This window comes from Xyrauchen texanus, chromosome 25 (assembly GCF_025860055.1).
Source record: "Xyrauchen texanus isolate HMW12.3.18 chromosome 25, RBS_HiC_50CHRs, whole genome shotgun sequence".
In the NCBI taxonomy this organism is placed as follows: domain Eukaryota; kingdom Metazoa; phylum Chordata; class Actinopteri; order Cypriniformes; family Catostomidae; genus Xyrauchen; species Xyrauchen texanus.
In genome coordinates, this window is record NC_068300.1 from 27,319,167 (window position 1) to 27,438,505 (window position 119,339).

General features: G+C 40.9%; 1 protein-coding gene and 1 pseudogene across 2 annotated transcripts; one reads left to right on the plus strand and one right to left on the minus strand.

Annotated features, from left to right (window-relative positions):
* Positions 1–236: 236 nt before the first annotated feature.
* On the minus strand, positions 237–2,173 carry LOC127618431 (COMM domain-containing protein 7-like; annotated as a pseudogene).
* Positions 2,174–17,979: 15,806 nt separating this feature from the next.
* On the plus strand, positions 17,980–116,742 carry LOC127618953 (DNA (cytosine-5)-methyltransferase 3B-like). 2 transcript variants are annotated; one of them, XM_052091657.1, is made up of 22 exons: positions 17,980–18,158; positions 32,779–32,875; positions 52,796–52,946; positions 54,601–54,689; positions 60,086–60,229; positions 62,278–62,397; positions 67,457–67,615; positions 68,618–68,725; positions 74,046–74,187; positions 78,560–78,700; positions 79,104–79,148; positions 82,256–82,335; positions 88,263–88,375; positions 88,595–88,778; positions 88,875–88,959; positions 89,637–89,782; positions 101,133–101,223; positions 103,484–103,632; positions 103,744–103,829; positions 104,376–104,445; positions 114,738–114,856; positions 114,947–116,742. In XM_052091657.1, exons 2-22 carry the CDS (start codon positions 32,816–32,818, stop codon positions 115,086–115,088), a joined length of 2,424 nt encoding a protein of 807 aa, XP_051947617.1. In that variant the 5' UTR covers positions 17,980–18,158; positions 32,779–32,815; the 3' UTR covers positions 115,089–116,742. The 2 variants fall into 2 exon arrangements, with proteins under 2 accessions (XP_051947617.1, XP_051947618.1); XM_052091658.1 differs by having other exon boundaries at positions 101,133–101,214.
* Positions 116,743–119,339: the final 2,597 nt, after the last annotated feature.

A 119,339-nucleotide genomic window follows, 5' to 3' on the forward strand; every position in this document is an offset into this window, starting at 1 on the left:
TATAACCTAGAATAGTGCTAGTGAATAGTCCTCGTAAGCCATATACTGTATACTTGAACACACACACAGATGTAAATAATCACATAAACTGAGCAAGATCAATAAACTATTTCAGTTTTGTCTTGAAATATTTAATAAGGAGGCTGCACCCCTGCAGTAAAGGAACATCATTACGTCTCTTTACTGGTGAGCAGGCAACCGGTAACTATAGGAGAATCCTCACTGGCATGAACCAGTTAACTGAAACAATCCATAATAGCTTTGGCCTGCTCCATATCATGAAGGAAGTTATAGAACTGGGGTAAAGTCATCCCTAAAGGGGAATAGATGCAAACCATATGTATACACATTTTGAAGAGTCTAATGAATGCCAAAAAAGCTAATAATAAAATAATAAATAATAATAAAACCTAAGAATTTGGACAATGGATTTTAAGAGAGCTCACCCATGTACACATTTTCTGTTGTGTTTCCTTTTCTGACTACCAGTATAAGCTGTTAGAAGAAAGAAGAAAGTTCAATGAATGAAAAGCCACCTTTAACTCACTCTCATGCTATTCCAGATATGTATGACTTCGTTTCTTCTGCTGAACACAAACAAAGATTTTTAGACAAATATTTCAGCTCTGTAGGTCCATACAATGCAAGAGTGGCCAGACCTTAGATGGTCCAAAAATCAAATAAAGGCAGCATAAAAGTAATGACTCCAGTGGTTAGCTCTATGTCTCAAGCAGTGATATGATAGATGTAGATGATCAACAGATCAATATTTAATTTAATTAATTTATTCATTTTATATTATAAATTCTCCTCGCTGCCCAGTAGGTAGTGTTATGCACAAAGAATGAAAATCAGCAAAAACAAAAGAAGAATGTGTTGAGATTTATAATAATAAAGGATTTAAATATTGATCTGTTTCTCACCCACACTTATCATATTGCTTCTGAAGGCATGGATTTAACCACTGGAGTCATACAGATTGCTTTTATGCTGCCATTCTGTGCTTTTTGGACCTTCAAAGTTTTGGTCACCGTATGAACCTACAGAGCTGAAATACTCTTCTAAAATCTTTGTTTGTGTTCTGCAGAGGAAAGAAAGTCATACACGTCTGGGATTGGATGAGGGTGAGTAAATCATGAGAGAATTTTCATTTTTGGGTGAACAATCCCTTTAAAATGCATGTTCGGTGTTCGGATCACAATCAGAATTCAATTCATCACATTAAAAGCCAGGTGTAAATGCACCAAGATGTAATTGATTCGGACCACTTTGGTGAAGGTACACATACTAATCCGCTTCAATTATCCACATATAACTAAATAATATAACACAGTGGATGCACAATGGGTTACAATGTCTTTGTAAATGTGTAAATGCAATCCAGTAAAATAATAGAATAAAGGTGTAAAGGGGGCCAAGCAGTCATATAAACACAAGTATATTGACTAAGCATATGACCATTGAAGATTACAAATGAAAAACATCATACCCACTTTAAGCCACAGATACCACACTATGTATGTCAAACAGTGAAACCTTAAGGGAGAGTTTGTTAACGTTCTGCAGTTTAATGGTATGGTGTGCAAAATGTTTACCTGTAGAAAAGATTTTCCAGTCTTTTGCACTCACTGCTCACTTGTACCAACAGTAACTGCAAATAATTATATATGTACATTATTCACACACTATTCAGGTCATAACACATTATAGTTATGTTCTTCTTTACATTGTAAGTAATGTAGATATACAATGTAAAGATTTAGATGCTTTAGAGTGCTTACCACCAAATGTCCACTCCATATAAAAAGCTGGTTGACCATCAATGTCTGTCCCACTGTCAAGCTGGACAAAAGGGTAGTGGACTCTTCATTGAAATAAATGGAAATATGACATCATAAAGTAGGCATGCAGTTTTTACAGTCATACCAACCCATCACTGCATGGACACAACATATCAGAAATACCAAAGTTAATTCTTAAAATAATGTTAAGATGTACCTGGTCAGAAAAATAACTGGCCTTGTCCTCATTTAATCCTGTAATTTAGATGAAAAGATGAGATACTCATAAGCAATAATATCAAATTATGGGTGTGAGAAAAGATCAAACTTGATGAAAGCTTCACCTGTTCAGCTGTCAGGTTTCTTTTTAAAGCACCATGGAATGGAGGTATAAATTAACATTCAGAATCAGAATTCAGCTTTACTGCCATGTATGCGTACACATACAAGGAATTTGTCTTGGTGACAGGAGCTTCCAGTGCACAACAATACAATACAGCATCAAGACAGAGATAATAATACAAAATAATACAAAAAAATAAATAAAATAAAAACAGAATAAATATATATATGTATATATATATATACGCAGTTCAAATACAAATCTGTTATATATGTAGGGCTCACAGTTTAGGAGCGGGTTTGGTTATTAGCAATAATTAATAATTATCATAGATAATTATCAATTATTAAAATCAGTAGAATACTGATTAGAATCAATGTTAGTATTTCCTTATCCTTTAAATCAACAATCATCAAATTCAATAGAATATTAATCATTATCAAAGATAATTATTAATTATTAAAATTAATGGAACATTGATTAGACTTAACACTAGCTTATTGATCCTTCAAATTCAACAATCATCAAAGATAATTGTCAATTATCAAAATCAATAAAATATTAATAAGGATTACTGTTGACGGGGCACCACCTTGGAATCAGGGACTAATAACCAGACAGTATAACAATCTCAATATTAGATTGTTCTCTTAGGAAAATTGATGTCCGTAGATCATCAAAATTCAAAAGGAAACAACAAAGGTTTGAAATCGAGCACTGGCATCCCCTACCGGCCGTTGACACGTGTATGCAAAACAAACCAAAACACTTCTCTTTGAAATATAACAAAGTTTATTGATGCAGTAATATCAATTAATAATTAATACAATGCAGTCAATAAACTTCCAACTTACAACTACAAAATAAACAGTGACGTGATTAGATATGGTAACCAAAATAAGCATATAACACATGAGAGGATTGTATGTGTGTGTGTGTGTGTGTTTGTGTGTGTGTGTGAGGCATGCAAAGCTTCTTGGGATTTGTAGTCAGTTTTGTACTCCCTTTGTTTGATTTTGGGCGGTTTTTATCAGTAAGATTTATGGCTTAGTTTTTGTGGGCCTCAGTCAGGATTTACAACTGTGTTAGGCCTGCCTTTGTCTTGTATCTGAATACATGAGGCCCGACATATACAATGCAAGGGATTGTAATGGCAGAAGAGGTAGGATGTGTTTGATAAATATAAAAAGACTAAACTGTGAATTGCACTTAATTATTGCTCAATGGGGCAGCTATCTATGAGATGGATAGCCTGAGGGGGAAAACATTTTTCCTGTGCATGACGGTTCTGGTGCTCAGAGCTCTGTAGCATCGGCCAGAAGTTAACAGTTCAAAAAGGTAGTGGGCAGGGTGAGTGGGGTCCAGAGTGATTTTTCCAGTCTTTTTCCTCCATTAATCCTCTCAGCAGTCCAAACTGTCCTTTGTAGTCTTCTGATATACGATTTCGTAGCTACACCTAAACTAAAAGTTAATGAAGTGCAGAGGACAGACTCAATGACTGCTGAGTAGAACTGTATCAACAGCGCATGTGGCAGATTGACATTCCTCAAGTGGTGAAGGAAGGTCAACCTCTGCTGGGCCTTTTTCACAATGGTCAATGTGGGTCTCCCACTTCAGGTCCTCTGAGATGGTAGTGCCCAGGAATCTGAATGACTCCACTGCTACCACAGTGCTGTTTAGTATGGTGGGGGAGGGGGGGTCAGTGTTGGGGTGTTCACCTAAAGTCCACAATTATCTCCATCATTTTGAGCATGTTCAGCTCCAGGTTGTTATGACTACACCAGTGAGCCAGCCGTTCAACCTCCATTCTGTATACAGACTCATCGTCATTTGGATGAGGCCGATCATCTGCAAACTTCAGGAGCTTTACAGAGGGGTCCTTGGTGGTGCAGACATTTGTATACAGGGAGAAGTGTAGTGGGGAGGGGCAAGTGTGCTGATTGCACAGGTGCTGGAAGTGAATTTCCCCCGTCTCACTAGCTGCTGCCTGTCCATCAGAAAGATGGTAATCCACTGACAGATAGATGTGGTTACAGAGTGTTGGTGTAATTTAGTCTGGAGAATAGCTGGGATGATGGTGTTGAGAGCCAAACTGAAGTCCACAAAAAGGATCCTTGCGTATGTTCCTGGTCTGTCTGGATGTCGCAGGATATGATGCAATTCCATGTTGACTGCGTCATCCACAGACCTGTTTGCTCGATAAGCAAAATGGAGGGGATCTAGAAAGGGTCCAGTGATGTCCCTGAGGTGGGTCTCTCAAATTATTTCATGTCTACAGACATCAGGGAGACGGGTCTGTAGTCATTATGTGATTTTGGGTTTCTTTGGGACAGCATGGGACTTCACACTGCATCAGTGATCTATTTATGATCAGTGTAAAGATGGGGGCCAGCTGGTTAGCACAGGATTTAGACAAGTGGGTGAAACACCATCTGGGCCCTGTGCTTTCCTTGTCTTTTGTTTTTGGAAGACATGGCACAACTCTTCTTCACAGATCTTAAGTGCAAATTGAGTAGCAGGAGGGGGTTGCAGGAGGTGTTGGTGTTTGTGTGAAATGAAGGTCAGAGAGGGTGTGGGGTGTGAGATTGGGTCTTTCAAGTCTGCAGTAAAACACATTCAAGTCGTCAGCCAATTGTTGGTTCCCGACAGTGTTGTGGGCAGGAGTCCTGTAGATCGTAATTTGTTTTAGTCCACTCCACACTGATGTAGGGTCATTTGCAAGTCCTAGTAGGAATGCACATATCCTCACAGAAACTGATATATGATCAAACAGTATCTGGAGGCTCATCCAGATTGATGTCTGGAGCCTCAAAAACACTCCAATCAGTGCAGAGAAAGCAGACTTGTAGTTCCAGCTCTGCTTCATTGGTCCATCTCTTTACAGTCCTTACTAAAGGTTTAGCAGATTTTAGTTTGTTTCTGTAGGTTGGAAGAAGATGAACCAGACAATGATCAGAGACTCCCAAAGCAGAGCGATGTGCATCATTTATTGTTGTGTAGCAATGATCCAGTACATTCCTGTCTCTGATTGGGCATGTAATGTGCTGTTTGTATCTGGACAGTTCACGTGTGAGGTTTGCTTTGTTAAAATCCCCAAGAATAATAATAACTGAGTACAGTTATTTTTGTTCCATGTCTGTGATTTGATCAGCCAGCTGTTGCAGTGCTGCGTTCATGCAGGTGTGTGGTGGGATATAAACAATCACCAGATTAAATGAAGAAAACTACCATGGCAAGTAGAAAAGCTTACAGTTAATAAAGAGTGCTTCCAAATTAAGACAGCACATCTTCTTTAACGTCGTTACATATGTACACCAAATTTCATTTATGTAAAAGCATGTTCCACTGCCTTTCATTTCCCCTGTTTATTCCGCAATGCAAACCGCTCAGAACAGCTGAAAGCCCGGAAGATGTAAAGCACTGTCCGGAATGGCTTCACTCAGCCAGGTTTCTGTGAAGCACAAGGCAGCATAGGTTGAAAAGTCCTTGTTTGTATGGGTGAGATGTAGTTCATCATTTTGTTAGGAAGAGAGCAGAGATTTGCTAGATGAATACTTATCAGGGGTGTTCAAAAGTCACGCCGACGGGGCCTGAACAGTCTGCCAGCTTGTCTCCATCGTCTGCATCTCTTGATTAGCACAGCTGCACCTCCAACTAAAATGTCCAGCAAAGCATCCGAATACTCAAAAACCGGGAAAAGTTTGTCTGGTATGTGATGCCGAAAGTTCAGCAGTTCGTCTGTGGTAAAACTGATTGGAAAAAGATTACTAAACACAAGACAAACAAGTCAAGTAAAGTCATTTATATCTGTATAGCGTCTTTCACAACACACATTGTTTCAAATCATCTTTGCAGAAAATCTTGCATTAACATAAAATTAAACTGTAATATCTATAACGACTTCATATAACGAGTCATCATTGTGTAGTTTGATAGAATATGATTGTGAATTGTGCTTAGTAATAAACAAGTAAATAATAATTGCATTTAGAAACCCATTGTGCCAAGGAACACAAAACTCCATAAGATGTTGGTTAATGGATAAAAATAAACTTGGGAGAAACTAGGCCAATTCCCCTCTGGCTAACATCATACATATATATGTCAATATTATAATGACAATATTACTTAATTATGTATAGTGCAATATTACTTACAAACAAAAAAAGAACTTCACACCGAAGTGGCCATCCGCTGCGCCATCTTGATCTTGAAAAGATCAATGTTTCTATATGCACATTATAAGTCTTTTGCATTCTGTATATTCTTTAAGAATACTGGGAGTTCGAGAGAGTCACGCGATGCCATGTGAGGTTCGGACGTGTGAATGGCGAGCTCTGTGCAATTTGCTAGTTTTATACTTTTTATGTCATAAACCGGTGAGATTCGATACACCCTGTCCATTACTGTTCTAGGAAGACTATATGACAAAGAACTAAAAATCCTCGGGTTCTGGAGACATCAAGCTGACACCCATGAAGCCCCGAGCCAGGGAGCCGTTTTGGCCGTAGAAGTCAAGGAATTTCAGCAACAACCTTCATCAGCATGTTGAACATGTCGGCAATGCTGATGAAGGTTGTTGCTGACTTGGAGGATCTTGCTGTAATACATCGATCGATCACTGCCATGGAGACTAAATTCACTAAGGTGGCCACAAGAGTGGGGGATGTTGAGAAACAGATTGATTATCTGGAGTCATCGGAGAGGGAACTAGCTGCTAATCTGCTAGCAACCTAGGTGGATTTGAAGCGCGTCTGGGAGGAATGGACACGGAGAACCGCTACCGCCGGAATAATGTCTGAATTGTCGAAATTCCTAAAGTCGAAGAGGGTCAGGATATGGTGAAATCCCTGGCTGGGCTTTTCTCAAATCTGCTTGACATAACAGGCCATAAACTGGAAATCGAGTGAGCTCACAGGGTTATGGCTCGGCATTCCGCTGAGGGAGAATTCTGGCCAAATTTCTGAGATCATCCGATAAAGATCTCATGTTGCACTAGGCGAGGAGTAAAGGAAGGCTTTTTTGGAAGAACCACAGTATTTTCTTGTTCCCAGACTTTGCAAATTCGACAAGAGAGAAACGTGACCATTGAAGGAATGCAAGAAATTTCCTGATGGAGGGAACGAGACATTGTGTTGTATGAGAAAAGGCCAATGAGGAATTGGCAGACAGAATTTGCATGTCCCACCCCTGGACATACGGGTATAAAGGGAGACAAATGCATCGGTTTCATTCAGATTTTTTCAGAGGAGCCGACAATGAGGTTCGGCCGCAACAGTGGCTCGGTTCAGTGACGTGGCCGGGAGGACACAACATCTTCGACGTTCGACGTTGTGTCAAAGAAGCGACAATAGAGGTCCCATTTAAATCACGCCATGCGCTGAGCCGTGTACGTGTACTGCTGACACAGAAAAGGCCAGGTATTTTACGTGCCAAAGCAACCAGCTGTGCCAGGCTGCATGTACCCTTCCCCAATGCCCAATAAAATTGTCAAAGCCTTCTGGTTCTTTACCCCCAACAGGGGGGAACAAGGCGACGTGCCAAGCATGGGAGCAGGGCGCGCCAGCCACACCTTTTCTCTCTCTATGTTTCTCGCATAGAGTTAAAGTGGCTGGGGCCATTTTAAAGCTTTCATATGCATCGGGGAAGGCGATCTTTCCCAGTTTTCCTATTCTTTCAGGGGGGAAAGACCCTGCGGAGACCACACCTGCCCAGTCTGGGGGAGGTAAAGTGTGGTGAAATACATCACATGGGCTTTTAGGTCACATGATGAGAATGGCGCGGTGGTAGATCCTACCTCATTGCGAGGGAGGATTTTCAACAATCACAGTGACCAGTGGTCCATGAGGACTGCCCAAGGGAGAAGCGGGTCTACTCGCAAGGGGACCGTACCGCGAAAAATACACACAGGGAGAAAAGTCCACGTGGGATCCCGTCCTGTGGAGCACCTATTCCAGTACAGGGTAAATTGAGTACCCGCATTGGTCTTTCCGCATTGGAATTCCTCAGCTGAATTCGCGGACCAGAGGGCTAGGGAGGAATCATCCAGGGAGCCAAGTTCGTGGGATCTCCTGGGGTAAATGCGCACGGCATTACCTCAGCAGAGGGAAAGGGCTCTATGTGCAAGCGGTCCACCCGGTCAGTTTGTCAGCGTGTACCGAGTTCTACCGGCTCGGACCTGAGAAAACACGGGACGAAACCGACTCAAACCTGAGATTGTAAAATCTTGCAAAGGTATTGGGTTTTGCCCAACCCACTGCTCTGAATATGTCTGCTAGGGAGGTGCCCCTGGCCAGTGCCCATGAGGACGCAACACTTCTTGTTGAGTGTGCTCGGACCTGCAAGGGGGGGGGGGCACGGCTTGAGTGCGATAGGCCAACGTAATGGAGTCCGCTACCCAGTGGGAAAGACTGTTTCCAAACGCTGTTTGGAGACAGCGTTTCCTTTCCGCTGTCCACCAAAGCAGACAAAGAGCTGCTCAGAACGTCTATAGCTCTGCATGTGGTCCAAGTAGATACGCAAAGCACATACCGGACACAGCAACAAAGGGGCTGGGCCTGCCTCCTCCCGGGGCAGCGCTTGCAGGTTCACTACCTGGTCCCTGAATTGAGTGGTAGGAACCTTGGGCACGTAGCCCGGTCTCGGTCTTAGGATCACGTGAGTGTCTGCATGACCGAATTACAGGCAGGTGTCGCTGACAGAGAACGCTTGCAGGTCCCCGACCCTTTTGATGGAGGCGAGCACAATCAGGAGGGCCGTCTTCAAGGAGAGGGCCCTGAGTCCGATTGATTCTAGTGGTTTGAAGGGGGTCTCTGAAGGCCCGAGAGGACCACTGAGAGATCCCAGGAGGGGAACGGCCGGGAGGGATTTAACCTCCAGGCGCCTCTTAGGTACCTGATAATTAAGTTGCACTTACCCAAAGACTAGCCGTCTACTGTGTCGTGGTGGGCCGTGATAGCAGCTACATACACCTTCAAGGTGCAGGGGGACAGCCTGCCCTCCAACCTCTCCTGCAGGAATATATATACAGTTGAAGTCAGAAGTTTACATACACCTTAGCCAAATACATTTAAACTCAGTTTTTCACAATTCTGACATTTAATTGTAGAAAACATGTGCTATCTTCAGTCAGTTTGGATCTCTACTTTATTTTAATAATGTGACATGTCAGAATAATAGATTTTATTTCTTTCATCACATTCCCAGTGGGTCAGAAGTTTACATACAATTTGTTAGTATTTTGTAGCATTGCCTTTAAATTGTTTAACTTGTGTCAAACTTTTTGCGTAGCCTTCCACAAACTTCTCACAATAAGTTGCTGGAATTTTGGCCCATTCCTCCAGACAGAACTGGTGTAACTTAATCAGGTTTGTAGGCCCCCTTGCTTGCACATGCATTTTAAGTTCTGCCCAAACATTTTCTAACAGATATAGATCAGGGCTTTGTGATGGCCACTCCAGTACCTTGACTTTGTTGTCCTTAAGCCATTTTGCCACAACTTTGGAGGTAAGCTTGGGGTCATTGTCAATTTTATGTTTTTATTTGTATAATTTCCATTCTTATTGTGATATTAACACATTAAAGAACATTGTTTATTAAAATTACTAACAAATTATATATTAATAATAATATATAAATATTAAATTATAATTAAATAAAATTATTGTCCAACCTGTCATATTAGGGAATCCGCCCCTTTAAGAAAAGGCCATCCACTGTAGTGATATCACGATGCAGATTTTTTCTCTCTTCAGTGGGAAAATTCAACTGTGTAGGGTTGCACCAAAGTTCACACTAAGGGCTTAGTAACTAAGTTAGTTTGTAACTAAGTCAATGCTTAATTTGATTGCACCACCTGTTCTTAAGGGAAGACTTAACCAGTAGTTCGTAAGCTCTCCGTAAAGTAATGCGTAATCGCATATATGATGTTACCCTGTATTTATCCAATAAACAGCCTTCAAATTTGCACACCGAAGTGTTAAAAAGCTGAGAATTTCTGTTTGCACTTGTTATGGTTGATGTTGCTCAAGTAACTGTCAGCTGTAATAAATTATATCCTCATTGAAATACGATATGTAATAAAATTAGATTTATTTGATTTATCACAATTATTTTGTAAATAACAATATTTAATAACTGTATCTAAAATGACAAGGGGCAATAAATAAATAAGTATTAATACAACAGCTATTTATTCATTTTAATATCTATTTTGTATATGTTGATACATGACTTTATTTTTTTACTCCTGGTCGGAGGCTTCCATAAATATTTAGTTTATACATAGGGTTACTTCCTACCTAAGTTTAATGGTGCAATGTTCAAATATTTAGCAGTGCATAAATTGTGACTTGGTGCACATTTACGCCACAACTAGGCTAAGTTGAAATTTGCGTATAGCTGGTGCAACAGGCCCGAAGTGAGTGAGTAGCTTACTTTCCTACTGACAAATTTTCCATAGGTTTGCTTATAAAATATGCCAAAAGTGATTAGAATAACATTTTTGCAAAATATGTAAGTTTAACTATACCAAATTCTCTTCAACAACCAGACTACTTAGCTAGTCCCAGTTTGTTGTAAGCTAATATGCTAACTGAAGTTCAAAATGTGGACATATTGCCCACACCACACACACTAGGTCAAATTAGCCTATATTATTGCTGATTCATTGTTGGGTCATATTGTTTATTAAATATAGCTTCATTACACATTAATAAAGCCTTAATAAACATGAAATAACTTTTCTTCTCTGTTAATAATGCATGTTATTAAGCATCCTGCATCGTACAAGTCAAGTCAAGTCAAGTGGTTTTTATTGTCGTTTCAACCATATACAGTTAGTACAGTACACAGCAAAACGAGACAACGTTCCTCCAGGACCATGGTGCTACATAAAAACAACAAAGGACCAACACAGGACCACATGAGACAACACAACGAAATAAAATACCTATATAAAAAAACCTATATATACCTATATAAAGTGCACGTGCAAACATGTGCAAAAAGTACGGGACAGTACAACAAATTTCTGACAATGAACAGGACAATAGACAGTGCAGCGCCGACCAGTACTCAGTAGTGCAAAAAGATGACAGTTTCTAAAATGTAAACATAACATACTATGAGATAATGTTCTATGCACATAGCAGTTATTGAGGTAGCAGACAGTTATAAAGTGACAGTAATTAAAGTGCAACTCAGGACACGTGTGTGTCAAACCAGTCTCTGAGTATTGAGGAGTCTGATGGCTTGGGGAAGAAGCTGTTACACAGTCTGGCCGTGAGGGCCCGAATGCTTCGGTACCTCTTGCCAGACGGGAGGAGGGTAAAGAGTTTGTGTGAGGGGTGTGTAGGGTCGTCCACAATGCTGGTTGCTTTGCGGATACAGTGTTTTTTGTAAATGTCTTTGATGGAGGGAAGAGAGACCCCAATGATCTTCTCAGCTGTCCTCACTATCCTCTGCAGGGCTTTGCTGTCCGAAACGGTGCAAGTCCCAAACCAGGCAGTGATGCAGCTGCTCAGGATGCTCTCAATAGTCCCTCTATAGAATGTAGTGAGGATGGGGGGGTGGGAGATGTGCTTTCCTCAGCCTTCGAAGAAAGTAGAGACGTACACAGTGCGTTATTAGTTATTTAATGTTTAAATGTGTCAAAAGAGAATGCACCATATTCATAACGTTTTTAATTTGCCTAGATGCTTAATATTTATATAATAATTCATCATTAACAATTCATATCTATATGTACAGTTTTCTCATTTTTATGATTTTTCTAGATGTCAATGTCAAACAAAGAGAGAGCAGCAAGGTTTCTTTACAGTGTAGCCTAATTAATTCCCTTTAAAAAAATATTTTCAGTGTGACTCCCTTTGCATCACATAAAAATGTATTATTTATGAACATCAATTATGTGTAAGTTGTGTAAAAATAACAATTCATGAGTAAACTCACAAGGCGTCATACCGAGTAACAATTTCAGTCAGGTGGGATAATGCAGATTTTTTTCTCCTTAAAACACCTAATTTCATTTTATGGGGTTGAGAAAACAATAATAGTATGATGCCAAGTACTGTAAAAAATATATTTTCATTTATGGTCAATTGAAAACCTTATTCGTCACTGTGCCTTTCTAGAATTTTCCAAGCTGCTTAAAGGCAGTTATCTTAGTGTATAGTATGTAAACTTCTGACCCACTGGAATTGTGATAAAGTCAGTTAAAAGTGTAAATAATTGTTGGAAGAATTACTCATGTCATGTACAAAGTAGATGTCAAAATTACTTGACAAAACTATAGTTAGCTAATATGAAATCTCTGAAGTGGTTAAAAAATTAGTTTGAATGACTTTAGTGTATGTAAACTTCTGACTTCAACTGTGTATGTATGTATGTATGTGTATGTATATATATTAGGGCTGTCGATTTAACGCGTTAATAACGTGCGATTAATTTTACAATAAATAACGCGTTAAAAAAATTTACGCAATTAATCGCAATGCTTTCCTGAGAAATTCCTGAGAAATGCAAGCTTGTAGTACCTCCTGTTTACTCCTGAGAGCAGTAAGTGAAATTTCAGCTCTATGAGCAACACACAGTTTATTACAGTGAACAAAACATTAACAACCCTTCAGCAGATACATGCGTTATGTTCTTGCGTTCAAAACACTTGAAGGAGCGCAAATGCGAACTGAGGGATCTCAAGATCTGTTTAAAGATTGAGTATTAAACTATGTTTAACTTGACACAGTGACCTAAATATTTTACTTTTATGACGCAACACACCCGAGACTTGACACAAGCATGTCTGACGCAGGTTGTATGGTCTTTGCCTCACAAATATTTAATTACCAACAAGGTTGAGGAGGTGTCCTTTACACTGTTACACCGTTTTTACCCAGTCAATCTTTATTTAAGAAACATGCTCCCTGAAATAAATCCACTTTGCTCCATCTGTAATGCTGTAGATGAATCTGCCCCCTCACATTTTTTGGGAATGTGTCCACGCTGTACTATTTTGGAGAATATTTTGTTTGTTTGTACGTACCCCTATTTTAACTAGTTTTGCTTTTCTTTACAAAGACGTTTTATTTCGTTTTCACAGTTTTGATAACTTAAGTTAATATTTTCTGATTAATCTGTTTATTTTTCTTGCGATGTTTTTTATACATAAGTGCAAATTTATGTCTATAAAGCCCCTATTTGCACTTTTTTGTAGACTCTTTGTACGTCCAACAACTCTAAAGCATTGAAAACCATTGCACTATGTAATGAATATAATGTCTTGGCATTATTGTAAAATATACACTCACCTAAAGGATTATTAGGAACACCTGTTCAATTTGTCATTAATGCAATTATCTAATCAACCAATCACATGGCAGTTGCTTCAATGCATTTAGGGGTGTGGTCCTGGTCAAGACAATCTCCTGAACTCCAAACTGAATGTCAGAATGGGAAAGAAATGTGATTTAAGCAATTTTGAGCGTGGCATGGTTGTTGGTGCCAGACGGGCCGGTCTGAGTATTTCACAATCTGCTCAGTTACTGGGATTTTCACGCACAACCGTTTCTAGGGTTTACAAAGAATGGTGTGAAAAGGGAAAAACATCCAGTATGCGGCAGTCCTGTGAGTGAAAATGCCTTGTTGATGCTTGTTGAGGTCAGAGGAGAATGGGCGGACTGATTCAAGCTGATAGAAGAGCAACTTTGCCTGAAATAACCACTCATTACAACCGAGGTATGCAGCAAAGCATTTGTGAAGCCACAACACGCACAACCTTGAGGCGGATGGGCTACAACAGCAGAAGACCCCACCGGGTACCACTCATCTCCACTACAAATAGGAAAAAGAGGCTACAATTTGCAAGCGCTCACCAAAATTGGACAGTTGAAGACTGGAAATATGTTGCCTGGTCTGATGAGTCTCGATTTCTGTTGAGACATTCAGATGGTAGAGTCAGAATTTGGCGTAAACAGAATGAGAACATGGATCCAACATGCCTTGTTACCACTGTGCAGGCTGGTGGTGGTGGTGTAATGGTGTGGGGGATGTTTTCTTGGCACACTTTATGCCCCTTAGTGCCAATTGGGCATCGTTTAAATGCCACGGCCTACCTGAGCATTGTTTCTGACCATGTCCATCCCTTTATGGCCACCATGTACCCATCCTCTGATGGCTACTTCCAGCAGGATAATGCACCATGTCACAAAGCTTGAATCATTTCAAATTGGTTTCTTGAACATGACAATGAGTTCACTGTACTAAAATGGCCCCCACAGTCACCAGACCTCAACCCAATAGAGCATCTTTGGGATGTGGTGGAACGGAGCTTCGTGCCCTGGATGTGCATCCCACAAATCTCCATCAACTGCAAGATGCTATCCTATCAATATGGGCCAACATTTCTAAAGAATGCTTTCAGCACCTTGTTGAATCAATGCCACGTAGAATTAAGGCAGTTCTGAAGGCGAAAGGGGGTCAAACACAGTATTAGTATGGTGTTCCTAATAATCCTTTAGGTGAGTGTATATACACATACAGTCAGGTCCATAAATATTGGGACATCGACACAATTCTAATCTTTTTGGCTCTATACACCACCACAATGGATTTGAAATGAAACGAACAAGATGTGCTTTAACTGCAGACTTTCAGCTTTAATTTGAGGGTATTTACATCCAAATCAGGTGAACGGTGTAGGAATTACAACAGTTTGTATATGTGCCTCCCACTTTTTAAGGGACCAAAACTAATGGGACAGATTAACAATCATAAATCAAACTTTCACTTTTTAATACTTGGTTGCAAATCCTTTGCAGTCAATTACAGCCTGATATCTGGAACGCATAGACATCACCAGACGCTGGGTTTCATCCCTGGTGATGCTCTGCCAGGCCTCTACTGCAACTGTCTTCAGTTCCTGCTTGTTCTTGGGGCATTTTCCCTTCAGTTTTGTCTTCAGCAAGTGAAATGCATGCTCAATCGGATTCAGGTCAGGTGATTGACTTGGCCATTGCATAACATTCCACTTCTTTCCCTTAAAAAACTCTATGCAGAAAACTCAATGACCCGAAGCAGTATGCTTCGGGTCATTGTCCATCTGTACTGTGAAGCGCCGTCCAATGAGTTCTGAAGCATTTGGCTGAATATAAGCAGATAATATTGTCCGAAACACTTCAGAATTCATCCTGCTGCTTTTGTCAACAGTCACATCATCAATAAATACAAGAGAACAAGTTCCATTGGCAGCCATACATGCCCACGCCATGACACTACCACCACCATGCTTCACTGATGAGGTGGTATGCTTTGGATCATTAGCAGTTCCTTTCCTTCTCCATACACTTCTCTTCCCATCACTCTGGTACAAGTTGATCTTTGTCTCATCTGTCCATAGGATGTTGTTCCAGAACTGTGAAGGCTTTTTTAGATGTCTAATCTGGCCTTCCTGTTTTGAGGCTCACCAATGGTTTACATCTTGTGGTGAACCCTCTGTATTCACTCTGGTGAAGTCTTATCTTGATTGTTGACTTCGACACACATACACCTACCTCCTGGAGAGTGTTCTTGATCTGGCCAACTGTTGTGAAGGGTGTTTTCTTCACCAGGGAAAGAATTCTTCGGTCATCCACCACAGTTGTTTTCCGTGGTCTTCCGGGACTTTTGGTGTTGCTGAGCTCACCGGTGCGTTCTTTCTTTTTAAGAATGTTCCAAACAGTTGATTTGGCCACACTTAATGTTTTTGCTATCTCTCTGATGGGTTTGTTTTGATTTTTCAGACTAATGATGGCTTGCTTCACTAATAGTGACAGCTCTTTGGATCTCATATTGAGAGTTGACAGCAACAGATTCCAAATGCAAACAGCACACTTGAAATGAACTCTGGACCTTTTATCTGCTCCTTGTAAATGGGATAATGAGGGAATAACACACACCTGGCCATGGAACAGCTGAGCAGCCAATTGTCCCATTACTTTTGGTCCCTTAAAAAGTGGGAGGCACATATACAAACTGTTGTAATTCCTACACCGTTCACCTGATTTGGATGTAAATACCCTCAAATTAAAGCTGAAAATCTGCAGTTAAAGCACAGCTTGTTCATTTCATTTCAAATCCATTGTGGTGGTGTATAGAGCCAAAAATATTAGAATTGTGTCGATGTGCCAATATTTATGGACCTGACTGTATATTGTGAATGGCTTTTTAAAATATATTTGAATACACTGTCTTAACTAAAAACAGGGTGTTGTGACATGCAAACTAAAGGCAGCTATTAATTCTATGCAGACTATATATATTAGATTAGATTATCCTGTTATAGACTACAGCATAGATTTGTGTTCTGGAGTAAATGCCCATGTAGGACAAGCTATATGTCCATGTCCATGATAAGGATAAATATCACACCAGAATTCAGATAGCGATCGGCTATTATGCTGTCCAAGCTTGTAGTTCGAAATACAATAAAGACATATAGGTAAAACTTTACAATACTGTAACATTTGTTAACATTAGCTAATACTTTAGGTATTATGAACAAACAATGAACAATATATATTTATACAGCATTTATTAATCTTATTGTTAGATCATAAAAATACTATTGTTCATTGTTAGTTCATGGTGCATTACTTTATATAAACTAATACAACTTTTGGTTATAAAAATGTATTAGTATATGTTAAAATTTGCATTAACCAAGAATACTAAATGCTGCAAAAGTATTGTTCATTAGCTCATGTCAACAAATATTAACAAAAGGAAGCTTACTCACTGTAAAGTGTTATCGATATATTATTATATTATATATTGTCACGGCTAACTTTGCTCACTATCATTAAAGAAGGCCAGGTAAGTTTTGCTAGCTTAGAATATGTTATGAACTTTTCAAGCGATTACACGTTAAAAACACTGAGCCAGTTTCTTGTGGTGCAATGGTCGGTTTTCCCCCAAACGTCCTTTTACATATATTGAAAATATACACAGTTAAATATTAGCAGTTCGCTACGTTGTCGACATAGTGAATTCACATCCTACCTGTTCCCTGAACATATTCAGAATCTGAAAGTCATTGCTGTCATTATCGGGTAATGTATCATTCGTGAAATGTAACTGTAACATTCTTTCTTTGAAGCTCCGCTGTTGTTACACTCACTGAACCGTCACATCTGTTTCAACACTTCCGCTTTTAAATGAACGTGTCTCAGGATTCATTTCAGCAGTTTCACTCTTCACAGACAGTCCTGTAAACTTTTGTGATACAATAGAATAACTGTGATGATTAATTTCTATCTGTGCTGTGGTAATCTGGATTTTTTTCGTCGTAGTAATAACACCAGTAAATTGGAAAATATTTGATATTAGTTTTCTTTTTCAAAAGTAGTTGAATTTATATTTCCTTTTCCATCGTATTTACTGTATATTAATAATGGGCTGAAATGCAAACAAAGTTCCATTCTATTAGATATTTTTCAGCACTGCTGTAATAACATTTGCATATGAATAAGCAATTTAACTTTTGAACACCAAATCATATTTAACCTCTTAGATATATAAAAGGTTTAACCTCTTTGCATGCTATATAATATAAAATGGTATTGTATAAAATACAAATTAAATAATTTAAATTACATTAAAGTACATTTGTCAGATTCTGAACTGGTATAACTGTGAAACAAATAGTATTAATATTTGGAAAAATTCTGAATGTACACATATTTCATTTGCACATAACAGAACGTGCATGACCACATTCTCATCCCTAGATAGGGTTAAACAGTAGGAGGTAAAAGTAGCTTTAATTCGGTGGGAGTGCGATTCGAGACCCGGGAAAAGTCACGCCTGAGATCTGAGGCGAAAGACCGAACGGTCCCTGTGAAGAGACTCCATTTACATTTTCGCCCTAAGGGTTTAAAGACGTGTGTACGAGCAAAGATTAGTGTGCATACCGAGGCACTTTGGCAGGACTACTGTAACGGCACCATCACTATCTGCTCTCAAGCTTTTATTAATAACGTTACTTGCTACTTCAGAGACAGGTAAGTTTAATTCCACTTCTGCATGGAGCTGTTTGGTGCGCGTTCTCGGGGAGAGTTCAAATGCAGCATGACCGCACATGTATGAATGTATAGACTACCTGACAAACTTGGATTTTATTTTATTTATTAGTCCAAGTCATACAATATATTTATGTATATTACTAGAATGTGCATAATTTCATCTTGTTAAACAATGGAAACTTTTGTAATTATCGAGCGTGCGTGGCTGAGGCGTGATGAAAGCTATAGTTATAGTTGATTATGTAAGTGGCGCGAGGAGGTACAGTAGATTTTGAGATTTATTCGTCATTTTCTTGCAATAGCAGATTGTCTTGTTGTTTACTCTTTGTGCACATTGCAGAGATTTCGCTTGTTAATGAACCTTATAGGCTAAAATAGTTTCTGATCACTCAAAGACTAGATTTCGACAGTCTCGTGCACATCCAGATGTTCGTTGAAGATGTAGCGTGTAAAAAGTGACCTAATTGAACTGGTGTGAGTCGGCCGATGTTAGTTGTTTTGTTTCCACGTTAAAGTTATTGTAATTGGTTTAGAGTTTAGAGTAATTTGAAGCAAAATCCGGTGAATAAAAGTTTAAAAGTTTTTTCCCTCAGATTAAGTAAACGTGATTGGTTGAAATAAATCAATTTTAAGCACATTTTATTACATATTGCGACATTTTATTTTTAATAGCGATGCGAACATCTCTACAGGTCATGAAGAAAGCGCTTGCAGTTAAAGTTCTTTCATATTAAAAACCGGTTTATTGTGTTGACTGCCATGTGTAGTCACGCGGATTAAGAATGGTCTCGCGCTGTGGCAGTATCTCACTTTTACAACATTACTGACTATTTATATCTACGTTCTTCAATACATGAGAAACGTGACCCCCGTGTAATACATGAGGGGGCTGGTCAGTGCAGGTGAATTTCGCGGCGGGTGAATGTGAGTTGAGCGCTGGTAGACAGTACTGCAGAGCGCGCGGAGTGCCCTCAGGGCCTCTCGAAGGAATGCCGCGTCGTCACTTTGGTTTTGCCCGGCCTTATCGAAATTACTCACACTTCAAACTTAGCACTTTGAACAATGAGACGGCACACTGAACTCAGAACGATGTGGCCACCTCGAGTAATGTGTCCTTCCCCTGCTATTTCTTCCTTACTCTCTCGCATCACAGCTACATTCACTATGGTGAGAGCAAATAGCGGAAACTTGTTTCGGATGATTATTTTTCATACTGAAGACTGTCCAATGTCAAGTTTGATGTCTCCACATTCAATGCATTTCATAAAGGTCTTAATCTCTTAATTGTGTGAAAGTTAATATGGGGTTCGTGCACCTAAATGACAGGTACAACCACACACACAGTGTATGTACAAATACATGCACGCATATACATTTAATACAAAACACCTGCTCACATTAGGTTCATTTCACAACATGTCATTAATAGAGACCTTTGATGTGGCCTCTCATTGTATTCTTGAATTCACTCTATTCACCTTCACATTTGCTCTCGGAATGACAGAGACTGTGTATGTGTGTGCGTGTGTGTTTGTGTGCTCTAGTGCATGGGTGTTTATGGAACCCATAAGGAAAAGTTAAGCATTGTCACTTCTGAAATGACATCCATCAGCTCAAGCTCTAGATGCCTTTGTGTGTACATGTACTTGCATGCGCTTGTGTGTAGGCTTAAGCACAATGTCATTTGTATGTAGGATGCACCTGGAGACTTTGACTGTGTCCTGCATAAAGTGGCTTGTTGAAGTCATTTAAAGGGCACCTATTATGGAATTTAAAATGTTCCTAATATTGTTTTGGGAGTCCCCAACAACAGTTTTACATGCATGCAATGAGAAAAACACTTTTGTTGTCTTATAATATGCATTTATGTTTACCTGATTTGCTCACCGCCTCCCAAATGATACGTTCAACAATCTGCGGTGATTGGTCAGATGACCCAGTCAGTTGTGATTGGTATACTCTGTGCAGAGATTGTCGGAAACGGAACGCCCTCACCACTTTGTAGTAAAAAAAAATCAAAATCAGAGAAGGCATTTGAGTTGATTTATGTTAGCGATCATAGCCCAAAGTTTGGTGGTAAACACCCAATCAGTTATTGTTTGCGTTAGCCCAACGCATAAACATATTGATAAAGCACTGCATTACTACAAGTTATTGCTCTATTCTTTATGACAACAATAACATCGACAAACATTTCACATATTTAAAAAAAATTGACATTGGAGACCTAGAAGCTGCGCTGAGCGTAACTTACACAACACAAACAAATACTTATTAAGCATGCTAAAAAACACATAAAAGCAACAATTATTAATAATACTTACAGGTTGTGATTCGGAGGAGGAAGCTGATCCAAATAAACTTGGTACTGAACCTTCCTTCAGTATAAACCGGCTCGCGAATCCACACTTGAAAGCATTCATGTTCGTAAAGCAATCGTCATTAAAATGACGCAAACACAGCACAAGGTTCGGGCTATACTTGTGTGGTATAGTTGTAAATATAAACTCTAGCCACTGATTCTTCACATGCTCATCCATGGGCAGTGAAAAAAAGGTCGCTTTTGATATGCACTTCAGAACACAGCGTCTTGTTGTCGACATGATGTTTTCAAGTTTTCCCTGGTGTCTGCGCACGCAATGAGTGGGTACGGCCAATTTGATAATTTTTCGTCATGACGTCACAACGAAAAGGAAAATGACTCATTGGAAAAACGATTCATTACATTGACTCAGAGTTGACTCCTACTTTTGAGAGACAATAACTTTTTTTACAGTGAACTTTCATATATAAAACTTTGCAGGATGTTTTTGTTCACTTAAATCTGTGTTACACACTACATGAAAGGTAATTTTCAAAATTCCATAGTAGGTGCCCTTTAAGTAATTTTTCCTGACTTTCCCTATTCTTATAGACTATTCTACAACAGTTTTTTCCGGTCCTCAAATCGAATTGGACAATGGTATCTCCAGACCTCCTCACACAGGCTCTCTTGACTTGCTCATCCACTGTTGTTGTTTACCTTCATCTCCTAATATTTATCGATTATTATATCTTCTTCTAGCACTTCTTCGTGACAGCAACAGCTCAAAATGTAAGTGTTGCCACTTGTGGACCCTATAATTAGTGCAACTTCAGGCACATGTGCATTCTGTATGTTCAAAGATGCGCGGTTAGAAGAAAACTGTTCTGCTGTTCTGTGGTGTGTTGTGCAATTTCAGCTGATGACGAGATTTGCGTCAAGTGTCCTGTATATAGTTTGCATAATAATGCATAACCATACTTTGGGCTTAAGGGTTGTAAGGTGTTTGGGGGTGGGGGTGCACAAATTAAGTGTTTATTGTGGATTAAACTTTTAAAAGCGCTGCCGTAACGAAGTTCAAGGAATGCATGGGAAAGGTAAGCTTGACAAGCACGTAGACATTTTTTCTTAAACATAACTTCACACGCTGCTTCCCTGCTTCATGTGACTCTCTCTCCCGATCTGCTGCTGTCTCCTCTCCTTAAATACTCCCACCGCCCTTCACTGGAATGCAAGACCGGTGTGGCACACAGGTGGAACTAATTTCTAAGGAGGGAGTGTTGGTGTGTCAATGTCAGATTCTAGACTCGAGTTACAGCAAGTTCAGGTATTTCATTTTCATGGTTTGTGCTCAAAAAAGGGGTCGTATCAACAGGTTAATTTCCTGTTTGGGCCACTAGAAGGCGCCCGGCTGGAAGGCCATTACTGGAGAGTACGCTGTCAGAGCCAAAGCTTCGGATTTCGAACAATTGATTTTGTATCCTGAGAGCTTTGAAAATAAATTAATAATTCTGTGGAGGCAAGGCATAGATCTGGTACGGTCAGAGACTAAAATAAAATATAATCTGCGTAAAGCAGAAGCTTATGCGCCACACCTCCCACCATCACCCCTGGAAAATCAGCCTCCTTTCTTATCACAGCTGCTAATGGTTTCAGGGCAAGACAGAACAATAATGGGGAAAGAGGGCAACCCTGCTGAATGCCCCTATTCAGAGTAAAATAATCTGAAATGAATCCATTTGTTTGTTCTGCTGCTACAGGGTGTCTGTGGCAGGGCGGAGGGCGGGACCGGGTCGTGATCCTACACACCCGGTCCCGTATTAGGCTAATTATGCCTCCGTGAGGGATAAAGGTCGAACTTTATCCCTCACAGAGGCATAATTAGCCTAATACAGGACTGGGTGTGTAGGATCACGACCCGCCCCGCCCTCCGCCCTGCCACAGTGTCTATAAAGTAACTTAATCCAACCAATAAATGTACTCCCGAACCCATTCATTTCCAAAATCTTAAAAAGATAATCCAATTCTACCATTTCAAATGCCTTTTTGCCATCAAGTGAGATAGCAGCGACTGGAGACTGATCATTTGCTACTGATCACATGATATTGATGAAACGCCTAATGTTATCAGAAGTAGTGTTGTCTAAAGTACCGACTTCGGTACCAAGTCGATACTGAAATTTAAAAAAATGTGACGCTTTGAGTGCTGTTGAGCGGAATCGTAAACACCTCTGATTGGCCATTGTGTTCCCGCGCTCATCAAATATGTCTTTGATTGGCTGAATCATATTCAGCCAATATTGAAAAATTACACTGAATAGTGTAATTTTTGTGCTCTCTCGCTTGTTGTATGCTGGCACTAATGTTATAAATGCAGCACAGGCCCAATCGGGCAAGTGAAAGTTCTAGCAACTGGCCAGAATATCTCTAACACTTGCCCCGGGCCATCAGGCAGTCCTTATTGTTGAGCCCTGCAGTAGGATTTAAGTCAGGTGAGAAAGGGGCCAAGTCATTATTTGGGCATCTTTGAGGCCCTTGCTTTTTACACAAGCAGTGGAGTACTTGGATGCATGTGATGGAGCATTGTCCTGCATAAAGATCATGGCCTTCTTGAATGCTGAGAACTTCCTTTACCAATGCTTGAAGAAAGTACTTTGAGTTTCAGTCCATGTTCAACTTGAAAAGGTCCAACTACCTCATCCTTAATGATAGCAGCCCATACCAGTACCCCTCCTCAACCTTGCTGGCACCTGACTCGAAGTGGTGCCCTGTGTGCATTAGTGATCCAGCCACAGGCCCATCCATCTGCTCCATCAAGAGTCTCTCTCATTTTATCTGTCCATAAAACCTTTGAAAAATCTTATAATCTTAAATCTTATAAAAAGTATTTCTTTGCCCAATCTTGATGCTTCAATTTGTGAATCTTATTCAGTGGTGGTCGTGTTTCAGCCATGTCTCTGAGCACATGACACCTTGTACTTCTGGACACTCCAGGTAGGTTGCAGTTCTGGGATATGTTTAGATCTGGATATTGGGTTCCTAGTAGCTTCACGTTTAACTGTTCTCAAGTCTTTTGCAGTTAATTTGCACCTTTTATTCTCCATGCATTTTGCGCCCCAGTTGACTATTCGCAACAAAATGTTTGATTGTCCGGTGATCACGCCTCAATAGTTTAGCTATTTCAAGGGTGTTGCATCTGCATGAAAGGCATTTAAAAAATGTTGACTTTTCAGTGTTAGTTAAATCTCTTTGTCCCAATATACCTGAAGAAATGAAGCTGCCTAATAATTATGCACACATTGATATAAGTTGTTAGTCACTTTCGGCACATCCTCCCTCATTATACAAATACATACCACCTGAAAATTATTGAATCCAATAAGCATTCAAGTTTATAGGGTTTGAAGATGGAAAATGCACATGGAAATAATGATAATGAGACTAGCATAGAGTTCTTGCACCACGGAATGGTGCAAGAACTTTAAGCTAGTCTCTAGTTACTGTTCATCGCTGTTGGAGCTTGTGACTGTTAGATGCAGACCTTTTTATCTACCACGGGAATTCACCACTGTTTACATAACCGGAGTTTACATTCCCCCCAGCGTTAACGCTAAGGAAGCGCTCTGTGAACTGTATGGGGCTATGAGCGAACTGCAGAACGCTCACCCCGACGGACTGTTTATTGTCGCTGGAGATTTCAACCATGCGAATCTCAAGACAGTGCTCCCTAAATTCCATCAGTATGTGGACTTTGCAATGAGAGGGGCAAACGCGCTTGATCTTGTTTACACAAACATCGCAGGCGCGTACCGGGTGGAGCCCCGCCCCCACCTCGGCTACTCAGACCACATCTCTGTTATGTTAATTCCAGCATACAGACCGCTCGTCAGAAGCAGGTGAAAACCTGGCCAGCAGGAGCCATCTCTGCTCTTCAGGACTGTTTTGAGTGTACTGACTGGCACATGTTCAGGGAGGCTGCAACATATGGCAATTCTACCAACTTGGAGGAATACACAGCATCAGTGACCCGCTACATCAGCAAGTGCATTGATGATGTCACTTTCTCCAAGACCATCACCACACGCTCCAACCAGAAGCCGTGGATGACTGCGGAGGTGCGCACGCTGCTGAGGTCCCGAGACTCCGCCTTCAGAGCAGGCGATAAGGCAGCCCTAAGAACAGCTAGGGCCAAACTGCCACGGGCAATCAGAGAGGCAAAGCACGCACACGCCCAGAGAATCCACAGTCACTTCCAGGACAGCGGTGACACGTGGCGCATGTGGCAGGGCATCCAGGCCATCACCAACTACAGGACAACATCAGTTGCCTGTGACAAAGATGCCTCCCTTCCAGATGCGCTGAATGACTTCTATGCTAGGTTTGAAGTGCAGAACGACGTGGTAGCGAGGAAGACCACCCCTCCTCCCAATGACCAGGTGCTCTGTCTTACCACGGCAGATGTGAGGAAAACTCTATGTAGAGTCAACCCACGGAAGGCTGCTGGACCAGACAACATTCCTGGCAGAGTGCTCAGAGGATGTGCAGACCAGCTAGCAGATGTTCTTACCGACATCTTCAACATCTCTCTGAGCAGCGCCGTCGTTCCAACGTGCTTCAAGGCCACCACCATCATCCCCATGCCAAAGAAGTCTTCAGTGTCCTGCCTCAACGACTACCGTCCCGTCGCACTTACACCTATCATCATGAAGTGCTTCGAGAGGCTCGTCATGAGGCACATTAAGACCCAGCTGCCCCCCTCACTAGACCCACTGCAGTTTGCGTATCGTCCAAACCGTTCAACGGACGATGCCATCGCCACAACCCTCCATCTGGCCCTCACCCACCTAGACAATAAGGACTCATACGTTCGAATGCTGTTCATAGATTTCAGCTCAGCATTCAACACGCTAATTCCCCAGCACCTGATTGGAAAGCTGAACCTGCTGGGCCTGGACACCTCCCTCTGCAACTGGATCCTGGACTTCCTGACTGGGAGACCTCAGTCAGTCCGGATCGGGAACAGCATCTCCACCACCACCACACTGAGCACTGGGGCCCCCCAGGGCTGTGTGCTCAGTCCACTGTTGTTCACTCTGCTGACTCACGACTGTGCAGCAATGCACAGCTCAAACCACATCATTAAGTTCGCCGATGACACGACCGTGGTGGGTCTCATCTGCAAGAACGACGAGTCAGCATACAGAGAGGAGGTGCAGCGGCTGACGAACTGGTGTAGAGCCAACAACCTGTCCCTGAATGTCGACAAAACAAAAGAGATGGTTGTTGACTTTAGGAGGGCACATGGTGAACACACTCCGCTGAACATCGACGGCTCCTCTGTGGAGATCGTCAAGAGCACCAAATTCCTTGGTGTTCACCTGGCGGAGAACCTCACCTGGTCCCTCAACACCAGCTCTATCACCAAGAAAGCCCAGCAGCGTCTCTACTTTCTTCGAAGGCTGAGGAAAGCACATCTCCCACCCCCCCATCCTCACTACATTCTATAGAGGGACTATTGAGAGCATCCTGAGCAGCTGCATCACTGCCTGGTTTGGGACTTGCACCGTTTCGGACCGCAAAGCCCTGCAGAGGATAGTGAGGACAGCTGAGAAGATCATTGGGGTCTCTCTTCCCTCCATCAAAGACATTTACAAAAACACTGTATCCATAGACGCTAACCAGCATTGTGGACTGACCCTACACACCCCTCACACAAACTCTTTACCCTCCTGCCGTCTGGCAAGAGGTACCGAAGCATTCGGGCCCTCAAGGCCAGACTGTGTAACAGCTTCTTCCCCCAAGCCATCAGACTCCTCAATACTCAGAGACTGGTTTGACACACACACACACACACACACACACACACACACACACACACGTTGTGTTTCCATGTTTTATGGGGACTTTCCATAGACATAATGGTTTTTATACTGTACAAACTTTATATTCTATCTCCTAAACCTAACCCTACCCCTAAACCTAACCCTCACAGAAAACTTTCTGCATTTTTACATTTTCAAAAAATATAATTTAGTATGATTTATAAGATGTTTTCCTCAAGGGGACCAATAAAATGTCCCCACAAGGTCAAAAATTTCGGGTTTTACTATCCTTATGGGGACATTTGGTCCCCACAAAGTGATAAATACACGCTCACACACACACACACACGTGTCCTGAGTTGCACTAATTACTGTCACTTTATAACTGTCTGCTACCTCAATAACTGCTATGTGCATAGAACACTATCTCATAGTATGTTATGTTTACGTTTTTAGAAACTGTCATCTTTTTGCACTACTGTGTACTGGTCGGCGCTGCACTGTGTCTATTGTCCTGTTCATTGTCAGACATTTGTTGTACTGTCCCGTACTTTGCACATGTTTGCACGTGCACTTTATATAGGTATATATAGGTGGTATATATAGGTATTTTATATAGGTATTTTATTTCTTTGTGTTGTCTCATGTGGTCCTGTGTTGGTCCTTTGTTGTTTTTATGTAGCACCATGGTCCTGGAGGAACGTTGTCTCGTTTTGCTGTGTACTGTACTAACTGTATATGGTTGAAACGACAATAAAAACCACTTGACTTGACTTGATAAGATCAGAATACTCACTTGCCTAATAATTGTGCACGCAGTGTATTTGTGATAGGCTAGGCCTGTGCCACTTATTACAAATCGGAGAAGAAAGAAGATTTGTATTAAAATGTCAGACTTGTAAGTATAAATGTAAGCTAATAGACCTGCTGCTGTCTAGTGTGTCATTATAATAATCAAACAACCATAACAAGAAAACACTCACTGCTCTTGACTGGGTAACTTTAGTAGCTTTTAAAATTAGTATAGTTGTATAATCATTCAGTGAGTACCAGTAGTAGTTTTATGTTGCATTTCATTCTGAATGTCTACTTGAATATTTGATAGCCTACTGCTGTTAAAAACTTTTAAAGCTAAAAATCACAGAATTTTCTTAATTTGTTCTATTATTTTTAATCTATTTCTATTCATTGCTTTTTTTTTTTATTGTTGTTGACTGTTTACTAGTCTTGAATAATTACTTAGGAACTTGAAACCATTCTTCCATAATTAACATATAAGTTAGTGTTATTATTTGTTGTGGTTTTGATTTTGAAGCTGGTATTGAGAATCGTAAAATTATACATGGTAGATCTTGCTGCAATAACATGATGAAAAAGTAGATCTCATTCTATAGAACTATGAGTATCCCTGCTGTTAATGATAGCGATAGAGACTATTCTAGAGGTCGACCGATATGGGTTTTTTTTCAGGCCGATGCCGATCATTTGAAATCTGGGTTGGCCGATGGCCGATTAATGCTGCCGATTTATTTTGGCCGATATGTGCTTGTTTTTAACCTCTTATTTGAAAGATAAAATGTAACACAAATAATTACTTAAGATAGACAAAATTTCTCAACAAATACATTTATTGAACACTTGACCAATCTGCACTTGTACACTTAAATTAAAAATGTATAATGTAAAAACATATTGTATAAATAATGTATAACAAATATATTAAATAAACGAGACACGAAGGTTGAGATCCAAATGCAGCTTTAATTAAGGGGCAATCCAGACACGTAATCCAATATTCAGAGCATCCAAGAGAAGCACAGGCATAACTAGGGATGGGTATCGTTAAGGTTTTAATGGTATTACTACTCTTACCGATACTGCTTATCGATCCGGTACTTTAACGGTATTCTTAATGGTTATTTTTGTTATATATATATATATATTAAACAAAGATAATAGGCACAGTGATTTAATTTCAGGAAGGTCTACTAACATTACTGTTCAGGTGTGGTCTAAAAAGAAATCTAATAAAGTAATCAATTGTAAAATAACACTGCATAGTTTATCATAGATAGATTAATGCAGATTAATGCTCATTAATGCAGAAGTTATTCATTCAAGAGCTGTAAGTGATTTTCTCTTTGCCTTTTGTTGTTTGATTCGCAGTAATGGCTCATTTGTCAGCATGTTTATTAGACTGCTTCCCCTTTAAGACCGAGTTCAGATCTAATAGGCTCCTGATGCACCATATTTTCTCCCAACTATTTCCATAACTACGTCCATTTAAGACATAAACTGTGTTTAAGTGAATCTCCAAGCCGATAGTTTTTACATATTTTTGTGTATAGTTGATCGTTTAGATGTGCACATGAAACCCAAAGTAGCCTATACTTTGCTTGTCTCGTTGCGGTCTGTTTTGGAGCACGCTGCCTTGGGAACGGTATCTCTTGCGCTCTTTTTATTATTAAACGCGTCCCGCAATTTAGCAACAGTAGCTAGACTGCATTTTACAACAATCAACGATTGTGCTTATTCTGACGTTAAGTTTGAGTTTTAGGGAGAAATGTCAGTGCACCGCTGTGAATGGAAGGAAATTTTAGACAGAATGCGGCTTATGTATAAATATTCTTTTTATAATCTTTGGAAGGCGAAATCTAAAATAAAATCAGACTAATATCGCAGATCTAAAGCGTAAATAGGCTACGTTTGAATGTTTAGTTCTGTCACTCATTAAGCGGGGCTCGTGTTGTGCTCGCTGTGGTACCGCGTGAGCGAGATCTCTCTCTCTCTCTCTGACTGCGAATAGCTAAATTGCATCACAGACAAATGGTTTCATATTATTATACATAGAAATAGCTGGCGAGATAAAATAACTTTCTCTTTATAACAATAATACATTTATTTTCTTAAATTCTCCAGTACCGACAGCAGAACTGATAACGTCCGAGCTTACCAAAGCTAGTCTTCAATAGCCTATAGTGTGTTGGTATCTTTTTTATTACTTATTTCTCTGCAGTGAGTGACAACCCTCTCAAATATAAGACACACAAACAGAACAAATAAAAGTCTCAGATTCACTGTCTGTAATTGCAAAATTCTTGCTTACTTATTGTGACATGATAGCAACCCTTCTGCTGTGATAATGCAACTTCAACTACGCTATCAATATCCAAAGTAGCCGAACGTCATGTCGCCTATCGCATTTGTTGCGTTTTTTTCTTGAAGTTGGCAGTATCATATCAAAAGTTTTTAATTAAATATAAAGAAGTTATACAAATTCAATCCTTACTGTTTTCTCCAAGGAACTTAGCTCCTTCCTTAGGCACTGGATGAGGTCTGCTCACTCTGCTTGAAAATGACTCTAGGGGCAGCGTGCGTCGAACACGTGTTCCACAACAACACTAGGCTGCCCACAGATGTGCCTGCCTAATAATCAGCTTGATATACTTGGATACTGGCCGATGCCGATTATGTAAAAAAAATTCTAAAAATCGGCCGATTAATCGGTCGACCTCTAGACTGTTCTTTATTTGACTACCATCATCATCTTCTTCTTTCGGCTGCTCCCGTTAGGGGTTGCCACAGTGGACCATTTGTGATCTGCATATCTGACTTGGCACAGGTTTTATGCCAGATGCCCTTCCTGATGGAACCCCCTGTGGCTGGGGGACTCTCACTCACACCTATGGGGCAATTTAGAGTCTCCAATTCACTTAATCTGCATGTTTTTGGACTTGTGGGGGAAACCGGAGCACCGGAGAGGGAGAACATGCAAACTCCACACAGAAAGTCCCAGTTGAGCTGGGACTTGAACCTTGGATCTTCTTGCAGTGCTAACCACTGTGCCACCCCATTTATTTGACAACCATACGTGACATAAAATAATTACCATATGACAATAGCCTCCTCCCCTACCCAGTGCAATTTACATTTCTGTCGCTGAGAAATTAGTTGATTGCATAGGTACACTATTAGGTTAGGCATCGGTAATAATTTTAGGAAACATATAACAGAAACTTTAACATGTTATTTGAGCACGTAACATAAATGCAGGGCTCTACGCTAACTTTTTTCCCAAGGAGTACATGCGCTCCTAAATGAAAAAATTTAGGAGCACACAAAGACATTTAGGAGCACAGTAAAAATTAAATACAGAGTTTATTAACAAACAATTTATTACATACATATTTATACTGCGTGTATGAGCTAAGGGACACACATCTGTGGAACAGCACATACCTCCCAAATCACACATTGTACCCATGCCTACTAGAATCAAAGGATATCAGTTGTCCAGCTGCTTTTGTATGTTGACTGTCTGGCATATTTAGAGGTCAGCCAGCGATCTCTCATTATGTCAGCAATTTGACCGATCATCTCCACACATTGTCGTGTGTGGGATTCATGTAAACTCAGTTTTTGTGGTGGAGTCTGATAAGCGGCCCAAATTTGATGAAAGGTTCTTTTTCATTCACAATGAAGTATGCGATGTTTATCTTTATTTTCAGCTGCTTCCTCTTCTCCTCCTCAGACTGCAGCACTTGCCTCCTCAAGGCTGCTTACACAGAGCCTGATGGTTTCTCTGGTCTCATCCAGAGCACTGGATATGCCGCCGCGAGATGTTTCGCTACACTATCTTTTCAGATTAGCGATGGGCATTCCGGCTCTTTTCATAATTGGTGTTAAAAAATTTCTAATGAAATTATTAAATGAAGTTATACTCTACCTTAACCACAATTTATTTAAAAATGCATCGATTTGTTAAGACAAATAATACTATTAAACATCTGCATTTAAAGTATAACTTATTGTATATAAACAAAGTGCATATAAATCTAACCAATCAAAACTAATACAATCTGAACAACATAATAGACAGGGCCACCGCTGGCCAAATTGATGCCCTACATTTGATATGAGCGTGAAGCGATCGTCAGTGTTGCGCAACTGCTTTCGGGTCCTTGAATAACGTATAGCGAACGAATAAGGGCAGCCGGTGGACTTTCTGGTGCCATCCTAGGGTAAGATGGTGTCCTCCTAGGGAGTTGATGCCCTACGCAAACTGTGTAGTATGCATGTAGGTGAAGGCAGTACTGATAATAGAATAATGCACCATATCAAAGAAAAATCAATAATTTGCAAAACTGCAGCATCCCACAAATTGAAATAAATGTAAAAAAGAAGGATGTTATTTCACGTGTGCATTTAAAGTATAACTTTTCAATGTACATAACAAAGTGCATATAAATGTTACAATTAAAATACAATCTGAACAACATAAATTGGCTCCGCCCTCCCTCACACATCTTTGGTTCATTGGTTGACACTGAATGCTGCGAGGTTTTTAGTCTGAGCGGACAGTCAGAAAAAGTTATTTTGAAATCTTTTGATTATTCGTATCTTAATATGTTTTTAAATATTTGTATAAATAGATTCTGATGTGCGAGCCGGCTCCCAACGTTCACCTACAAGAGCCGACTCGATCGTAAACAAGCCATCACTATTTCAGATGCGGGTTTCCTGACACGAAGGACGAGTTGCCCACCTGTTTCTGCCCTCTACAATATTTGCAGAACATGATGTTGTTTTCGAACTCTAGCCATGGGAACATTTTGAGCCAATTTGCATTGAATCTATATGTTCTCCCTCCACCGGCTACATTGGACGTTGAAGTGACAGCTGTCGTCACTGTAGCTTTGCTCTCAGCATCCCTAATGTTAGCCGTCTCCGGTAAACCTTGTGAAGAGACTACGTTAGTTGAACCTTGCGAATCCCCCTCGCCAAATTCCTCTTTCTCCTCATCTCTTTTTCGCTTAAAATAAAATGCGATGTCGCCTATACCGATACTTTTTTTCCATTGTTCACCTTTCTCTCTTTGACTGGACAGCGTCATCACAGAAAACTCCGCTTGTGGAATGTGGGTTTTGTAATTTTTAAACAAATATCTTAAAAAGGGGGGGTTACGTTTGTAATCTTTAATCGCACACTGTGCTCGTAACTCATTTTTCCAGTTCGCACATATCTATTTTTAGGGGCAAATGCGAGTGAAATACTCGCACTGTAGAGCCTGAAATGTCCTTTTTTCTCCCTGGACAAGTAACTTTTTTACACGGACAAGTGAATGAGCAATTTACTTTGGAGGAAAGCACATGACAGTGCTTAATGTCAAGCCCTGGAGACAGATATGTGCTGTTCCAATTAGGTAATTAATCTGATGTGGCTATGATTGTGTAATGATGTCAAAGAAATTGATTCACTGTTATTTGATTGATTGAAGACTTTATTTGTCCTAAGGGAATTACTTGCTGTGGTTTTGTAGTTCCCAAAGGTCAAATATTGCCTCATTGTTGGTTCTAAGAGGAACATTCATATTTAAGCACATGTATGTTGTTTTTCTTTATTTGAGCCCATAACTGGTTTAAAGCTCTTGATTTTATATCTCTTACCTCTTTTGTACTTTTGTTCTATTTGACAGGATAGAGAAGTAAGAAAAACCGACAACTGACATAGTGATGCCATCCAACAAGTACTCCTCTGCTATTATGGCGGAAAGTGACAAGATGACTGCCACGGTAAGACTGAGAAAGAGTTCTGGGATAACATTATATTTGCTAAATATTCTTAGGGATATTTAACCCTAAAATGAATATTATTTCATCATTGAATCACACTCTTTGAATGTTGTTCCAAACCTGTATGTTTTTCTTTCTGTTGTTCTGTCTCAGACACCATTCACTTTTATTGTATGGAGAGAAACAGAACAGAATAAAAGTGAATGTTGACTGAGATTTACATTATGCCTAATATCTCCTTTTGTGTTTCTGGACGAAAGAAAAATATACAGGTTTGGACCAACATGAGAGTAAATAAACAATGACAGACCACAACTAGGTGGACACAAAAAGTGCTGTTCTTATGGAAGAAGCTGTTTATTTTACATGCTGAGGAAAATGTAACAATAGCTACTGTGTCACACAGGTCACTTGAATGTTATCACCCTTACTTTCACTTTGAAATTCACTTACTGTATGGAGATCACATTCACTCTCCTACACACATAAACAAATTTGTGGAATGGTGTGGTTTTCTAACATGTCTCTGGTGTTTTGGGTGTTTGAAGTTCAAAATGAGGCCAAAGGTACAGGGGAATTTAGGGGATTATAGAAACAGGGAAAGATAGAGTGCTGTGACAGGGAGAGAGAAAGAGAGAGAAAGAGAGAAATTGTCTGGTTCTATTGGTGGAAGAGCTGTCCTAACAGATTTTAGCTGCTCTAACAGATTTGTTTAGACAGCACTGTCCTGTCCTGTCTTTGTTTTCTTACATACTTTTTTTATTTGTGACTGTAAATGAGTCAAGGCTCCTTCAGTCCTTTTCTGCACTCCATAGACTGCAGAGTGAATTAGCATGAGATAAAGAGAGTGAGTCAAGGAGAGAGAAAGAGAAAGAAAGAGAGCAGGCTCTCTGAGCATTGCACCTGGGTGAGGACATGCTTTGTAACCCACAGACCAGCTGCTTGGCCTGGGAGGAAAGAGGCAAATACTGGCCATTCAAATGCCCATGAAGACATGCTGTGTAATTTGCGTGAACAAGAAAACTGAGAGGGCTTGTCCCTACCAGCTAATTTTTATTATGAGTGCATGAGAGACTAAAATGAGTAAAGTTCAAACATGCCAGTGATTTTTCTTTATAATTAAAAGGGACAGATCACTCACCTGCTCTCATGACTTTCTTTCTTTCAAGAAACACAAAAGGACATGTTAGGCAGAATGTTAGCCTCAATCATCATTAACTTTCATTGCATCATTCTTCCAGACACTGAAAATGACAGACTGATCACACTGTGAATTAATTGACACGAGGTTAAGGCTATGACCACATTAATCCCATTAATCACATTAAATGGGCAGCAACACCTCCTCATCACTGACCCTCAACACTGGAGCCCCGCAGGGCTGTGTTCTTAGCCCTCTCCTGTATTCCCTATACACGCATGACTGTGTGGCAACACATAGCTCCAAAACCATCATTAAGTTTGCTGACGATACGACGGTGGTAGGTCTGATCACTGACAATGATGAAAGAGCCTACAGAGAGGAGGTGCACACTCTGACACACTGGTGTCAGGAGCACAACCTCTCCCTCAACGTCAGTAAAACCAAGGAGCTTGTGGTGGACTTCAGGAGGAAAGACAGAGTACACAGCCCCATCACCATTAATGGAGCACCGGTGGAGAGAGTCAGCAGTTTCAAGTTCCTCGGTGTCCACATTACTGAGGAACTCACATGGTCCGTCCACACTGAGGCCGTTGTGAAGAAGGCTCACCAGCGCCTCTTCTTCCTGAGACGGCTGAGGAAGTTTGGAATGAACCACCACATCCTCACACGGTTCTACACCAGCACTGTAGAGAGCATCCTGACTGGCTGCATCACCGCCTGGTACGGCAATAGCACCACCCACAACTGCAAAGCCCTGTGTAACACTGTTAAAGTTGTCAATAGAACACATAAGTATTCTATTACTCTGAGTATATATATATAAGACTTGGTTCGACTCTAGGAGGATAGAAATAAAGTTTAGGCCAAATAGTATAAATCAGCTAACAGCCAGCACATTTATTTGATTGAAACAACTTAATAAACGAATGCTTCAATTGCAAAATATATTGCGGTCTCGTCACAACATTATCTGAAAACAATATTTAGTCCAGATTGTGCACGAAAGATCCAAGAATAAAAAGGAAAAAAAAAAAATGAAAATAAAGAAAAATAAAATGTCCAAAAGTCTTCCTGGTTCCTTTGAAAGTTGATGTGTGTATAAATGTGTGATAAAGTTAATTGTATATATAAGGCCTTTTCCTACTACCCGGGTAGTGTGTGTGTCAAGTAACAGCTTAGCTGTAATTGAAATGAATCCCACGATGCAAACAGATGGAAACTGGTCCGGGTTGAACGTCAGTAGAACGCAGTAGGCCCTTCACCAAATCACGGTCTGGCTCGCCATATCGACTCGGTTACTAACGTAACCTCGGTTCCCTGAGAGGAGGGAACGAGTATTGCGTAAGTAGCTTACGCTATGGGAAAACTCAGTTTCTCGAGAAATATTGAAGTCTTTATGTAAAACGCATTGCAGCTACACAGCAGACAGTAATGAGCGAGGCAGCTCGGTCATTGGCTGTGCTGCGGCAACTGCTCGAACCAATGACGGGGCGACTCTGAACGCGTGACCAATGGGCGCGCGCCTCGCGTTTGCGCGCTCAGAGCCCGCCGAAATTAGCATAGCCAGGCTATATAATGGGCACCCCGTCATACGAGTTCCTTTAGGTTCAATCGACTGAAGCGAACTGACCAAGCACAAGCACGGCAGCTTACGCAATACTCGTTCCCTCCTCTCAGGGAACCGAGGTTACGTTAGTAACCGAGTCGTTCCCTATCGAGAGGTCTCTCCTATTGCGTAAGTAGCTTACGCTATGGGAACACCATGTAAAACGCCGTGCGTGCTGACTTCGCTCTATAAAGCCAGAGGCAGATGCCTGAGCCTTAAAGCAAAGTGATTATTCCACGAGCCGGCCAACGGCGAGCTACATAATGGGATATTATAGAGCGCCCTTCCAAGGTGGTCCATGGTGGGGCGCTCATAGTACAAACACAAGCACATATCTTATGTACTGAGTTTTCTATGTGCTGATATGCATAAAAAATCCTTTAAGTCAGTCAGAGACGGACCTTGTAAGGGAGGAGATAATGCTCAGCATATACATACTCCAGTCCATTCTACAGTCAGGCTGATAGAATGTTGGAATGCATTTTTCAATGTACTGATATGCATAAAAAATCCTCTAAGTCGGTCAGAGACGGACCTTATAAGGGAGGAGATAATGCTCAGCATATACATACTCCAGTCCATTCTACAGTCAGGCTGATAGAATGTTGGAATGCATTTTTCTATGTACTGATATGCATAAAAAATCCTCTAAGTCGGTCAGGGACGGACCTTATAAGGGAGGAGATAATGCTCAGCATATACATACTCCAGTCCATTCTACAGTCAGGCTGATAGAATGTTGGAATGCAATGAGGGGACCTGTAGGTTATAAAACCTGCTAAATGTCGAAGGCGAGGCCCAGCCTGCCGCCGCACAAATATCTTAAATGGGTATCCCACTCGACCAAGCCCACGAGGAGGCCATGCTCCTCGTAGAGTGAGTGCGTCCAGGACCGTGGCCAGGTCCCAGATCGGCACCGAGGGGGGGCGAGGAGGGTTCATCCTCCTAGCGCCTCTTAGGAAACGAATGATTAGATCGTTTTTCCCTAATGAATGTCCTTTATCAGGATTGTGCGACGCCGCTATGGCAGCCACATAGACTTTGAGCGTGGAGGGTGTGTGACCCGCCTCCAGCAGCTCTTGCAAAAAGGCGAGTACACTTGGTATCTCACACAATTTGGGGTTCAAGCTCTTGGTATCACACCAGTCACTGAACACTTTCCACTTTTGGGCATATAAGCGCCTCGTAGAGGGTGCTCGCGCCTCAGTGATGGTTCTCAAAACTCCACTGGGGAGGTTCTCGGGAACCCGTTGAGGGGCCATGCATGGAGGGCCCTCCATAGAGTGCAGGGAGCTCAACCTAAGTCCACCCTGGCGATTTATATGCGAAACTACCGTCATGTTGTCCGTTCGGACCAGGACGTGTTCGTTTTTCAGGTACGGAAGCAGGGCTCTGAGAGCCAAGGCGACCGCCTTCATTTCCAGACAGTTTATATGTAGGCGCTTTTCCGGGTTTGACCAAAAGCCGGAGACAGGCCTGCCCTCGTAAAGGGCCCCCCATCCTATTTTGGAGGCATCTGTCGTGATCATTTTTCTCCGCGTGTTCACGCCCAGACTCACGCCGGTTTGATACCAGTTGATGGCTTTCCAGGGCGTCAGGGCTTTTATACAGCCGTGATTCGCTCTGATCAAAAAGTGGCCCGAGCGCCATGCGTGAGTGGGGACACGGCTCTTGAGCCAGCGCTGGAGAGGACGCATGTGCAACAATCCTAGTTGGAGTACAGCTGATGCCGAGGCCTGAGACCGAGCATTCTTTGAAATCGTTTGACGGGGGCGCGTGCGCCCTTTCTGAATGATGTTGCAAGGCGTCGAATAGAGAGCGCGCGCTCTGATGAGAGGCGCGCTGTCATCTGCACTGAGTCTAGCACTATTCCCAGAAGAGATATTCTGGCTGGGGGATAGCACGCTCTTTGCAAAATTGATTCTCAGACCCAGGCATTCTAGATGGCTGATAATCCAAGATCTGTGCGTCGTTAACTGACCCTCTGATTGTGCTATGATTAGCCAATCGTCGAGGTAATTCAGTATTCGCACTCCCCGCTGTCTCAGGGGGGAAAGTGCCGCGTCCATACATTTCGTGAATGTACGGGGGGCCAATGATAGGCCGAATGGTAGTACTGTGTACTGGTATGACTGTCCCTCGAAAGCGAATTTCAGAAAAGGCCTGTGATGAGGCGCTATTGGAATGTGAAAGTAAGCGTCTTTCAAATCCACTGATAGAAACCAACCCCCGGGGCGAACTTGCGCGAGGATATGTTTGGTTGTTAACATTCTGAACGAGCAAATCATAAAAGCTTTGTTCAGATGTCTGAGATCTAGGATGGGGCGGAGGCCACCGTCCTTTTCCGGGACGAGAAAATAGCAGCTGTAAAAACCCGCCTCGCTCATAGAGGGAGGAACAGTTTCTATAGCGCCCTTCTCTATCAGTTCGAGCACCTCGGTGCGTAAAACATGTGACACATCTTTCCTCACTTTCGTCTCGACCACCGCTGAAAAGCAGGGTGGTCTGCGAGCGAATTGAAGTGAGTAACCGTGTTTTATTATGTTCAAAACCCATTTTGGCATGTCGGGGATTTTTTCCCAGGCTTTTGCTCACACAGATATGGGCTGAATGTTGGCTGGGGGCGTGTCGCAGTGACGTATGGGCCCCACCGGCAAACTGCCTTGTGCTAACACTGAGTTTACAGCTCCCAGAGGTGCAGGTGCGCGCTGAGCAGCCGTGTTGAGTGCCGAGTGCAGGGGTGCGTGTGAGCTTACAGGCACGCACGCTATCTCCGTAATGCTCGCATCGTGAGCTGGAGAAATGTTTGAAACTGTATAGACAGTGTTTACAGGTGGGGGTGCATACATTGTAATAGGCACACGCGCCACTTTCATAAAGCTTCCCGCTCTTAGCAGGGAGTTTCTTGGCTCGCGCGTCGCATCTGTGATGCTTGCGGCATGAGACAGAGAACTGTTTGAAACTGTATGTGCAGCGCTTATGGGTGGGGGTGCATCTATTGTAGCAGGCACGCGCGCCACTTTCATAAAGCCTCCCGCTCGCGGCGGAGTGTTTTTGGCCATGCATACAGTGTTTGTAACTGTGGGAATGCACACTTTAGTGTGGACACGTGACCCCTTAGTAACACAGGCAGAAAATGTGCTAACACTGAGCTTACAGCTCTCAGAGGCGCGGGCACGCTGAGCAGCTGTGTTGAGTGCCGAGTGCAGGGGTGCGTGTGAGATTACAGGCACGCGCGCTATCTCCGTAATACTCGCAGCCGGAGAAATGTTTGAAACTGTATAGACAGTGTTTACAGGTGGGGGTGCATACATTGTAATAGGCATGCGCGCCACTTTCATAAAGCTTCCCGCTCTTAGCGGGGAGTTTCTTGGCTCGCACGTCACATCTGTGATGCTCGCGACATGAGCCAGAGAATTGTTTGAAACTGTATGGGCAGCGCTTATGGGTGGGGGTGCATATACTGTAGTAGGCACGCGCGCCACTTACATAAAGCCTCCCGCTCGCGGCGGGGTGTTTTTGGTCATGCATACAGTGTTTGTAACTGTGGGAGTGCGCACTTTAGTGTGGACACGTGACCCCTTAGTGACACAGGCAGAAAATGTGCTAACACTGAGCTTACAGCTCTCAGAGGCACGGGCGCGCGCTGGGCAGCTTTGTTGAGTGCAGGGGTGCGTGTGAGATATCAGGCACGCGCGCTATCTCCGTAATGCTCGCAGCAAGAGCCGGAGAAATGTTTGAAACGACAGTGTTTACGGGTGGGGGTGCATACATTGTAATAGGCACGCGCGCCACTTCCATAAAGCTTCCCGCTCTTAGCGGGGAGTTTCTTGGCTCGCGCGTCGCATCTGTGATACTCGCGGCGTGAGCCAGAGATCTGTTTGAAACTGTATGGGCAGCGCTTACGGGTGGGGGTGCATACATTGTAATAGGCATGCGCACCACTTTCATAAAGCCTCCCGCTAGCGGCGGGGTTTTTGGCCATGCATACAGTGTTTGTGTGTAGGGGTGCGTGCAGGACAGCAGGCACGCGCGCTACATTTATAGTATTTCCCGCTTTTACTGGGGAAGTGTTTATAACTGTGGGAACAGTGCTTGTGTGTAGTGGTGCATACATGACAATAGGCACACGGTCTACATTTATGGGGTGTCCAGCTCGAGCTGGGAAAGTATTCGGCACTGTTTGGACAGTATTGATATGTGGGAGTGCGCACTTTAGTGTGGACACGTGACCCCTTAGTGACACAGGCAGAAAATGACTCTTGTGATTTCTGTGTGTTGCCGTTAAAACGGCATTTGATTGCAGGTGAGCGAGTTCTGTGACTGGCCCATTGACTGCTGTACAGACATTTCCAGCCGCCTGTAAGGGGACTGGGTAATGTTTTACACGTTTTGCTCGCTGCAGTGAAGCGTTCAGCGAACTCTCTTACCGTGCTGGTGCCCGTGCTCGTGTCCGCTAATGTCGACGGCGCGGGGTCGAAGGCCGAGCCAGGCCAGTCGTCGGATGCAGCGCCAATTGGAAAGGCTGTCATCCTTTTCACCGTCGTCCCTTGGTGCGCCGAACGAGATGAGACCCACTGCTCTGTTGGAGGTGTGCTGGTCCGTCTGCGTGAATTGGACTGGCGGCGGGGAGTTCTCGGGTGGTGGTGAGGCACGCGGGGACTGGCCCGGCGTGACGTCACTGAAGTCCGCGTGTTCTGGCGGCCTCCGTGAGCGGCGCTTTTTTGTTGCGCGGCTCGAACAGAGGGGACGGCAGCACGGTGGTAGCAGGCTCGCTCGCGGCGAAGGCGGCGAAGCGAGTGCGCGGCTCGTTGAGGCCCAGGGAGTCACATTCGGGGCATCCGCCTCGAGTGAAAGCAGCTTCTGCGTGGTCAGGTCCCAGGCAGCGAGTGCAGATAATGTGATGGTCCCTGTCAGGAAGAAGGCCTCTGCACGAGGCGCAGGTCGAAGGCATTTGGAACAACGCCTCGAATTTGCTCTTTTACTAAATACAAAAAGTGTCGCAAAGGCGAACACTTGCAAAGTAGCTTAGTAAAAAGGATATAGTGATGCGCGCCGGATGGCGTAGCAGAAGGCTTCGAAGGCGGCTGAAGGCGCCGGCGTCCTCTTAGCAGTCCTGCTGTAGGCTTGTCAACGGCAGGCGAAAGACTCCAACAATCCGGAGGATCCAGCGAAGAGGAGGTCTTCACTGAAGGAGATTAAATCTAAAGGAACTCGTATGACGGGGTGCCCATTATATAGCCTGGCTATGCTAATTTCGGCGGGCTCTGAGCACGCGAACGCGAGGCGCACGCCCATTGGTCGCACGTTCAAAGTCGCCCCGTCATTGGTTCGAGCAGTTGCCGCAGCACAGCCAATGACCGAGCTGCCTCGCTCATTACTGTCTGCTGTGCAGCTGCAATGCATTTTACATAAAGACTTCAATATTTCTCGAGAAACTGAGTTTTCCCATAGCGTAAGCTACTTACGCAATAGGAGAGACCTCTCGATAGGGAACTCACAGTTGATCTTTTCACAGAATGGAATCAGGCAACAAAAAAAACAATCTACACGAAACACAATTCACAGTCAACATCTCTCAAAATTCAAATATGCTTTTCATTCAATAAACTCACGAGTAAATGAAATCGCAAAAGCATCACTCACATGTCCGTACACGTGTTAGCTTAATGTTATTAATTATAACATTGTACACGCGAGCATACTCATTACGCACAAATAAATCTCATAAATAAATAACTCACTTTCATGTATAAATACTTTTTTTTTCCTTACATATATACAGGGAACATAAAAAAATAAATGTATCAAGAATTAAATCTGTCAGTTTCCCAGATCTCCGTTTGTATAAAGGGAATTCAAATACAAAAAAACTTTTAACTTTCAGTTAACATCATCTTTTAACTCTGACTGTTTTTTTTTCAATATAACATATGTACAACTTTCTGATCGTTAATAAGTTAAAGCACATCGACTAAACATTTCTCTTAAAACAGAAACTCACCAGAGTTCGCAGAAGTTTCTCAATACAATCAAAGGAATTTCCTTTTTGAACCCATGAACATACTTCATAAATCTTATGAAAAGTTTAAACTATATCACGCATTTTAGTACTTCAAAAGCAGCGCTTGATCGCCTCATGCGTATCAGCTATATACAGTCTTCTTCTCTTAATATTTTCTTCTCATTCAACCAGTTTATATAGCGGCCCCTACAGGGAAACTACGGTACTGCATATAATTAACAAAAATGCAGAACAGTGTTAAACTCTGGGGGGGTTACACCTGCAAAGGGTGGTGCGAACTGCCAGAAACATCATCGGAGGTGAGCTTCCCTCCCTCCAGGACATATACACCAGGCGGTGTGTGAAAAAAAGCTCGGAGGATCATCAGAGACTCCAGCCACCCGAGTCATGGTCTGTTCTCACTGCTACCATCAGGCAGGCGGTATCGCAGCATCAGGACCCGCACCAGCCGACTACATGACAGCTTCTTCCCCCAAGCAGTCAGACTGTTGAACACTTGATCTATCAGGATCAATAATTAGCACTGCACTTTATTAATCTATAATCTCACACTGGACTGTCAACATATTCTCCTCAATACAACTACTTATATATATTTCATATACTCTTACTTATTGTATATTGTGTATTCTATATTGTGTGTATTGTTTACTGTACATTGTATATAATTATTGTGTTATGTAAGTATGTGTACATTTGATATGTAAATTGTGTTGTGTAAGTATGTTGTTTACTGTAATTGGTATATGTCTCGTCACTGTCATGACTGCTATGTTGCTCGGAACTGCACACAAGAATTTCACCTACTGTTGCACTTGTGTACATGGTAGTGTGACAATAAAGTGATTTGATTTGATTTGAATCCATATATATTTGAAAGCAGCATTTTGTTTTTCAAAAACTCTCTGTCCACATTGCCGTGTTCAAGCATTACATTTACATTTATACAAAGCGACTTATTACATGGACAATCCCCCCAGAGCAACCTGGAGTTAAGTGCCTTGCTCAAGGACACAATGGTGGTGGCTGTGGGGATCGAACCAGCGACATTCTGATTAACAGTTTTGTGCTTTAGCCCACTATGCCACCACTCAAGCATTTTCTAAAAGTTGCACATATACACTGAAATATATGAAAACTCTAAAAATCCACTTTCTGCGAATTCATAAAATCGCCATTCCATGTATGATCTGAAAAGCCACTGTCCTCTTGTTCCATCGCCAGACAGCAATTATGAGTAAATTGGGTCACCTTTGAAGGAATGCAATGTGAAGGTTATATAAAGAAACATTTATCTTTAACAACTCCATCAAAGTGGATAGCAGGCACAATAATGATACTACAACATTGGTTGCCATCTTGATTGTTTTTGGATTTTTTATTTGTTTATTTGTTTTTTACTTTGTCCTTATTCGTTTTTAAACAGAGCAAGACATTAACATAACAACAAATAGAAAAAAAGAAAACATCCTGACAGTGTCACATCCCTTCATGTCACTTTCATGGACTTTTATATTGTAGTTTGTCCCCACACTTCAATTCCCAGCAGGCACCTGTCATCATCACACCTCATCATCACATCCACCTGTTTCCTATCAGTGTTCCCAGCTGTTCCTTGTGTTGTCATTTCCCATGTCTGTATAGATTCCCTCGTGTGGTCCGTCCCAGACCCTGCGTTGCAAGTAGGGCTGCACGATTTGGGGAAAATGTCATATTGTGATTATTGAGGCTAATATTGCGATATGCAATTGCGATATAATAAACAAATGGTATGATGAGTCAACTTGTTTGGTTATCAAGGAAAATGCACAAATAGATTACTGATAATGCTGAAATGTGTATTTCTCAACTCAAACATACAAACAAGCAACAACAACAACTATAAATGCAGTGTTTTCAAATTAAAATATTTTGACAAAATTAAATAATAACATCTTTGCATTACTGCAAACTTGTTATTTTCTCAATATTACACCTAAATAAAATGGAAAAATAAATAAGAACATAAAAATTTTCATGAAAATAAGATTGTCCAAACAAACAGGGACATTTAATCAGGATGTAACATGTACTTTCTATAAACTCTTTTGAAAAGGAAACTAGATTTAAAAGTGTGGTTCACTCAAACCACTAAAACTGTTGCTGTTGTGTTTTTTTTTTTTAAATGGCCAACTGGTATTTCCAAATCCTCTATCTAAAAAGTTCTACTTATCGCTGGTACCTCTTGTCCAGTGTGTGGATCATTTTCTGAAATCCCACTTTGCTAACGGTGCATCTTGTCTCTTTATATCTCTGTGAAAACTTGTCATATGGCGTAACACTCGCAAACACATCTGTAATTGTGCTTTGTTTTGTATGGCTTACTGGGCTTTTTAATGTAGTTTTATTCAATGAAAACGGTTGACATTTTAGTCATATTTTAGTAACATTTAGTCATATCGACATTTTAGCCATAAGAGTATTATTGATAAGCATTTGTCAATCTTGTCTATCCAAAACCAATATATATACCTGTATATATACAAACACACACACACATTTTATTGTTGTTGTCATTTTAGTGTTATTTTTCACATAAGATTGAAGTTATCGTTGCAAGCTGCAGACAGCAGGGGAGAGACTAGCGTCTCCGTGTTAAAGTGCGCATAACCCGGCAGAACTTTATATCTCTCCCGGTCTCGACTCCCGCTCAGATTGTGTCTCTTCAGCGACTGGTTGAAGCGGCTCTGACCGCACCGAGAATGACAGTTTTGGAGTTTGCGTTTATTTACATGGCACACTCCCGTATTATATGAACTTTAATTAAGGATGAAATAAAGATGTATCGGCAAGCTATGATCTGTGTTATTTTTTCTGGCCACCAGTTCAGTGACGGTCTGCTCGGCGTCCATCTTCACCTGATTTCCACGCTGCACACCGGAAACTCGCATGACATGACCACACGTGCCACTCCCTAAACTGAGACTGACTGGTCATCTTTTTATTAGCGGTGTAGAAAATGGGCAAACAGCTCTCAGAGAGAATGGGCTGTCACGTGCGCTCATGCACTTATTTATTTAATATAATCACAGCCTTTTGCCATCATATAATCATACAGGCTGATATCGCGATTGCGATATGATTAATCGTACAGCACTAGTATATGCAAACGGTGTCTTATTTTCATAACATGCTAGATGATCGTTAAGCTCTCTCCTATTTTAAAAAACAAAGGTTGTTATCTCAGTATAGAAGATCTCTGGAGTGCATTTAAATTGATAAAAAAATGTCTGATAGTGGATGCCACTTGTAAGTAATTTAGCAGAATGGGGTAAATTTAAGGGTACATGAACAATTGGATGCAGCACGTCAATTTCCTGTGTTATTAACAATTTTTATTAATTCCATATAATGAATAAAAAAAAACATAACAGAATATTTGGAATCAAATTATATACATTTACAACCCTTCCCCCCGAACATTACAATTTGTTTGTACCGCCGCTACCGGGTGTCTATAAAGTAACTTAATCCATCCAATAAAAGTATTCCCAAACCAGTTGTGGCAGGGCGGAGGGCGGGGCCGAGTTGTGATTATACACAACTGGTCCCTTATCAGGCTAATTAAGCCTCAGAGAGGGATAAAGGCTGATGGCAGATGGTGGTGCGACGAGAGAGAGATATTTAACGGACATGTCCGTCATGTGTGTGTTTGTCTTTTGGTTTAAGTTATTCATTAAAATATTATTTATATTGCCAAGCCGGTTCTCGCCTCCTCCTTTCCATTGACTTCTTTACACCTGTATATTTCCAACATCTTAAAAAGATAATGTCATTCTACCTTATGCATTTTCGGTGTCAAGTGAGATGGCTGCGACCAGAGTCTGATCATTCGCCACTGACCACATGATATTGATGAAACGCCTAATGTTATCAGCACAGCTACATTCCCGAATAAACTCCACCTGATCTATATGTATAAGAGATGTCATATCTTTACATAATCAGTTGGCCAAAATTTGTGACAATATTTTGACATCTAGCTGGAGGGAAATTGGACATTAACTCTTACACTCATTTGGATCTTTGTCCTTTTTAAGAATCAGACTGATCCAGGCTTGTGTCATGGTTGCTTTCGATTCTTTAATGATTCCGTATGAAATTCTACCAAAAGTAGAGCCAGTTCTTTAGCATAAGATCTAATAAATTCTGGGGCAAATCCATCTGGCCCTGGAGCCTTGCCTGTTGGAAAGGCCTTAATTACCTCATTAAGCTCCTCCAAAGTTATCTCAGAATCAAGATAATTATTTTGCTCAGTCATCAGTTTAGGATGTTCTGATGGTTCCATAAAATGTCTAATATCTTCATTAGTAGACGATGACGTGGAAATATAGAGATCAAGACAGAATTCTTTAAAAGCATTATTAATATCAATGGCCAAGGTAAATATTTCACCACCAACATATTTCATGGAGGGAATGGTAGAAAAAGACTCTCTGTTTTATATATCGAGCCAGATTCTTCCCTGCTTTGTTCCCCGACTCAAAGTATGACTGTCTTGCCCTGAATATTACAATTAATACTACACCTTCCGTGACAAAATAGTATTATATCTGTATTTCAATCGGGTCAATTTTCTGAGGCCATTCGGCGGTTCAGCTCTGCCTCAGCACTTTTAATATTCCCTTCCAAATTCACAAGTTGTTGTGCTTTGGATTTTTTTGGTGAATGAGGCATACTGTATGATCCTATGATACTGTAAGAACCACCTTAAGTGCTTCCCAATCCACGCCCACAGAGGATACTGAGGACCTGATGGTCTCTATATAAACATTGATTTCAGCCTTTAGTATTTGTTGGAATTGAGGATTTTGCAAAAGGGATACATTAAAGCACCAACTATATGATGTGGCAACACCTCTAAACACATCAGGGCATGATCTGAGATGTTGCTCTAGGGGGTTTGCACACTTTTGCTTCACTACGATCAAGGACTCCATCAAAAGATTAAAATCTCTTCCCAATATTTTATCATGAGGGGTGCCAGTGGCTTGCAACATCCCTTTAAGATCTATAAAAAAAGCCCTGATCATCAAGGTTATGTGCATAAATATTTGCCAAGTTATGACTTTGTCCCTGAATTTCAGGTAAAACAATAATGACTATTCCTTATTTATCTTTACTCTGTTTGAGTCCTTTGAATTGTAGATGTTTACTTATCAATGTAATGACTTCCCTGCCCCTTAATCGAGCCAGCACTATAAAAAATATGCCCATCCCAAATCTTTCCAAATTTTTCATCTTCCTGCGTGGAATGGTGCAATACTTGAAGAAACACTGTATAATATTTGCTATGCTTAAGAAGAGAAATAACCTTCAATCTTTTTATGTAGTGCCCTAACCCATTCACTTTCCACATGGAGGGAGACAATCCACTTATAATAACATTTGACATTTTGACATGTTAGAAAAAATTTATTATGTGTAAAAAACAGGATTATAAAGATCACATTCCAACATTAGTGCAACGTTTAAACCCCGAACATTCTCCAGAACCAAACAAAAAGAAAAACGTGCACATTATACGCATGATAGCTACAGCTGGCATCCATCCCTCTTAACTCAAACAGTCCATGTACGCCTACGAGAACCTCCATGACAACTTTGCCGTTGGATTGCTCAAGTCTTTTTATGAGACAGAATTACACAGCAAGAGATAATCTATAAAACAACTCCAGCCAATAGGCAAAATAAACACAAAGAGCGTGTAGCTTCATCCATAAAACTGTCCCTTGTATTATTCTACAAAATAAACTCCAGCCGCTAGGCAAAACAAGCACAAAAAGAGTACACAGATTCTTCAGACAGTCATCGATCACGTTTCTCTCGTCGAATTCGCAAAGTCTGGGAACAAAAAAATGCTGTGGTTCTTCCAAGAAAGCCTTCCTTTACTCCTCACCTCACGTAACACAAGATCTTTTTTTTTTTTATATATATATATATATATATTTTATTTTCCATTTTTTACATAGTGTACAAATTTTAAAATAAAGGGAAAACTAAGCACTACAACCATAACAAAACAAAAAACAAAAAACAAAACAAGGGGGGTTGGACTAACATAAACAAAACCTAATCGTAGATTAATTACAGTGAGAACAATAATTATACACTAATCAGACTTGAGGAAGTCCATGAAGGGCTGCCATCCAGTTTGAAATTGGCGATGAGATTTGGATTCCAAGGAACGTATCCTTTCTAGTTGTATGACATGAAACAGTTCACATAACCAAGCTTTGAACTGTGGAGAGTCTGAAGATTTCCAGTTTAAAAGTATTGTTTTCTTCACGAGAGTCTTGCCCATCAATAGAGGTCGTTGCTGAGATCTTGGGAGAGCATTCAATGCCTCAGAGGATACGAGAATTGCAAGACCATGGTCTGGCTTAACCTCTTTTTGAAAAACTTTTGAAAAAAAATCAAATATAGCAGTCCAAAAATTAAACAGTTTATGACAAAACCAGAACATGTGTGACAAAGACCCTTCCTCAGTTTTACATCTGTCACAAATTGGAGAAATAGAATTGTATATTTTACTCAATTTCGTTTTAGAATAATGCAATCTATGTATCACTTTGAACTGAATCAACCTGTGTCTCACATTTATTGAGCAATCCTGGATGTTACTGAGACTGTTATTCCAGGTTTCATCGGACACTTCTTCATCAAATTCCCTAGCCCAGGCTTCTTTTATATGATTAGTGTTCACAGGCAGTTGGAAAGAATTAACCCATCGTGAGACCAGATGTCTAGAGCTTGGATTTAACAAAAAGGTTTTCTCAAATGCATTAACCTCTGGTTTGTCAATAAATTGTGGAATAACCGTTTGAACATAATGTCTCACTTGCAAGTACCGAAAAAAGTCAGACCTTGGGAGATTAAATACAGATTGCAATTGGTTAAAAGATGCAAATTTACCATCTATATAAAGATCCCCAATAGAAATCAGACCTTTACTTTTCCATTCAATAAAACCTCGGTCTAGCTGAGAGGGTTTAAACGTGTGATTGTTAGCGATGGGTGTGAGGACGGAGACGTCAGGTGATTTAAGATGTTTCCTTATCTGATTTAATATTCGTAATGAATTTTTAACTATTAAATTACTACCAATTAGTTTTGTTGAGGGAGAGGCTTTTGAGAAAAGTAAAACAGGGAGAAAAGTTTTTGAAAGAGAAAATGTCTCTATCTTAAGCCATAGAGGGTCAGCCATAGAAAAAGTTTCACTAATATCCCTCTGCCAATAAGATAAAGCCCTGGCGTTCGCTGCCCAATAATAATATTTAAACACTGGGAGCCCTAGGCCTCCCATCTGAGTGGGTTTCTGTAAGTGCGCTTTTGCTATTCGGGGAGTCTTGTAAGCCCAAATAAACGGTATGATAACCGAATCCAAAAGCTTGAAAAAAGATACAGGTATACAAGTAGGCACATTTTGAAAGAGGTACGTAACACAAGATCTTAATCGGATGATCTCAGAAATTTGGCCAGTATTGATCGGGGCCTGTCTCCTTCAGCTGAACGCCGAGCCGGAACCCTCTATTTCCAGCTTATGGCCTGCTTTGTCAAGCAGACTCGGAAAGAGCCCATCCAGGAATTCCACCATATTCTGTCCCTCCACTCCCTCAGGGACTCCCACGATACAGACGTTATTCTGCCGGCTACGGTTTTTCATGTCCTCCAACTTCTCCCACACACGCTCCAAATCCACCTTTGTCACTAGCAGATTAGCAGATAATTCCCTCTCTGATGACTCCAGATAATCAATCCATTTCTCGACATCCCCCAATCTTGTGACCACATCAGTAAATTTTGCCTCCATGGCATTGATCGATCGACGTATCACGGCAAGATCCAAGTTCACACCTCTGAGCCTAGCATGGCGTCACGTGACTCCCCATCAGTTTCCTGTGTGATCATGTTGGAAATAAATGGGGACTGAGAAAACACATTTTTAACAGGAAGTTGAAAAGGTTTGGAACAACATGAGGGAGAGTCAATAATACAATTATTTTATTGTTTGATATTTCTTTAACTCTATTGACAGCATATGTGACACACTTTTTATTTCTACAATAAATCATTTTGACAAACAAATACAGTGTTGACAAAACCTTACAATGTCTATATGGCATTGTTGTCATTTAGACTTCCATTGTAAGAATGGAACTGTCAGTGCGATTTGTTGGTTTCAAACTGAAGGACAGACTTATATTCTGTGGGAACTGACCATCTGCCACAGATGCTGTCAATAGAGCTTAGCTTTTATTTAATCTGGAACATTTCTTAACTGAGTTCAGTGCATTCCATTTGTACATGTACTCTAAATAGGAGTCTAGAATTTTCTAGAAAAAATATGTGTTAACAGTTTTAAATTTTTCTTCTTCAGCTAATTACTGTGTATGTTTTTTTGTGGGTATTTGTACTCCATGGTTTCTCTTTTTGAGTTTCACTCATGAATTGTAAACGTGTAATGACTTAACTGGTTCAAGTTGTGTTACAGGTTTAAGGACATAAGATGTGCTTCCACTGTTTTGCTCAAGTTGTGTCTTGTCTGAAATTATGTATGTCTACTTTAACATAACTGTTATCTGATCAGCTGCTCTGCTATGGCTTTGTGTGTGCGTTCACTTTTCACTCAGTGCTTTTCCTCTCTCTCTCTCTCTCTCTCTCGCCCTCTTTCTCTCAGTCTCTCTCTCTTTCTTATGGTATAAAAAGGATCTGAGTCACCTGTTTTTTTCAGTCTTACAAAAGCTTGGAGCTCGGTGCTGGGGGCCCCTTTAGGCATGAGGGTGTCATTAGGGGGCAGAAGAAAGATAAGCTGAATAAATGAAGGAGTCCATAAACCCTTTCACCTCGCCAGCTTCTGCCCACCACCTCACACTAAGACACACGATTGGAAGACCTTTGCTAGAGCATTTTCATTTAGTTTTATATCAGTTTAACATAATTTTATCCACATTTGTTGGAGTTCTTTTAATTGTATCCCAATCTTTGTGGTTTGTGATGTAGTGTCTCAATTGTAGATATCTAAAGATGTCATTACACCTCAATGTAAACCAATTACAAAGTTGAGAGAAAGACTGTATAACCTCACCATTGAAGAACTAATTAATAATCTTCTGTCCCTCTCTGCACATATTTTGAAGGCATTATCCCACATAAATGGTAGGAAATCTTGACCATTATGGATAATGTGCGCAATATTATCGCTACTCCTCTCAACTTCTTTTTGCATAGTAGACCAAATTTTAGAGTGTGCTTTTCCCATATGTTTGTATCTTCAGACATTCCAGGAAGATAATTTAGCTCTATACCAACCCATCCTGTCTCCTTATCATTACCTGTCTCTGCTGACATAGTCCTAAACTGAGCAGTCTAATAATGGTACTTCAGGTTAGGATGACCCTAACCACCCTTCCTGTCTGGCATGAGTACTTTTAGTCATATTATTTTGTCATTTATTCTGCTAAATACATTTTTAAATCAATTTATCAAATGTATTAAGTGCAGAAACTGGGAACCACACTGGAAGAAACTGGAAGAGGAATAGAAGTCTAGGTACTACATTAATTCTCACCATTTCGCCTTACCGAACATGGAGAGATGCATTATCTCTCATCTCACCAGGTCCCTTTTACAATATAAATGGAGACTTTCAATCCCTAACATTCTGCCATAAATCTTTATTTTTTTTTTTGTGTTCCACAGAAGAAAGCTGGAAATGGATTTGCAATGTGAGTTAATGGTGACTGAATTTAAATTGTGGGGTGAACAAACCCTTTAAAATTCATGTGTCTGTGCTTAGGTGATTTGACCAGTTTGGTCAAACATAGAAGCTTGCGTACTACCAGAGCACTGTACAGTATGTACTGCGTTTGACGATGAACATATTTCTCAGCCTTTGATAAATTACATTCTTTAGGTATGCAGGTGAATTGGATGAATTCATTCTTGGACATAATTCATCTGGGAATGTGGGCATTGTCTCACAACCCAAATCTATGATGTAGTAACAACAAATGTACTCTGGTTTTGTTAGTAAAGTTTAACCACAATAAAGAACTTTCTTGCTATATATAGCACTTACAGTTCACTGCTGTTTTTTTTTTTGTTTGTTTTTTTGTTTCAACTCTGGTGAGATTATGGGATAGTAAAGTGTCCAGTAAATGCACACTTGAGAATCTACTGTTTTATAAGTACCAAGGATTCTGACATACTACTCAATTGACAGTCTGCTTTAGGCATACTAAAAAAGTAGGGAAGTATGCATATTCAGATGTAGGGAGAGAGTCTCTTGGTTTGATTTACTGTATTTGCATGCACAAATAAACATTTTATTCAAAACTTGTTCAGTCTAACTTCTGGCAGTAAATTCTTACACGTTCAGCATGGTTGGCGAGCATATGTGTTGGCAAGACCTCTGATCTGCTGCTGCACAGCTGTGGTATGAAAGAAGTCTGGCATTCCAGTGGACGGTTCCAGAAATGCGACAGCAGTCTATATTGTTCCCACAACATAAACCCACAGTCCTTTATCTGTGTGCCTTACTTAGAGTTTTTCAGTGCTTTTGCTTATATAAAATCTGTCTGTCTGTCTCTCCCTCCATCTGTCTATCCATCTATCTAGCTATGAATTCAGATACGCAATGTGTTGGAGAGGGTTTTAGCATGTTGCGCTTTAGCATGCAGGAACTTTCTCTATGAAGTTGCATGAACAAATGCATCCGCTTTTCTGTAAAGCACCCCATTAGAAACAGATCTGTTTGGAGTGTGGTTGATATGCTGATAAATCAGCCTAATCATACAGGTTTTTCATAAGATCGACTAGTTGTGATTTTGGGTTCATATTGAGCACTGTGTTACATTGACAGTGATGTAGTGGAAGTGTTTGGGCCTGCCCTCCAGTTGTATCTCTTTTTATAAATGAGAAAGTTACATGTTTGTACTGTTACACACTCAATGACATGCAGACAAACACAGGGATTTAGCTCTGTTTTAGATGTTTGATGTTGCAGTGCAATCAATCTTTTTTGAAGATTGTGGGTTATCCAAAGGTTGCATGCTTGTTTTCTGTGAACTCTGAAGGTTCTAAACAGGATATCTTGTTTTTCAGGCTGCTGTAAATGGTGAAACATCTGTAGGAGAGGGACTGTCAGAGAATGACAGTGGTCTGGAGATGACCAATGAGAACAGCCCTCTGACTGCGGCAGAGCCACCCTCACCTTTCTGCCCCAAACAGAACGGAGGTGCAGCCTCACCTGCAGGTACACAAATGTTTTTTTAAAAAGAAAACATTGGCACATGTTCTGGCTAATGCACTTTAAAATAAAGTTGAGGGGGCAAGGCATTCCAGTGGGTTTACATTCTTTCTCAATAGCTTTGGCAAATGTTTTAAAACAGTCTTAACATTCTCTAAATTGTAATTGTAATTGTCACAACTGTTTATGGGACATCACATCTCTATTGCATGTCTGCAAAATGTAGTATCTCACCCAAAACATTTAATTCATGCTTCAAAACCTAGTTATTGTGTCAGTAAATTGGCCAATGCTACCAAAATGAAAAGTTACTGGTCAAAATGTTTCAATGTTATTTCACCATGGCAGTCAACCCTAGAAATGTTTATTTACAAATTTCATTTTTGTTCTACGGTTTTGCTTACTGTACTATGCAAGAATGTCAGTTTTGTCTTGCTGAATGCTATTGTGTATCACACTGAGCTTTTTAGATACCGATTTCAACAGTAGATAAAAGTTTACTAAAAAAAAAGTCAATACTGTACAATACTATTGTACACAGAAAAAGGATATGCACATTTGTATGTATACAGTAAATTTATTTTGTAGCAATGTGTTACATGTAAACAGAAAATTCTCATCTGCGTGTCCATTTTTACATATTTCTTACATGTAAAGTCATATATAGTAAACAGAAAATTGCCAGAAAAATAAATCCATGACAAAAAAACAAAAAACCCTGCAACAATGAAAAAACCTGTGGTAGTTCTGTAAAAACATTACATTGTACCTCCTCACAGTATGTAATACTACAAGTTCCCATCTTCTTGGTGGACATCCTGTCACTCTTGTTGGTCTGGCCAGGGATTTTGCAGACATTTTCATGGGATGGCTCACATGATGAAAGACTGTTTAGAAGTTGTGAAGAGTGTGTCAATTTCACTGAGAATCAACTCACCAGTTTTGATCAGCAAGCCATGTGCATTTAGTTATTGTGCAAATTGTAGACAGTTGTACTTACTCTTTTGCACACATGTGCCAAAACATATGCAATTTGCTTAAATGAATAAAACATTCAAATCTAATGTGAACAAGAATCTAATTGTTCAGAGAAATTGAGAAAATTCAGAAAAGCATTTTTTTTTCATTCTCATTCGAGAATTGTGCCAAAGCGATTGAGAAAATCTGTAAAATGTGCAGCTTTTGTTTTGAAGGTGCTAAAATTAATTGTTCCACATGTTATGTGCGTGAATTCATCTGTAAAGTTGTTTAAATCATCCTTTTCACATGGGATTACTGTTCTAGGTGAATATATTTTGAAACAGTCTCTTTCTGGTATATAAAATTTAGTTTGAAATATTGAAATATTGGTTACAACTTTGTACAAGGTTAGTATATGAATTTATCATGTTAACATGTATAATATAAATCTTGTGGCTATACATTTGATAGAGTGTTTGCATTTGAATGTTTATGCAGATGCACTACCTTGCCTTTGATTTTTACTTGTTTTTACAAACTGAAGGACAAGTCTACATTATTTTCTGTGGTAATAGTCAGAATGTAACAGATGCTGTCAAAAGATTGACATTTTATAGAAACCAAAACATTACTTGAGTATCTGAGCCTGAAGTTCTGTAGGCCTATACCTAATATATAACTCTTTCTCTCTTTGTATCAGATGAGAGTGTGAACAGCATTAGGAGAAAGCGATCTCGCAAGCGCTCTGATACAGAGGACGACAGTGCCTGGGACTCCTCCTACAGTGAGGTGAGAGCTTTACAACACATCTGATCTTATCAGTCTGAATGAATAGTTCAGCATTAGAGCATATCCATTCCATAGTCTCTCTTACTTCACATCAATTTTATTGCCATTTCTGCAAGACCATGGTGGGAGAAAACAATAGTCGCTGCTTCATTCCAGGAAAATTGAGTGAATGTGCTGTAACATAACTAATATATAATATATATATATATATATATATATATATATATATATATATATATATATATATATATATATATATATATATATGTATATATATGTATATACGTTAATCAGGGAAACAAATTCACAGTGCAAACTATGGTTACTCCAGGGAAGCTTGTGCATCAGCATTAGACGCTGGAATGTTTCCGTCCCTTTCTGAAACTGAAAATATGACTGTTCGCATATATTCAATCTATTCAAACTTATTTTAGGTGGGCATACTCGGCGTATGCCTGCGTATGCCCTAGACTACACTACTGATTTGCCTAAAAAAACTTGAGCAAATCCAGCGTCCGGTGGAGCGCTCATATATCTTCCTCTATAGCATGTATTCTATCAGCATCTCATCAGCATTTCCCTGTAAGTTTTAACTTTCTTGTCTAATGATTAAAAGGCAAATATCATACTTTTATCATGTACCGTCTGCAACTATGCAGATGTTTCATTGTGATAAATCACTAGTTCTCTTTGTAAAGGAGGAAGCGGGAGCCGGGTAAACAATCGAACGTGAGTTTATTTTTCTCACAGTTTTCAGTGTTAACATAAATCTTTGCTTTTCAGCATAACACAACACACACATTCACTCTGCTGTGTGCGTCTCTCTCTCCCCTCCGGTGGTCTGGACTCCCTTTTTATCCCTCTCCAGCTCTCGCTGTAACACAGGACAGCTGTTAGAGATAATTTCCCACATGTGTCAATCCTTACCGTTCTTCCTCTCCTGGACTTGCTCGCCATAGATGTCGCTCGGCCACGCCCACATCACCACATACCCCTATCACCCGACTCAGGCCGGGGACCGTGCGTTGTATCCTTCATGCGATGGAGCCACTGGATCGGGGCACGATCCGATCAGAGGGTGAAAGCATGCCCCAACAGATAGTAACACCCTCTTGATGGCCAAACACTCCTTCTCCATCTTTCTCAGTGAGAGTTTGCACCTAATGTACAGCACGGTGCGCACCTCCCCCTCCACCATCTGGGACAGTACCGCTCCCAACCCCCTGTCCAATGTGTCTGTCTGCAAGATAAAAGGGAGAGAGAAGTCAGGAGAGTGCAGTAACGGCCCGCCGCAAAGTGCAGCTTTCACCTGTGTGAATGCCTGCTGACACAGCTCCATCCACTGGACTGGATCTGGTGCCCCTTTTTTAGTCAGATCAGTCAGTAGGCTGGTGAAGGTTGAATAATTAGGCACAAACCTGCAAAAAAAACAGCCAATTGCTGCTTTCTTATCAATTTGGGGCCACACCAGCCCATGACCCAAATGGAAGCCCAGATACCGTACTTCCAAACACCCAATTGCGCACTTCTTTGGGTTTTCCGTGAGTCCCGCCCATCTCAATTCTCTCAGGACAGCCCTCAAATGCCGCAGGCATCGTTGCCATTTTCATTACTGAAAATAATGTTGTCATCCAGACATACAGGCTGCACAATAAGCAGTGTGCAGTCTGAGGATTCTGTCCATGAGCTGCTGAAACGTTGCCGGGGCCCCGGACAAACCAGCGGGCGTAATTGGTGGAATCTTTTCACGGGACATGGGAGTTAAGAGGATCTGCCAATATCCCTTCATTAAATCCAGTGTCAAATAAAAGCAAGCCTCACCTAAGCAATCAAGCAGCTCATCAATCTGAGGCATCTGGTACACGTCAAATTTAGACACCACATTATCTCTTCTATAATAGACACAGAACCGGAACACGTCGTCACTCTTAGGAACCAAAACCCCTGGGATGGCCAAGTCACTGTGGGATTCTTCCATTACTCCCATATCCAGCATGGCCTTTAATTCTTCCTGAACCACAGGAAGTGCTTGAGTAATCGGGGGATGACTAAGTACCACTATCTCTGAGGTCATTTTGATAGGGTGCTCAATGAGATTTGTACAACTGGCAGGTGAGAACACGTCAGAGAATTCTCCTTGCAACCTGGCAACCACCGTGATTTGGAATGGTGAGAGGTGGTCTCCACAAGTGACTGGGGTGATTTTTAAGTTCACCTCCGTTCCGAGCTCCTCCCTCTCCGGTTCCACTGTCGCCAAAGTCACGGGGACCGCCTCTCTCCACAGTTTTAGGTGGTTGAGGTGGTAAATCTGACGTGCTCTGCCTCTATCCTTTAGTTTCACCTCATAATCGATTTCCTTGACTCGCCGTGTGACCTCACTTGCCACTTGGCAAGTAATTTAGAGCTCGATGTGGGGAGCATTACAAGAAATTGATCTCCCGGTGTAAATTCCCGTAGCCGAGTACCCCTATTATACTGCCGGCTTTGACGTTCTTGAGCCTGGAGCAAATTCTTCCAGTGTGTGGTGTTTTGCTCTCAGGTCAAGAACGTATTGAATTTTGTTTTTGCTATTTGATGGTCCTTCCTCCCAATTTTCCCGTGGGATGCTGAGAAATTTCATTCCGTGGGATGCTGAGAATCATATTCTTGAGGGTCTGATTAAATAGTTCAACCAAGCCGTCCGTTTGGGGGTGGTGAACGATGAACTAATCTATTTAATCCCCAATAATTCATACAGTTCGCATAGTGGACGTGACATACATAAACGTAGTGCCCTGATCAGTGAGGATTTCTTTCAGAATCCCAACTCGGGAAATTATTCGGAATAGTGCCTCTGCAAAACTTTGCGTTGAAATGATACACAGAGGCACTGCTTCCAGATATCGTATTGCATAGTCCACCAAAACCAATACAAAGCAATGTCCGCATGCTGTCCACTGCAATGGCCCGACAAGGTCCATACCAATTCTTTTGAAGGGGACCTCGATCAATGGAAAAGGACACAGTGACGCTCTTAGGGTGGATGGCAGATTCACCAGCTGACATTCATTGCATGCTGCACACTACCTGCGAACATCCCTGTGAATGCTCAGCCGATACAAATGGGTCATTAGATGGTTTAGTGTCTTTTCCTGCCTTAAATGAACTGCAATTGAATTATAATGAGCCATCTGGAATAATATTTCCCGGCGGCTCCGTGGTATTAACTCTTTCCCCGCCAGCGTTTTTTAAAAAAAGTTGCCAGCCACCGCCAGGGTTTTTGACGATTTTCGCTAAATTCTAATGGCCCGCAGAATATTTTCTTCCATGAATATATGAAGATGCTATATATCACAATAAAGATCTGAGCCTCTGCTTTTAGGCAAAAAGAAACGATTTTATTTTATCTTCATTTGTTCTTTTTTTATTGCGACTTGAACAGAGGTTGGCTTTGTCAAAAAACAACATTTCAGACAAAAAGCTGATAAAAAGGCATGTTTATGTCTGATATTTTGAGCTTCTCAATACTCCACTTCTTCATGTTTGAGACGATCGCAGTCTGTTTCTTTGATCAAAGAGTTGCGTACTCTTTCAAAACATGCGGAGGGGGTCTTCCTTACCGTATAACACCTAAAACACGGAAACCCGGAAAATTCCGTGTTTGGCGGGGAAGCGTTTTTTCATAAAACACGGAAAATTCTGTGTTTGGCGGGGAAAGAATTAATGATTGGGTTGTATCCACATTTGTCTGAGTGTCCTACATCACATACAATCCTTGATAATTGAAAAGTATCTGCGAGTGCAATGTCTGGCTGGAGGCGTTGACCATCAATCACTTTCACTTGGTCAAAGGCATGCCTAAGGGTCTTGTCTCATGTCTGCTCCAGAGGGAAATCCCGTGCAGGGAATCCTCTAACAGCTGGGGAAGCTGAGACTTCCCCCTCCTTTACGTCATCCTGATGCGGAGCTGATATAGACAGCCACGGCTCCGCCTCCCCAGCCAGCTAATTGCAAACCACTCACCGAGACAGATTGTTACAGGACACATCCACACAAATTCACCTTAATAAAGTGGTAAATGCCGGCCAATTCATAACCAAGATTAGTGGATGAGTGAGGCAGGAACGAACCACAGCCTCGACACTATGTTTTTGTCCCCGAAATTGGATAATGACCATCTGGCCATTCTCTGTTGACCTCTCTCATCAACAAGGCGTTTCCATTCGCAGAACTGTCCCTTACTCGATATTTTTTGTTTTTGGCACCATTTTGAGTAAATTCTAGATACTCTAGAGTTGTGTGTGAAAATCCAAGGAGATCAGCAGTAACAGAAATACTCAAACCAGCCCATCTGGCACCAACAATCGTCCATGTGATTATCTATTCACCCAATCGTGTGGCAGCAAAGATGTGAACATTAACTGAAGCTCCTGAGCTGTATCTAAATTATTTTATGCACGGCATCATTCAGATACATCATTCCCATCATTCATGATGTGAACATATTATTGTTCACATCAACCATCAGAATGGGTAAAAATTAGATCTCAGTGATTTGGACCGTGGCCTGATTGTTGGTGCCTGATGAGCTGGTTTGAGCATTTCTGTAACTGCTGATCTCCTGGGATTTTCACACACAGCAGTCTCTACAATTTACTCTGAATGGTTCCAAAAACAATAAATGTACAGTGAGCAGTAGTTATCGGCATTAACTAGTGGATATTGGTATTGGCATCATCCATTAAAAAAACCCATATTGGATGACCACTAATATAAAGACGGCACACATGAACTTAACAATTGGTTGCATAATTTTAGAGGGAAGGTGCATCATGGGAGCTGTCAGAAGAGAAGTAAAGAAAGCACATGTGTCTTATTTGTATGCAGTATTTTATAGTGTAGGAGAAAATTAAGGATTAGAAAGAGTCATCCGTGAATGTTCACCATGGGATTTTCAGCTTCAGTTCCCTGAAATAACTGAACAAACACACTTTGAACAAACACTTTGCCATACATATATGCGCTTACTGGAAACTGTGTGTATAAGTATGCATATCTGTGTGTTTTTGTTATGACAGATGTCTGAACCACATTTCACCTTTCAAGTAGATGATAATAATAATAATTCCTAATATCCTCTTGCAATCAGAAATTATGATAAGCAGGAATTATTTAAATCATTAGTGTGTTAGTATTTTTGTACGTTTGAGGTTTTCCTTGACAAACTAATGATATTTACAAATATACTGTAAGTTACAATGTAAATTTAAGATACATTTTATTATGTTCAAAAGTATACTCAATATCTAATTGTTCCATTTATTCACATTTTTGTGAATGAAAATGTTTTGTCTGTAACGTGTATGCAGAATTTAATGTTTGTACTGAGAATAACTGTCATGGTTTTATTGTTTCAGGAAAAGGCTGAGGTGGGGTCCGGTTGTGAGACAGGTTTGCGCCAAATGCCCCATCCCAGGACTATATTCCAGGCTGGACTGACAGCTCACACTAAACCACGCAATAGAGAGAGGGGACGCAGCAAACAGGAGCACAACAACCTGGTAATACTCACATTTATAGATTCAAAGCCCCTGTTGTTCATGTTAAGTTCTGTCAGACAAGCTGAAATCAGGGCTAGAGGATACATTTTACCCTTGTGGCACAGTGAAAACAACAAGGAAAGATTAAAGCCACTGTCAGCTTCCTACATTTAACTCAATACCTAGCCATGCTGTTTGACAGCCTTTCTTTCACTTTAAGTTGTCTCTGCCCAGAGAATCAAAACAGCAGTTTTGGAAATTCTATTATTTTTTCCTTGTCCCATATTTGCCATGACTTGCACAGTTTCCATGTTTGTTTTGTCTATGTTGTGGTGGGCTAAAAGAAGGCAGACAAAGTGGGTGTGGCATCAGGCCTCTGAGAGCTGTTTTATTATAAATAAAATAGAACAAAAATTAAATATTGTTTGGGGAAAATAAAATATATAGTCCATGATAGTGAAGTAACTGAAATGGAGCATGGTGTCCTTGAGAATAAGCTTGTGTCACAGTTTGTCAGGAAGGACCCTGGGATGTGGAGGAATACTAACACAGTTTATTGATAAGAGGTTGTGGTACAGATGATAAGGGTTAAACACAGATGCAGCTGACAGGGGAACACTTTAATAACAATGGTGTAGGTAATGATAATAGCGATGAGGGCAGCGATGAAAACCGCGATAACAGCTGTGATGAAGACAACGATGACAGCAGCGAAGATTGAGCAGTGTGGGACACAAGGCAGCGTGTAGGATGTATACATTGCATGGTAAGTAAAGGCAGGTAATTAATCCAATAGAGAGTACACAGGAGATGAAAACCAATGGGAGATAAGCAAATAATTGCTATAATGGGAAGACTAATCAGAAACCAGAAGAAAGAGCTGTCTACCTTCTGAAACAAAATATTTAATAAAGGTAAAGTTTTGTGTGAAATTTTGGCTAAATATAATGCTCAATAATAGTTAATAACTTTTTAGCCAATTTATGTATATGTAATTTATTATTATATTAAATTGTGTGATATATCAGAACTATATCGGCCTATCGGCCACCCTGCTCTGGATATCGCCATCACCATCCCCCATTAAAAAAATCCAAATTGGTCGACCTCTACTGCTCTCAGTTTGTAAAATTTGTGGATGCTGCAGACTAGTGGTGGCTGAGGAGATTCCCCCAGCACATTGTAAAGCACTTTGAGTGCCTAAAAAAGTGCTATATAAATGTAAGGGATTATTCATTAATTATTATTAAAAAGAAACAAAACATGAGTTGACAGAAATGTACTTGCAATTGAAGTCTATTGTGGCAACCAGTTTGCATTTGCCTTAAAGATTACCATTATAAGTGCAAATTGTGAAGACACTATTGTTGTTTGTTTAAATAAACTGAGGTTGAAATTGTTGTTGTCACAGTCTGTCTCCCTCATGTTTCCCAAGGACACTTATTTTTAAGTTTTCCCCCGGACTACATTTCCAATTGTGCTCTGCCCTCATCACTTCCATCTGTTTCCTATCATCCTCACCTGTTCTTCATTCCATCATCTGCATTTGTTTGTATAAATACCCTCCTGTTTTTTCATTCCCTGTCAGTTCTTGTATTGCAATGTTGTGTTGTTTTGTTGTATTGATTCCTTGTTTGATATCTTCCACTCCAGCATCAATTATTAAATATCTGAAGTTACTCCTGCGACTCCTCTCTCCCTGTTACCCAATGTTACAGTTGTCTGTGGTAATTGACTGCATTCCACAGATGCAGTTGATGGCGTTAACTTGCATTTACCTTGGGATGTTTGTTTAAGCTGATTCTAGATGGATTCTCCAGTCTGGGTTTTTACATCATTGATGATAAAAATATCTTAAACCAGGCTTTTTTCTTTTACAAATGCAAAAATAAATTATATATTGAATATAAAAAATACAGCCTATTTTTTTAGGGCAGTTAAGATTTTTTAAATGGGACTTTATCTTCAAGACAGTTATGCACATTGTACTCCCCAATTCTACCCTGTAACCAGAACTGATTCTTGTACCCGACACATATTGACAAATAAAATGTATTCTGATTTTGTAGGTTTTTAGTGTTCCTGAGGATCCTGCTCTGGAGCTGATGGAACAGGACTCCAAAGACTCTGCACAAAGTAGTGCCACCTCCACCTCAACTACTGAAACAGCCTGCCAACCTGAGTACAAGGTACATCAGACACCCACACACACACAGAATCAATCAGTGTGCATCCTTACACTCATCCTGTCCTGCCCTGTTCCTCTTTATACTCATGCACACAATCACTTATATTTGTCCACCTGCCTTTTACAAGTAACAGTTGCCAGAATGGTTCTGTTTAAATGTGATGATAACAGCTTTTGTGTTTATGGTCTATCCTCTGGTTTGTGAGTCACAAAGCCAGGCAGCTGTGCATTTAGAGAGCAGTGATGTCAAAGACAAAGAGACAATGGAGCTCTTCAATGGGTTTCTGTGGGTTATGGCATCTGGCTAAGTCACTGTTGACCACAGACACATACATTCTTACACAAACACACACTTATAAAGTTGCACAGGTGAGGGAACAACAGCAGAGTTGAAATGTTTCCTGATTTATTGAGAATTGTGCTCAGACATGTTCAGTGTCAGAGGTTTCAATTGAGTCTCAGTCCAGGATCAACCCCAACTCTCGAAGCACTAAAGAACGTTTGATGATAGATCCTTCTTTATGTAGTTGAATCAAAGAAATATGTGCACAATGACAATGTAAAATGTTCACTTATTAAAATCTAATATTCATCGGCTATAACTATTTATTAAGTATATATTGTAGTATGTATATTGTGCATAATATGCACATATCCTATATGCATGGAATAAGTGTGCAGTATACAACAGAGCACACTGCAATGTAGCATGTTACTGTTACATTCTAATGCATCCGGTTTCAAAAACAGTTTTTAAAAAATAGTAGGCAGAATACAGTTATTACAATATATAAGCTAGTGTTCCATTCTGAACATAGCAATCATCTTTTAACCCTCTTATAGTTTAAACCTTGGTTACTGATGTAACCCTGGTTCCCTGAAAGGAGGAAACGAGACACTGCTTCATTAGCTGGCGTTATGGGAGCTCTTCTCGGGAGTACTGGTCTCTGAAGCCATATTCAATCATGCCAGTTAAATATTGGCAGGTAGTTTTTGTTACTCTGCCCTTAACGCATGCATATAAGCTGGGGCACAACACCACGTCATCAGAATTTTTTGACTGAAGGGAGGAGAGTGCATCTCTCTGCCAGTGAGAAATCAGAAGTTTAGCAAAGCTATGCAGCATCTCGTTCACTCCTTTCAGGGAACCGAAGTTATATCAGAAACTGAGACATTCCCTTTAAAGACTCTGCTTTACACATAGTGGGAATAGAGTCCAGAATAGTCCTAGACCAGAATATGGCATAAGCAGACAGGGTAGTGGATTAATGAAAATAACATATTGCAACATAGTGCAGAAGAGTGAGGATGACATTGTTAAAACCAGTCTGTCAACATAAGCAATGACACTAGCCATCTAGTTTAGTGAAATATTGCAGAAAGCTCTACTTCGCACATAGTTGGATTGGAAGAGATAAAACGGTCATAGACATGAATGTAATAGAATGCAATGCCATGACACAGGACGACAGGGTAGTGAAACATGGATATTAATCCTCCTTCACAGCCAAAACCTGGGAAGGACGGAAGGAAACATTGAAGCTGTAAAACTTGGCAAAGGTGTTAGGAGAAGCCCCAGACTGGTTTCCTTTAAAGACACTCACTTTGGCCATGCCCAGGATGAGGCCATGCTCCTGGTAGAATGAGCCCTAACACCAATGGGACACGTTGTGCCTTGCGACTCATATGTGAGCACAAAGGCTTTCACAATCTTGTGGGAATTTTTTATTTGAGAAGCCCAAACCCTTGGAACAACCTCCAAAGCATAAAAAGAGATTGACTTTTTTGGTCAATGTACATGCCTTAATGCCTTCACTGGGGAAAGCATATGCAGTCTCTTAGCCTCATCCTACTTAAAGAGAGGAGGAGCGAATGCTTGCAGGGCAACGACCTGGGCCCTAAATGGGATGGCCTGCATTTTGGGCACATAACCCTTTCTGGGCTTAAAAACAGCTTTGATAAGCTATGTCCAAACTCTAAACAAGAGTCTTTGATTGAAAAGTCCTGAAGATCCCCAACACATTCCTGCAAAAAGCAGAGTATCATCTGCACAGGACAACTTGTTGGGTCCTCAACATGGGAGGCGAACCAGTCAGTAAAAAGTTGCCATTTTAAGGCATACAGCTGCCTCGTTGAGGTGGCCCTGGCCTGAAGTATGGTTTTGAGCACTGACAACTCTATTGTGTCAGACGTGACCTGTTTAGGGGCCAAACAGGAAGTCTTAAAAGCTTCAGCAGCAGATGCCAGATCGTGCCTCTGGCTTGCGAGATCAGATCTCTCCTCACTTGAATTTCTCATGGGAGAGCATCCATCAGCTCTAGAAGCTTTGGAAACCAGTGGCTGTTGGGCCAATATGGGGCATCTAGCAGCACAAATTCTCTGTCTTCTGAATCTCGCATAACACTTGGTATAGAAAGCAAACGGGAGGGAACCCATTTTTGCGTCTCGCTGACATTTGTGAGTTAGGGAAAACAAGCCCAGCAGAGCATGTGTCATGGTGTACCAGAGAAGTGCATGGTCTCCAGAGGATGCAAACAGGTCAACCTCAGCTTTTCCCAATATCTCCCAAATTCTCTAAACTAACTGATGATGAAGTCTCCATTCCCCTGGGCTGACACCCTGACACAAGAGTAAATCCGCTCAGCAATTCAGGTGGCTAAAGTTGTGCACTACTTTTATTGATAGGAGAAAAGACTTGCTCGAGAGAAGAATTTGACAAACCATTTTCAACATTGGGTATGACCGTACTCCTCCTGGGTGATTTATAAATGCCACAACTACTGATAATGTATGACTCAGAACTTGACAACCTTATCCTTAGAGCCAAGTGTCAGCATCCTGCCTCCTGTTGTTTGTCTCCGGGCCTCTAGAGGTCATCTGTGTTCCCCTCTGCCTAGTTCTTCCTCGTGTGTCCTTGTTAGCATTATCCAGGTCACCTGTGCCTTGTTTCCCCTAGAGTACTTTAACTGTGTTCTTTCCCCTTGTCCCTCACTCCGTTTTTGAGTCTTGCCATGTGTCTCCTGCTGTGTCCCACCGAGTCTTTCCAAGTTTTCCAAGTTTTCCAAGTTTTCCAAGCTATCCCAAGTAAGCTGTTCTTAGTTATTTGATTTTGTTTTTCTCCCCTCGTGGAGTTATTTTATGGGTCCAACATTACCTCCTCTGTGGCTAAGTGGTAGAACACTCGACTCTCCACATCTGAGACCCAAGTTTGAGCCCAGCTTGTGACACCAAGAGGACTGTGAGCAGTTTCAGGTGAAAAATATGCCACACAGTTTGTGCACCTGTCCAGGTGACGGTGACCATCACACAGGGCTCCCCAGCCTGTGTTGGACACATAAGTCATGACCACTTTGCGACCAACAGGCAGGTGCAACTCCCTTTCAATAAAACTTGGGCATCCACTAGAAGCGTGGCTGGACAGCAACACATCACTAGGATGTGAAGGCCACCATGTTGCCAAGTGTGATGAGTTCTCTTGATTTGGACCAACACTGGAGAGGTCTCATCTGTAAAAAGTCCAACTGGTTGATGGCAGCTGCCGTGGCCATCAAACCTAATATTTGCTGGAAGAAATGCAGCAGCAGGGCTACTCCCAGCCTGAAACTTGTCAAGCATCAGAGGACAGATTTAGGACATTCGTCAGTCAGACGTGTCGACATGACAACAGAGTCGAGTTTCATTACTAAAAAGGAAACTTGCTGACTGGGTATCAACACGCTTTTTTTCCAGTTGACACTGATGCCCAATTGCTCCAATTGCACAAGCATTCAAGCACATGGACCTCCACAACAGGTCCATGTGCTTGAATGCTTGTTCCCCAGATTGGGCTAACAGCAACAAATTGTTGAGGTGATACCTGGATGCTGCTCAGCATGGAGCAAGAGACAACCTGCATAGGACCTTGAAAGCGAATCTCGAGGATGGCCTGTGGTGAGGGTACATTTGTACATGATAGAATGCATCTTTCAGGTCAATTGAAATAAACCAATTCTTTGGATGGATATGAGACAAAATGTTTCTCTGAGTCACCAACGAAGTGTGTCTAATTGAAGTGCATATATTCCAGTATGGGCTGAAGCCCACCATATTTAAGAAAGTAACTTCTGTTCTTTACCTGTCGCTACGCTCTCTATTGCATCTTTGGCAAGGAGATTCTGTACCTCTTAACGTATTATTGGCACATCATGCACTGAAACAATGGAGGATGTAGCCATTTTCGATTGAGTTTGGCTTGCCTGTAAACTGTGAACACCCAGTGCAACAGAGTCAGTTAAAGATGGAAAGTATTCTGAATATGTTTGTGCCTCAAGCAATTGCATCAACGTTTGCAAACTTTACTGGAACTTGACAACGTTTGGTGTGGAGCCAACATAAGCAACAAACACACTGTGAACATGACCCCAATCCCAGCATGGAGAGACGGGGAGAGCAATAGAATTGTTGCAGGGACACAGAGGAGAGTTTCGGGGCTTATACAGAACCAAGGTGGACTCCGGAGTGGGCATATGTCCTGCCTTTACAGGTTCCGGACCATCTAGAACACTTGGCATGCCCAGAAGAAACATTTCCGCTGGGGCGAGAGCTGGGAATCGTGTTCAGACACATCAAGCGTGGGCCATTCGAGCTGTAGTCTCTCGACTACCTGATGGAGAACCTCTATCATTCTTTTTAGAAGTAGATCTTTCACTGTTTTCCACTGCACAAGGGGAGAAACTCGACTGAGTGTGATAAGGTCTCTGCTTCAGAGGCCTTGAGTGAGATAGTGTGATAATGCCTTCACAGTGAACAAAATCAGTCTCACTGAGTGCTACTTCAGCGTGAGCATTGGGAGTACATAACAAAACATATATGCACGTGATACACAAGCATATAGGCGGAGTAACAAGCTCCACCAGCCAATATGTAATTACCATGATTGAATAGGGTTTCAGAGATCAGTCCTCCTGGCTCCCATAGTGTGAGCTACTGACGCAGCATCAAATTATCTATTTAAGTACTGCATTGTTTAGCTTGTATAGCATAACAGGAGTTAACTTTTATATATCTTCTCTCTTCCCCAGGATAATAAAGGTTTTGGTATTGGAGAATTAGTGTGGGGCAAGATAAAGGGCTTTTCTTGGTGGCCAGGGATGGTGGTGACCTGGAGAGCGACAGGGAAGAGGCAGGCCTCCCATGGCATGCGCTGGCTACAGTGGTTTGGTGATGGAAAATTCTCAGAGGTAACAAACAAACAATATGCTGTTAAACACACTCCTTTTTTTTAAACAGTTAAAAATGTGTGTAAATATTAACAAGTAAAAAAAACAATGGCATGTAGCCTTAAAGTATTTCTCAGTTAAGTAAACACTGCTTCATTATTTTTAAAGTTATTGTTAAAGTAAACAGTCAGTAATACAATTTTAAACAAATATAATACTAGCAATAGACCAAATTAAAACAATAGAATAATTCTGATTAATAGTTAGAGTGCTTTTCAAGTCAATATTTAGAAATTAAAAAATACTAAGCAATCAAATGTCAAATAAAATACTTAAAATATTGTTATTAAATACTTAAACACAAAAAGTACAAAACTCAAAACATGACATTTACTCATTAATTCATTAGTTCAGTGGTTCTCATTTTATTTTGTTTTTTGGTCATGTCCCCTTTTGAAACAAGAAAATCTTTTGTGCCCCATCCCCCAAATAATCTGATCAAATAAAATCATGCTTACATTTTTTTTAATGCATTTTTTTTTCAGCTTCATGTCACTCTGATGAATGACAAAATAAGTGTTACAATTAAAATTGCAAGTTCTTTCAGTTTTCACTGTTTTGATAAATAATTAAAAAGTGCAGCATGACCTATACTTTAAGAACCTCTGTATTAGGCTATCATCGTTGTTCAAACTCTATTGACTCCATGCTGCTAACAAACAAAGCATGTGGTAAAGGCAGAAAAAGAGAACAACCTATGTTTATAGTTTATTGAGATTCCTACTAGACTTGCTGCCGACTAAAAAAAACAAAAACAATCAGAAGCATATTCAAATCGTGATAGCACTTAGGTACCAAACTGAGTTGGTACTACCGATACTGTAAAATACTGTTTACTGTATATTAGATTTTACTATTGACTTCATACTAATGACATCCGTTGTTTCAACCAAAGTCCTGCTATTGTGTGAATAATGAAAATAAAACATTTGCTGCGTCAAATAAGGGAGTCATATTTTGTAGGTATCTGCTGACAAGCTGGATTCCATAACAGCCTTCCCAAAGTTTTTCAACCAGTCATCCTACACCAAGCTGGCCTCATACCGCAGAGCCATATTCCAGGCCCTGGAGGTAAGACCAATGAAGAATCTCTATTAATTGTGATTGAGAAGATTGTTGTTGCTTTTGGGGGAATTAGCTACTGCACTGCAACTTACAGCATCTTTAGTTGTTGTAACAGAGGACTAAACAAAAATGCACATGCTCTACCAATATATAGGAGCATGTGTTTTTAATGTTTTGAAGTGTGTGTGTGTGTGTGTGTGTGTGTGTGTGTGTGTGAAAGAGATAAACAGAAGACTGGGGGAAACACTCATCTGGAAACTCTGGAATTCCCCCAGAGGATCCTTAATTATCTCTCTCCGAATCGCACCTTCGAACAATCTGAACAAATGCCTCCAAGCCCAGACATGTACCTGTACTACAGGATTTCCTGTATTCGAGTCTCACTCTCCATTTCTCTGTCTCTCTCTTTCTCTCTCTGTTGCATTCTCAATAGAGCACAATAAACAGTCTGCAGTTTGTCTTTGTTTTCCGCAGAGAGGATAGTCTCGCCGAATGAATGTTTTTGAGATATGGCAAAAATCTTTGGATTTATTCCAGTGTATTCACTTGTCCCCACATTTGAATGTCTGTTTACAGAATTTTTAACTATTATTAGACAAACAGTTGCAAGAAAAAGTGTGCAAACCCTTTGGATTTACCTGGATTTCTGTATGACATATGATCTTCAAAGTCAACACACACTGTAAAAAGTGGTAACCTGCAATTATTATGTTTAGAATATTTTTCTATTCGATCTGACCCTTAAAAATTATTTTTGTGGTGTAACCAAATGTAGTTAAGTTGGTTCAGTCATATTAAATCATAATTTTGTCTTGAATTAAACCAGTTAATTTAGATGTTACCACATGAGGCACATTTTTAGGTTACCTTGTACGTGACAGTAGATATTTTTTCAGTGCACTGCAATTAAATAAATATTACACAAACATGGTATGATATGGTTTTATGTCTTTATTCAAAACACCATGTTATCATTCACAGTACAGGGTTGAAAAAGTATTTAAATCCCTGGGCAAATCTGCCATGCTTTAAGCAAAAACTACATATTTTTGTTATGATGACTCAGATTGGGTCTTTTAAACGGCTCAATTATACTAAGATTCAGAGAATTGCAGTAAATACAAAATCCACACTAAAACCAACAACAACAAAAGTATTTTGTCAGTTCACCTAAAAAAATTTGCTTTATATGGCAACATCTAAATTAATATGGTTTATTAAAATCAATGTTATTTATCTGACTAAATCCACCTGTCTATTAGTTTACACCAAAAACTAATATATCATTTTTATGTTATAGATTAAGTAAAAAAGATCCTTGAGGTAAGAATTGTAGTTCCCTTACGAGGGAACTCGCGATGCGTCGATGACGAACACCTTTGCGTGATTACCTCTGAAGCACGTATGTCAACTAGTCAATGGAATGAATGAACGCCACGGGCGGGTGACGTCATGACCAGGAAAGGATATAAGCACATCCGGTGCGTTACTCGCGTTAGCTTTTGTGCCTCAGCAAAGCGCTCTGTGTCAAAACTGTCTGTCATATTTATTGTTGTCTGTCTCTCATTATATTGGATATTATGGCGAAACAACTATTTAAAGCCTGTGCTTCTCCTTGCCCTCGTTATATCACGGGTGGAGATACACATGAGCTTTGTGTAGTTTGTTTGGGAGTGGAGCATGCGATGTCAGCCTTCGAGGGGACTGACTGTCAGCATTGTGAGCGTCTGCCGCTCCGCATGCTCCGCTCCCGTCTGTCCGCATTTGAGGATGATGGACAGGCTCGCGAACCTCAGGGTTCTGGACCCGCGGCTGCCGAGGCAGCTCGGAGAAGGCTCACTTGGGGTTCGCAAATGGATCTCTCGGCGGGGTTGGAGACGGGCTCTGCCTTATCTCCTCCTTTACCCGAGGGATCCATTGCTCTCTTGCCGGTGTCGGAAGCCCGCGCTGCGGCTTTCGCCCAGGAAGAGAGCCCGATGCTTCAGTGCTCTAGCTCTGAGGAGGTAGAGTTACTGAGCATTTATGAGAGTGACACAAACACTAACACAATAAGGGGAGAGGATTCGCCATCCCTCTCCCCAGCATATGAGGAGCTTATTGAGGTGATAACTCGTGCTGTTAATAAATTAAATATTGACTGGCCAGCAGAAAAAAGAGATACTCGTCCTAAAAGCAAATTAGACGAGCGTTTCTCACATCTAAAGTTTCATCTCAACCACGGGCCCTTCCATTTTTTCCTGATCTACATAGTGAGCTATGTAGATCATGGAATAAACCATATTCGTCATGTCTTTTCAGTCCCCATGTTCACACATATTCAAATATAAAGGGGCTGAAAGATTTTGGTTATGGGTCGATGCCCCCAGCGGAACAGACGCTCGCAAGCTATCTGTCTCCTGGGTCAGCATCGTCCCTGAAGGATCCCGTGTTGCCGAATAAATCACTAAAAACCACATCCAATTTAGTGGGTAAGGCTTATACGGCAGCAGGTCAAGCTGGAGCCTGTCTGCACACGATGGCAGTGCTCCAAGCCTATCAGGCAGATCTGCTGGGGGATATCGATAGGAGTGAGGGAGTTAGTCCCGACGAAATTCGAGAACTTCGTCGGGCTACAGATCTTTCTCTCAGAGCTACGAAGGAGACCGCCCGTGCTATTGGGCGGTCTATGGCAGCCCTCGTAGCTACTGAGAGACATCTTTGGTTAAATCTTGCAGAGATTAAAGATAAAGAGCGGGCTTTTCTTTTAGATGCCCCTATGTCTCCCTCTGGTCTTTTCGGTGACTCTGTGAATACGGTTGGTGAAAGGTTTCAAGAAAATGAAAAACAATCTGAGGCTTTTAAAAAATTCCTTCCTCGCCGAGTCCATCCCCCTGGGGATGCTGGGCGTGAGCATCCCCAGCCAAGTTCCTCGCACCGTGTGCAACAGAAAATAAGTGTTGCGTCTCGTGCTCCCCCGAATAAATCTTGGGGACCGAGCCAACGCTCTCAGCCGAAGTCGGCTAAGTCTAAGCCGGATCTGAGGACCGTTCTTACGGCTAAGAAGGCTTCGGCTCAGAAAAGGTCCTGATGCTATGCACGTCAGACCATCGAGGACAGCCCCAACCGGGGTGGAGCGGTGTACACCTCAGAATACGGTGCCCGCTCCACTTCGTGGTCCTCATGGGACCAGTCTGCCAACCCCGCCACCCTTGGTGCTTCGGGGCGCAGTGGTATCCAGCGAAAGTTTGGCGCAATGTCGACTCGACGTTGCGTCGGACGTGAGCCCTCTGAGGGGGGTTCAAAAACAGTCAGTTCGGTTGTTTCCTGCCAATATGCTTCAGGTCGCCGAAGTGGCTGTTCCTTTAACACCAGAGGCCAGTCTCGAGAGACTGGTACCCTTAGTAGATTTTCTGACAGAGTGGAAGAATCTATGAATATATCTCCTTGGGTCCTGCAGATAATAGAGAAAGGTTACAGAATCCAATTCGGTTCTCCTCCGCCTCGTTACAACGGGGTGTTACTCACGGTAGTACATCCCGAGCAGGCTCTGGTAATGGAGCAAGAAGTAGAGTCTCTCTTAGCAAAGGGAGCTATAGAACAGGTGTACTCCCCCAACAGAGAATCTGGGTTTTACAGCCGATACTTCATTGTTCCAAAAAAGGATGGGGGGGTTGCGTCCCATTTTAGATCTCCGTTTGCTGAATCGTGCAGTCATGAAATTGAAATTCAAGATGCTCACACTCAAACAGATAGTGACTCAAATCTGATCCGAGGACTGGTTTGTCACGATAGATTTGAAGGACGCTTACTTCCATGTCTCCATCCTCCCTCAACACAGGAAGTTCCTGAGGTTTTCTTTCGGGGGCAAAGAATACCAATATCGGGTGCTTCCATTCGGTCTAGCTCTGTCACCCCCGCACGTTCATGAAGTGCGTAGATGCAGCTCTGGCCCCACTCAGGCTGCAGGGCATACGCATTCTGAACTACATCGACGACTGGCTGATTCTGGCGGAATCAGAGCAGTCAGCGGGTCGGCATCGAGATGTCGTTCTCGCTCATATGAAGAAATTGGGGTTGAGACTCAATGCCAAGAAGAGTGTGCTTTCTCCATTACAGAGAACCACTTTCCTTGGTGTGGTATGGGATTCAGTCACGATGCGGGCCACACTATCGCCCGTTCGTGTAGCTGCTATCATAACAGCCACAAAAGAGTTGAAGCTAGGCCAGTCACGCACTGTGAAACAGTTCGAGAGACTGTTAGGCCTCATGGTAGCAGCGTCCAATGTGATCCCCTTTGGCCTGCTGTACATGAGACCTTTGCAGTGGTGGCTCAGGACCAGAGGGTTCTCCCCGAGGGGGAACCCACTTCGTATGATCAAGATCACGCGGCGGTGCATCCACGCCTTGATTATAGGGAGGAAACATTGGTTCCTGTCCCAGGGTCCGGTGTTGGGAGCTCTTTGCCATCGAGTTGCTATCTCGACAGATGCTTCTCTCACCGGCTGGGGAGCGGTAATGGAAGGCCGCTCAGCTCAGGGTCTGTGGAGGAACCATCATCTCTCTTGGCACATAAATTGCCTGGAGATGATGGCCGTCTTCAATGCGTTGAGACATTTCCTCCCAGATCTGAGGGGCCATCATGTGCTTGTCCGTACAGACAACACATCGGTGGTCTCTTATTTAAATCGACAGGGGGGTCTGAGCTCGCGTCCACTCTGCAAACTGGCGCACCAGATCCTCTTGTGGTCCCTGGGGAAAATACTCTCTCTGAGGGCAGTGTATATCCCAGGGTACCAGAATATAGGAGCAGACACCCTGTCGAGGCAGGTGCTGAGGCCAGGGGAATGGAGACTCCACCCCGAGGCGGTGGAGCTCATTTGGGAATACGGCCAAGCAGAAGTGGATCTGTTTGCGTCTCAGCTTACGACGCACTGTCCACTTTGGTTCTCCCTCACGCAACCAGCCCCCTTGGGGTTGGACGCTATGGTACAGACGTGGCCGAGGCCACGTCTGTACGCATTTCCCCCTGTTGCTCTGCTCCCAGGAGTTCTGGAGAGAGTCCGCCAGGACGGAGTAAGTCTATTATTAGTAGCTCCGCGCTGGCCGAGTCGAATTTGGTTTGCGGACCTAATTCATCTCCTCGACGGCCCTCCTTTCGGATGGCACATTTCCGGGTCTCTTTGGATTCGGGCACACATTTTTGGACTCGTAAAGACCTCTACTTCATACCTTAAACAAAAGAGATCTCAGAACACCTACTCTAAGATTAAGAATTGTTGATTTATACAAATCTGGAACTGTATAATAGTTCTCTTTCTATCTTGTCCTCTTGCTGTGTGTCAATCAGGTGGCTAGTATACGTGCAGAGAAGACTTTTCCTCCATTTGAGTCAGATAGTCTTGAAGAGCAAATAAAGCCCATGCTTGACTGGGCTCATGGCGGATTTCTACCCAAAGGTCAGGATGGCCTGAAACCCAGAGAGAACGCATGTGAGTACATATTATCCTGACAGCGATCCCTGAAAGCCTCAGATTTTCCTTCCAGTCACATCTTAAACCCAGTCCTTGCATGTGTAATAAAACTGCTAAGAGATAAAAAGTAAAACATAAAACCAGGAAGTGTGTACATTTTAGCACAAAATTGAATATGCAGAGACAACTGTAAGAAGCCCATTCATATGGGTTGATTCCCATGAAAAGTGTAACACTTGTAGCTCTGCAGCAGAGAAAAGGTCTAGCCTTATGTTTTTGCTGATAGTAGATGGCTATTTAAGTCTCTTTGGAGTCTGCTCAATTATTGAATGTTAATGTTTAATGGTTTGATATTTTGTTTTGTTAAGCAATTGGCACTTGGAGAAAACCATTGAAACAAGGTCAAAGGAACCAGTAACATTCAAAATAAAAAACATAGTTATATATCAGAATAAAGGGCTAAGATGATCCATCACCAATCATGACAAAACAAAAAACTCAAAATGTTTTATGCAGACACTGGCAGCTTTTCAAACAAATGCATCTTGTTAAGTCATAGAAAATGTTAGCAACAGGAAATGCGTGACTTGTTATTCAAGTTTTTCTGTAGTAAACGAAACTGTTATTACAAATTGGAATGGTATGAATCCATTTGTCCTACCACATTGTGATTGAATTCCAAGACTGCAGCTGATCAATCAGATGCATAATTTTGTTACCAAACACATTGGGGAAAATATGCCATTTTCATGCAATCGATTATACACTTTTCCTATGCCTCATGTTGATGTACCCTACATAGAATTTACTTCATATGAAAATCATATGAAGGGACATTCATATGTGTCTTCAATACTACAAAATCAATTTCAAGCATGTTAGCATAAGCTTTTAGATCAAAAGGTTTTTACGATCTTAAACACAAATTCATTCAAAGATTAAATGTAAAAGTTTGTCAAAGCTTTCCTAACAAATAAGTATAAGAGCAGAGAGTAGAATTTAGAGAGATACTCTCCTCAAAAGCTTGGTGAGCCCTCAGGTGTCTGAGCTCAATCAAGTGTTGACAGGTTACTCTCACACTTATCAGCATCTTCAAAAGCTGTTATTAGTGTGTCTGCTCACACACCTCTGTTTGGGATACATTAGAGCTTGTACGTCATGTTTAAATGTCCCTACCTTCAGCATTTGTAGGCTTGTACTACCGGAGGGGTACCTCAGGGCAGGAACCTAGCTGTAGCTTCAGTGGTATTAAACCGAAGCTGCTTCTCAATCACTCAGAAATTTTGTGAAGCTGTTTCAAATTCAGTCACTCAGAAAAATTCCAGAGGTGGAATTACAAAGAAATGTAGTTGTCAGCTCTTTAGAAAGCTGTAGTAAATTATTTATCCTTTTTCTTCTGGGGAAAACTATGACTAATGGATTTTTCAGTGACTCCAGTAGCGCAGTGAATAATGTGCTATACGGAAGGAAGAAGGTTTACATTAGGTCAAATTATTTTCTTGTATGTGTGTAATAAATAATTATTTTCACTCTGTTACAAAACGTAGTGAGCCGGCGAGTCTTTGGGCGGGGCCAAATGCGTACGATAAGTTAAATTGTAAAAGTCCCCGGATATATAAAGCCATGTTTTTCTGGTATCATTTGAATACCATCGCTTTTGCATTTATGTTGCATAAAATAACTAAATAAAGCCTTAGAGAGGATTTGTTTTTTGTACAAACAGATCTTAGGTAGGTTTGGAGTAATTCTGTGCTGAGAGGGAGAGGAGGTTAGGAAGAACAATGTGAGTTTACAATCCTTTATCAGTGGGGTGGGGCGTCTCAGGTAGAGATGTTAATTGTGCGAGTGAGTTGATATGTTAATGCTCTCTTTCCATATGTTAATGGAAGTTTTCTCATGAAGTGGTGCTCAATGAGTCCAGACAACTTGGCACTTGCCTTACAGTATTTTAAACCATTAAGATTTCTTGCATTATGACATTACCACCCCCCCACACACACACACAATTCTCGTTGCTATAATGCAAAAAATGTTGTTACTGTAATCCATCTCACAATTGTACTTTATGAATTATATTTAATAATTCTTCTTTAGAGAACAGTAATAATTTTTTTTACATTACTGTACTGAGATGTGTGTGTGTGTGTGTGTGTGTGTGTGTGTGTGTGTGTGTGTGTGTGTGAATAATATATACATTTTTTCAAGGATGATAATTTCACCATGATAATGATTTTCTTCATGCATCATACAGTATTATTTCTTATTTTATTATAGTAAACATAATACTTTAAAAGGTCCTGTAACTAATAAAGATGTTTGAGTCATATTTCTGTTATTTGGTACTACTGTGTTTAGCTAGTTACTAAAGTAGTTCTCACAATATAATGAATAAACAAATGTTAACCTCAATGTGCTTCTATGGAAACATCTAAATGAACTGGTTTGATTGAAGTCAACATTTTATTTAACCTGGATTCATTAGAGGCTTGGGGAGTAACAGAAGTCTGTAACAGCGTTATGTAATCAGGATTAAAAAATGGTTTAACTGTAATCAATTACATAAAAATACTTAATCATATACAGTTACATTTAGTAAAAATATGGATGGCTTGAAGAATAAAAAAAAATTTATATATTAAAAGAAACAGAATCTTCTTGACATAATATTTTGTAGACCGCTGCTTGCTTTAGAGTGGTACAGATGCTCAGATTCATGCTTGATATTTCTTAAAGAAGCATTTGAAGGTAAAACCCACATGGAAATCACTTTAGCTAGATTATCTAAAATTAGTTACTGGGGTCCCCTGATAGTTTCACCATGTGACCATGTGTCGATCACCATATCAATCATTCTGCGGGAGCAGGATTAGCAGCTAGTAGTGTGACATGAATTGTGCATCACTGACGGTAGAGCAGAAAGGAACATGTTCCTTGTTGAAGCAGATAAATGACCACTCCTTCCAGCAAACAGCCCTTATTTCTGTACATGGGACACCTACTGTTGGAACTTTACTGTCACTTCTCATTTCCATCATAACTACAGTAGAAACTCTCTGAAATGCTTTTGTGGTGTTATGACAACAGCAATAGTGACAGCGTTCTTTGATGTGTTTATTTTTTTTTTCATTATTAAAAATTCCAAATTGTACACATAAATATCAAATCTTTTTTTTTTCTTTTTTAAGTTCTTAGGAAAAAGGTGCAATGGAGAGTTTATCTGAGACTGAGAGTTTATATTTTGATACAGTATTATAATGTTATCATTGAGAACAGTTCAAAAGTCTCTGTGAGGGAGAGATTATATAGCAAATATAACATTTCAAAACTCATAGAAAGTAGTAATAAGTAATGAAAAGGTTTAGTTATATTTTGATCTATTCTTTAAACATCAAATTGTTTTTCTTTTTTTCTTTTTTTGAATAAAAACATTATGTCATTAAATTCCTCCTTAAACAATAACATATAACCACTCATAAAAGTTAGATGGTGATGTTTGACTGTGATAAGCAAGCAGAGTAAAGGCACTGGAGGCATTGCATTGATAATAATGATGATGACAAAGATAGCCTGTGGTTTACCTATTGAATACAGTCACAAGTTAATGAATGGTGCCAATTAGTCTGCACGCTAACTCCAATACATTGCAGAATTAAACTTTACAGTGTTTTTGAATCTGAGGTATATCCTGTCAGATTTTGTTTAATGTTAACCAAGCCATAATTTAGTGCATCTGTTCTAATTGCATTTGCCTAATGAGAAAATAAGCCATTTACATTTTCTGTATTTTCTGTAGCAGATGGAGGACTTACCTCATTTGTTTAAAATTACTGTGTTGTTCTGCATTTGAAAATATATATTTTTTCCTTTTAAAGAGACAATGTCCCTGTTTTATATGTTTTTTCTTATATTTAAAAATAGCAACAGTACATCACTCACATCATTATTCAAACATGTTTGTTTGCATTCGAAAGACTTAATTTAAAGTCTTTGAGATCATATTGCTTTTTTCTTGACTTCAATTAATATGTGAGCTTGAGGCAATCCGAAAATAAGTAAAAGGTACCTGATTACATTACTTTCTTACTGCGGTAATTGGATTAAGTTACTGATTCGATTTTTTACTAAGAATTTGTATCAGTATTTGTAACGGTTTACATTTGAAAAGTAACCCTCCCAACCCTGTTTACAACAACAAAACTACATTTAAGGGTTAGATCAGGTAGAAATAGATCCTTAAGTTAAAAATTTAATATTACCACTTTTTACAGTGATGCACTTTCTAGGACGTTATTTCAATATCACGTTAAGTACCTGATCTATGATATGTCATTATTCACAGAATGTTTGTTTACAGTTGTGAGTAATGTAAGGCTACTTGTGTCTCTTCTAGCTGAGTATTATGTTCTTCCCCTGGCCTCAGAGAGCCCTGCGCTGCTGGACTCCAGCCCTCCAGAGATCCCCCCCTCTGCCAAGAGAGCTCGACTGAGCCTCTGTAAGGCTAAACCTGGCACTGAGGACATCTATAGCAGAGGTCAGTGCTCACTCAAGGGTTGTCCTTTATGTTAATGGGTGACAACAGACTGCACCAAATGTGATGTCAAATGATACACGTGGGAAAGTAGAGGGATTTATTGATTTCGAATTCTCTATTCATGCCAAGTCCAAATTCTCAGCACAAAAAACAGGCATGACTGAATTTGAAAATTAAAAACCTTGCATCTCTGTGAACTCTTTCACACTGAGTACAAAATATTGAGTCTGCCCTTTATAGAAGCTAGCTCAATTTTTTATTTGTTCAAATTCTGACCACTTCATTTAGATATCAAACTTTTGAAGGTTCAAAAATGTGGCATTGGGCTTTGTTGTTAACTCTCATAACACAGTTTTTAATTGTTGACATGATGCTCATAAATGCTGTTTTATTTGCATTTCAGAACAAATGGTCCATGAAGTTTTGAAGAATCACAGAAGTATAGAAGGTATGTAATGATTTAAGACAACTTGTTACTGACATTCTATTCACCCATTAAAACACATAACAGCACTTATGACTCCTCAATCTTGAATATAATAGGTACATTTTATCAAATGGCAAATTATAAAAATGAACCTACAAAAATGAAAACAGGTCTCTGGCTTGATTGGCGTCTTCCTCTACAATACAGTGAAGTAGTGACAGATTTTTCAGTGGCCTTCCAGAAGTATTTTTCCTATTAACCCTCTGGGGTCTGAGGGTATTTTGGGCCTTGGAGAAGTGTTGACGTGCCTTAACATTTGTGCTTTTTTCAGTTGCTTAAAAACATATTAATGGCTAAAGTCTGATAACACTATATTCAGCACAAACTGGGCTACAATAATATGTGAGCAACATGTATGTACAGGTTTGTATTTTTGAGAAAATAACGTTTATGCATGGTTTTTGAAAAAACTAAAATGTTAAGTCATTGAAATAAGGCCATATAACACATACTAAACATTTGTCCACAAGACTTTTGAGAACTGGATCTTATAGCCTAGAGTTTTTGCTACAAAATGATGTGAAAACCATCTTGATCACTCATTCATACAACTTGAACTGAAAGGTCATATGCGGGTGGCGTGAATGATCATGAATATGGATTGTAATTCACACCTGAGAAGACAAAAGACCCCTCCCCTGGGCCTATCACTGAGGAATGTGACAGAAAGAGAATGAATGCGAGGAGACGTAATGATCAACATCAAGTTTTAAGTTAAAATACATTTTCTTTATGTAAAGACTTTACTTAATTTTAAACCTACACTACCGTTTAAAAGAAGTCTCTTCTGCTCACCAAGACTGCAGTTATATGATCCAAAATACAGTAAAAACTGTGATATTTTGAACTATTATTACAATTTAAAAGAACAGTTTTCTCTTTGAATATATTGTAAAATGCAATTTGTGATCAAAGCTGAATTTTCAGCATCGTTACTGCAGTCTTCAGTGTCACATGATCCTTCAGAAATCATTATAAGATGGTGATTTTCTAATATGGGCATATTTAAAGTGCAGTTTACTAATTTAACCTGAACAGATATTTGCAAGCACAAGCTTTGTTGATGATAATGAGGCAGCAATAAACACTAGATAAAATATACATTCTAAACATTCATATTATTTTTATATCATAATACATATCATATTTATATCATACAGCATACAATTTAAATACCTGCTTTAGTCGAAACAGCATTTAAATGTAACTAAAACTTGCTTATAAGGACATATTTCAAATGTCAATACTCTGAAATCCTGGCTGGCAAGTCTGGAAACAGACCCACTAGTAAAATATGTACATGTTTATAGTCCCGCTCTTCTTCTGAGGAAAATGTTAACTCTTCCTTACTATCCAGGAGTTTCCTCACCTGTGTATCGTTACAAACGCACAGAAAAATGAATGAATTGTGTTTAAATCAAACCTCACTGTCGGGGGCGTTCACCATTTGCATTGATCGTCTCAGCACCTTAGTGTATGAATGTCGCACTCTGCTGGTGGGTGTGATCACATTACATTTAATGAGCTAAGCCAGTAAAAACTGTACATCGCTTTGTTTCATACAGATTACATTGCAGGACAATATTTGTTTTAAAGTGGAATTGTTTTATTTAAAAGTAGACATTTTAAGCTTTCTTTAGACACATGTTTCATGTTTGTGTAATAAGTATTCGCGTAGTTTCAGTTCATTTTTGTGACATGTTTCAGATATATGCTCCTGATCACAGAGAGAGCTGAAAGCTCTTACAAAATCATAAGGTTTTGTTGTTATTGTGAGTGTACACAAATAAAAGTAGACCCTTTATAGTCTCTAATGATGTCTTACACTTATCTGTATGCCCCAAAATGACGGAGTATTTTAAGTTGTTGCCGAGTCCATCAACCCCAGAGGGTTAAGTTCTAAGCCATGAACCAAACCAACCAGCTCTGAGGAGATGAATCACAAGATTACAAACTTTGATTTGAAACAAGAAAGTATATGATTTTTTTTTTTAAAAAAGGCAAAGGTACTTTAATTGTTTGTTGAGGCAATGCACTACTCATCACATGAAGCACTGAGAATAACACTGAATCAACAACAATGGTGCAATATAAAACCACTAACTTATGGTAATTAATTAGAAGTATAAAAACAAAATATTCAGATATATACAAAAAGGTTGTGAGTATTGAAATTTTGTCTCAATTACATTCTTTAAACAGGGGACTGTTACTGCTGAGTGTTTTTCCCATGATTATGTGTCCATGAAAACAGCAACTTCTCTGATTCTGTTGAAGGCCTAAGCATATTCTATTCAAGTATGTGGATTCAGGCACTTCTTGCTACTTAAGCTTGAGTTTTTCTCTTTCTAAAATGTTACAGACCGCAATTCACAACGCAAGTATGCATTGTATTCTCAGGGTTGCCACAAGGGGTGCTATAAATAACATTAATGTGAACTGTCAGCTTCAAGGTTGACTTTCTCTTTCAAGACAACTACTGTCATTGGAGGAGAAGACTGCCGAACAACTCGGTTAAAGTCAATATATTTATAGCAACCTATAGCAACATAAATAATAAAACATCTAATTTAATGGCACACACTTTTGAAGGTAACTTTATCGCCCCCCTGGAGTACTGAGGTTTGATATCAACACAGTAATGCACAAGAACCACGTTTAGCATGTTCAACTGGACCACACACTGGTAATGTGTTGGCCAAGTGCTCTCAATTGTGTACACATACTTGTGTATGTTTCTGGCCTTAGGGTAATGGCTAGTGCAGTTCTTTACCAGAAATTTGGTTATTAAACATTTTTAATTAGGTTCAAGTCACTCGGGCTTGTGATTTCTACAGTAATATATAGCATCACATAACAATCTTAGAGCTCATGGTAGGTCTGTGTTGAAAGTTTTATACATTATGGGTAAAGGCTAGTTTCTTTATGGATAAAATTAATGGAATTTTTACTTTGGGAACCAGAGTGTTATGTTCAGTTGTGTACAGCTAATTTGACCAACTGGCCTGTCTGACTCTCAAATTTAACTTGTCATTGTTTGCTTGATTTTCACCTGCTCTTTGTTTCAGAGTTCTGCCTCTCTTGTGGAAAGACAAGAGTGTTGACCTTCCACCCACTGTTTGAAGGAGGCCTTTGCCTAACATGCAAGGTAACTGAATGTTGACCTTCTTATCCGCCCCAATCTCCTGTCACGCATCACAACACAACCCGAGAGTCTGGGAGCCTGGTGCTCCAACACGTGCTGACATGATTGCTCATATAAGTGTCAAACAACATTACTCAATCTCAATCACAACACTAGTGTTGTGTCTATTTATTAACTCAAGGGGATAAATGAAGTGCCATGGATCTATGGATTCGACATCTCTGAATTATCCTGTTACATTATTTTTCAAGCAACATGATACATGTGGTAATTAAGTATTGAAGAGGAGCTGGATTGAGTGATTCCTTGAATAATATTTGAGAAGATTACATGAAATTTCAAGCTTCATCCAAGTCCAGCCTTTTGACATTCTAAAATTCATCTAAAACTTTTTTAAACATTAAAATATTTTCTCATTCTTTTATAATTATTATACATGCAGTTATATGAGCTCATATTAAAAATTAGATTTTTAGTTTTCATTGAACTTTTAAACATTAATTTGTTACACCGCAGGACCATTTAAAATAAACTAGTGAGGACAAAATGTTAAAAAAAAACTGGTGACCAGTGACAGGATCTAAGATACTATATACACTTTCCATTATACAGTACTGTGCAAATGTTATAGGCACTTGTGAAAAATGTTGCATAGTGAGGATGTCTTCAAAAATAATGCCATAAATAGTTTTCATTTATCACTTAATGTCATACAAAGTCCATTAAACATAAAAAAAAACAACTTTTGCTTTTAAAACAGTTTTTCTTGGTTGATGGCAGATAGGATGTTCCAAGATTCTAGGAGAATTCACCACAGTTCTTCTATCTATTTCAGCTGTTTCAATTGCTTCTGTCTCTTTATGTGATCTCAGACTGACTCAATATTCAGTGGTGGGATTTGTTGGGGCCATGCCATCTGTTGCATGGTTCCCTGTCAAAAAGCTACACTTTGATACTGTGCTGATATCGCTCTTTGGGAACAACTTTAGGTGTGATCAGTTGTGAATATGTGTGCAACACGTCAATGAAATTGACCAGAATTTATAGCCTCTTCTGGTGACATCATTGGATGCACCTGTAGCAGGGCTATAAATAGATGCATCACAGGTGCATCATCAGATCTTTTGTCTTCAGATCATTCTGTGTGTGTTGTGCTTCTTGACTGTCAGAACTTTCTACTTTCCTCTGTTAGGAGTTAGAATTGTTAGGCAGTGCACAGAAACCGTTCTCTTTCTCTTTTCTTTAAAAAAAAAAAGAAGAAAAAGAATGACTGATAAACAAAGCAAGCGGTGTGTTTTCCCATGTTTACGCTGTATGGCTGAAATGGACACACACCAGTTTTGTTTTGTGTGTTTAGGGGAAGAGCATGCTGCTCTTGCTTTGTGGTGGGGCAAGTGCGAGCATTGCGATCTGTTTACAGTCAAAATGCTAGGCACTTGTATCGCTTATTTCCAAGAGCCAGTTCCCACTCTTTCATCGTGGGGATCGCACATAGATTTGGCTGAGGAGCAAGAGACGGGTCCATCCCTATCGCTTGCTCTCTCAGCACAGGAAGTTCCTGAGGTTCGCTTTCGGGGGCGAAGCTTTCCAATATCAGGTTCTTCCATTCGGCCTAGCCCTATCACCCCGCACAATCGCGAAATGCATGGACGCAACACTGGCTCCTTTGCGACTCCAGGGCATCCGCATTCTGAATTACATAGACGACTGGCTGATACTAGCACAGTCACAAGAACTGGCAGTTCAGCACAGGGATATGAGACTGTTTCAGTTGTGGCTCAAAGCCAGGGGATTTCATCCAAGGGCCAGTCCCCTAATGCAGATAAGGGTTACGCGCCACGTGCTTCATACCCTTTCTATGTGGTTCAGACCCCGGTTCCTCACTTTGGGTCCCAGTCTTGCTGTCGCAAATTGCTAATGACAAACGCCTCCCTGAAGGGCTGGGGTGCAGTCTTAAGTGGTCGTCCAGGTCAAGTGGAATGGGAGGGTCATCAGCTTGATTGGCACATCATCTGCCTCGAGTTCATGGTGGTATTTCTGGCTCTGAAATACTTCCTCCAGTATTTGAGGGGCTGCCATTTCCTGGTGTGAGTGGACAGCACAGCAGTAGTCTCTTAGTTCACACCAGCTCAACAGACTGGCACGGTAGATTCTCCTTTGGGCCCAGGGCAAGCTCCTGTCAATCAGAGCAGTTTATATCTCTGGATGCCTGAATGTGGTAGCAGATTTACTGTCCAGACAGAAAATACAGACGTGGAAACTCCACCCGTGGAGTGGAACAAATCTGGTGAGATTTTACAGAGCAGAAGTGGACCTCTTCGCCTCCCAACAGACAGCGCAATGTTCCTCTACTTCTTTCTGAGTCACCCAGCCCCCCTGGGTCTGGACGCGATGGCACATACATGGCGCAGAATGCGCCTGTATGCGTTTCCTCTGGTTTCTCTGCTCCCGGGAGTCTTTGCCAGAGTTCTCCAGCCAGGGTCTTGCCTCTCACTGATAGCGCCGCATTGGCCGAACAGGGTATGGTTCTCGGAGATAATGTCTCCCCTCGACAGCTCGCCTTGGGCGATTCCGGACAAGAGGGACTTTCTGTCCTAGGTGCAGGGGACAATATTTCATCCCCGGCCCGAGCTTTGGAAGTCCTAGGGCTCCCTCTACTAGAAGTTACGCCAATAAATGGGGTGTTTTTGAAAGATGGTGCAGTGCACATAATGCAGATCCAGTTAACTGCTGGATTGCTTCAGTTCTGGACATTCTGCCGGAAAATTTGTCAGGAGGCACATGCCCCGCCACTCTCACGGTTTACGTGGCTGCTCTATCGGCTTGCCACGCCTTGATTGACGGGGTTCCCTTGGGGAGACATCCTCTGCTCGCTTGCTTCGTTCGTGGAGCCATGCGACTGAGACCTCCTGCTAGGACCAGTATCCCTTCATGGGACTTAGCAATAGTCCTTGAGGGTCTGGTTGAGACCCCCTTCGAACCTCTAGAGTCAGAGTCTGATAAACTTCTGACTCTCAAGATGTTTATTCTTATGGCAATTACTTCTCTAAAAAGAATTGGGAATCTACAAGCGATGTCTGTCTTGGCAGCCTGCTTAGATTTTGCCCCAGGAATGGCTAAAAGCAATTACGCACCCTCATCCTGACTACCTGCCTAAGGTTCCTTTCTCGACTGTACATCCAGTCACCCTCAAAGCCTTCTGCTCCCCGCCGTTTACAACACTGGAGCAGTAAAGACTTCACAGACTTTGTTCAGTCCGTGCCATTCAGACTTATGTCCACCGCACTAGCCAGTGGCGTAAGTCAGGGCAACTATTCGTTTGCCATGGGGGCCACCACCAAGCAGACTATGTCGCATTGGGTGAGGGACGCTATTGCCCTGGCCTATGAGGTGCACGGTCAAGCTTCGCCAATAGGTATCAGGGCTCATTCTACCAAAGGGGTCGCCTCCTCTAAAGCCTTGGCTATAGGTGTCCCTCTGCAGCATGTTTGTGATGCGGCAGGCTGGTCCTCTCTGCACATATTTATAAGATTTTATAGTTTGGATGTTCATGCCACTCCGGGCTCTTATTTCCTTGAGTCAACATCACAAGCTCATGTCTGAGACCTCTCGCACTCTTGTGAGCACAACTACACAACCGTAACTGGTCCGGACATCCACAGTACAGTGGCGTTGGTATTGTAAAAAGGCAGGCAAAACTGCTAAAAAATATATACATTTGCCCCTTGAAGGTCTCTGCATTGTTCTGTCTTTTCTGAGCACTGAAGTAAAACAATTATTGTTAATAGTTTGCACTTTACAAATTCACCCCATTTTTAATTTTATCTGACTCCAATTTTATATTAATCTGACTCCAATTTTAAGTTGACCTCTAATTTAGATTAAAGCTCTAAGTACTTTCTGATCATTCTTTAATCTTTTAAGTTATTGATTACTCTGAATCCTCTTCTATTCATTTACCTTTTGATCAGTTTCTAATGAGATTCAAACTGATAGTCTTTAAGTGGCTTCCTCCTACATTAAAGCTTCAGTTATGATATAAATGATTCTTAAAATGGTATTCTCCTGCTCGGTTCCTCCAGAGCAGTTTCTCCTATTTTAAAGACCCAGTATTGATATAAATGATTTCAGAGGAATACAGAATAAATCAAAAAGTAACAATTTATTTGCCAGGTAGGATTTAAGTCAAAGAACATACCTGGCAGTTGAGAAAACTACATGTAATTGCAAAGCATGGGAAATCTGAATGCAGATTCCTATTATTACAGTTACACACATTGAGGTTTGGGATCATCTGACTACAGAGAACCGTGAGCTCTGGGCCAGCTTTCCTTAAATATCCAGACAGAATACACATTGTGTACCAAATGGTATTATCATTTGGGGGTGAATGGGTTCTTCACTTCCTGGTGTTAAACCTTCAAGGAGGGGGATAGACCTCCAAAATTATTCAGTATTTGGCAAAGACCTTATAACTTTGCTGTCATTAAGTTTTACAAACCTGGGAAAAAGACCACTATACCAGATACACTGAGACATTTTAAATGATACCAAACATGTTACACTAGTTACATTATTTGTATACATCAGATATGGTCTTTTGTGACATACAGATCTTAGGTGAGATTGAGGTGATTCTGAGCTGAAGGGGAATAGATGAGGAGGAGAGAGGAGAAAATGGGACAGATGTAGAAGGGCAACAATGAGGTGTGAATTTGCAATCTTCGCTCAGTGGGGCGTGGTGCCTCAGGAAGAGTTGTAGTTGTGAGAAAGTTCATATGTTGATTTTCTCAAAGATCATACATTTGCTCTTTGCCTTTGAATGCAAACACATTGGCACCTCGCCTTACAGTATTCTCATGCCCAAAGAGCTAAATCAGCGCAGCATCAAAGTGTAGCTTTTTGACAGGGAACGTCTCGGGTTGCATAACTGTAACCCCTGTTCCCTGATAAAAGCGGAACAAGATGCTGCGCTTCATAGCCGCACTGGGATGACCCAGGACAGCTCTTCAGACAAAATACCTGATGATGCACCTATGACACATCTATTTATAGCCCTTCTACAGGTGCAATGATGTCACTAGCAGAGGCTATAAATTCTGGTCAATTTCATTGATGTGTTGCACACATATTCACAGCTGGTCACACCTAAAGTTGTCCCCAAAGCGCTAAATCAGCGCAGCATCTCGTTCCGATTTTATCAGGGAACAGGGCTTACAGTTATGCAACCAGAGACGTTCTTCTATTCTACTCTTTTCTATTACAAAATTAATGTTTGGGAGTCTAACATTAATATTTCCTATTGACACACTAAAGCTGAAAATATAAATAACCATCTTAAGACATTTGCACAGTACAGTCAAAAATTCTTAATGTTGAATTATTAAAAAAAAAAAAATTAGTGGGGTTCATAACTAGTACAGTTTTACAATTTATTCTCTCAGAATAACAATTTGAGGGAAAAGTTTAATTGAAAATGTACATGAATTTAAAACTTTCTTATTATTTGGTATGTCCTCATTTTGCTTCAATGACATGCAATCAAGCTGGCATGGACTCCACAAGTTTGTGCAAAACCTGATGATTCATATTATATCAGCATGATTTAATAATGTACCAAAAAGCATGTTGTGTGCTTAATAAAATCTGACCTTTTGTAAAAAGTTAACATGCTCAGTGTCACAAATTTGCTTGTTTGATTAGTGACAGAAATAGAGAAGAATCTTAAATTTGTACACCATAATGTTTCATAAGTTCAAGTTTTGTCAGAATCCTAAAACTTTATTTATTTCCAGGTTTAAATAAGATTTTGAATCCCAGGTTTTCAATGTGTACTTAAGCCCACTTAATGTCAGCTACCCTTTTAGCAGTTTTAAAATGAAAGATACTTGGCTGCAAGTTATTTACAAGCACATTTGTGTATGTGTTAGGATGTTTATTTAGAGATATCCTACATGTACGATGATGATGGCTACCAGTCGTACTGCACCGTGTGCTGTGGGGGCAGAGAGGTGCTGCTCTGTGGAAATGCCAACTGCTGCAGGTACGAAACCAAGCGCTTCTCTCACGTTGATTCTTACATGTCTCGCTATCACTCTCAGTTCAGTTCTCACTCGCATTTCATTCCTCTAACATCTCAGCATTTCGTCACTTGTTTTTGCTAGAAGTTGAAATGTTGGACTGCTCAAACAAAAAGCAATGTTTTGAAAGTTTAAGATTGTGTATGGTCAGCACGCTCAACTGCCTCTGTCTCTGCCTGCAGGTGTTTCTGTGTGGACTGTTTGGATATATTAGTGGGTGCTGGAGTGGCTAACAGCGCTCGTGATCTAGACCCATGGCGCTGTTACATGTGTCAGCCTCTGCAGCAGTATGGGGTGTTAAAGAAACGCCATGACTGGAGCGTGAAACTACAGGAGTTCTTTGTCAGTGACAATGGACAAGAGTTTGTGAGTCTTATATTAGCAATCAACAAAAAGGGAAATTATTTGTTTCTAAAGTTGTAAATTTTTAATTATGCCTCTGTTTATATATTTGCCTTCTAGGAAAGTCCAAAAAGTTACCCTGCAGTCACAGCAGAGCAGAGACGTCCAATCAGAGTGCTTTCACTGTTTGATGGTATTGCCACAGGTGAATGTGGTGTTTTTTTGGATTTCTACATTATCCTTTTGCAATTTTCACCATGAGTTGTTCTCGTAGGTCAAAAATATGATCAGCTGTCTTCAGCTTCTGTGTGGTTAGTTAATAAAGACTCTATTTGCATTGCAGTGTTAATACTAACAGTACTAGTAATACTAGTAGTACTAATTGCAATTGTAATTGGTCAATTATTAAAGGTAGATGCTATTAGCACCCCAGTGTGCTAATAGCATCGTATTTTCTTTACAAATTGAAAAAAAATAAAAATGAGGCTTTAAATATTTCTTTTCCATTGCAAAAGAAATAGGAACACACTAAAATGGGCTTAAAGTACCACCTTCATCTTTTTGCAACTCACAATCAATAGGGGGCAGTCAGCAGTTTCAAATGTAGTTGGAAACTTTGAAAGCTACATTTCAAAGTTAAAGCTTTGATTAATAAACAAGATAATGAGCAGTCAGATGGACATTTTCATAATATATACACCAACAGAACACCAGATGTTTCTAACTGTATCTGGAGACTCCGCAGTCTCCCTTTTTATCACATAATAAAGTAATTTCAACTCAAATTATCAACTTCAAATTTGGTAAAAGACTGTGTAACATACGTATATTATTATTAAACACTCTTAACTATGAATGTTTTACATGTCTGTCAATTTGTAGGTTATCTGGTGCTTCGAGACTTGGGCTTCAAAGTTGATGTGTACATTGCATCAGAAGTATGTGAGGACTCCATTTCAGTGGGAGTTGTTCGGCATGAAGGAAAAATAGAGTATGTGCATGACGTTCGCAACATTACTAGAAAAAATGTGAGTAATCCGTCTGGTATAAATTACTTTTATTACTTTTTTCTATAGAACACAGAAGGAGATGTTAGGAAAATGTTAGCCTCAGTCACCATTCACTTTCATTGTATTTTATTCATACAATAACCACATTTACATGCACTTAAGAAAAACATTTATTCCAGGGTTTTTACAGAAAGCAGCATTCAGATAATTTGTTGTAAACGAGACCGCAGATTTCCTTGCGCCGATTAAGGGATTAACAGACACTGTTATGTGGCCATGTAAACACATACGCGTTGTTCAAACAGGTTTTTGTGCGTGGAATAGACACAGTGTTTCCGTGAGTCTTAAAAAGGTCTTAATTTACCCTTCCGTAAAAAATAAGGCCTTAAAAAGGTCTTAAATCGGAGCAGCGCGTCTTAAATTCATAAGGTCATGGCATTAAATGTTGTATGATGGATTGTCATCTTGTTGCAGGATTGATTTCTCATTGCATTTAAGTAGGGTGACCAGATGTCCCGTTTTGAAGAGATGTGTCCCGACAATTCTCTAAACTTTGTAATTATGTCCTGGTTTCACTGGTAGGCTCCTCACTGATTTTTTTCAACTTACATTTGATGTACTCATTTTCCTTCTCGCTGTTGTCTTTGGGATCGTTTGCAGAGAAGAGAAGCAATTCAGACAGCTACATTGCACTTTTTACGTAGTACAAGCACTTATATGTTCAGATGTGGGGGTTCTGTTTTGAATTTTTGGTTACAATGTTTGCAAATTTTTGTAATTTGAAGTGATTTCATAATTACACATGCAATATGACATCATATGGATAGGATAGGCTACATGGAATTTGTACATAAAGAAAGCAAAAAAAAAAAAAAAATGGTTAAATCGTGAAAAAACTAAATCTAAAATAAATTATAGATTTTCATAAACTATATAGCTTATACAGTTAAGTGTAGAAGTTTACATAACCCTTTTGTTTTTATTTCACACCCCTTTCAGAATGTATACAAATAGCATATAAGAGATAAAAAAAAAATTATGTAGTACTGCCCTTCAAAAGCTACATAACACAAAAGATAATATTTACACAAATCAAAGGGGTTTGCACCCCTTGGTTCTTCTTATGTTGCCTTCTTGAGCATCAATAATTGTTTACACTTTTTGTAATAGTTGTGTATTAGTCCCTCAATTGAAAAAAAAAAAAAACTCAGTCAAAACACAGGGCAGACAGCAGAGAATCGTGACATAGAGCTGATTGTAGATGCTCCAAAAAAATTATTGTCCAGTTCAAGGGGGCACAAGAGGCAAAGGGATGAGAGGAACAGGGCAAAGACAGGGAGGCAGGGCCAAGATGGAGCCGGAGACCAGAGCGAATCAGGTGGAAATCCATGAGACCACAGCAGATTGGGTGGACAGCCGAGAGACCAGAGCAGATCAGGCAGATGGCCAGGAGACCCAGAGGACCTGAGCAGATCAGGCAGACGGCCAGGAGACCAGAGCAGAACAGATAGATTGCCATGAGACCAGGAAAACCAGAGCAGATCAGGTGGATGATCAGGAGACCCAGAAGACCAGAGCAGATCAGGTGGATGACCAAGAGACTCAGAAGACCAGAGCAGATCAGGTGGATGACCAGGAGACTCAGAAGACCAGAGCAGAGCAGATGGATGACCAGAAGACCCAGATCACCAGAGTATGTCAGGCGGATGGCCAGGAGACCAAGGATAGCAGAGCAGATCAGGTGGACAGCCATGTGACCCAGAAGATTACCTCAGAGTAGGGACTAGATCAGGATGCCTGGTTGGCGGCCATAGGGCTGAAACAGTGTCACAAGACCTGGGTGGCGATCACTGGGTCGAGATAGGGTCAGGAGGCCTGGAGGCGGCCACAGACTAGAGACTGGAGCCGTGAAAGACTCTGAGGGTGGAGCCGTGGAAGGCGGAGCTTTAGTAGGCTCGGGGGGGGTGAAGCCATGGCAGGCTCGAGGGGCAAAGCCATGGAAGGCAGAGCTGTGGCAGGCTCGACGTGCGAAGCCATAGAATGCGGAGCCATGGGAAGCTTGACGAGCGAAGCCATGGGAGGCTCGAGGTACAAATCCGTAGAAGGCGGAGCCCTGGCAGGCTTGAGGCTAAGAGTGCAGGATGACTGGGAAATGACCTCAGTGGTTCTCGGGAGCGGCCTCTGTCGTCGTGGGCAAAGGCAGAGACTTGGAAACGACCTCTGTGGTCGTGAACACTGACAGAGACTTTGAAATGACCTCTGTGGTCGTGAATACTGGCAGAGACTTGGAAACGACCTCTGTGGTCGTGGACACTGACAGAGACTTGGAAATTACCTCTGTGGTTGTGAACACTGGCAGAGACTTGGAAACAGAAGCCTTTCTCCTCCTCCTCCTCCTCCTCCTCCTCCTCCTCCTCCTCCTCCTCCTCCTCCTCCGGGAGGCCGAAGTTGGCAGCACAGGCTCTGGGACGGACGAGGCTGGCAACGCAGGCTCTGGGATGGCCGAGGCTGGCAACGCAGGCTCTGGGACGGACAAAGCTTCCAGATCGTGTCAGGCGTGGGCATTGGCCGTGGCAGGCAGGAGTACTGAAAAGCCGTGAGGAAGGGTCTTCATGACCCTACGCACCGACATCAGTGGAGGATGATTCAACTTGGACAAAAGGGCCGAGAAGGGCTTCAAGCAGGAAGTCGCAAAAGGCAAGGTTATGACATGACGTGGAACCAACTCAGACTTGATTGGGACATGGAGTGGAGCAGGCTGAGGCGTTGCTGTGACCTGGCATGGAGCAGACTCGGGCATGGCTGTGACATTTCATGGAGCAGACTCGAGCATGGCTGTGACATGGCATGGAGCAGACTCGGGCGTGGCTGTGACATGGCATGGAGCAGACTTGGGCGTGGCTGTGACATGGAGCAGACTCGGGCGTGGCTGTGACATGGCATGGAGCAGACTCGGGCGTGGCTGTGACATGGCATGGAGCAGACTCGGGCGTGGCTGTGACATGGAGCAGGCTGAGGCATGTCTGTGACCTGACATGGAGCTGGCTAAGGCGTGGCTGTGACATGGAGCAGACTCGGTGTTGCTGTGACATGGAGCAGGCTGAGGCATGGCTGTGACCTGACATGGAGCTGGCTGAGGCATGGCTGTGACCTGACATGGAGCTGGCTGAGGCATGGCTGTGACCTGACATGGAGTGGACTCAGGCGTGGAAGACTTGGAAACTGGAACCAGGATAGATTGTGGAGGATCTGCTGAAGCGAATATCTCGAATACCAGCTCAACATATTCCTCCCATGTGTAATCTCTGGTCACCGGCAACTCCCTCCACTGGTGCGCAATGAGTCCGATTGAGAACTTCAGGGTTGAGTCGGAAAAGTCTGCATTTGACCAGGACACAAAACAGACAGGGATATTCTGGGATGGGTAAATTAGCTCGGGTCAGCCGAATGAAGGGTGCTGCTAGATCCATGTCAGTTGGTCAGTTGTTCTGTTACAATGAGGGAGGTCACAGGAGCAGGATCTAAATGCAGGCTTAAAAGTATTTAATAAAATAAACAAAGTACAAATTAATTGGGTAAACACAGGAACAAAAGAAACATCCTTGATCAGAACAGAGAAAACATGAACAATGGGAACTGGTCACGAACGGGAGGTCAAAACACATAAAACAACTGACAAGAACTGAACAGAAATAAGGTCATTATATACAAACTGACTAATGAAGGAATGGAACACAGGTGAGAAAAATAGGGAACAGCTGGAAGTGATCAGAGCAGGGGAGTATGGGAAGTGTAGTCCAGGAGGAACGAATGACACAGGGCAGACAACAGAGAATCTTGACAGATGTTGAGAAACTAGTTAATTTTACTGTAGTTGGGTTTCTTCACTGCTCAGGCCAAAGCAGGGATACATGAACAATTATGACTAGGGCTGTCGATTTAACGTGTTAATTCAGTGTGATTAATTTTATTAAAAATAACACGTAGAAGTTTACATAACCCTTTTGTTTTTATTTCACACCCCTTTCAGAATGTATACAAATAGCATATAAGAGATAAAAAAAAATTATATAGTACTGCCCTTCAAAAGCTACATAACACAAAAGATAATATTTACACAAATCAAAGGGGTTTGCACCCCTTGGTTCTTCTTATGTTGCCTTCTTGAGCATCAAAAATTGTTTACACTTTTTGTTATAGTTGTGTATTAGTCCCTCAATTGAAAAAAAAAAAAAAACTCACTCAAAACACAGGGCAGACAGCAGAGAATCGTGACATAGAGCTGATTCTAGATGCTCCAAAAAATAATATTGTCCAGTTCAAGGGGGCACAAGAGGCAAAGGGATGAGAGGAACAGGGCAAAGACAGGGAGGCAGGGTCAAGATGGAGTCGGAGACCAGAGCGAATCAGGTGGAAATCCATGAGACGCGTTGTGAAAGAAAAGAGAAAGGATATATTGGAGGGGGCTTTGGGGGCCCTGGATAGGGTTATTTATGAAACGCAGAAAGTGTGAGAAGGCCTGCTGCAGATATGCTTTCTAAATTACAGAGTGCAGGGTCCAACATTAACATTTTGTCACACCTGCTAATGGCAAGTGAATTAAGAAAATATACCGACCATAAATATTTCTTTCAGACCATTAAACTATATTTAAAATATTTTATATTAATATATATATATATATATATATATATATATATATATATATATATGTAACCCGGTCACACACACACAAGATGAGACAGTCACAATGTTGGATGAAACTGCTTTTAATGTATATTAAAAGCAGTGCAGGCAAAAGTACAAAACAAGGGAAATCCAGTGAGAGTAGTCGAGGGGGAGCGTAAGGTCGGAAGCTGGGGAAACAACGATATAAACAAGGGCGAAGGACAAGACGAGACTAGCGGGAACAAAGACAGGGGAACGAGAGAGTTGGCAAGCTAAGAGGATAATCAAGAGGAGGGAGGTCGAAACTAGACGAAACTAGCAGGGGCAAAACTAGACGAGACTAGCGGGGGCATAAACACGGGAATCTAAATACATACAATACATACAGGAATCTAAATACAATAACCAACCGGAAACAAACGGAAGGATAGTGTATTTATAGGGCGCAGTGCAGGTGTAAACAATGACAGGTGACGAGACGAGTGCAGGTGTAACTAATGTGTGGGGATAGGAAGCGCGTGAGTGTAAGTGGTCATAATGTTCTGGCAGATGAGCGGGAAGAGAGCACGCTCGCGGAGTGCATGTGTGTCAGAGGGGGGAGAGAGTTTACGAGCGAGAGCTCGTAATAGCAAACCGGGCGTGAAAGCCTGAGGGAGGAAAAAGAGCGTACGAGCTCAAGGGGGCGGAGCGAGGGAGCGGGAAGCAAGCACGCTCTGAGTGTATGGGTGCGTGCTCGAGGAAGCGGAGATGGGGCAGAGGAGCGGGGTTCGTGACAGTACTCCCCCCTCTGAATAGGACGGCTCCTGACGGCCGTGCTCGGCTGCGAGGAGCGCGAGGGGACAGAACGAGCGTGAGCTCGCGGGGGACAGAACGAGCGTGTGAGCTCGAGGGGACAGAACGAGCGTGTGAGCTCGAGGGGACAGAAGGCACAAAAGGGAAATGAAACAGTCCATGGGGGTCAATGGGCAGTTCAGGGCAAGGTCAGGGGGAACATAGTGGACAGGCGGGTGGTCGGGAGATCTAAGGGGCAGCCATAGGGCAGAGACTGGGTCAGGAGGTCTAGAAGGCGACTGGAGGACAGGGACTGGGTCCGGGGGCCTGGAAGGTGACCACCGGAGAACAGGGATTGGGTCCGGGGGTCTGGAAGGTGACCACCGGACAGGAACAGGGTCCGGAGGCCAGGGAAGAGGCCACAGGACAGGTAGAGGGTCAGGAAGTCCGGGCTGAGCCGTGAAAGGCGGAGCCGTCAGAGGTGGCACCGTAGGTGGCTCTGGAGGTGGGGTCCTGGAAGGCTCCGGAGGTTGAGCCGAGGGAGGCTTTAGGGGCGAAGGCTTGGAAGGCTCTGGAGGTGGAGCCGATGGAGGCTTTAGGGGCGAAGGCCTGGAAGGCTCTGGAGGTGGAGCCGAGGGAGGCTTTAGGGGCGAAGGCCTGGAAGGCTCTGGAGGTGGAGCCGAGGGGACCCTTAGGGGCGAAGGCCTGGAAGGCTCTGGAGGTGGAGCCGGAGGAGGCTTTAGGGGCGAAGGCCTGGAAGGCTCTGGAGGTGGAGCCAAGGGGGGCTTTAGGGGCGAAGGCCTTGGAGGCTCAGGAAGTGGAGCCCATAGAGGTGGCGCCGTAGAAGGCTCCAGGAGTGAAGCCCTGGTAGGCACTGGAGGCAGAGCCGGGGGAGGTTCGGGAGGCGAAGCTCTAGAAGGCTCTGGAGTCTTAGGGAGCAGAGCTGTGAGAGGCTCGGAAGGTGGAGCCGTAGGAGGCTCTGGAGGGGGAGCCGTAGGAGGCTCGGGAGGCAGAGCCATAGGAGCCTCTAGTGGCTGAGCCCTGGGAGGCTCGGGAGGTGGAGCCGTAGGAGGCTCTGGAGGGGGAGCCGTAGGAGGCTCGGGAGGCAGAGCCATAGGAGCCTCTAGTGGCTGAGCCCTGGGAGGCTCGAGAGGCTTGAGGGGGGGAGGAGCCCTGAAAGACTCGAGAGGGGGAGCCCTGAGAGGCTTGAGAGGAGGAGGAGCCCTGAAAGACTCGAGAGGGGGAGCCCTGAGAGGCTTGAGAGGGGGAGCCTTGAAAGACTCGAGAGACGAAGCCCTGAGAGGCTTGAGAGGAGGAGGAGCCCTGAAAGACTCGAGAGGGGGAGCCCTGAGAGACTCGAGAGGCGAAGCCGTGAGAGGCTTGAGGGGTGGAGCCATGAAAGACTCGAGAGGGGACGCCCTGAGAGGCGGAGGAGCCCTGAGAGACTCGAGAGGCGAAGCCGTGAGAGGCTTGAGGGGTGGAGCCATGAAAGACTCGAGAGGGGACGCCCTGAGAGGCAGAGGAGCCCTGAGAGACTCGAGAGGCGAAGCCCTGAGAGGCTTGAGGGGTGGAGCCATGAAAGACTCGAGGGATGGAGCCCTGAGAGACTCGAGAGGCGAGCCGTGAGAGGCTTGAGGGGTGGAGCCATGAAAGACTCGAGGGATGGAGCCCTGAGAGACTCGAGAGGCTGAAGCCGTGAGAGGCTTGAGGGGTGGAGCCATGAAAGACTCGAGGGATGGAGCCCTGAGAGACTCGAGAGGCTGAGCCGTGAGAGGCTTGAGGGGTGGAGCCATGAAAGACTCGAGGGATGGAGCCCTGAGAGACTCGAGAGGCGAGCCGTGAGAGGCTTGAGGGGTGGAGCCATGAAAGACTCGAGGGATGGAGCCTTGAGAGACTCGAGAGGCGAGCCGTGAGAGGCTTGAGGGGTGGAGCCATGAAAGACTCGAGGGATGGAGCCTTGAGAGACTCGAGAGGCTGGCCGTGAGAGGCTTGAGGGGTGGAGCCATGAAAGACTCGAGGGATGGAGCCCTGAGAGACTCGGGAGAGGCGGAGACCGAGAGGGCTCAGAGGGGCTGAGCAGAACCCGGCAGAGCCGTGGGAGACTCTGGGGGCGGAGCAGAACCTGGCAGAGCCGTGGAAGACTCTGGGGCGGAGCAGAACCCGGCAGAGCCGTGGAAGACTCTGGGGGTGGAGCAGAACCCGGCAGAGCCGTGGAAGACTCTGGGGGCGGAGCAGAACCCGGCAGAGCCGTGGAAGACTCTGGGGGCGGAGCAGAACCCGGCAGAGCCGTGGAAGACTCTGGGGGAACCTCTGCGGTCTTCAGCACAAGACGAGACTGGGGAGAAGGGGCCCTCTTCCTTCTCTGACGTCTTCGGCCAACAGGGGATGTGGCCATGGGGACGGTCGAGGCTACAGGCGCTGGCTCTGGAGCGGTCGAGGCTACAGGCGCTGGCTCGCTGACCGTGGCAGACATGGGCGCTGGCTCGTTGGCCGTGGCGGGCATGGGCGCTGGCTCTCTGGCCTTGGCGGGCATGGGCGCTGGCTCTCAGGCCGTGGCGGGCATGGGCGCTGGCTCTCTGGCCGTGGCGGGCATGGGCGCTGGCTCTCTGGCCGTGGCGGGCATGGGCGCTGGCTCTCTGGCCGTGCCAGGCTTCGAGGCTAGGGCCGTGACAGGCCTCGGGATTGGGGCCGTGTCAGGCTTCGGGACGGGGGCCGTGGTAGGCTTCAAGACGGGGCCGTGGTAGGCTTCAAGACGGGGCCGTGGTAGGCTTCAAGACGGGGGCCGTGGTAGGCTTCGAGAGGGGGTCTTGGTGTGGAGCACTGGTTCAGTGTCTGCCTCCCCACAGTAAACGAGGAACCAACGCACAGCAGGGCGAGGTCAATAAACTGAGCCAGGTCGAGAGAGCAGCGACCACCAGGCATGTATGATGAGGCTGGCTCATTCAGTCCATTTTGAAAAATGTCTTTCAGAACCACCTCATCAAAATTCACTTGGTTGGCCAGGGCACAAAAATCAGTGACATAATCCTCCAAGGGTTGACTCCCTGGCGCAAACACATGAGTCGAGCCGCTGGCTCCATAATGTTAAGGGCGGGGTTATGCGTTACACAACCACTGCCTTGCACGAAAAACTCATGGTAAGCGCCAGAAGAGCCGTCAAACCTCTCAGGGGGTTGAAGGCCCACGTCGCTCAGAAATGCGCTGGGAGCATAAACGGGCTCAGGGACAGACACAGGTAGAACGGGGTGACAAAAGTCAAACAAAGTGCTTACCTGCTGTCCCTGGGCCGTGAGTGCGTGGTAATCTCTCCCAGCCGCAAATCCGCGCTCCGAACACGCCACGAAAATCCGCTCTAGAGAGCTGCGTAAATCCGTGGAGTACATTGTGACTGCTACGGTGAGGTTGGTTATTCTGTAACCCGGTCACACACACACAAGATGAGACAGTCACAATGTTGGATGAAACTGCTTTTAATGTATATTAAAAGCAGTGCAGGCAAAAGTACAAAACAAGGGAAATCCAGTGAGAGTAGTCGAGGGGGAGCGTAAGGTCGGAAGCTGGGGAAACAACGATATAAACAAGGGCGAAGGACAAGACGAGACTAGCGGGAACAAAGACAGGGGAACGAGAGAGTTGGCAAGCTAAGAGGATAATCAAGAGGAGGGAGGTCGAAACTAGACGAAACTAGCAGGGGCAAAACTAGACGAGACTAGCGGGGGCATAAACACGGGAATCTAAATACATACAATACATACAGGAATCTAAATACAATAACCAACCGGAAACAAACGGAAGGATAGTGTATTTATAGGGGCGAGTGCAGGTGTAAACAATGACAGGTGACGAGACGAGTGCAGGTGTAACTAATGTGTGGGGATAGGAAGCGCGTGAGTGTAAGTGGTCATAATGTTCTGGCAGATGAGCGGGAAGAGAGCACGCTCGCGGAGTGCATGTGTGTCAGAGGGGAGAGAGTTCATGGCGAGAGCTCGTAATAGCAAACCGGGCGTGAAAGCCTGAGGGAGGAAAAAGAGCGTACTGAGCTCAAGGGGCGGAGCGAGGAGGCGGAAGCGAGCACGCTCTGAGTGTATGGGTGCGTGCTTTCGAGGAAGCGGAGATGGGGCAGAGGAGCGGGGTTCGTGACAATATATATATATATATATATATATATATATATATAATTTTATTTTATTTTATTTATTTTTTTTTTATCCTAATGACAATTAAGTATTTTGGTGTTTAACTCAATATGAGCCATCTCTCAGTGAAACTGCACCTGTTACATAAATTTGAAGACATATCGTGTTTCTGTTACTGGGCGGAGGGCGGGGCCATGTCATGATTCTACACACCCGGCCCCATATCAGGTTAATCAAACCCTTTACACCGGTGCCGAAACCCGGAAAGGTGGAGGCGAGAACCGGCTTGACAATTTAAATAATATTTTTAATAAAGAACTTAAACTAAAAGACACAAACACACACATATGACGGACAGCTACCCGTAAACGCTCTCTCTCTCTCCCGCACCACCACCCACAGTTTGCCTTTATCCCTCTCGGAGGCTTGATTAGCCTATATATATATATATATATATATATATATATATATATATATATATATATAAATATCATTATATATTGAATTATTGTTATATGAGGGGCTTTCTCTTCTATATTTTTTTTCCATCTTAATGTGAGGAAAATTCCACATACTCTATAGGTTGTCAAATCGGATTCTGCAGAAAAAAGAAACTTAAGAGCTGAATGGACTAAACATTTGCACCACTTTCCCACATGCATTTCAGCACAAAAACCTGTGTCTTAAGGCCAAAGTATACTTCAGTTGTACAGTATGCGTGACGGAAATTTTGCGGCCTGTCCACGTGCAAAATATATGCAATTTCAAGACATTAATTGATTGAATAGAAAAAAAATCTAAAGCTAAAATGATGACCAATTTGATGATTTGTAAGTGATATTTTTGAATTGTATCTTGGAGGTTATTTTATCATTAAGAGCAGTAGTTGTGAGATAATGTCTTTTATATGTAAGCAAAATGGTCATTGTAACAGAAATCTGAATTGATACCCAGCCGTTCTGGCATATATCCAGATACGTGGTTAAGTCAAGTGCACTTTCGGCACATTAAAGAGATGATTCAGATGTCAGGATCACTGTACTGGAATGATATTTTACAGTCCCGGCAGGTTGGAATTGCGGCATGCAAATTACGTTCAGCACAGATATTGTGGGTGCACGTACACATAAACAGTGGTTTTACTGGCTGCAATTCTTTCTAAAGTGAATTCCCCCTCAAGTATTGTAGATGAAAAGGACTTTATCCTCTGGACTGAGTGGAACATCTGGAAGAAAATTTTATTAAATGCCATTCATGACTTCCATGGCTCAGTGAGCTGTAATTACACTGATAGCTAACTTTAGATTCAAAGCAATGGAATTACACAAAAAGATTTGTTCAGGGAGTTTCCTTATCAAATCAAGGATCTTGCACTACATGTTCTTTTATGTTAAAAGCCAGTAAATGTTGTCTTACATTCAATTAATGTCAATGATAAAATATTTATAAATGTTAGAATCACTTTCCAACTCTTGAGATGACCGTGTGCACCCAGTAAATGCTGTAACTTTTAAACGATGCATACAAAGCTACAAGAGAAGGACATAGAGTGTACCACTTATGTCTGTGACAAATAACTAGGTCATTCGCCTACAAATGTAGTCCCACCCCAAAAAATTATGATTTAAACAACTATACAGCTTAAATAATTATTTTTGAAGGAAAAAGCCTTGCAAGGTCTTAAACAAAACTACAAACTTCACCTTTCTGCTTTTAAAATTTCTAAGTGCATGGCCATGTTTACTGTCATTGTAAGTGCCTTATTGCAACCGCAATGTTTTTCTGTTGTCTAGATTGCTGAGTGGGGGCCCTTCGACTTGGTGATTGGTGGAAGTCCCTGTAATGACCTTTCAATTGTCAACCCAGCCAGGAAAGGTCTGTACGGTAAGACATTATCAAGCACAACTCTTTTATTAACCCTCTGGGGTCTGAGGGTATTTTGGGCCTTGGAGAAGTGTTGACATGCCTTGACATTTGTGCTTTTTTCAGTTGCTCAAAAACATATTAATGGATAAAGTCTGATAACACTGTATTCAGCACAAACTGGGCTAAAATAATATGTGAGCAACACGTGTGTACATGTTTGTATTTTTGAGAAAATAACGTTTATGCATGGTTTTTGAAAAAAAAAAAAAAACATTTTTAAGTCATTGAAATAAGGCCATATAACACATACTAAACATTTGTCCACAAGACTTTTGAGAACTGGATCTTGTAGACTAGAGTTTTTGCTACAAAATGATGTTAAAACCATCCTGATCACTCATTCATACAAAACAATATAGTAATTGAAAAACACTTTTAGTGTTAGAAAGGTCATATGTGAGGAGGTGTGAACTATAATGAATATTGATTGTAATTCACACCTGAGGAGACAAAAGACCCCTCCCCTGGGCCTATCAATGAGGAATGTGACAGAAAGAGAATGAATGCGAGGAGACTTAATGATCAAAATCAAGTTTTAATTTAAAAGAATTAATCAGACTATACATTTTCTTATCATAAAGACTTTACTTAATTTTAGACCTACACTACCAGTCTCTTCTGCTCACCAAGACATTTATTTGATCCAAAATACGGTAAAAACAGTGATATTGTGAACTCTTTTTACAATTTAAAAGAACAGTTTTCTTTTTGAACATGTTGTAAAATGCAATTTGTGATCAAAGCTGAATTTTCAGCATCATTACTGCAGTCTTCTGTGTCACATGATCCTTCAGAAATCATTATAATATAGTGATTTTCTAATATGGGCATATTTACATCACATTTGACACATTTACAACTGAACAGATATTTGCAAGCACAAGCTTTGTTGATGATAATGAGGCAGCATAAACACTAGTTAAAATATAATCTAAACATTCATATTATTTTTAGATCATATTACATATCATATTAATATCATACAGCATACAATTTAAATATCTGCTTTAGCCGAAACAGCATTTCAAGGTAACTAAAACTTGCTTAATAGGACATATTTCGAATTTCAATGCTCTGAATCCTGGCTGGCAAGTCTGGAAACCGTCCCACTAGTAAAATATGTACATGTTTATGTAAAATAGCATGTCAACTAATGAAAACTAAATGACTTACTCGTCCGAAATTGTATCCTCGGCTGGATCAAATCTCTCTTCAAAATACAAACGTTCATCGGAGTCCCGCTCTTCTTCTGAGGAAAATGTTAACTCTTCGTCACTATCCAGGAGTTTTCTCACTTGTGTATCGTGCTATCTTTCAATTGAGCAGAAAAGTGAATGAACTTTGTTTTTTAAAGCGCAGTCGGGTTGAATTGTTTTATTTAAAAGTAATTTTAAGCTTTCTTTAGACACGTTTCATGTTTGTGTGATAAGTATTTGCGGAGTTTCAGTTCATTTTTGTGACGTGTTTCAGTCTGCTGACAGCTCACCCTTTTTATTTTCTTTATTTTACCAAAGCACAAGGTTTTGTTGTTATTGTGAGTGTATACAAATGCCCCAAATAAATAAATAAAATAAATATGCCCCAAAATGATGGAGTATTTTATGTTGTTTCTGCTGTAATGATGAAAAAAATCTCAAGACTTGCCGGCATGTCCGTCGATCCCAGAGGGTTAAGGAAATCTCTCATTCTCCCATACAAACACAAGCCCCTTGTAGATCAAGTCATGTTATGATTACATTCTGTTTCATGGCACACAAATTGGTATGGTGTGATGATGTAGTCTGTGGCAGTGCTTTTTTCATTAAAAGATTCAAACATTTGCATTTATATGATTGAAGTTTTGCATGACACAATCAGAACTGAAACGTTGCCCTTACCACCCTGAAAAGCCCTTCTTAGAATATCTTTGTTAAAGATTCAGTCATCTAAATTATATGTAAATTAATGCCAATGTTTATTTAGTTTATTGGTATGAAATCCCTATATATATATATATATATATATATATATATATATATATATATATATATATATATATATATATATATATAAATAAACATTCACACAGGATAATCATCATCCATCCATAGCTCTTAGACCTCATCTTTTATATGACATTATATTGCATATTTTGTTATACCATGAGTGGCTTATTTAGGACTCAATGTTAATTTAAAACTGAAGTGCATATTTACCACGTGGTATTGTCTTTGTTAAGAGGGGACCGGACGCCTGTTTTTTGAGTTTTACCGCCTCTTGAGTGAAGCGAAGCCAAAGGAAGGGGAAGACCGACCTTTTTTCTGGATGTTTGAGAACGTGGTTGCCATGAGCGTCAATGATAAGAGAGATATCTCTCGATTCCTTGAGGTTTGTACTCTCTTTAGACTTATTGTAGTGATGGTTTGATTAGGTTGATTACATTCAACAAACTAACTAAGAGTCTATGAGGACTGATTGATTTTAACTTGTATGCTGTAGTGTAATCCAGTGATGATTGATGCAATTGAGGTATCAGCTGCTCACAGGGCTCGATATTTCTGGGGAAACCTACCAGGAATGAAGAGGTATTTGTGCATACCTAATGTCGCCGCCTTTCCAATAAAAAATACTGTTACTTTAATGGGATAGCTCAAGCAAAAAAACCTAATTTTTTATGGAACACAAAATTATAATTTTTTATTAATATCCCGGTCGGTCTTTTCAGTATAATATCAGTGGTTCACTTTCAAGTTTCAAAAAGGACATACAAGTATCATAAATCCATGTAGTCCATGTGACATATTCCAAGTCTTCTGATGACACCTGAAATGGAAGGCATTTTAGTGAAAATCTTGAAGACGCTTTAGGGTCCTTTTTTAAGCTTAAAGGTTGCACTATCCACTGCCATTGCGTTGAAAAGAAGAACTTAGATATTTGTTAAAAATTATTGTTTTGTGTTTCACAAGTGATCAGGTTTGGAACAACATGGGTCAGATTATGAGAGAAATTTCATTTTTGTGTGAACTATTCCTTAAAATGTTTTGTTTACAGAATGTTTGGTATGATATGCTTAGAGCAGTAATTTATGTAACAACATAATTTAAGTTTGAAATTAATTTGCTTTGTTACAGGCCTCTGTGTGCTTCTGGCATGGATAAATTAGAACTTCAGGACTGTTTGGAACATGGTCGTGTTGCCAAGGTAACATCTTACATGTCTTAACCATTGTAGTTTTTACTTGATGCTTGATAGAGACATCTATGAAAGGCTCTGGTAAAAATATGAAACCACTGACCCTATATTGAATTACTCTGAATATGCCCATATATCTGTATTTCAGAGCTGTTTCGGTTTTAATTGCATTCCTATTTCAATAGGTTGTAAAAGTAAGGGATAATGTGCAGTCAGCCAACAGGGTGTAAATCAGAGAGGTCTTGAATTATCCTAAGTGGCTTTATTCCACATAATATGGAAGTAAATTCATGAAGCAAAAAAAAAAAAACATGTTGATTTTCTCTATTTAAAAAAATAAATGCATTCTATTATCAGTGCTTGCATTTTGGGAGGCTGAAATTTAACATGGTTGTATTTTTAAGTATTGAATATTTCATTTGGAAACATTTCACAACTAATTTCATTATTAAAAATTCAACAATAAATATAATTTCCAAAATATTCAGTTCATTTGAAAATACCATCTAAATTTTTCAAAAGGTAATATTCAGAGCGTTCTATTTCGCTTCCCAAAATTCGCTTCCTTAAATTCAGTTGGAAATTCAACCTTCCACATCTGCAGGAAAAGCAGCAGAGTACCAATGCACAATCTCAGCCTGGTGCTATTGTTCTCACCAGTAGGTGGTGCAATGCGCTCGGGTGTTGACTGCTGAAGACCAAATCTACAGGTAGAGATAATAGCCATGTACATTTTGATAGTTTGTTTTTCAAAATTGTTCATGGGTAGAAAATACAGTTGAAGCCAGAAATTTACATGCACCTTTGCCAAAGACATTTAAACTCAGTTTTTCACAATTCCTGACTGTAAAGAGATCAATGGAAAGGAGGAGGCGAGAACCGTCTTTTCAATATAAATAATAGTTTAATGATAAACTTAAAAGACAACATAAACACACACATGACGGACATGTCCGTAAACGATCTCTCTCTCCTGCATGATCCTCTGCAGTCGACCTTTATCCCTCTCGGGAGGCTTGATTAGCCTAATTCGGGACCGGGTGTGTAGGATCACGACCCGGCCCCGCCCTCCGCCCTGCCACACTGACATTTAATCGTAGAAACCATTCCCTGTCTTATGTCAATTAGGATCACTACTTTATTTTAAGAATGTGAAATGCCAGAATAATAATAGAGAGATTTATTTATTTCAGCATTTATTTATTTTATCACATTCACAGTTGGTCAGAAGTTTACATACACTTTGTTAGTATTTGGTAGAATTGCCTCTAAATTGTTTAACTTGTGTAAAACATTTTGGGAGCCTTCCAATAGCTTCTCACAATAAGTTGCTGGAATTTTGGCCCATTCCACCAGACAGAACTGGTGTAATTGAGTCAGGTTTGTAGGTCTCCTTCGCACATCCTTTTTCAGTTCTGCTCACAAATTTTCTATCGGATTGAGATCAGGGCTTTGTGATGGCCACTCCAATACCTTGACTTTGTTGTCCTTAAGCCATTTTGCCACAACTTTGGAGGTATGCATGGGGTCATTATCCATTTGGAAGACCCATTTGCTACCAAGCTTTAACTTCCTGGTTGATGTCTTGAGATTTTGCTTCAATATACAGTGCATCCGGAAAGTATTCACAGAACTTCACTTTTTCCAAAATTCATTATTTTCCTCAAAATTGTACAAACAATACCCCATAATGACAACGTGAAAGAAGTTTGTTTGAAATCTTTGACAATTTATAACAAATAAAAATCACGTAAGTATCCACAGCCTTTGCCATGACACTCAAAATTGAGTTCAGATGCATCCTGTTTACACTGATCTACAACTCGATTGGATTCCAACTGTGGTAAATTCAGTTGATTGGACATGATTTGGAACGGCACACACCTGTCTATATGAGGTCCCACAGTTAACAGTGCATGTCAGAGCAGAAACCAAGCCATGAAGTCCAAGGAATTGTTTGTAGACCTCCGAGACAGGATTGTATCAAGGCACAGATTTGGGGAAGGGTACAGAAAAATTTCTGCAGCATTGAAGGTCCCAGTGCGGTGGCATCCATCATCTGTAAATGGAAGTTAGGAACCACCAGGACTCAGAATCAAACCAAGCGATCGGGAGAGAAGGGCCTTAGTCAGGGAGGTGACCAAGAACCTGATGGTCACTCTGACAGAGCTCCAGCGTTTCTCTGTGGAGAGAGGAGAACCTTCCAGAAGAACAACCACCTCTGCAGCACTCCACCAATCAGGCCTGTACAGTAGAGTGGCCAAACGGAATCCACTCCTCTGTAAAAGGCACATGACAGCCTGCCTGGAGTTTGCCAAGAGGCACCTGAAGGACTCTCAGACCATGAGAAACAATATCTGAACTCTTTGGCCTGAATGGAAAGCGTCATGTCTGGAGGAAACCAGGCACCGCTCATCACCTGGCCAATACCATCCCTACAGTGAAGCATGGTGGTGGCAGCATCATGCTGCAGGGATGTTTTTCAGTGGCAGGAAATGGGAGACTAGTCAGGATCGAGGGAAAGATGAATGCAGCAATGTACAGAGACATCCTTGATGAAAACCTGCTCCAGAGCGCTCTGGACCTCAGACTGGGACAGATCTTCCAACAGGACAACGACCCTAAGCACACAACAAAGGAGTGGCTACGGGACACCTTTGTGAATGTCCTTGAGTGGCCCAGCCAGAGCCTAGTCTTGAAACCAATTTACATCTCTGGAGAGATCTGAAAATGGCTGTGCACCAATGCTCCCCATCCAACCTGATGGAGCTTGAGAGGTCCTGCAAAGAAGAATGGGAGAAACTCCACCAAAATAGGTGTGCCAAGCTTGTATTATCATACACAAAACGACTTGAGGCTGTAATTGGTGCAAAAGTTGCTTCAACAAAGTATTGAGCAAAGGCTGTGAATACTTATGTACATGTGATTTATTTATTTTTTTAATACATTTGCAAAGATTTCAAACAAACTTCTTTCACGTTGTCATTATGGGGTACTGTTTGTAGAATTTTGAGGAAAATAATGAATTTAATCAATTTTGGAATAAGGCTGTATCGTAACAAAATGTGTAAAAAGTGAAGCGCTGTGAATACTTTCCAGATGCACTGTATCCATATAATTCTCCTTCCTCGTGATGGCATCTATTTTTTGAAGTGCACCAGTCCCTCCTGCAGCAAAGCACCCCCGCATCATGATGCTGCCACCCCCATGCTGCATGGTTGGGACGGTGTTCTTCGGCTTGCAAGCCTTACCCTTTTTGCTTCAGACATAACAATGGTCATTATGGCCAAACAGTTCAATTTTTTTTTTTATTGGACCAGAGGACATTTCTCCAAAAAGTAAGATCTTTGTCCCCATGTGTACTTGCAAACTGTAGTCTGGCTTGTTTTAATGCTGGTTTTGGAGCAGTGGCTTCTTCCTTGCTGAGCAGCCTTTCAGGTTATGCTGATATAGGACTTGTTTCACTGTGGATATAGATACTTGTCTACCTGTTTCCTCCAGCATCTTCACAAGGTCCTTTGCTGTTGTTCTGGGATTGATTTGCACTTTTCGCACTAAACTACATCCATATTTTGGAGACAGAATGCATCTTCTTCCTGAGTGGTATGATGGCTGCGTGGTCCCATGGTGTTTATACATGCATACTATTGTTTGTACAGATGAACATAGTACCTTCAGGCCTTTGGAAATTGCTCCCAAGGATGAACCAGAATTGTGGAGGTCCACCATTTTTTTTCTGAGGTCTTGGCTGATTTCTTTTGATTTTCCCATGATGTGAAGCAAAGAGGTACTGATTTAACTTAGTGAATGTAAACTTATGACCCACTGGAATTGTGATATAGTCAATTAAAAGTGAAACAATCTGTCTGTAAACAATTGTTGGAAAACTAACTTGTGTCATGCACAAAGTAGATGTCCTAAACACCTTGCCAAAACTATAGTTTCCTAATATTAAATCTGTGGAGTGGTTAAAAAATTAGTTTTAATGAGCTAAATAAGTATATGTAAACTTCTGACTTCAACTGTAGATACATATTTGATTTGCACATGTGGGTGGGCATGAAACACACCTTTTCACTGATTGGTCAACCTGCATCATCAGTTCTTCAATGCCGTTCAACAGAATAATTATCCACCGCTGCTCATCTTTTAATGCAACTAAATATTATCTCTCTCTCTCTCTCTCTCTCATTAAGCAACCAGACTAAGGAATGCATGTGACACAAACCGTACTTGTCAGGGAAGGGTCTATCGAGAGGAAGCCGTGTCTATAGACATTCTTCTGCGTAGGCATGAGTTCTGCAACCTACGTGTGCCAGATAATTATTAGTTGTCTGTTTTAGAAATAGCCTATTGATGTCCCTCACATCTGCATGCAAAATATCTTAGCCTACTTCTTAGACACACATCCTGTTTTATTTAGCTGTGAGCTATCAAAATCTCTATCAAAAGGTGTGGCGAAGCTGTGCACAGGGTGATCCACTGTACCGCGCAGAGTGGATTCATTTACGTTGTAGTGAAGCACAGACCAGTATGTGGAATGCATTGGCTTTTAAAAATGATATAAAAAGATTGCCGATACATTGTCCAGGTTATTTCATAACTCAGATATTTGAAGAGCTGATTGCTTTGTAGGTATCATTAGTACATTAGTATCATTAAAGTAGCACTTAATCTCTATGGCGTTTCTCAATAAGCAGTAGTAGTAAAGTAAAAACTTTGTAAATTAATGAGGGCTTTGAACCTCTCTAAAGTCATAAGTGCAACTTTTGTTTATCATAATTAAATATATCATAATCATAATTATACAGCATTATTTTCCCAAAATCCAGAAGACAAATGCACAGGTAAATGGAGGGACAATTTGCACTAACTGACAAAAACTACTACACCAGGTTTTACATTTACTAATTCAAAAACTTCATTTCATTATGAAATAAATAAATATGTGATGCATTTTATGAAATAGAAAAATGACAATACCGTGTGCATTTAGTTTCCAGCAAAAGAAACACGAAGGTAGGCCTATTGTTTATTGATTTAGGCCTATTTAATTTACTTTTTTCTGCTCATTTCTTTTCAAAATCAAAAAACAAACTATCAAAACATACACGGCTGCTCTCTCTATCACGTGGCTCGTTGTTCATGACACCACAGAGACTCCTAGTATGTGGAGGCTCATGCTACACTCCGCAATCCATGCACGACTTACCATGTGCCCTACTGAGAGCGAGAACCACTAATCACGACCACGAGGAGGTTACCCCATGTGACTCTACCCTCCCTAGCAACCGGGCCAATTTCATCGCTTAGGAGACCTTGCTGGAGTCACTCAGCACAGCCTGGATTCGAACCCCGAGACTCCAGGGGTGGTAGTCAGCATCAATACTCGCTGAACTACCCAGGCCACTTTTTTTGTTGTTGTAATAAATGCACATTAATTTATTACCACTTATCCTGTGTAAGATCACAAAGGTATTGGAGCCTATCCTAGGAAACGCAAATAAACAAGGCTCAGTTTTCACCATGGTACAATGTTAAATAAAAAATATATGTTCCAGAAAATCATATTAATGGAATAATTGCATCTTACATATTAATATAGTAAACTTTGGTCTTCCTACTTCATTATGCCGATGTGTACCTACACAGCAATCAGTGCTTCAGTGCCTGTTCTAGAGGCACTAGGCAATTTCTTTTGGTGGCACCCTGTTTTTTGTATTATTTTATTTGTTTTTTTATTTTACTTATTTTTATTATTTAATGTGGCATGACACAACAAAGTCATTCAAATAATCACTTTAACAATCTGTTTTTTTGCAAGCTTTGGCAAATCTAATCAAAAGTCAAGTTGTTTTAGGCTGTAGTTCTTCCACAGAGGTGCTCATTGTAACTTCGAAAAACAATATTTTGTTATCTGATAAAGTGATAAAAACATGTCCACCTCATAGGAGCTGCCAGCCAATCAGAATGTCTTGCAATTTATGCTGCAATTTACTTCATGCTTGCTGTGAATTTTCTGTGGCCATTTCATGCTGTCTGAGACTAAACCTTAGTACTGACCAAATTAAATTCACCTTCAAACATACTTGACTTAATTGTTTAGTGTTTTACAAGTATAGAAACTATAATATAAAGATTGCAAAATAATCAATCTCATATCCATACCATACCATGTTTTGAAATAATGACATACTTATTTTACTATTAATATTCATGTTCAGATAAATTCTAGCCATTTCTGAAACTCCAACACACCAAAGAATATGCATTTTCCTATTTCCTGCTTAGTAGTAAAATTTTAATAAACATTTTTATTAACATTCATTAAATATTTTATTAATTATAATGTTATTATATTAATTATATTTTTTATTTATATAATTATATAAATAACTGCTAATATAAATAGTCTATAAGATGAACACATGGCATGGTGTTTCTACAAGAAACATGTTGAATTCAGTGGTACTGTGTCAAAGTTCAAAATCTTTAAGCTTGTTCTCTTTAAGTCTCATGGGCAAACTTGTTGGGCAAACAGAATAATATTTAGCATTTTATTTGATCACCTCACAATTTCTCCTGCTCTTGTTTTTGCGTACAGCTCATGAAATTATGGATTGCGTCTCTTGAGCGTGGTTGCGTAATACAGTGCAGAGGGAACATTACCTCCACCCAGTGTCACAGTTGAAGAATGGGAAGACAAGAGGTGTGGATCCAAATGCGGTTTTTATTAATGAACACAATGGTGAGGGCAAACAGACATGAGCAAATAAAACAACCACGGTGGGTAAAACGAAACTAAAACAGGGAGACATCAAAGGAACACGGAACGGATAAACCTGGCAAGACAGGGAGCAGAGCGAACATCAAGACAGCAGCATACACTCGGGAACAAACATGAAACAGTAACGATCGACAACGGAGAGAGGAAACGACGGGGTTTAAGTAGACAGACACAGTGATAACAAAACAAGCGACAGGTGCGGACAATAACGCTGTGACAGCGGTGATGAGGATTGAGGAAGAAGGGAAGTGTAGTTTTTAACAGAGACCGTGAAACACAGGCGGACAACACGGAAGAAATGACAGGGAGCGTGTTAGGTGAAACAGAAAACACGGGACGGATAACAAGGAAGGGCGACATGGAACGTGACTGGCGAGGGTGAAACAGAAAACACGGGACGGACCACATGGAGACATGACAAGAGAAACAGAGAACACAGTGAGGACAACGGGGAATCGTGACACCCAGAAGATGTGTCCGAGATTTTGCAATAGCAAAGTAGACATCAGACGCATTTTTCCCCCCAAGTTTTTTTGTTGCAATGCTGTCAATATACTACATTTGTGGATTCTCTGAGATAGTAACAAAGCTTATAGCTCACATGGGAAAGGGTTCAAATTTCTAATTGCGAGTTTTTAATTGCAGATGTGAGGGCACTGCATAGCTCTGGGCCTCGTTTCCCAAAAGCATTGTGAGCCTAGATCGAAGAATACATCTTACGATTCATCTTAGTTTTGCCTCCTGTTTCCCAAAGCCATCATAACTTAAGTAGTACTTGAAAATGGTTGTAAATTTATGAGTGCTCTGGAGTAATCCTACAGAGCTAAGAGCATCTTAATAGACAAGGGCTGGGTTTCCCGATAACGTTGCAACTTAAGCTTTAACGATCATCTTAAATAATGTTGCTCGTTACTTTACGATAGAGTAATGCCTGTTTCCCAAACCAGCATGTAAATCGCTCGTTATAAAGTTGAACTTAATTGCTTCATTACAGGAACTGTCCAGTCCAAAGGTTTGGCCAGTATGTCAAGGTGTTTGTCTTCTCAAAATGAAAATAAGGTGGAAATACTGACAAACATGGACGTTGTTTGTAACCTTGTCGATGCGGCAGAATTTATTACCTAAATATTACAGAATTTAAGTTAAGAAATTAGGCATCATTATGCATCATGCAATTTGTTACTGACTTGTAACAAGACTGTAGGTAAGCTGATTTGAACCAGCCATTGGAGGAAGGAAGAAGAGGAGGAAGAGAGGGAATATCTCATTGCACACTCTCGCTCTAATCTCCTCTGTTAACCATATTTTCATTATTTATTAAGGCATATTTATAAAAATTTTAAACTGCGTGGTCACATTACTCACGTGTCTTTTTAAATAATCCGTTTAATAAAAATGTGTTGTCTTTCTATTGCCATTACAATTGTGCTTATCAATGAAGGCTAATATAACATTATTCTGTGCATCATCTTACATGTCTTGTAAATTTAGACCTATCATGTCACATGCGCAGACTTCATAGCGTTATTTTCAACACTTTTTTTATCCACTGAAATAAATTACAATGGCTTTTCAATTATCAAAATATATTAATCCAATTTATTAAATGTCCCATTGTTTTTGATGAGCTGTGAAAAATGTGAGAAAGGTATGTTTAAGTTGCACTTAATGGGCTTAAGAGTGGTCCAAGAGCATTCATTTACGAACATTTTTACAAACTACTTATATAACGATGCTTTAGGGAAATGGGCCTTAGAGATTAAGTACTATCTAAGTGCTAATAACGTCCTACATAGTGCTTTGGGAAGCCCAGCCAAGGTTAATAATAATAATGCATTAAATATATATATAATAGAGAGAGCAGAAAAATGTCAATTACTTTTCTCATCGTCTCCTCTTCCTTTCTGACACCCAAGGGCGCTCATGCCCCCACCACACATTGTGCACCACATTTCTGTCAGCGTTATCACCTCTAGGAGTAAAGAGCAGACATGTCTCCTTGTTTGGTGCTCCGCAATAACAAGGTGAGTTATACTCTATTAATGTCATTGCAGGACTGTACGGCCTCCACTGTGTTCAGTGATCCTGGAAGCTTTCATCTCGACCCACATAGCAATTTGTGAAAACTAAACATTACAAATGCACATAAATGCACACCTGATGAATGAAGCATTGATTGTGTAAAATAGATTCACAATCGTTCTGCACAACACTATTGGAAAACAAAATGTATTTATTTAGCTAATTAGGATAATGTATCTTTAAACATTTCCAGGGAGGTAAATTGCAAATGTTTATAAAGTTATGCACAAATATAATGATGTTACTATGACTAGCAGCATTGGTCCACCCAGACAGATGGCTGGTCCTCCCAATCAAATCTGCCACAATGTACTAATAGTTTGCAAATAAAAATAAACTACATTTTGACTTCTAGTTTTTTAACTATTATTTAACTGACTACCTGCTGATTTTATTTAAAGTGGCCCTATTATGCTTTTTGGGATTTTACCTTTCCTTTAGTGTGTAGTATAGTTGTTTGTGCAGGTAAAAGGTCAGCAAATTTACAATGCACAAAGTCCAAGCAAAAAGGAGTTATTCTCTCCCACAGACAACACTGCTCAAGAACTACACAAAACACCTGGTTTGTAATGCATAAAGTATCTATGCCACTATGTAACACATTTGCATAATGCCCGCCTAAGGGCTACTTTGGCCCGCCCGCCAGGATGAGTTGGGTTAGTGTGGTGGCCATATCAAGAAGACGCTGTTTTCTTCACAGCGGAAGAAAAACTTCTTTGTTTGGACTTCCAAAGGCAGACGAATTTAAGAATCAGTGGTTAAAATAAATTTTTACCACCATTTCTCAGCTGTACAACCACAACTAATGTCGGATTTTGTGTATGTGACTTGGTGCAATGTAGTTCTTAATTTGAATGGGCTTAATTTGACATGTTGAAAAATCTAGATGGTATTTTCAAATGAACTGAATATTTTGGAAATTAATATTTAATGTTGAATTTTTAATAATGAAATTAGTTGTGAAATGTTTCCAAATGAAATATTCAATGCTTAAAAATACAACCATGTTAAATTTCAGCCTCCCAAAATGCAAGCACTGTAAATGCAATGCATTTAAATGCAAGCACTGATAATAGAATGCATTTATTTTTTCAAATAGAGCAAATCAACATGCTTTTATGCTTCAAAGACTTTAGTCATGAATTTACCTCCATAGCATAAGCGCTATCCCGCTTAATACATGGACAAGAAATTTTGGTTTGAGTTGAAATTATTTTAGCAGTGAGAAGGACACATATGTACATGAAGGTCAACTATGCAGTTTAGCTGTAATCATACAGAAGAAATATATGCCACAAATGACTAATCAGAAATAAGTATTCCAGAGAACATTGTAATACCTTAGTCTATTGTATGAAATGTCATAGCAATGTTTATCCATTCTCTAACAGTTAGCATAATTAGCACATTAATTCCAACCCTTTGTCTCTAGTTTGGAAAGGTACGCACCATCACAACACGGTCAAACTCCATCAAGCAAGGCAAAGACCAACACTTCCCTGTCATGATGAATGGCAAAGAGGACATCCTGTGGTGCACAGAGCTGGAGAGGTGTGTTCACGACAACCAATCAAATATTTCCATTAAATCAAAAATCATGTCACTTTAAATAAAAAAAACCTCACACACGCTCTCACATAGGATTTTTGGCTTCCCCGTCCACTACACGGATGTGTCCAACATGGGACGTGGGGCCAGACAGAAGCTGCTGGGGCGGTCCTGGAGCGTACCTGTGATACGACACCTATTTGCCCCACTAAAGGACTACTTTGCCTGTGAATAACCACCGTAGTCCATATTCAATTAGGCCAAAGTCACACAACAAATACAAAGTGCAAAACCAAATGTCCTCAGAAAAATAAGGATCTCTCGGAGACTAACTTCTCTCCCAAATGACAAGATGTTCTCACCTTTGGAGAGCAAAACTGAAATAGAGGACGAAGTGGAGACACTGTGGTGTGATGTTTAGAACATCACTTCTTTAAAACACGGTTAGTTATTGTACTACATGTTTTTGAACTTGGTCTGCCTGTCAAGGTTTTTGAAGCTGTCAGTCAGGATTTCTACACATGCAGTTACAATTTATCATTTACTATCATGAAAAAAAGACTTTTCACAATCGAAAACCAGTTTAAAATTAGTAGCTTCTATGGCTAAGGAATGTAAAACTTTCTTATCATGTCATTATAGATGCAGTATACTTGCATGTGACACATTTCCATTGTATGTTTGGCATGAGAAAGTACTTGAAATTAAGCAATGCAAACTTGCAAACACCAAGCTGTGAGCATTTACAAAGATGCATTAAAATAATCTATGCTCAAGGCATGATTTTACCATGCCACAATAATTTTACTTTGATTTGTTCGATTTATGGTGAAGATTTTAAAAACACTTAAAATATTTCAACAATACAACACTGAATCAGTATGGTATTTCATACAGTCTGTATTCCCTCTGTAATATTGCACAATACCAATCTAACAAGAAAGTATTTTTGTATTAACAAAACTGCAGGGCATTAGCCTGCACTAAATATTACAGAATACTATTTTCTTGACAAGTAATTTCTGTCAAGATAGAGATCAGAAATGTACTGAATTTTCACTTTGAAATTAATGTTTACATATTTCAGCGTCAAGTTTTTAGAGTTTTCTCATATACCTTTAATTGTACGTCATTTTGTAGATTGACCTCTACGAAGAGGGAATTGTATAGAAAAATGCTGGCTCTATGTAGGTTGCACTCACATACTGTAGATCCTTTCATTTAACTTGGAAGCTATTGTTTTATATTAACCGTTGCTACAAAAAATAACAAAAACATCACATATATTCAATAAATGTTGATACATACCACCCTCTGATTTTTCATTTGGGCCTCATTTGTCCAAAGCTCTTATATGTGGTGTATTTGAAGAGAAGATTCAGCCATACAGGGGTCAGGTTGCGAAGAAACCTTCTTTTGTTTTATAGACCTAATGCTGTATCTCAAACTGTTATACATATACTATATGTGCTTAAAGAGAACTACTGTCCAAACCCAAATCTTAAAGACTAAAGTAACCTTAATACTTCATCCAGAATGATCTTTGCCTTAGGATACTGAGTACACGTTACACAAATTTTTCATTGTTTAAAAACAAAAATAAAACAATTCTTGTATACATCTCAAGCCTTGGCTTGACAGGCAAAATGTATGTAAAAACATACAAAAGTCTTCATACTGTTTTTTTTTTTATTTTTATTATTATTCTTTTTTAAGGTTTTATACTGTAGTATAAGAAATTTAACATAACCTTAATATTTTGCATAGTAGATCTTCAAATTTGGTATATGATGCTATCATTTTATTTTTTATTTGGTAATAATAACACATTAAAGCTGTACTTTTAAAAATTAACAGTACTTTTCTACAGTCGATTTATATTTACTTTTTTATATACTTTTTTCTCATAGTGTTTGTATACAATGTACTTTTCTTTTGAGACTTATGGTATTAAACGTTAAAAAAGAAATGAGCAAAATCCAATAAAGACTCCAAAGCTATTTGCATATGCTTGTGTTTTGTGAAAAGATTATGCTTGTTTATAGTTATAAACAGTAGTTATGTCTGGTAATAATATATGGCAGTTTTTGAATGTATGAATATTCAATAATACATTTTATATATATATATATATATACAGTATATATCCTACACTACTATTACAGTACAGAGATTTTTAGATAACATTTTAGCATTAGACATCAAAGCTTAATTCAGATGTCCAAATTTCAAAACTGAGAGAATCAGACATGCTCAGTATTTGAAAAATCATCCTACACTTACTACACTTATCATTTGATTTTTTTCCTATGATGTCCACTTATGGTGTTAGTGGGTTTTTGCACCAAATGCAGTCATAATTTAGATTTACAGATTTTCCCACTCTCTCCTTTCTAACTTAAAGGGACAGTTCACCCATTCATAACCAAGAGCATTCTGAAAGATAAAGTTATTTTAATTAAAAGAGGATTTAAATATCTGTTTAAAATATAAAGATCTTTTTCTCACCCAAAGTGATTGGATCGCTTCAATCAACATATATTAAACAATTGGAGTCGTATGGATTAATTTGATACTCCCTTTATATCATTTTTGGAACTTGAAAGTTTTAATTACCATTCACTCGCATTGTATGGACCTACAGCGCTGAAATATTCTTCTGAAAAATCTTGGGATGGCATGAGGGTAGTAAATAAAGAGATATATTTTTTCTCCCCTATTTGGAAAGGCCAATTCCCAATGGGCTCTAAGTCCTCATAGTGGTGTAGTGACTCAATCCGGGTTGCAGAGAACGAATCTCAGTTGCCTCCACTTCTGAGACAGTCAATCCATGTATCTTATCAAGTGGGTTGTTGAGTGTGTTACCACGGAGACGTAGTTCGTGTGGAGGCCCATGCTATTCTCCACAGCATCCATGCACAACTCACCACGCGCCTCACTGAGAACGAACCACAATATAATGACCATGAGGAGGTTACCCCATGTGACTCTACCCTACCTAGCAACTGGGCCAATTTGGTTGCTTAGGAGACCTGGTTGGAGTCACTCAGCACGCCCTGGATTCAAACTCACAACTCCAGGGGTGTTAGTCAGCATCAATACTCGCTGAGCTACCCAGGCCACGATAATTAACATTTTTGAGTGAACTATCCCTTTTAAACAGGATGTTTTGCTACTGCAGCTTTATAGCTTATATGTAATTGACCTCTGTTATGTGTTGCTTAACTCTGTCTATGTAAAAAGGGCTGACAGTGCAATGAAATATTAATATATCACAATATGAATACTAACAGTAGACATCCAAAATGTATTCGAACCGTATAGCACTGTACTGCATGGGTCCCATTTCACATAAATGCCATTATAATTATGGGTCCAAATTCCATGCTTTATTCAACATTTTATTTAAATTTTTTCATTATGTCCACTTATAATGTTACCATTTCACACCCTCTCTCTCACCCTTAATTGAAGGAATAGCTCACCCAAAAATGAAAATTCTGTTATGATTTAATTCAACCTCCTGGCGTTTCAAACCAAAAGTACTTTCTAAGAATATCTCGGTCTGTCTTTTCAGTACAATGGCAGTTGATGGTGATTTATTTTAAAGCTTAAAGTATCAAAAGTATCATAAAAGTAGTTCATGTGGCTCCTGTGTCATATTCCAAGTCTTCTTAAGGCACACTATAGGTTTTGTTAAGTCATTTTTCTGTGAAAATCTTGTGTCCGTTGCATGTTCATTAGCGCTAAGAGAGAAGCTTGTTCACAGTAACACACGTTCACACTAGAACATGCGTTAAGTGCTAAACATCTCAAAATCATTCATAATACTGTGACAACTACCAGATGACTGCAAGCCAGTGGTAAAAACATCATATGTTTAAGTTTATAATAGTTGATATATAATATATATCATATAATATATATAATATATATCATATAATAATGAATAGTTTTTTTTATTTTATTTTATTCTTGCATATTTGCACTGTGTTCAGTACTTACACTTCCTGGGCAGTTTGATACAATCTGTGTGTGAGTGTGACTCACGCAAAATGTACCTATGTCCGATGTTTTTACATATATGTTTTACTGTGTTCCCAATGAAGTGATGTACTCCATACTTACATTAATTGTGATTATTTTAATCAATTGACAGCCATAGTAATAAGTAACTGATTAACTCCAAACCCCAAAAAAGGACAACATATCTCCATCTAGTGGTCATCAACTCAACTCAGAACAGCATCATTTGTGAGAACAATGGCCCAACATCAGACGAAAGTTTGACAAGCCACTTCTACACGGCCTCTGACTGCCTGCTGAATGTCGATCTGGGCAAACAACTGAAGTTCCCTCAACACATCACAACAACATCACTCCAGCCAGACATAATCATCACCTCTGAGGCCACGAAACAACTGATCATGCTGGAACTCACAGTGTTCACAGTGGACTCCTCCCCCTTTTCTTTAAAAAAGGCAAA

Bases quoted from the DNA above. Each gene is read 5' to 3' on its own strand.
- LOC127618953 (XM_052091657.1), top strand. From the start codon at position 32,816: ATGCCATCCAACAAGTACTCCTCTGCTATTATGGCGGAAAGTGACAAG. The intron at 62,398-67,456 runs GTACATCAGACA...TCTCTTCCCCAG, and splicing joins CCTGCCAACCTGAGTACAAG to GATAATAAAGGTTTTGGTAT. The intron at 103,830-104,375 runs GTATTTGTGCAT...GCTTTGTTACAG, and splicing joins AACCTACCAGGAATGAAGAG to GCCTCTGTGTGCTTCTGGCA.